The following is a 144179-nucleotide window of genomic DNA, read 5'->3' on the forward strand; positions in this document are numbered from 1 at the left end:
GAAGTCTTCATCGTTCAGGCGTGCTTTAATAAAAAAAAAAAAGGCAATTCATAAAAAACCACAAGTAAATAAGCCAATTAAAAGTCAATTTGTTCAAAAGAAGGATAAAACAACACCAACCTGCAGAAAATGAAAAACATCACACCCTGTTAAATAAGGCAATACAAACAGTTAAAGGAACACAAACCAAACAACACACAGGAAAAATGCTCTAAAAAAAAAATCCCAAACCAAACGCCCACCCACATAAGAAATAAAAGAATCCCGGTTGACATAGTTGTGTAAAAACCGGAGCAAGTCATGAGGCCCGGCAGACAATAAAAGCACCTTGGTTAAAACCAGCCGCAAATGTCGCTTACAAATCAAAATAGGGTCTAAAATAACACCTGCGTAGCGAGCCTTGTTACGCCGCAGCCACACAGCGTATTTGGCTACGGTTAAAGACAAGTTCAAAAAGGTGCTGGCGGGGTGAGACTTTTCTACTCCAAACAAAAACATGACTTGCTACCTCGCCTCAGTAAAAGCAGGCACAGGCCCCACCGCCCCGGCAACCTTGTCCACCACTCCCAGAGCCCAGACAATAAAATCCACTAACTGTTTACAGCCAAAGAACATGTGTGTGAGGCCCTCCTCCACGTCCCGGCACACTGGGCAGAGCGGAGACGCGGCGAAGCCCTGTCTATGCAGCCTCCACATTGTCAATAGGGCATTGTGCCTCTGTCTGAATTCAAAATGGGCGAGGGCTGGGTCCACCGGGCAGGCCAGCACATTACCCCACAGTAGGACAGGCTCCAGGGCGGGGAAGCGGGCGCTCCAAAACTCCTGTGCCACCGGAGGGACAAAAGCACGCTGCCTGCAGAGCCGGCTGAAATCACGGGTCACACATGCCCCCAGAGGGACCAGGGACCCGGCCAGCCGCCTCACATACACCGCGGGATAACGAGGGGCCACATCACAGGGTCCACCGATGCACTCAATGTCGCGCACCCAGTCGGGAGGGAGGGAAGCCCTAGCAGTCAGACACTGTCTGGTCACAGTGACCCTAGAGGCCCCCCCGAACACCACCTCAACCTGATCGTAAATCGCTGAGGGCGGCAAGAAGCCAGGGCGCTCCTCATAGAAGAGGTCTCGCACCTGACGCACTCCGGCCGCCCACCAGTGTCGGAAATCGAGGGGCCGCCCCCCGGAGAGGATGCGCGGATTCAGCAGCAGTGGCTGCCGTAGTAGAAGCTGCCGCCCCTCAGGCACCACAACAGTGTGCTCCTGGAACTCACCCCACGCCAGCAAGAGCTGCTCATAATGGGAGGGGATGCCACGCAGCATGCTAGGCCAGAGACGCATCCATAGGGCGTCATCTGCCAGCTCTCTCCTAGCACATTGTACCAGACGGAGCGAGAGCACCTCCTTCCAAAGGGAAGGGCGACTCTCGTCCAGAAAGGCCTGCAGCATCCGCACACACAGGACCTTTGACCGAACCATGGGGTCCAGGAGGCCCAGTCCACCCCTGTCAGGGGGGCCAAGCAAGGCCATGTAAGCCACCATGACTCTGCCCCCCCCCCCCCCCAGAGGAAGTGCAGGATGGCATTCCGCAACCTGGCGTAATGTACGTGGGGCAGGGGAGTAACACTCAGGTGATACCACAGGACTGATAACACCAAAGCATTGAGCAGGAACACTTTCTGCTGTAGTGAGAGGACGCGGCCTGACCACCCGGCCAGCCGCCGCTCCACATTACCCGTCAGGTCGTCTCACATCCTCCCCACAGCAACCTCAGTGCTCCTCCCTAGCAGGATGGCCAAGAGGTGCACCTCCCCCTCAGCCTCAGTCAGGCCCAGCTCAACGGGCAGACGCTCAGCTGAGCCTAGACGCAGGTAGACCGACTTATGTAGGTTAACCCTAGCCCCAGTGATATCACAGTACCGCTGCACGCTGCGCAACGCAGACCCCACACTGGCCGCATTGGGCACGAGTCATCGCGTACTGAAAGACAGGGGGGGCAGTACATGTCGGGCCGATGGGCACCCTAGCAACACCAAGGGCAGAGGCCACCAGGAGGCCGAGGGGTTCGACTGCCAAGGTATACAGGGCGGCTGACAGGGGGCAGCCCTGCCGCACTGACCGCGTCATGCGGAAGGAGGCAGTCACATAGCCATTACAAGCGACGGCGGACATGGCGGAACCGCACAAGAGGCACATCCAGGCGAGGAAGCCCGGGCCGAAACCAAATACCTCCAGCACACGCAGAAGGTATGGGTGCTCGACCCTGTCAAAAGCCTTGGCAAAGTCCAGCTTCACCAAATAACCGGGCGTACCTGCCAACTCCATGTAACCCACTGCCGCATGAACATCCCGGATGGTGTCCAGGATGCTGCGGCCCATCACTCCGTATGTCTGGGTGGTGCGAGTGAGAGATGGCACCACCCGACTGAGGCGGGAGGCCAAGACCGATGCCAACACCTTGTAATCGGTATTGAGCATGGTGAGGGGTCGGTAATTTGCCAGATCCCCCGTCTCCCGTATGCTTAAAAAGCAGCTTTACCAACCCCAGCCGCATGGAGCCTCACATCTCACCACGGGCGAGGACGACGCTATTAATAGCCTGCAACACAGGCACGAGAACACCCTTAAAGGCCCTGTAGAAGTCTGCCGTCAGACCATCAGAGCCAGGACACTTACGCGGTTGAAGCAGGTCTATGGCTGCCCCAATCTCATCCTTGGACAAGGGGGCATCACACAAGGCCACGTCCTCCGGAGCGAGGCGCGCCTCCAACAGATCCATGAGGGTGGAGAGGGCATCCAAATCGGGGCACTCACTTGTAAACATGGCAGCCCAGTAATCATGCACTTCGCGCAGAACACCAGGCGTGTCAGTCACCAGATGGCCGTCAGGGCAGCGCACCGACCGGAGCAGCCTCGCAGCCCCTCTGGACTCCTCCAACGCCTTAAAATAGCGGGGGGAGAGTTCTCCGGGGGCGACAAAACGCACCCCACTCCGCAGTGCCACCCCAGCATACCCCCGCTCAGAGAGGAGAGCCAGCTCATCTTGCAGCGCTGAGACCCGTAGAGGGTCCCCTGCATCTTGCCCGAGCGCCAGCAGTTCCAGCTCGAGATCGCGCAGCAAGGCGCGCTCTCCATTACGTAAGCGTCCCGCCTCAGCCTGACCGGCAGCCTTGAATACGGTTCTTCACCTCCCGCTTAATTAGTTCCCACCCAGCCTGAATATCAATGGAAAACAGGGGCGAACCCCCCTCCACAGCACGAAACTAACCCTATCTTTAACACTACAGTCCTTTAAAAGGGAAGGATTCAATATCCACGTCCCCCGCCCACGCTGCACCAACCCAGAATCGAGAGTGCAGATGAAATAGTCATGATCACTCAAAACACACTCCCGATAATATAACGCACGGACGCGGGCAGCGACAGCAGGGGACACTAAAGCGTAATCCAGCCTGCTTCCCTGCAATACTCCCCTGATGCACTGTGTCCTGGATAGAACACGCACGCCAGGGTTGCGATCTCTCCAGAGATCCGCGAGCTGACAGGCACGCATCATACGGAGGAGTGCAGCTCGCCCCATATCAGGCCGCATGACAGCCACCCCCCCCCCCCCCCCCCCGCATGTCCAAGTGAGTCAGGGAGACGTTGAAATCCCTGATGACGAGAGGACGGGGCCACTTAGCTACACGCACAGCCAGACAGTCAAAATAGTAGGCACAACCGGGCCCCATCAGTCGGCGCATGCACAACCACTATAGTACAGGCGTAGCCGCCCCCTAAAAGCAGCCTGACTGCCAGGCACTTACCCTCACCATCCGAGTACAGCAGTGATGCTGACTCGACAAGTGGGCCAAGACAGAGCAGCGCGACTTCCCAACTAATGATACCCGGTCTAACGGAAGCGGTGGAGAAGAAGACGTCGCCCACCCACACGTCTCGCACCCGATCTATAAAAGCCCAGTCAGTGTCCTTGCACATGGTTAAAATAGCCTGCACCTTCACCCCAGGCATTCAAGGAAGTTAGTAAAAGAGTCATTTTAAAAGCAGGCACAAAGAGACACGAGATCCTACGCTTGAACTATTACCTGTGGCTGTATAATGCTGCCGCAATGCCCCAAGAATAGATGGGATACTGAACCAAATACCTGGCGTTGTATATAAGACATGCACTTCCCAGGAATCAAATCTAGGTCGCAAGAATGGGAATCTTGCATGATCCCACTATACCAGCAGTGCTGGCTTTTGGCTTTTCACCTTGGATTATTTGTACTGCCCATTGATTGAACTGCTAAAAATTAGTAGATAAGAAATGTGTGATCTTACGCTTGAACTACTACCTGTGGCTGTAAAATGCTGCTGTAATGACCCAAGAATAGATGGGAAACTGACCAAACTACCTGGTGTTGTATATGAGATGTGCACTGCCCGGGAATTGAACCCAGGTCGCAAGAATGGGAATCTTGCATGATACCACTACACCAGCAGCGCTTACTTCTGATGTGCCAACTTGGAATATTTGTACTGCCCATTGATGGAACTGCTGAAAATTAGTAGATCAGAAATGTTGTGTGATCCTACGCTTGAACTATTACCTGTGGCTGTAAAATTGTTGTGTTTTTCTACTCTTAACAACAACGTAATAATCATACGGATAGGAGGTTCACAAACTCTTTTACTGAACATCACTTGAACTGGTACACTCCATACATCTCTGAGAACGGTATCAATCCGCAGCTTGATAGGAAAACATAGTGCCATGTTACTATGCATAATATAGTTCCTACAGAACACAGTAGGTCATTTGAACATAACAACTCCTCCCTTTCTAGCATGTAAGTACATCACAAACAAGTCTCGAACATTCCTTATGTAGAATACAGAAGCCCTTTCCTTAACTCAACTGCAATGTAAAGATATCATTTAAATCATACCACATCAAACAGGTTGATCACATAACACGGTTTAACCTGAATAACTACTTCATTGACACTACATATCTAATCTTTGTGGCGGGAGTCGGAGGCGGACCGGATAACGCCTGTCTTGTGACTCAGGAGCAGGCCTAGGAGACACTGCTGGGTTTACAGTCTCTGAGGTAGGCGTGTCTATCGCAGGTGGTGTGTCTGATGCAAAGGATGGGAACACCTCAGTGTCGTCGGTGCCCTCCGCACCACTCTCTGTGTTGACTCGGTTAGAGTGTCGGGTCGTACTGTCCAGTAACTGATCCACGTGCCTGCGCCAGATCAGTCCAGGGGACACTTTCACAGTGTAAGTGAGGGGTCCTGTTTTAGAGACAATCTCACCAGATTCCCATCTCTGTTTACCTTGGCGGTAGTCCCTGGCAAGCACTGATTGTCCCACTTCAAATGTTCGTAATGGCGGCGACTGTTTCTTCATTTGGCCACTTAGTCTCTTTGACACGTCCCGGTGTAGGTCTGGCTTTAAGAGATCCAGGCGTGACCTGAGAGATCGCCCCATAAAAAGAACGGCAGGTGCCTGACCTGTAGTGGAATGGTCAGTGTTGCGGTAAGACAGCAGGAAGTTGGCCAGTTTCTCTGATATGGACATTTTGGTGCTCGCCATGGCTTTCATGGACTGTTTGAAGGTTTGCACAAATTGCTCGGCGAGCCCATTTGTTGCAGGATGGAATGGCACGGTAGTGATGTGCTTAATTCCATTCTTTTTGGTGAACCACTGAAATTCTCCAGAGGTAAACTGACTTCCATTATCGCTTACCAATTGTTGTGGCAGTCCTGTACGAGCAAACAGAGTACGAAGAACATCTATTGTCTCTGCTGATGTTGCATTCTTTACTGGGAACACTTCAGGCCATTTTGAGTAGGCATCGACTACTACGAGGAACATCTTATCCAGAAGAGGACCTGCGTAGTCAACGTGAATTCGCTGCCACACTGTCTTGGGCCACTCCCAGGTGTGTAGGGGAGCTACTTGCGCCTGGCGCTGTGTTTGTTGACATCCTGAACATGACTTAGCGATGTCCTCTATTTCACGATCAATGCCAGGCCACCAGATGTAGCTTCTGGCCAAGCTCTTCATTTTAACTACACCTAAATGCCCTCCATGAAGAGATTCGAGTACTCTGGAACGAAGCTTAGGAGGTATGATGACCCTAGCGCCCCACATGACACAGCCTTGACACACGGACAGCTGATCTCTACGGTTTGCGTACTCAGGTAAGTGTACATCATCCTTATGTGGCCACCCCTTCACTGTTAAATCATAGACCCTCGCCAGTGTGGGATCCCTGCCTGTCTCTCTTCTAACGTCAATACAGGTCACAGGGAGACTTTCAATTTGTGACAGATGGAAAAGGTCAGCTGGGTCTGTGGATGCCGTAGTTTCACCTGGCTCATGAGGAAGACGCGATAGTCCATCTGCGTTTCCATGCAGCTTTGTGCCTTTGAACTCGAAGGCGTAGTCATGGGCACCTAAGAATAATGCCCATCGCTGCAGACGTGCAGCCATCATGGCAGGAACTGCCTTGCTGGGGTTGAAAATAGCCACCAAAGGCTGATGGTCCGTGATCAGTGTGAAACGCTTGCCATAAAGGTATTGATGAAATTTTTTTACTCCCCAGACCAGACTCAAGCCTTCCCTGTCAATTTGGGCATAATTCTGTTCAGCCTTGTTTAACGATCTTGAAGCAAAAGCAATAGGCCGTTCAGCACCATCAGTCATCTTATGCGATAAAACAGCCCCAATACCATATGGTGATGCATCGCAGGCTAAGCGCAAGGGCAGGTCTGGGTTGTAATGTGTCAGTACCTTGTCTGAGGTTATGAGGTCTTTTGCAGTCTTAAACGCTTGTTCACATACTTTTGTCCATTTCCAGGAATGTTTCACCTGCAGCAAGCTGTTTAAGGGGTGCAGCACTGTAGCTACATTTGGCAAAAACTTAGCGTAATAATTAACAAGGCCCAAGAAGGAGCGCAATTGACTCACATTTTCAGGGCGGGGTGCCCTCAGGACAGCATCCATCTTGTCTTGTGCCTTATGAAGACCTTCCTTGTCAATCTTGTGTCCGCAGTATTCAATTGAGTCTTTGAAGAACTCACATTTCTCTTTGTTTGCTCTCAGTCCGAACTCTAATAGTCTCTTTAAGACTGCTTCCAGATTGGACAAATGCTCACTTTCATCACGGCCTGTCAAAATTATGTCATCTAAATAACATTGCGTGCCAGGAATGCCTTGCAAAACCTGGTCAATAGCTCTCTGCCATACAGCTGGGGCAGAGGCTACTCCAAAAACAAGCCTGTTGTATTGGAACAGTCCCTTATGAGTGTTAATGGTCAGATATTTCTTTGAGGATTCTTCCAACTCCATTTGTAAGTAGGCTTGCGCTAGATCTATCTTAGAAAAGTGCTGACCTCCTGCGAGGGAGGCGAAAATGTCCTCTATACGGGGTAGCGGATACTGGTCAGTGTGGAGTACTGGATTTATACTGACCTTAAAATCACCGCAAATGCACAGCGCGCCAGTCTTCTTTACCACAGGCACGATGGGCGTTGCCCACTCTGACCACTCCACCTTTGACAGGATACCTTGGTCCTCTAGGCGCTTGAGCTCTGCTTCAACCTTTGGGCGTAAGGCATAGGGTAGAGTGCGTGCTTTGTGGAATTTTGGCTGTGCATTTTCCTCTATGGCAATTTTGGCCTTAATTTGTGCAAGTGTTCCAACTCCATCTTGAAAAACTGGTGAGAAACGATCTAGTAAGTTTTTCAATCTCTCTGGGGTAGGCTGCACTCTGTTCTCAGTCGTCTCCATCCTTTTGATTGACTTCCAGTTAAGCTGGATGTTTCGCAGCCATTCTCTCCCAAACAAAGGGACATTGTCATTTTGCACCACATACAAGTCCAGCACTCGTTTTGTATTTTCATATTTTACTTTCACCTCTAGTTTTCCCAGTGGAACAACTTTTTCCCCTGTGTATGTCTTCAACGTCACTGATGTGCGTCTCAGTTTCACTTTGGCAAACTTGTCTTGATAGTCTTTGCGTGAAATGATAGACAGGGCTGACCCAGTGTCCAGCTCCATTCTTAGTTTCTTCCCTTCAACTTCTGGACTCACCCAAATGACTCTGTGTTCATTGTCCTTTACAGTATGAAGCTCCAAGCATGCCAAGTCTTTCTCATATTCATCAGAATCTGTCTCATTTGAATCAACTTCATTAAGTTCATTTACCTTTTTGTGTTTCATTTTGAAGTGTGACTTCTTTTCATACTGTCTGGTTCGGCACATTTTCTGTATATGGCCCTTTTTGTTGCATGCGTTACAGTCTTTGTCTTTAAACCAGCAGTTACCAGGGCTATGTGATTTCTTTCCACAGCGGTAACATGTAATTTTCTCTGGTCGTTTTGTTGCAATTTTGTTCACTGTGCATTCACTCGTTGTTTTCTTTTGTAACTCCAGTGCGTCTTTCGCAGCTGTTTCCATGGATATGGCTACTTCCAGTGCCCGCGCAAGTGTAAGGTCTCTCTCTGTAAGGAGCCGCTTCTGTGTGCCTTCATGTTGCAGTCCGCACACCAGTCTCTCTTAGTGCGTCGGACAATCCATCTCTAAATTGGCAATATGCTGATAACCTGCGCAATTCGGCCATATATTCCGTGATTGACTCTGTTTCCTTTTGATTTCGATTGTGAAATCTAAACCTTTCTGCTATGACCAGCGGTTTTGGGTTCAAGTGCTCCTGTAACACTTTTACAATGTCCGTGAAACCCTTCGAAGCTGGCTTATCCGGCGCCAACAAGTTCCGTAACAATCTATATGTTTTTGGACCCATGACGCTCAATAGCACGGCTACTTTTCTGTCGTCTTCTATTTTGTTAGCGATGCAATACTGCTCAAGTCGTTCAATGTATGTAGCCCAGTCTTCCACAGTGCTATCAAAACTGTCCATTTGCCCTACACATCCAGCCATCTTGCTTTAATACGTTTGTCTTTCAACTTACAATATGTAGACGTTTTCTTCTTTTAGTATTTTCGTTGCCGCTCCCTGTTCTTTTCTCTGCGTTCCGTTTCCCTCCTCCGGTCCTGTTTAACGATAGCCAGCTAGCTGGTCCGTCCAGTCTACTAGCATTCACAGCGGGGAAGGCAAAAACAGACGAAAAGAGACAGTCGACAAACTTCTCACTCGGTGCGTGTGACATTCACTGCACACATGGATTCAGCGAATCCTCGTCGCCAATTTGTTGTGTTTTTCTACTCTTAACAACAACGTAATAATCATACGGATAGGAGGTTCACAAACTCTTTTACTGAACATCACTTGAACTGGTACACTCCATACATCTCTGAGAACGGTATCAATCCGCAGCTTGATAGGAAAACATAGTGCCATGTTACTACGCATAATATAGTTCCTACAGAACACAGTAGGTCATTTGAACATAACAAAAATGCTGCCGTAATGCCCCAGGAACAGATGGGAAACTGACCCAAGTACCTGATGTTGTATATAAGATATGCACTGCCCGGGAATCAAACCCGGGTCACAAGAATGGGAATCTTGCATGATCCCACTACACCAGCAGTGCTTGCTTTTGACTTTTCACCTTGGAATATTTGTACTGCCCATTGATGGAACTGCTAAAAATTAGTAGATCAGAAATGATGTGTGATCCTACGCTTGAACTACTACCGGTGGCTGTAAAATGCCCAAGGAACAAATGGGAAACTGACCGGATACTGAACCAATTCCAACTAGTTTCATTCAGTTCGGATATCTATATCAGCTGATCTAGCTCAAATTTGGCGTCTGTATTTAAACGCTAGGAGTATTAGGAATAAAATTCATGATTTAGAGGTTTTTATCTCATCGGACTCTTATGATATTATAGGAATAACTGAAACGTGGTTGAGAGAAAAGGATGGACAAGAATATAATACGGATGGTTACACGTTGTTCCGTAAAGATCGTATAGGTAAGAAGGGAGGTGGTCTTGCAGTATATGTAAAGGAAAACTTGCAGGCAAGGGAACTTACTGATATAAAAAAAACTACGGAAGCAATATGGGTAAAATTAGATGCTAAAAACTCAAATAGCCTAATTGTCTGTGTTTGTTACAGAACACCTAATATAGCTGCTGAGGAAAGCAGATTATTATACAGTGATATTAGGATTATGAGCAATAAAAATGATGTGGTAGTTATGGGAGATTTTAATCTACCAGGGATGCAGTGGGACATTGTCACTGGCTCTTCTGAAAATGAACTGGAGATGGTGGAATTAGTACAGGATTGTTTTTTTACTCAGTTTGTTAACACCCCTACCAGGGGAGATGCCATTCTTGATCTTGTTCTCTCTAATAACTAGGACAGGATTGGTAAATTAGACATTTTAGAACCACTTGACAGTAGCGATCATAACATGGTCAAATTTGAGGTTAAGTTTAGTATTCGGAGAGCTCACAAAATCAAAAATATATAATGTTAGGAAGGCTGACTTAAAGTGTATGAGACTAAAACTAGAAACTGTGAACTGGATGGAGTTAAATAACAAAACTGTTGAAGAGGCCTGGGAATTTTTTAAAAGCACATTATTGCAAGTGCAAGAGGACTTAATACCTGTTTCCAGCAAGAATAAATCTAGGAAATTGCAACCTAGGTGGTTTACTAGGGAAATAAAGTACAACCCCAAATCAGAAAAAGTTGGGACAGGGTGGAAAATGTGAATAAAAAAATAAAGCAGTAATTCACAAATGTCCCTTAACTTTTATTTCATTGCAGACAGTATGAACACAAGATAATTCATGTATTTTTTGGTCAACATCATCTGATTTGTAAATAAACATCCATTCTTGCCATTCAGGCTTGCAACACATTCCAAAAAAAGTTGGGACGGGGGCAATTCAGGGGTAGTAATGAGGCATAATAACTAAATAATGATGTGATTTGAAACTGGTGATGTTAACAGGTGATTGCAATCATGATTCGGTACAATAGCAGCATCAAGGAAAGGCCTACTCCTTCAGGAGCAAAGATGGGCAGAGGATCACCAGTTTGCCATCAAGTGCGGGCAAAAATCTTTGAAATGATGAAGAAAAACATTTCTCAAAGAAAGATAGGAAGAGATTTGGGCATTCCTCCCTCTACAGTGCATAACATAGTGAAAAGAATCAGGGAATCTGGAGAAATCACCGTGCGCAAAGGCCAAGGGCGCAAGCCTAAACTGAATGGCCGTGATCTCCGAGCCCTCAGACGGCACTGCATTAAAAACCGTCATTCATCAATAAATGATATAACTGCGTGGGCTCAGGACTACTTCAGGAAGTCACTCTCAAGCACTACAGTACGTAGCTACATTAGGAAATGCCAGCTAAAACTGTACTGCGCCAAAAGGAAGCCCTAAATAAATAGCATCCAGAAGCGCCGTCGACTTCTCTGGGTTCGAAGGCATCTGGGATGGTCCATTGTGCAGTGGAAACGTGTATTGTGGTCAGACGAATCGGTTTTTCACATCTTTTTTGGAAGAAATGGACGCCGTGTGCTGCGGACCAAAGAGGAAAAGGACCATCCAGACTGTTACCAGATACAAGTCCAAAAGCCAGGGTCTGTCATGGTATGGGGTTGTGTCAGTGCCTTCGGCAAAGGTAACTTGCACTTCTGCGATGGCACCATCAATGCTGAGAAGTATATCTCAGTTTTGGAGGAACAAATGCTGCCTTCAAGACGACGTCTTTTCCAGGGACGCCCATGCTTATTTCAGCAAGACAATGCCAAACCACATACTGCGCGCATAACAAAGGCATGGCTGCATAAGAAGAGGGTGCGGATGCTTGACTGGCTGGCCTGCAGCCCTGATTTGTCTCCAATAGAGAATGTTTGGCGCATTTTGAAACGAAAATTGCGTCAAAGAAGACCCCGTACTGTTGCGCACCTAAAACATTGTTTGCAGGAAGAATGGGACAAACTAACACCTGCAACACTTAGTCACTTGATTTCTTCAATGCCTAAACGTCTTTTAAGTGTTGTTAAAAGACAGGGGAACTGTACAAAGTGGTAAATGCTGTACTGTCCTAACTTTTTTTGGAATGTGTTGCAAGCCTGAATGGCAAGAATGGATGTTTATTTACAAATCAGATGATGTTGACCAAAAAAATACATGAATTATCTTGTGTTCATACGGTCTGCAATGAAATAAAAGTTAAGGCACATTTGTGAATTACTGCTTTATTTTTTTATTCACATTTTCCACCCTGTCCCAACTTTTTCTGATTTGGGGTTGTATAAAGTAAGGAGGAAAAGGGCTTTGTTCCAGCAATGGAAAATAACTGATGATGACAGAATAAAGCAGGAATATCTAAGTCTATAGGCTGAGTTAAAAAATGATATTAGACGAGCTAAAAGAAATGTCGAAAGGATGATTGCATTGGAAGCTAGGGATGACATTAAAAGTTTCTTCCAGTATTTTAACTCTAAAAGAGCTCTAAAACCTGAAATTACTAATCTGCAGGATAGTAAGGGTCTTATAATAGTAAACGACATTGATTTAGTAAATGAGTTCAATGATAGTTTTGCACGGGTATTCACTGTTGAGGACATTAGTAAATTACCAGTTCTTATTACTGATCCAGCATCGTCTATAACTAATATATATATAACTGAAGCTGATGTTTTGCAAAGCCTAGCTAAGCTCAAAATAAATAAATCACAGGGCCCTGATGGCATCTTACCTATAGTGTTAAAAGAGATGAGGGATATTATTTGCCGACCGTTAACTTTACTGTTTCAAAAATCCTTATCTGAAGATGTGGTACCTTCTGATTGGAAGCATGCCAACATAACGCCCATTTTCAAAAAAGGGGATAGAAGTAATTTGTCTAACTATAGGCCAATCAGTCTAACTTGTATAAGTGGTAAAGTTATGGAGGCTATAATCAAAGAGAAAATGGTAGATTACCTGGACTCCAATAACATTTTGCGGGATAGCCAGCATGGATTTAGGAGAGGTAGATCCTGTTTAACGAATCTGTTGGAGTTTTTTGAGGAAGCTACTCAGGAAGTTGATGATAAGAAGGCCTATGATGTCATCTACTTAGATTTCCAAAAGGCTTTTGATGATAACTGGTCAACAGATAGGAAACAGCGAGTAGTTATGAGGCACAATGTCACAGTGGGCCTGCGTCCATAATGGGGTACCGCAGGGTTCGATTTTAGGACCACTATTGTTTCTAATTTACATAAATGATATAGATACCAATATATACAGTAAACTGGTGAAATTTGCAGATGACACCAAGGTGGGTGGTGTAGCAGATACTGAATTAGCGGCTCAGCAGCTTACATACAGCGGGATCTTAATTTAATTAGTGACTGGGCCGATACCTGGCAGATGAAATTTAACGTAGACAAATGTAAGGTACTCCATGTAGGGAGCAGAAATATAAAGTACAGGTATTTTATGGGTCCCACTGAAATAAAGGTATCTGATCATGAGAAAGACCTTGGTGAGTATGTTGATGCTTCCATGTCCCATTCTCGCCAGTGTGGGGAAGCAATAAAAAAGGCCAATAGGATGTTGGGGTATATCTCCAGGTGTGTGGAGTTTAAGTCAAGGGAGGTAATGCTAAGATTATACAATTCCTTGGTGAGACCTCACCTAGAATATTGTGTGCAGGTTTGGTCACCATATCTTAAAAAGGACATTGTGGCCTTAGAAAAGGTGCAGCGTAGGGCCACAAAAATGATTCCTGGTCTTAGAGGAATGTCATACGAGGAAAGGTTACTTGAGCTAAATCTGTTCAGTCTCAAGCAAAGGAGACTGAGGGGGGACATGATCCAGGTATATAAGATTCTAACAGGTTTGGATGCTGTTCAACCAAATAGTTACTTCAGCATTAGTTCAAATACACAAACTCGTGGCCATAGGTGGAAATTAGCGGGAGAACATTTCAAACTGGATTTAAGGAAGAACTTCTTTACACAGCGCGTAGTCAGAGTATGGAATAGTCTTCCTGATAACGTAGTGCAAGCTGAATCCTTGGGTTCCTTTAAATCAGAGCTAGATAAGATTTTAACAACTCTGAGCTATTAGTTAAGTTCTCCCCAAGCGAGCTTGATGGGCCGAATGGCCTCCTCTCGTTTGTATAGTTATGTTCTTATGTAAATTTTGGTGTGTTTGGCAGTGGTAACCCACCACAGAAACTTTCTGGCAATGTTCATTTATGATACCTGGGTTGATACAGAACAAGTTCCAACTAACTGATCTAGCTCAATTTTTGCAGGGCAGTTACATCACTCTGCCGAGGGTACCCCACCACTAAAAATGTGTGGCGGTGCCTGATTGTATAAGGTACATTGAAGCACGATTTTCAAGAAGTACATTTTTGAGCTGACCTAGCTCAATAATTTGAATTCATTACCACACCCTTCACAGCCGCACCCACCACCACGGGCCCGGCAGACATCTATTCTGATGAATATTCATATGCCCCCAGCAAGATTACACTAAGGGAAATTGGTTCGCTTTTCAGCTAGGCTGACCCCTCTGGGCTCCTGGTCTATTAACATTAGATTAATTGAAGGAAACAGACAGGTGACCCATGGCTATTGAATATCTCGAACAATTGAAAAAGGTCACATTTTGGTTTTAATGTAAAAAGCAAGGTCCCTAACAAAAATAGAAAACCATACATTTCTTGCAAACAAAATAAATTACAATGCAAACCATAATTGTCATGCCCGGCTCGTCCACTCCTCGTGTGTGCCACGCCCCCTGATTACCCATGTGTGCTTCCCTGATCGTCTCCTGCTGTGTCCGCTTCCTTTGATTAGTCTTTGTGTATTTAAGTCCTGGTCTGACCTGTTCCCCTTGTTCGTCATTGATGTTGTCGATGCCTATGTCCCGTCTGGCCCATACCTTCCCGATTAAAGACCCATTTTCCCCGTATCCCGCTTGCCTGCCTGTTCCTTGCTCGCTCGCCAGCCCGACGACCGCCCGCTTCCAGCGTGATCGTCACAGTAATCACATCTGTCTATGTGAAATTATTCACTATAAATGGATGATTATAACAGATTTTTTATTTTTATGTCTCAGACAGAGACATAAAGAATGTCTAACTGACATTTTTATATTTATTATATTAATATAAGGTAATAAAACATACAGCGTTGATATTTACTGAAATTTATTAATTCTTACAATACAGCCCCAGATAACACACATATGTTGAAATAACATTGATTCCATTTCAGACAAAAAGGTTGAAACAACATTGATATTCAATGTTTAACTTTATATGAACATTGAATCAAGGTTTTTTCACTATCAATTTTCCAATATTGAAAATCTGACCAAAAATCTATTCAGTTTCAATGTTGATAATTTAACACTGACCATAATTCAATGCATTTAACTATAATTCAATGTTGAAACAATAACATGGTGCTATCAGTGATTACAGCAGTTTCAAACACTTTCAAATTACGGTACAATTACAGCACAAATTAAATTACTGAACTGTGTATAATTCAAATACGCTATAATACAGTACACTATTGTACATAAAATGTCACTTATTGTAGTTTTGTACTGCATCTCCTTGGCTCGCTTTTGGCAGTTTCTCACAAACTTTGATGAGCCTATATTAGTAATTGACAGAAAATTACTTTCTTTTTTCATCATCATTTTTGTCCAGACAATGGACAGGACTTTTTTCTTTAGTACAAGCAGCTCCAATTTCTAAGTCGGTTTGGTGTTTGAGTTCTCCTCCGTACTGCTTCCATGTCACAGACCGGAGTCACGTGACAACACACGCAGTAGTATGTACATGGCCCTACATCAGTGGTTCTCGAACTCGGTCCTCAGGACCCACTGCCCTGCTTGTTTTCCAGCTATCCCTGCCCTACACACTGCTGATTACCTGGATCAGGTGTGTTCAGTCAATCAGAAGCTGATAGACAGCTGGGACTTGTGTGTGGGGCAGGGACAGCAGGAAAACAAGCAGAGCAGTGCGGCCCGAGGACCGACTTTGAGAACCACTGCCCTACATAAGCACACACTGGGAAAAGTATTAACAGATTTTTGTTTAAGTACTGTAGCGCCGAGGAGATTGAGGTATTGCGACGGCAAGCAAACAAACATGAGAAGGCACGGAATTGCACTTTTTTAATCTAATCATGAAAAAGACCCCACTTAAGCAACATTACAGCGATACCCAACGGCACCGAAACACGGAGAGGTTACACTGAGGACAGTAAAGCACAGATGTGCCGGGTAATTGCTTAACACTAGAACACGTCAGGATTACATATATGACACAGGTCACACGCGACAGTCAGGAGCACAAGTAATTACACTAACAAATACATACAAGGGCTATTAATAGAACATACAAACATGGCTATATGCAAGGCTCGTGAATTTACAGGGATATTCAGTCCCCACCGACACTACAGTATTAACAGAATAAAAATAAGTAAATAAGTAAAGTAACCGACATGGGCAAGATCACATCGATTAGAGGTTGTGAAATTTAATTTTATTTAAAAGACCACCTTAATTTCATATGGTCCTGTGTCCAAAACCATGAAATTAATGAAATGCTGAAAACATTTATGGAGCCCTCTACAGGATTCTGTCAAAATAGCATCTCTCACTTCAGGTGGCACGGATTCTTCGAATAAGAAACTGGTGAATAAGTAGCCAGCTTCAACCTCGTAAAAAAAGAAAAGGACTGTAAGGTGTCAAACCAAGGCAGGCAGGTTAAACAAGGACTGCAACGGTTGGGACTGAACACAGTGAAACTAGGGGGAAACTCAAGGGGAATCTACAGGACTGACACCATGTGGTCTTATGCACAGCACTAAGAATACTCATATCTGCAATGACCAACAAAAGAGTAGGGCAAGGGCAAGCACATATACGTACTTATAACAAGGGCTATATGAGGGACAAGGCAGGCCATGACAATTAACTATAACTAAACAATAGGGCTGGGAATTAGACACAAGTGAGGGTCATCATCACTAAACACAATGGACTCAAACACTATGATTGGGATGGCCAGTGACACTTGCTGGCCAAGCCAGGTTGACAGACAGAATAGAGCAGGGACTGGTCTTGACAAAAGGTTAATAAACTTAATCGTTAAATTTGAGTACAAAGGCTGTGTTTCATATTTCCATGTACTGACGTTGGCAAACAAATTGCTTACCAAGGTGTTTTCCTGCTGCCTTGAAGCTTAGCCATAAATGAAAGCTTTCGGTACATATGATTGATGTGGCTACTCATTATAAAGCACACTGAATATCTATGCATTGAATGGAATTTAAAATAAAAGCAGAAAGTGGAATTTATTTAAAAAGAATCCAAGCACAAGCATCACGGTGGTTCTGAAATAATTATGTCACAAAATCTGTAAGATGAGACCAGTTGGACATTTTGAACAAGGTTGGGCTGTGCAAATCCTGCAAAAAAGGCACTACCAGTCAGCGACATTCCGCCTGTCAAGCAAGGTGGCAGCAGCATGCTATGTGATACCCGACAACTGAAAAGGCTGTTAATACTGAAACTAAAATGGAAGAAGCAAAGCGCGGACAAAAACTGGTTGAAAGCCGTTTTCTCAGTTTAAAGTGGACCTTTCCATAGGTTTGTGACGTAAAACGTTATGAACAGAGCCCCGAAATTTTTTTTTAATCTTACAAACAATGTCGATATAATCAAATCCTTCAAATATTTCGTTTTATTATATCATATGCACACAATTTAAAGTGCTTATGAAAATATTTCAGTAAAGTGGTGCAGTTTAGTTTTGGTTTTCCTACACAAGCTTTCAAATTCATCTTTTTATTATTATTTTTAACTGTTTTGCTAGCTAGCATATAAAACGAAAGCTTACAATGCTGACGATCAACTGTGTTTTTATTGTCTGGTCGCCGGTGTCATATTACCAGTAATGCTGGCGGCATAAGGAGCACGTTAGTGCTGGACGAGGCTCTGTGCGGACTTTCTCTTGCGCTTTCTTGTTTGTAAAGCCCCCACCCCAACCTTCGGGAAGTGGGGCTCTTAGGAGGAAGGGCGGCTCTTTTATCCCAGAGAAAAGTGAGGATTCGCAGAGCATGCATTTGCGTTTCTGTGAATAATTAAGCTTAGCTCCTAGTCTTCCTGGGACGCCAGTTGCCGGGGCACCATTTTTTAAGGAAAAAAACAAAAAAACTGTTTTTACTCCTGTCTTCAGCACAACAAAACCTGGTGTCTCCTGCTTATCGTCTCCTTTCACTGTTAATGGGGACTTCTTTTCTTGGTTTGTTTTTAATGTGTGTTCTGCGCACCGTCGAATGTGACATGAGAAAGTTTTGAAAGTGCAGGAGCTTCATGAGCAGCAGCTGACCATAATCATTGAGTGGTGGTATGTATATAGTTCATATTATTTCTTAATGAAATACGATATGTTGTTGAAATTTAGGACAATACTTCAGTGGCTTGTGGGTTGTTTACTGAGGCATTTGGTGGAGGTACGTACGACGTCAATGTGCTTTTGAAAATATGAATCTACGCCCCATACATTCTTCTTGTTCAGAGCTCAGTCTATATTCAATCGTCTTTTTTGTGTAACCATTCCAGTTTAGCTATATGTCATGTTTCGGCTGTTCTCAATAACCTGCTGAAATGTCGACCTGTTCATTCATTCAGCACCGATACGCTTGAAGGTTGTATCTGTGTTTACAGGAATAAATGTTAGGAAATGACAATAGTTTGGCTCTGTGGACGTCACTAGCGCATCTCTTTATTGTTTTACATTAACTTACATCGGATTTCACACTATTTTCCCAACTTTTTCATACTTCTGTAGTTTAGTGACTTCGTAAAGTGATGACAATGCTTATACCAGAAAGCTAGCGCTATGAATGAAAACATCTCGGTTTATAATACCTCCATCTTAGGTTCGGGGAATTAAACAGGAAACAAAACACAATGCAATATTTATATACTTAATGGGCACTGATAATGCTTATCTGAATTAAACAAAGGTCCTAGACTTCCCCTACAGCAGAAGTCTAGTTTGCTATTCTCCTTTGATGTTACCTGATATTTTACCAGGGAGAACTGTGTCAGAAGAATTATATTAATTAATGTAATATATTGCTCTTCATAGCTGTGACAAACAAGCAAACCTGTGCCAGAGCTTTTCTTAATTTTACAGAAGGACTAAATAGAAAACAGTGGGTAATTTTTTGGTGTGATGCTTACTTTTGGTAGATGGTAATGGGGTGAAGCTGTATTCATCTAAGCTTTCTGACGACATGCCTTGGTGGCTTTCACAGCTGTAGTGATGCATTAATTATGTATTGGTAACAGTATACAGAATAGACTGGCAAATAGTTGAGTTTAACTCCATAGTTTTCACTTAGCAATAACAAACAAGCAACAATGTAACTGAAGTTCCGTTCCTTATAAAGAACAATCATATAGAAATGAAACCCTAAAGTCTCTGTTTCATTGGGATGAGTAAATGTAATATTGTGCCAATCTAATATGATTGGCTAAATTAAAAGAGACATGCCAGTCACCTTGATCTGGGCCTGGTTTCTTGAAACCTTCTTAACGCTACATTGTTAGTAAGTTCTGTCTTTTAATATAGAACTTTTGAATAATGTAGTGTTAAAAAGGTAACAAGAACCCAGGCCCTGACCATTGCTACATACTGTGGGCGTTAAGGTTATACAAGATTATGCTAATTATCTAAGGCCTTCTTCTTGATGCTTGAGAAGCCTTTTGAAATAGGAGTAGTCACTTGAAACGTGTCTGGGTTTATGACATGGCGTGGTATTGAAAAAAGTTATAACTTTAGGTAGCACAATTGCATTGTGGTGGAATTCTCGATGCTGTTATGGCTCTTGTCATCATCCAGGTATAAAAAATTGTATTATTAATAAAATACACATAAAAACAAATTAACTTTACATGATACAGTAAATGTTTGTATTATTTAGGTTAATCCCTGTGGTCACATTTCAGCAAATAGCAAGTGGGCAAATGTAGTGAGATTGCAAAAGTATTGCGAAGGAACATGAAAGTATTGTGAAGGAAGGCATTTAATATATATATAGTTTTTTTTTTTCTCAAAAAAATATTTTCTAAACCTGAGCTCTTAGGGGCTCTGTAGTGGTACGAACTGGACAAAAATTCACAAATATATAGAAGGGAAGTCACAAATGTAATGATCCACAAATAGACAGGAAGTGATCCACAAATGTGCAAAACACGTTTCACATATACAAATCACTCCATATTTTTGTGGATATGATTTTACAAAACACAAATTTAAAAATACACATTTGTGGATAGTTAAATATTTGTGGATCACGGTACATATTTGTCTTCTGTGGGTTGTAACGTCCAATAAAAACTTCCAAACAAGTGCCACATTCCATCTAGTGGCATATAACCTTGCAAACTGTCATCCAAATAATGGAAAAAATGTTGCTGCAAACAGTATTTTGCGACACCACAGAATGAATGGTAGAGCATAATATGAAATGACAGATGTTTTTATTTTGTCATCCGATATAGATCGCCATATCGCACAGCCTTACCCCTCACATAGTAAAATGCACCCTGTGAAAATGTGGAGCTCTTGTAGTGTTGATTATGAAAATGGGTATATAACACAACCCCAAATTCTAGTGTCAATTTCTGTTCTACCCTGCCAGCAGCCCCCAACCTTTTTGTTGTTTACTTTTTTTAAAGTCGTTCAAATCAGACTTAGTTCATAAATGCTGTTAAAGTGTAATGAAAACCTTATTTTGCAGATAAATAGCTTTTGTATTTAAAAAAGAAATGTTACCCAAAACGGGGGCGGCATGGTGGTGCAGTGGTTAGCACTGTTGCCTCACACCTCTGGGACCCGGGTTCGAGTCTCCGCCTGGGTCACATGTGTGTGGAGTTTGCATGTTCTCCCCATGTCGTCGTGGGGTTTCCTCCGGGTACTCCGGTTTCCCCCCACAGTCCAAAAACATGCTGAGGCTAATTGGAGTCGCTAAATTGCCCATAGGTGTGCATGTGTGAGTGAATGGTGTGTGAGTGTGCCCTGCGATGGGCTGGCCCCCCATCCTGGGTTGTTCCCTGCCTCGTGCCCATTGCTTCCGGGATAGGCTCCGGACCCCCCGCGACCCAATAGGATAAGCGGTTTGGAAAATGGATGGATGGATGGATGGATGTTACCCAAAACAGCCATGTAAGCCCATGCACTTCTATAGCTGTCTTAAAAGATGCCCAAATGGGAAATAACATTTAGTTTAAGGTTAGATTTATGATCACAAGTTCCTTTCGGCCTTTCCTTTTGCATGCATATATGCAGGTGACAGGTAGAAGATACCTCACTACTATATCTGTGAATGCAGTTACATTTCACATGTTGGAGATGTTGGCGGGAATGCAATAGTGTTTTGCAGCAGTTGAAACAGGTATGAGAGTGGACTGGTGCTTGATCCACTTTGCAGACAAGAGATGGGGGAAAATTATGAGGATGGGCTTGAGCATTAGATGTAAGTCATAATGTAGAGCTGTGGCCCTGGGAGAGTACATTTTCTTCCAGGGAAGTCTTCATAGACTACAAACCATTTTTCTCCATGAAAGTGACCATAACCACTGAGGACAGTGGAGTCTTTTTGTGGAATTCTTAAGAAAGTTGTGAATTTTTTATGTGGGATTAAATGTGCACAGCAGGGGCCATGGCAGCTGTAGTGTTGAATTTCTTGCTCAGCAAGGACTAAGGAGAATAGAATTGTAGGGAAACCTAAAGCACTGAAAATTAACGGTGGCTGGATGCAGTCATCGGGAATGGAGTCCGGAGACTTTTTGTGCTTTCAGTGAGCTCATAATTTCCAGCAGAAAGTCCAGGTGAGGTGCCCAATAAATGACCTCTGTAAAACAATTAGGTGCTTTGCTGGAGGAAAAGCTATCATTGAGTGTGAAGGATCTCCCAGTTTCTTTGGGCACCGACATAGATCCACATTTGGCACAGTTAATGGAATTCAATGCAGGCGGTTCCCTTGAGTGTTGCTGCAAAGCCAGCTGTTAACATCTTAATTTTTGGTAAATGAGTCAACCCTGTTCTCCCCTGTGACTCTGGCATTTCATGTGAGGATGATGGGTGGATCTCTCTTTAGTGACAGCTGGCACAGTTCTGATCATCGACTTGGAGCTAATGTTTTCTCAGACTTATAACATCTGTTAGCCTATTTTTCAGTAACTGCTTTTGTAGTTGTGTTTATATTATTGTTATATTAGACTCTAACATAATGTATTAACCACTGGTTTATGGCCAGTTCACTAGTATATACTTGAGGAAGGCTATTGTGATAATAGCTTTGCCACAGTTGGCACAATCACATGAGCTGTTGGCAGAATATTTGCAATTATAACTATGTGGATAATTTGGAGTTTATGTGTTTTGTTTTTAGTTGGTCAGTGTTGCTCTGGAAACATGCACAACATGTGTTAAATATTCTGTTAAACCCACAAAGCCTTTTTAAATTTATGGATAGGCAAATACTACTTGCTGGGAATCTACACAGGGGTACAGTTGGGAGAGTTGTATTGTAACTACTATTGGATCATTCTATATGAAATCACCCAGAGGATCCCAGGTCACCTTCTCAAATATACCTGAGAAAAAAAACACAGATGCCACTATACCAAACTTATTCCTAATATTATGGTTGTATCTCTAATAGTTTTGAAACTACAGCCCTTAGAAATATATATGCTGAAACCTTTTGGACAAACGTCTGACATTCACAACTACTTTCATATGGCATGTAGGCTACAGCTTTCAAACTTTGTCATTAGAGCTAACTTTTTCTGTGAACTATATTTTATGTACTTTTACATATAGAGGCCATGTGTATGCAGTAGCCATATGTATTACTGTTATAGGAGTGTCATAATAATTTTCTGAAATGTATTACATTTTTTCAAAATTGCTGGTCCTCGTTTGACCATGTGGGCAGTTGACCATCATTTTCATATTTTTACAATATATTCTTATATATTCTGAAGATGATTTGACAGGAATTTGGTGTTCGCAAGGTAAAACCCTGGGTTCCTTTAAATCAGACCTACTGTAGATAAGATTTAAACAGCTCTGAGCTATTAGTTAAGTTCTCCCCAAACAAGCTTGATGGGCTGAATGGTCTCCTCTCGTTTGTAATTTCCTTGTGTTCTTGTTGCTGAGAGGGTGAGCTGGGATATTTTTCATAAACTGGGTGATTTGATACGGAATGACTCTATTGTGCAACTATCTTCCAGTCGCTTATGCAGCACATGGTCTTGGTGAACCTGGAGCCTTTCCCATTAAGAATACCTTGGGGACATGGGAACACCTTGGATGAGATGTTAGTCCATCATAGGGCACACTCCTAGATACACTATAAGCGTGGTATATCATTGTATTTCACTAGTGTCCAACTTTTTTTAATCTCTGCCAGGCTTGGCACAGAACTACATTTACCAAGACATATAAAGAAAGATAAGCAGTTTTATTCACCATTATATCCTTGGTATGGGCTGGCATAGCCTCAATCGCTTCTTAAAATAATAAACTGTGTAGGGAACACATGGTTGCATTTTAAACATATTTGGCCCATTCTCTTTAAGGCATATAACCAAAATTGTTTCACTGTTGAAAATGTGTTCTATTATATGTTAGTCCATCACAAGAGGTAGATTACTGATTAGGCTAAAGGTCGGTTCATTCTTCTCCATGTGCGGACAAGTGTGTACAAATATGTTGCAATTGACATAAATGTGCTTCATCTGTGGTTGAATGCTTGCAGCACCAAGATTTTGTGTTTTTTTCCCCACTCAATTGGGGTCCCGATTTCTCTCACAGTTCATGAGCAATATATGATTATTATTATTATTGTTGTTGTTGTTGTTATGCGTTATATTGCCTTTATGAAGAAGGAAGAAACAATACATAGAAATGCATGATCGGTTAAAATACAGTCAGACCTCGGACATTCACGAGATTAGGTTCCAGAACCCATTGCAAATGAGGAGGATTCACAGATATTTGATAGTCACTAAATATGGTAATATATGCTAATCTCTATAGTTTTAAACCCTAAATATGACCCCATTCATGCTCCTAAAACACTTTAATTTTATTTAAAAGTTAGCTTAATACAATGCCTTGTCTGAGTGGTACGGGTGTAATAATGTGGACTTTAGTTCGGCGTTCAACACCATTGTGCCTGAACTCCTCTCCTCCAAACTCTCCCAGCTCAGCGTGCCACCAGCTACCTGTCAGTGGATCACCAGCTTCCTGACAGACAGGAAGCAGCAAGTGAGGCTGGGGGAGATCACTTCTGTAACACGGTCACTCAGTACTGGTGCCCCTCAAGGATGTGTCCTCTCCCCACTGCTCTTCTCCCTCTACACAAATGACTGCACCTCCAGGAACTCAGCTGTAAAACTCCTGAAGTTTGCAGACGACACCACCGTCATTGGGCTCATTCAGGATGGTGATGAGTCTGCATACCGGCAGGAAGTGGAGCAGCTGGTACTATGGTGCAGTCAGCACAACCTGGAGTTGAACACTCTCAAGACGGTAGAGATGGCAGTGGACTTCAGGAGACATCCCACGACACTGTCCCCCCTCACCATAGCAGACAGCCCGGTGTCTATTGTGGAGACCTTCAAGTTCCTGGGCACCACAATTTCCCAGGACCTGAAGTGGAAGACCAACATCTCCTCCATCCTCAAAAAGACCCAGCAGAGGATGTACTTCCTGAGGCAACTGGAGAAGTACAGTCTTCCACAGGAGCTGCTGATCCAGTTCTACACTGCGGTCATTGAGTCTGTCCTGTGCTCCTCCATTACTGTCTGGTATGGAGCTGCCACTAAACAAGACAGGAACAGACTGCAGCGGACCGTACGGACAGCAGAAAGGATCACCGGTGCCCCCCTGCCCTCCATCCAGGACCTGTACCTCTCAAGATCCAAGAAAAGGGCAGGAAAAATCATCACAGACCCCGCACACCCTGGACACAGACTTTTTGACCTGCTGCCCTCCGGCAGACGTTATAGAAGCCTGCAGACCAGCACCACCCGACACAGGAACAGTTTCTTTCCCCTCGCCATCTCCCTCCTAAACAGCTGAACTGTCGCACTGCCAAACACCTTCAGCACTGCACTGCACTTTATGTACACTCCTTGGTATATATCTGTATATATTCTGGTATCTATTCTGTAATCTCTTTTTTTTTTTTTTTTTTTTTTTTTTTTCCTGCTTATAAGATTTAGATTATTTTATTGTACTGTTCATTGCTCATTTATACACACATATATATACTATGTACATACATACATATATTTATATTTTTTATATTATTATATATATATTTATAAATAGAATAAACATATTATTATACAATATGTACAAACAACACTTACATACACCTGTTAACACTTGTCTTATACTGTAGAACAATCCATATTCACAGTCATATTGTAACTGTATATTATAGTATTTACACTTGCTCTGGATATTGTTCATTGTATCCTTACACACTGCTGTTTTGTTTTTTGTTTTCTTTTACACTACTTGAGAGACAACATCTACCGGAATCAAATTCCTTGTATGTGCTTGCACATACTTGGCCAATAAACACGATTCTGATTCTGATTCTGATTCTGATAAACGCCATTTAGTGATTGAACCCCGAACTTTCTCTGCTGAATAATTATGGCAAACATGTCTCAGTGACCAACTATTACAATGGTGTGAGAAGTGGGATTGGAATTGTCAAATGACAATCTCCAATACATCGAGCAAGATTTCTAGCAGCCATGGTAGGGAACACCTGAAGGCCACAAGAAATCGCTGGAAGGTGAGCAGCGTGCTTTCCCCAGAAGACTGGATGGTGTCAGCACTATTCGCCTGCTTCTGCCAGCAGAGCGAGCAGAAGCAAGCATGGTGGCCCAATAGAGAGCAAGGCCTACGGTGAAACTCCCGCACTATGGAGGGAAGACAGCCCTGGACACTTATCTGGTCCAAGTGCGCCTAGCCTCCCGGCACAACGGCTGGATCGAGGAAGAGATGGTGCACCTAGCCTTGGCGCTACAGCTCCAGGCTCTCCTCTGGTTGGCCCCTGTAGAGCAGCAAAATCTCACTGCCCTAATGGAGGAACTCGAGCTGCGTTTTAGTTGGTGGTGATCCATGGAAGCAGGGCGAGCCGAACTGGTGAACCGGTGAAGGCTGAATGGAGAGACCCTGGGGGCATTTTCCGCGGAACTCCGCATCCTACTGTGAAGGGGCTACCAGAACTTCCACGGTACCACGCAGGAAGAGCTGGAATGGCAAGCTTTTATTCAGGCACTAACACCAGGGCAGCTGCGGCAGCACATCCAATTGTGGGCACCAGCCACGCTCGCCAAGGCTCTGGCGGAGGTAGAGAGGGCCGTGGAAATCCTGTCCGCATCGGAAACATCAAGCCGGTCGCCAGCCCCGCCATGCAGAAGCCACACCTGTGCGCCCGAGGGGCCAGAGAACGACAAGGAACAGCGCGTGCATAGAATTACGACGGAGGCCCCGCAAGCCAGCAGCTGCTCCCTGCTACCACTGCAGAAAGCTTGGGAACTTTGCCCGCCCCGGCACCTTGCTCTCGTCCCGAACAGCAACAGGGAAATGCCAGTCCAACCCCAAAAGCTGTATCTAGATTGGGCCGCCTTGGCGAGGCTACAGGGCTGTACATCAACTGCCTGGTAACGGAAACACCCTGCCGAGCCCTGGTGGACCTGATCTGCCCAGGCGTGCTACCAGGCACCAGCGAAGCGGCCGGCGAACAACTGATGTGCAGCTCCAGCGTCCCTATACCACCAAGTGTTGCCGTCACTGTAACGGGGCGGAGGAGCACGGTCATTCCACTGGGTAGTAGCTGCCACCCACACGGCATGTGGCGATCAGCCCCACCCGGAGGTAGATCGCCAGAAGCTCAGCACAGAGCAGTGCAGCGACCCCATGCTGGCCAAGGTAAGGGAGTGGATGAGCGAGGGCAGGTGACCGGGCTGGGAGGCAATACCGGCCTCCGATCCAGAGACAAAGGCCTACCACTCCCAGTGGGACACCCTGGAGGAGCGCGATGGGTTGTTGTACCATTGATGCCGATCGCCGAGCTGCACTGGAGAGCTGCAAAAGACTTTGGGGCCCTCTAGGAGCTGCACAGCGACCAGGGGAGGAACTTTGATGCGCAGGTGTCCTGCGAGGTTTGCCAGCAGCTGGGGATTGTGAGAACCTGCACCACCCACCCTCACCCACAGGGTGACAGGCTGGTGGAGCGGTTTTGCCGTACCCTAGCCGCACAGCTGGCAATCCTTGTAGGCGAGCACCAGTGTAATTGGGACACCCACCTCCCCCTGGTCCTGTGGGCATATCTTGCAGCAATGCAGGAAAACACCGGCTGCACCCTCCACCGCGCTCATGTTTAGCCGTGAGCTGCGGACCCCGGTGGAATTGGTGTTCAGCTCACCCCCTGAGTTGGAGCTGCCGGCAACACCAGGATTGGACTACTTGCACCAGCTTTGGGAGTGCGTTCACATCGTGCACGAGCTGTCAAGGGACCATCAAGGCGCAGCCTCAGCCAGGCAAAAGAGGGCGTATGAGGTCCTATTCGGGGGGTAAGCCTTCCAGCCCGGGCTTCCAGCCCAGATCCTGTTTGGGTGTACTTCCCCATTAGGAAGAAGGGCCGGTCACCCAGGCTCGACAGCCACTGGAGGGGTCCCGGGGAGGTCCTGGATCTCCAAGGTGGTGTACGGGGTGCAGATGCCAGAGTGACGCAGGACTTTCGTGCTGCACCTTGACCGCTTGGCACCATAGCAACCCCTGGCCTACTCGGAGCAACTAACGCCAGGACAGGAGGCGAGTGACCCGGCAGCAGGAACTGATCATGACGGTGGGGGACTTGGGTGCCCATGACCACAGAGGACTCACTGCTGCCCGGTGTGCTTCCGGGACTTTGTGGGGGTTCTGGGATGGATAGCCCCCTAAGGGGGGGCCAGCATAACATGCAGGCTGGCAGCGCGGTAGGTTGGACTGAAGCCAACTTTGTAAATAGTTCACAGTAATTGCTTGTGTCATTGTAAATGTGCTATGTGTTATGTATAGTGGTTAATGTTTATTGTTGTGTGTGTGTGTGTGTGTGTGTGTGTGCGTGCGTGCGCCCACTGTGTGCATGAAGAGTGAACGGGGCGATGAGCATGGTGGGCAGTGCGAGTCTGTTGTGTCTGAATGGTATGGGTGTAATTAACGCCATTTGGTGATTGAACCCAAACTGTCTCTGCTAAATAATTATGGCAAACATGGCTTAGCGACCTACTATTACAATACTATGTGTGCGCTAACCATGAAAAAGAGAGAGAGAACAAAAATACATACATTAAAATTATTTAATAAAAAAAACAGTAGAATGAAATTTTCGCAAATCTGTGAATTCACGAATGCACGAGGGCTAACTGTACCAAAATTGCCATCTGATATTTCAACTTTATCCATAATCAATCTTAGCAGTACTACAGTCACAACTGAAATAATAGTGACGATCGCATTGGGCGATCAGCCATTTTCTATATTGGAAGATGAGGGATTTCTTTGGTTCATTCGCCACTTATAATAGGTCTGGAAATACCGGCCTGCGAAGTATTTATAATTCATTATATTATCTGGTCCGTAGATCAATCTTTTATTTTCCAAAGAATAAAAAGGTCATTCTGCTAATCTGTGCCAGGAAGCTCGGAAAGTTTCACCACTTTTTTTGAAAAAAAAAAAGAAAATATGTGACTCAGTTTTCCTTATTGTGCTGCAATGTAACTTAAAATGCTGTATTCAAACCTGTCTTGACTTTAAAAAGGATAGCTTGCTTTTTGTAAACTCAATAGATTTGAATGCGTAGCGCTTTTTAGTTAGGTACTTTTAAAACTAGGTATTTTACTGGATGACTTTTACTGGAGTAACATTTCAATGTGGTATCTGTACTTTTACTTATGTATGAAAATTGAGTACTATTTCCACCATTGTTCCTCCCATGCATTCTTTGCATGTGTGAATGTGCGCATTTTATGCAGACTTAATACCAGTAGTATGAACAGTCCTGTGTTCTTTACAAGTGCAAATGTGCGACTGCATAGTGCACATGCACAGAAGTATGAACTTTAATTTTAAGTTGTGTGCAAACATATTAATTACAGCTTTTATTGTAAATATTTGCTACACATTGAAGGACTTTCCCCAGGTAATGAATCAGGCCTTGAGTGTAATATTTATAGACTATAGCTGCATGATATTGGAATTATATTAACATTTTCATAAAACATGGACATTAGTAGACATCAGCTAACTTGAAGAACAATTCTGCAAATTGTAAGTGGATGTGCAATGAATGAATAGGTGTAGTTTCACAGCTACAATGTGTAAAAACACATTTTTTAACTTTTACATTTGTAGGTGATCCATCCAGTATATGTAGCATTTGTAGTTTTTTAAATGTTTTGCATTATTATTTTGCTGCAAAAAGTAAGTAATATCTCCTTCTGTATGGAAAGAAATAAAGACTTTGATCCATAGTCCATATCAGGCCTGTAACCAGAAATTATTGTAGAGGGATCTCCGATATATTTAGAGGGTGTTTCAAACTTGTAATTTTACTACCTGGCTACAGTACATGCCTAGTTGGGAGCAAAAAAAAAAATTTTGGAGAAGGGGGGAAGCGAGGTCGAACCTATAATTTTTATGTTTGCTAAGTGCCTGTTCCATGCACATTTCTTCATTTATATGATGGGGGTATGGTGGGGGCAGAGTTAACTGAATATTTTTCAAATAATGACCTGCAAAATTTGAGTAGTAATTCTGCCTGAATTGTCCATCCCTAATTTTAACATATACTACATGTTGTGAATATATTAATGCTAAATGATTGGCCATTTTGAACACTCCACACTTCATTAAAGATGCAATAATACAAATACTGTAACATTCTATTGCTGCCATCCTGGCAAAAATAATATTTGACTAGTTTCTTGTTATAACAAGATAGACATAAACATTTCTTGAAATTTTTCATTTTTCATTACAAGACACATTGTATCAAGAAACATGTTTCATGGAGGCTTGTAAATATACATATATTTATTGCATTGTATAATTTTATGACTGTAACCCCAAAATTCCACTGTACAACTGTATTTGTGTATTTGAGTAAATAAATTTACTACTGTGAAACCCGCAGTATTCATGCACTTCATAAACTATGTATAGATTACTATGCATACTTTACTGAAGTCTTATTCCCAGCATGAAGTAAAACTTGATCAAATTATGTACACCAGTCATTATCAGTTTGCTCTCCTCTTACTTTTTTCCTCCTTACAACATGACATGATGAGAGAAGCTTGCTGTTTTAGAGAAATCACTTAGATTCCCGTTTTAGCAAGATAACTTCATATCTCACAATTACAATAAACATACCTCTTTATAACAAGAATCTTTGTTTCAATGAGATTATTTCATATTAAAACATGAAAAGGATCACGTTATGATGAATGGCTGGGCTCTTTTGTCATGGTGGCAGCAATATGCTGCTGTAAAATGCATTTGTTGATATCTATGATCCCCTGACTCCCGCTTGTGTTGTTCACAAGCTTCTGTACGCTTTCTGATGATGTCATGACCTGGAGACTAGTCGCTTGTAATATCAAATATCAATATCAAAACTCATACCATGGCCCTAGATAATCACATAATGACACTTGATAATCAATCATTAACATTGCAAAGCTTGATAGGTTTTCTTATGACAGAGTAAAGAAGGGAAAATAGGCATGGATGGTATTACAGTAATACGGTATACTACAGTATTTCAGGAAATTTCAACATTTCACCAAAATTTCAAAATACTGAATTGCTTCTGGAAATAATTTAATCTCAATCCATCTGATTATAGTTGTTCTTGTGACATTTGCATGTGCCTAACATGTGATGTTAATATTAACTTGGCAGATTGTGCAGGTCTCTTATGGACACAGAGTAACTCGCTTGCTGACTTTATTTGTGGTTCATATTTCAGGGGAAAACAAATCTGGATTGTCTATATTGTCTATACTCCTGACCTAAAGGTCAAACATAAATCCAGTTTCCAGTGCATAGACATTAATGGCATTTCACTTTGTAAGTATTTACAGAACATAATGGTTATTTGTTGAACAAAATCTGCTGGTGCCAGGTGTAGAGTGTAAAAACATTAAGGGGGTTTCTGGTAGATAATTATCCATGAAAAAAAAGTCAATTAAATAAGTAGAAAACAACAAATGCTCATTTTTACTGTGTTCGTGATATTCTGACACAGGTTCATTGTTTTACAGACAATGCCAGTGCCCTGGGGTTTAGGAGGTGCTTCATTGTTAGCTGACTCACTTTCCATGGCTGATAAAGATAATTCCCAACAAAAGGCATAAATTTTATAGGAAAACCGTTTTGGCTTTTCCCAACATGTTTGTGATCATCACCTTGGCAAAAGGGGTTGTGCTGCCGGCTTTGTGAAATCCTGTTTTACATAATTATCTTTGAAGTACTGAGTAAACTGTAGCAGTCTTAGCCTTACTTTCAGAGTGTGGTTATAGCTATGGACACGCAACAGCAGAAGCTGCACATTTGCATTGTAGCTCACAGATTTACAGAATTCTACGTTGTTTGGGCTATTATGCAAATGCTGCTTGGCAGATGTAGGAGCGACATTTACATGCTAGGAAAGTCGAGTGCAGAGAAAAACGGACCGCGCTCTCCATGTTTATGACCATCATCTATTGAATTACTGATCATTTTGTTGCTGACATAATTTAATTCAGGGAGAGCAGCAAAGCAGCTCATTTAGGGAAAACTGTAACTCCAAGGCACCGTGAGGAGCAGCAGTGGTGTCTTATAACTGAAAAAAGAAGTGTTGTTGAGGCAAAGTAATAACCCTATTTGATCGTTTTGTCACTTTCAGTTTTTCACATTAGTGAAAGTGGAGTCATTCTCCTGCAAAGAAATTTCCTGAAATGAACATAGGAGGAAGTAACTGTTTATCATAATGAATTACCTCACCATTAATGCCAGTTAGACCTCTGGATTTTCGATTCTTCGTTACTGAGCTGGGCATCTGGAGTCTAGATTCCAGAGATCCATCGATGCAGCGTAGGATTTATGAAATGTTATATTTTAAATCATCACAGCAATTAACATGCAATGATGAAGACCCAGAAGAAAACAAGACATTCTGTTAGTGCACCTAATGTGGTGTTATAAATAAATGAAACTATACATGTAATTAAAAAAAAAAGTTTCTTATAAGTTTAAGTTCTAAGTGCTTTTGAGCTCTTCAGATTAATGAAGCACAATTGTATTCCAGTGTAGTGTTGTATTTTTTTTTGTTTTATGCATTGATAGTGATTTAGAAAGACATTATTTCGTCACCATGCATCTCGTCAGAGCACATTTTTGCTCTGGTCTTTCCTAGCCCTGCCCACATACTTCTCCATTTCACCATGCAATTTCCACCCATGAAGACAAAACATCTGTGGCATTTCAGCTGTTCAAGGTTCAGTATTTTTGACAAACAGTGATTCAAGAATGTCCACATTGAAAGCTATGTAATGAACACAACAGGCATCATTCCCAAGGGCATTGAATGTTGACTGTCTTTGAATGTTCACCAGTAATCAAATTATAAATTAATAAAGTACACCTAAATTCTCTGGCTAAGTCATCTGGCTATAAACCTTCATTCAGTCATAGCAACCGTAAATAATTAACATGTTACTTTAAGTAGTTGTTCCTTCTTTTGAATGTTATTGAAATGTATAATCTGTCTGGGCTTGCCCTTGTATTACTTTTACAATTGATACCCTCTGAGTAATGGAATAATTATTGTATTTTCCTTATTCCTGACTACTTCTGCAGATGGTTCACGGTATTGCTATTTGAAAAGACAGGGCATTGTTGTAGCTCTTGAATTCTGACCGCTCAATCACACAAAACCATTGCAGTGTGGAGTGAACAGAGCATGATCTTGCTGACATGATATCTGGAGAGACAGAGGGTTGTTGTAAAGGGATGATTTTAGGTGGGAGATCGGTGCAGATTGGTGGTGGTTAGGAACTAATTGAGCTCAGAACCTTTTGGCTAAGCAACTGGCAGCTTTCCAGGACTGCATTGTGGCACTCTTTGTTTTTCTTTGGTGTCTAATTGGGATAGCTGTTCCGCCTCTTCCTGTCTTGTTCTGCTTCTTGCTAATTCTTGCTAAGGTCACTGAGCTTCACATCAGTGTTGTTTATCAAAACCTCTAAAGCAGTGTGTGGAATCCAAAGGAGCATATAAGAGCGCTTTTCCACCGCACCAGGTACTGTACTTTTGGTATGGAACAGTACTTTCCTTTTTCCATTGACTTCCAATGGAGTCGCAGTACCAATAGTTCCAGTACCTAAGTGCCAAAACAACTGGGGTACTTTTTTGGTACCTTGGTACTTTAGGGTGGGACTTGAAACTCTTTGAAATGATTGGTTATGCAAATACTTAACCTCTGAAACGCAATACAACTGCCATCTTGAAAAAAGTTGTGAAATCAGAAAACAACAATTAATGGTATTATTTTGTTGTAATAAATATTGGGGTATTTATAAAGCAAAAAAAGTTCAGCATAAATTTCTCAAAAACCCATCGAAGTGTGATTTAAACAGCAAGGATGCAAATAACTATGGTTGTCTTGGAGAATTCATACAGTGTTCATGCAAAAGCAGCAAAGGTAAACTGTAAACTGATTTTTAAATATATACTTGTTTAAAATGGAATGATGATTTTAATTGCAAAACTTAAGTTTCTTTTTTCCTTTGACAGAATAAAAATTTTAGAAAAACTTAAACTCCCGACGTTATAATGTCTGTACAGATCTTAGTCTACCTGACCAGCAATGTGAGAATTGCATGTGTATAGCAGGCGATATCTCATATTGTCCAGCTCTATGCTATACTATAGCCACAAAATACCATGCCTCTAGTTGTGAGGTCATTTGGTGTTGGTACCAGTTTTTACGCCAGTCGAAAATCAACACTTTGAAGTACCAAAAGTTTGGTGTCTGGTGAGGTAGAAGAGCTCTCTAAAAGCCTTTCCTTGCAAAAACTACAGATTCAGCTCACTACTTTAACCCCCAAATCTGAGGAAAGTACAGTGACATAAGTCAAAGTATATAAAATAAACTGTCATTTCATAAGAAGGCTCATTGTGGTACTGGACAGTGGATCATGTAAAAATAATTTTCACAGGCCTAGTAATACGATTAATTATTCTACTAAACACTTGCATCTGTGTTAAGGTCTGATGTTTCTTAAGTCCTGTTTATATGGAACCAGACTATGAAAAATATATATGAAATTTGAGAGCTTTGGCTATTGACCACTATTGCAGAACAACCTTTTGCAAAGGACCTTTCGAACTGCCAGCTTGAAGCTTAAACTCTACATTTAGCTGGAACGTCCAGCTTTGGACCCTCTAACCCCATACAACTTTTGGGGCATATAATTGCCAAGTTTAACCTAGACAAAAACAAAATAAAATTGGTGAGGCAAGGGGCAGCATGGTGGTGCAGTGGGTAGCACTGTTGCCTCACACTGCTGGGGCCTGGGTTCGAGTCCCCACCTGGGTTACATGTGTTCTCCCCATGTCGTTGTGGGGTTTCCTCCAGGTACTACAGTTTCCCCCCACAGTCCAAAGACATGCTGAGGCTAATTGTAGTTACTAAATTGCCTGTAGGAGTGCATGTGACTGGTGTGTGAGTGTGCCCTGTCATGGGCTGGCCCCCCTGTCCTGGGTTGTTCCCAGCCTCATGCCCATAGCTTCCGGGATAGGCTCCGAACTCACCACGACCAAGGAGGATAAGCGGTTTGGAAAATGGATGGATGGGTGAATTGGTGAAGCAGTGCTGTCTGATCAGTCTTGCTACACACAATAACTTCTGATGGAAAATGAGAATACCCATGTTTCTATGAATAACTTGATGACTGACAATGACCATAGTTCATATATCTTTAGAAAAAAATTTCAAGAAATTGATTTTCAGAGTATTTGACATTAATTGTACCATGGTAACTATGCAATCACTTCCTGTGGAAAACCCCACAGGAATGCATGAATGCATGTAAAAAATTAATATTTTATCTATAATATGGTTGATTTTTCTAAGCAGATTCACAGACTTTATTTCAGCAGAACACAGGTTCATGCCCCAGCAATTTCCTTGATTTTGTTTAGACTGTAGTAAGAACCGCTCCACTTTTTTGCAAGAATTTTATCAGAAACACTTTCAGAGCTTGGGATAGCTTCTGCTGTGGGCTCTGAGTATTTGCATTCCTGTTTCATTTTTCTGCATTAGCAGAATCATGGTGGACGAAAGTGAGAACCAAAGAGAGGGCCAGCTGTATCTGACCCTCCCCCCCTCCCCAAGTGTTCTTAATCTGTTTTGCAGTGTGTGTCGCATTGGATCCATTATCATCACACATGTAACCCATTAAGCAGTGATGCTCATGAGTGCTTCATTCGTTAATTTGATAAAGACTGCTGTGCAGGAGGTAGTTCTGAACCCTGCTGTGTGCTAACCCATGCAAGGGCAGTGGGGACCTTTCTGTTACTCGTCTCAGGTCTAAAATGGAGCTTAGGAGGTGGGACCTACCCGGGATTCAAGTAAGAATTTGAGATGTACTGCCGTGTATCTGGTTCCTGTTAATCTCATCAAATATCTCCTGGTTCATCTCTGTACAGCAGAGTAATGGGATAAACTGCTTGAATTTGGTTTAAGAGCTGTCAAGATGTGGGGTTTACATGCCATAGATGATTTTCCAAGTCAAAATTTTTAAGTATTAGTATTAAAAGTATTACATCAGTGATTTCTTTGGTGCACGCTGTACTACCAGAATTCTACTACGTAGAATGTGCCTGACTAAAATATGCATACATATTGGGTGAGAATCATAATGGTTATTTTAGGAGTTTTGTCGGTTGGTTGAGCAGGATGCTATAGACTCTCTTAATAGTGGGGAATATCCTATTAGTCACAATCTTTTGCCTTTTGAAATTTAAAGCTTTGAGTGAGTTAATATCTGATGATGATGTTATTAAACCTGCCGACAAAGTGGGCTCCGTTGTCATTCATGACAAGTCGGCACTTCATACAAGCGCCTTTCCATTGATCCTACCTTCAAATATTGTGATGAGATTAAGTCCAAGCTAAAATAACCTCACTGTGATAGGCTCATTGTCATTTATACTTTGCCTAAAATACACAAAACTTTGTTTAACCCACCTGGCCACCCTATTGTATCCTGCAGTCAGTATATTACTGAGCCAGTCCCAATTTGTTGATTATCATATTGAAGATTTGGTTTATCATTTGCCTTTTTTTCTCAAAGACACATCTGACTTTTTATGAAAATTGAATTTAATGATGGGTGCCGCGGTGGTTAGCACTGCTGTCTCATAGCAAGAAGGTCTTGGGTTTGGTCCCCAGGTCAGGCGTAGGACCTTTCTGTGTAGAGTTTGCTCTTTTACTTTGTAGCACTTTGAGATTGCTAGAATATAAAGTGCAATACAAATACAATTTATTATTATTATTATTGTTATTATTATTATTATTATTATTATTATTATTATTAGTTTGCCTGTGTTTCCAATGGGGGCTCTGGTTTCCTGTCCTGCGATGTGTTGTCCCCAGGATAAGCTCTGCCCCCCCGCCCCCCCCCCCCGTGACCCCAGTTGGAATGAAGTGGTTACGGTGATGGATGGATGGAATTTAATGATGTGCATTCTGTGGGATATTTATGCACAATGGATGTTACAAGTCTGTATTCCAGTGTTCCTTATGAAACAGGTTTAAAGGCATTGAATTATTACCTCTAGAAATGCAACGTGGCTCATTCAACTTCTCTTAGTTTGTCCACACTAAAAACTATTTCTTGTTTCAGGAGAAATACTTCTTGCAAATTCAGGGGACAGTGATGGGTTTACCTATGGCTCCTAATTATGTTACAGTAAAATCCCATTATAGTGGACTCGCTTACAACGGACTATCATCTATAACGGATGAGGTCCGCTGGTCTGGCCGTGCGCCTTTAAGAACATCCAGTATCTTTTAAAAAAAAATAAAAAATTGTCCCAGCCTCCTGTTAAGACTACGACATATCTGACAGGATTAAAGTGTTCGAGACATGGGCTGAAGTCAGAGGTTCTACAGCAGTGGTTCCAGTACAACATTAACTCGAAACTGTTTACATCGAGTTCGCAACATTCAATGCTCTGAATTGACAAACCACACGGTACAGTCCAACCGCTCCAATACCTCAGTCACATTTGTCTCTACCTAGGGCCATATCTCTAATCCCTTGAATAATATTGTGCAGTGTCATTTGCACATCCTAAACAGCAGACGAGCTTTGTTATGGCTTTAAATTTAGAGACCGTCTCGTCCATTCATATTTCCCAAAACCTGTGCGTCATTTACCCCTCATGATACTGGAGGGTAGTTACAAATGCTTTAACTGTGTTGTCTGTAATAACATGATCACAGAAAAACGATTTATACATCCCCGCACTAATGAATGTTTTAAAGTTAAAGGGTGAAATCACTTGTCTATCGTCATTTGTAGTGTACTTTCTCTCCTGCCCACATGGGCTGTGTTATGTAGGAAAAACAACACAGCAACTAAAAACCAGAATCTGTTAACATAAATGTGCAATTAGAAACCGCAGTGAGTCGTCATTGGTAGCCAGACATTTTAATGCTGCGGTTCATGATAGCAACTCCTTACAGTTTACAGGTCTTGAGGTGAATCACATGTCCCCCAAAGAAGGATATCGGGACAACCATCTACTTAAAAGAGAAGCATGGTATATTTTCACACAGTGAACCCGCATGGTATGAATGAAGATTTATCTCTTTCCTGCTGCTTGTGATATGTTATTATATGTGTTTTAATATATATAGGTGTGTATATGTGTATGGATTTCTGATATACTTTCTTTTTTGATATGTTCTAATGAGATATTGTGCCTTGTGATGATATACGATATACATACCATTGATCACTGGTGTTTTATATACTTTGTTAGTAATCTGGTGTGATATCACTCATTTGGGATGTGGTCTGATGATGCCTGTTATGATGTATTATCATTGGTTTTCCAGCAGGGATGTGCACAGGACTAGTAGCACACTCAGGAAGGGATTTCGCTGAAAAGCGTCTGTGCTGTAACATTTATTAAACTGTGCAACAACAAAATGCAACCTGTTTTTATTGTTATTCTTAGATTCTCTGTGTGGTCAGCACTGCTATATACTGTCATATCACCAGGAGTGTAGCCTGTTATCCTGTACTTCATTTTAGGAGTTTTGAGATACTAGAAGTATATGCTCATGTTTTAAAGGTCAAATGGGAACATTGCCGCTTGTGCTCCAACATTACCAGGCAGAAGGTCTTCAGTAACGCACTGAAGCACTCACTAAGGTGGGCCAAAACATTATTGTTATTTACAGCAGAACACATCTCATTACCATTTGAATCATGGTGCATTTCCTGCTTTTTATAAAGATCAAGGAATTATAAACAAAGTATACATATTCACATATTCTTTACCTTTTTTGGTTAGTAATTACCTCTTTTGTTTGGTAATTGTACTACTTTATGATTGAGTGGCATTCACCACGTTGCCTATTTTGCTGCTGACAAACATTGAAAGGCCAGCTCATTGTCCAGCTGATCCTTTTTTCTGTGTATATGTTAGGTGGAGTGCTTGATAGCATTTGGGCATGGGGACTATTCATTTTTCCTGTTCTAGCTGGAACAGCAAGGAAAATCAAGGGCGTTCCCACAGCTGGAGGCTGACCACTCACAATTTTCTCTTCTGAGCCATGACTTCGAGCTCTGTGTTGCTGTTTTGAAAAAGTTTTGGACAGCTGATTTCTTCATTTTTTACAGGTTATAACAAGCTGGGAAATTGTTTTCAGAAACCACAACAGACTTGCAATCAAATGCATGAAATTATATTTTAAAAGGGTATGGGAGAACAGTAACCACTCTAATAGTGTTTGCACCATATCTGAACAAAACAGATGTATATATTAAATACATGCATTCCTTTGGTTATGTGATATCATTTTGCTGATGCATGTAAATTGGACAAAAGCTATCAAAACAAAACCAAAACTATTAGGTGTGGTGGTAGAGGAGCCCACAAAACAAAATTCCCCTACCTAGAGTACTCCATTCATGCCAGCTGGGACATTATCAAAGGTCCAGAATGCACTGAGAAACAGGGGACAGGGCTTCCTGTTCGAGAGGTGGGACAATTTTTATGGAATGAAAGAGCTCACAAAAGATAGTACTGGGAATGGTTTTGGAATGTTTTTGCTGAGACACTAGCAAGAAGGACAATTTAACGAACGTCTACAAGTTACAAAAGGGCATGATACTATCATATTCACAGGACATGTCAGTTAAGGGGTGGTACTTCTCTAGTAATTGAGTCCAAAGTGGCATTTGGAATGAGAGATTTATTTTAACGCAAGCATTTTGGACAGTAAGTATGCTTACTGTGTAAAAGTGGGTTGATTTTTACTTTTTTGACTATGAATATGGGTGAAAACACTCTTGTATGTGTATGCAGCACCAGAACGTGTGAGTTCTATACAAGCATTCATTTGATTTTAATGCAGGTATGTTTTTTTTTTTTTGCATCAATTTGACATCAGTGACACGTTGATCCTTGTTACCTATGGAATAAGTACTTTTAGTTTTTTTTTATAAATAATCTAGGATGGGATATGAATCGCTGGGTTTTTGTTCTGAGAGTTTTTTGTTTTTTTAGCTATTATGTTAAATTTAATTTGATTTACTGTGTTCATTTGAACACCACAAAGGAAAAAAAATGTATGTTTTTAATAATATCAACTTCACAGGAGGGCTACAAAAGGAATACAGATGCTGAAGTAAAACCTAAACCTATTACAGTCTCTGCTGCGACTGACATTTTGAGGGATTATTTCATTGAAGTTTCAAAATTGTAAAATGTTGCTTGTTCTCAGTGTATATCTTTGCCTGGCTGACTTGTTTTGCAAAACCATGTCTGCTTTTTCAGCTGTATTTACTCTTCTGGTGGGTCATGTTGCTCTCATATATAATCCCTCTGGTGTGAGAGGGCTTGACCCCTTTCTGTTTTTCCTGAGGGGACGGGGGGAAAAAAATCCACATTTTGTTTATTATTTGTGGTGTAGCAGTTTGCAGGCTTGAATAACCAATGAGAGGAACCCCTACCAATCCCAGAAATACTGATAAGTATCCAGAAACTAGGCTGCCTCTGCCCCGCTGCATATGGGCTCCCAGATGCGTTGATTAACTTGTGCCTTGGACTTTTATGATTCTTCCTCATTATATAAACAGACTCTGACCCTGGATGACAGCCCCACCCAGCAGTCCTCTGTGGTGTAAAGCTGTATCCTTACTGCCCCCACCCCCAGTCTGGAATGTAAACACTGTGGGGCCTCTCTGTATTAAGGACTAAGTTGGAGTGGGCAATGAGTCCATTTTGGGGCACCAAAGGGAAATTTAATGAGCCGCTCTGTGCTTATTGAGAACTGATGCTTGGATCTTCTTGACCTTTTGAGTTGGAGTCTGTGATCTTGATAGGGGGTGTCTATAGGCTTAAGGGTTTTGAGTATGTTCTGTGGTCTTCTAATCAGTTGACTGTAAGGCCATCCAGTCTGTGATTCTCTGGCCTTTCTGCTGAGCTCCTAGATTTGAACTCCTGAGTAGTTGTGTTTCCGAAAACCAGGGAATACATATGGTTTTGGGACTGGCGTGAAGTCACAGATACTTTTATAGTTAATACAGTAACTCAAAACTGTTTGATGGATCTTTTCAAACTTTTCAAAGGCATTGTAAGAACTGAAAATGACTACATTTTAAGATAGACTGCCATAAAATGAAAGCAGTGCTGTAGCGAGTTTAGTGACAGCAAAGATACAGATGAAATGATTAGAGGCATATTATACTTGTGAATAGAATAATTAAGGGTCCAAAGCACGTAAAACTTAAAAAAGGTGATCAGTATTACACTGACTAATATTCACACTAATAAATAAATAAACCAGAGGACTCTACTCACTCCTGTTACTGGCACTTTACCCATATAAAGAGTAACAGGACTGAGTTTTTAGCATAGAATTAGCAAAAACATGAAACATAGCTACATGGTGGCTGTGCTAATAGCATGAGAACACTGAGCACATTCTAGTGATTTATCAAAAATGTGTATTTTAAAAACTAAGCATTTCTAAGAATCTAAGAATTAATTTAGGTATCAAGACAGAACATTGAGGTTGACCTCCTCGGTCACAGTTAAAAAAGGAGGGAACTTACTTTTGGTCTTCCCATGGCCTTCAGATGATCCAACTGATGCAACTGTTTTCCAGCTATCCCTGCCCTACACACTGTTGATTGACTGAACACACCTGATCCAGTAATCAGAAGCTGAAAGACAGCTGGGACTTTTGTGTGGGGCAGGGATATCAGGAAAACAAGTAGGGCAGTGGGGCTTGAGGACCGACTTTGAGAACTACTGTGTTAGGGTAACAGGACTGTGGCCTAGGGACACAACTAAAATGTGTATTTTAACTTAAATATTATGCATTTCTTATGAAAAAAATATTTCCAAAGCATAGAAGGGATTTGGAGTCACATAACAAACCAAAAAAAAATTACATCTGTGAATGATTTTAATAAAATATATTTCAAGGTAAAGTGTATTAGAGAGCGGGGACAGGTAACAAATGCAATTTTTTCAGTGTTCTAGGTAGTTTTTATTAATGTGTTTGTGGAATAAGTATATTGGTAACATTATTATTATTATTATTATTATTATGTGTATATATACAGACATCTCTCTCTCTCTCTCTCTCTCTGTATATGTAATGGAATATATAAAAATAAAAACATATATGGGGAGCGGCATGGTGGTGCAGTGGTTAGCACTGTTGCCTCACACCACTGGGACCCAGGTTCGCCTGTGGTTCGAGTGTCCGCCTGGGTTACGTCTGTGGAGTTTGCATATTCTCCCCATGTTGTCGTGGGGTTTCCTCCGGGTACTCTGGTTTCCCCCCACAGTCCAAAAACATGCTGAGGCTAATTGGAGTTGCTAAATTGTCCGTAGGTGTGCATGTGTGAGTGAATGGTGTGTGAGTGTGCCCTGCGATGGGCTGGCCCCCCATCCTGGGTTGTTCCCTGCCTCGTGCCCATTGCTTCCGGGATAGGCTCCGGACCCCCCGCGACCCAGTAGGATAAGCGGTTTGGAAAATGGATGGATGGAAAAACATATATGGCTCATATTATTTTCATCCTTCCTGATTTAGTGTACCGTCAATTCATTGAAGCCATATTGGCGAGCGACGTCCACATAACACTTTCCTTCCTGAATCATATCCAGGAGTTTTACCTTCTCCTGAATGGTCAACATCTTCCTCTGGCACTTAGGCTCACTACTACCAGAAGGCTTAGAAGATGCAGGATGCTTGGGAGCCATCGTAGGGCTTAAAACAAAACGAAAACAATCAGACCACAAGCAAGGTACGTAACAAGCAAAGAACTGCGGCACGTCGGGGAAAAATATGCGATATAGCAGGGGCACAATAGCTGAACTGCGATATAGCAGGGGATCACTGTATTTGCATGACTACAAAGTTTATATGGAAGTGGCTTTTGAAGAACCAGCTGGTCAAAAACGATAATGATATTGAAGGCTGTCCAGGGTAAACTGCACAGGCTGATTCAAGCCAGAAGTGCTAGGCCAGCTAACCAACCAAGCAAATCAGTTTGAGCAGCTAATGGAAGACGATGGTAATGCAAGCAGATATAATAGAAAATAAAATTAGATTACCAGAATGCATTTGGAAAGTTAAATGACTCTTTAAAACAACTAATGCAGGAGCATGAGTTCAGCCGAGATCAGAATTCGTAGTATGGCCCCAAGTTAAGTTGTCTAGTGCCTCTGCTGCGCAACTTAAAGCTGAGGTGGAGAGAGCCACAAAGGCTGCAAAGGCTGCCGCTCTTAAACAAAGAAAAGATATCAAATGTCAGGAGGCAGAGTTTAAAGCAAAAAAAGAACAGCTTGAGCTGCAAACTGCTATTGCCATCTCAGATGTTAAACTCACGGTATTGGAATGATTTTAAAATGATTACTTATCTCATGTAATTCCTGCACATGAGATGACTATTGACTCTGGATTTCTACCAATAATTAATAATGAAAGTGGAAATAAAGCATCCAGGCCATTCACCTCCAGGACACATAAATCTACAGATGCAGTAGAAATGCTCTGTAGTGTCATGGCATGCGAGAATAGCATTGCCAAGTTCATGGTGAAGCAACAACGAATGATGACCTTGCCATCATTAGACACCCCCATTTTCAGTGGTGATCCTCTAAGTTACACTCTTCATAAGGGCTTTTGAGCATGGAGTGGAATCCCGCACTGAATGCTTTAAGGATTGTCTTTACTTTTCAGAGCAGTTTACTAGTGGTGAGCCTAGAAAGCTAATAAGAAGTTGTTTGCATATGGTTATTACAGAGCCACACAGCCACTCAAAAAGCTTTTTATAAGATTGTGATCACGGTAGATCTGGAAGCAATGTTCTACCAGGTCAAAGTACCTGATGAGGACTCTATCCATCCATCCATTTTCCAAACCGCTTATCGTACTGGGTCGCGGGGGGTCCGGAGCCTATCCCGGAAGCAATAGGCACGAGGCAGGGAACAACCCAGGATGGGGATGCCAGCCTATCGCAGGGCACACTCACACACCATTCACTCACACATGCACATCTACGGGCAATTTAGCAACTCCAATTACCCTCGGCATGTTTTTGGACTGTGGGGGGGAAACTGGAGTATCTGGAGGAAACCCCACGATGATATGGGGAGAACATGCAAACTCCGCACACATGTAACCCAGTTGGACACTCAAACCACAGGCGAACCTGGGTCCCCGTGGTGCGAGGCAACAGTGCTAACCACTGCACCACCATGCTGCCCCCATGAGGACTCTAATTTACTCAAATTACTATGGTGGACAAGTGATGATTACAACCAAGCCTTGAGGAAATACAAAATGGTTGTACATTTGTTTGGGACTACATATTCACCTCTCTGTGCCAGTTTTGCCCTGAGAAAGATCACACTGGGGAATTCAAGGCTAAAGTAGTACAAGTAGTGTTTCAGAATTTTTATGTGGATGACTGCCTGAAATATGTTGCTACAGATGAAGCAGCTATACTGATGTGTCAAGATCTTACTGAACTCTGTGCCAGAGGAGGTTTCCGTCTACACAAATGGCTAAGTAACAGTCGCAAAATACTTGAGTCTATCCCAAAGGCTGAACTGGCAGAGATAAAACCCTTAATCAGGATGAACTTCCTCTGTGGAGAATTCTTGCTCTCAATTGGTGCATTGAGTCAGTTGCATTTAAATTTAAGATCACGATCAAAGATCGTCTTTTTTTTCAAGAATTGGGCTTATTTCAGTTGTTGGATTAATTTATGACGCATTAGGCATTCTAGCACTTGTAGTCTTACTGGCAAAGATGATACTGCACGACTTAACAAAGCTGAAGATCGGATGGGATGACGACTCACCAGAACATATCAAGACTGATTAGCTGGTCCCCCTACTTTAGAACACTTTTCAATTCAGTTAGTTAACTTGTATTGCAGAACATGAATAACAAAACCAAATTTGCTGTTATGATAGGCAAATCCAGAGTGGTACCTCTTAGACAACCTAACATTCCCTGTATGGAGCTTATCGCTGCTAAAGTAGCTGTGAAAATGGATGGTATGCTGAGAGGAGAGCTACAGCTCTTCTTTTGGATTGATAGTACAGTGGTACTGAAGTATGTCCAGAATGACACCACACATTTCTGTACATTCGTAGCAAACAAAGTTTCAGCGATCCTGAAAAACTCTGACATTAAACAGTGGAGACATGTTAGTTCAAGTAAGAATCCAGCTGACTGCGCCTTTATAAGGAAGAAGGTGCAGGATTTCATGAAGAACACATCTTGGGTGTCAGGTCCAGATTTCCTTTACAGTTCAGTAAAGTGCTGGCCAAAAATTCCAGTGACCAATGCAAAATTCATGTTGGATAATCCTGAGAAAACGAGTTACAGTGAATGCCACAGAGATGGAAGCGAATGTGACTCCTTCCAAAAGGCTGATCACATACTTCTCATCATGGATAAAGCTGAAAAGAATCCTAGCTTGGTCCTTGAAGCTGAAAGTCCTACTTTTGTCACTGTCAAAAACTTTGAGCTGTGTGCAGCCAAAACAGAGATCAACAAGCTCAGCTGACCCAAATGGAAACTGATCCATACATGCATTTCAGTAGATAAGCAGAAATTTACAATCAAATTTTGTCACAAAGAGAAGTACTCTGATGAGATTTCAGCTCTACTTGAAGGACAGAATGAGAAACGCGATAGCCACTTGTATAAACTGAACCCTGTGCCACAAGATGGTATATTCCAAATCAGTGGAAGGCGTATTAGGCAGCTATGCCAGAGAATAGGGCTGTACGATATGACCAAAATCTCATATCCCGATATAAGTTATCTCATGTCCTGATGATACATAATTATCATGGCTGCACCTGATATTTTTGGATTTTTTTCTACAGATCAGCTGCAATAGGAATTGGATAAAAATCTGCAAATAAAAAGAGCGAGGTCATAAATGCAACATGATCCAAAATAGAAGGGAAGTGATCCACAAAAATGCAGAACCCTTTTCACAATCAATAGCCCAGCTATCTTTCTTAAAGTCACAGACGGTGAATGGCAAGTGTTGTGGGATTTCAAAAAATATTTTCCCACCTAGACCTCTTAGAGGCTCTGTAGCAGTACTAACTGGACAAAAATCTGCAAATTAATAGGAGGGATTAATTTGTGGATTGTGTTCTGTGGGTTACAAATAATAAAGTTCAATAAAAACTTCCATACAAGTGTCACATCCCATGTTATGGCATGTAACCTTGCAAACTGTCATTCAATCGATGAAAAAATGTTGCTGTAAACTGTGTGTTTTGCGACGCCACAAAATGAATGGTTATATTAAACGATAGACGTTTTTATTTTGTCATCTGATATATATCGTCATATCATACAGCCCTACCAGAGAATAGTAAGCAGCCTGTCATTTTGTCTAATGACTTAAGCATTGTTAATCTAATTCTCCAACAGATACATGAGAAAATTGGGCATGGGGGTCGTAATAATATGCTGTCTGAATTGCAACAGAGATTTTGGATTCCTAGTGCTGATGCTGCTATTTGAAAGGTCTTCTCAAAGTGTGTGACATGTCATCGCTTACATGGAATGGTTGAGAAGCAATTAATGGCTGATCTGACCATAGGATCGAGTAATCCCAGATGATTCTCCCTTCACCAGAGCTGTTGTAGATTATTTCAGACTATTTGAGGTAAAACGCGGAAGAAGGCTTGTTAAGAATATGGTGTTATATTCACCTATTTGACAGCTTGTGCATGACGAGGTGGCTTCATCATTGGACACAGACTCATGCATAAATGCGATATGACAATTCATTATTAGAACAATTAGGAGTTGTTATTGTAGGAGCCAGATGTCTCCTAGGAGTTAATTTAGTTTAGTATAATATTTACTTATGTTTTATTTTGTTATTAATGTCTTAGTATTTTCATTTCTGTTTAATAATGTGTGTAATGGGTGTCTGTCACTTTAAGAATGGGGTATAGTCACAACGTTATTTTGCGTGAGGTGAGGTGACATTGGTTTGGAATGATTGGTGGGAGCTCACATTTTTTCTGACCATGTTTAGACAATGGAAGTTTAGTAATATAGTAAAATTTTGGACTCTGTTTTCGATTTATGTTTATAGCTTAATAAACGTTTAATAACATGAAATGTATTATATTTTTATTTTTGCATGGAACATAAGCAGACCACGAGTCAGCCCCAAGTCTCCACCTTTGTTTTTAGTTAACCTGATCAGGAAGCCCTTACAAGGAATAATCCCAGAAACTGTGTGGGAAGAGAGTTGTGGTGCAACTTTAGTGATAAGGTCAGCAATTCCTGGTTATTTACACTAGACTGGGTTTACAGTGTAAATTCTCGTTTGACTGGGAGACTGGCAAAGAATTTCAGACAGACTCAAAACTATCAGCTTCACTTTGCCAGCGACAGTGACATGGAATGGATACATAGTGTGCTGACGTAATGTGCTTTGCTAATTGTGTTTTCCTCTTTGTTCCAGCATTGTGGTTGCTGTAATGGAATGAGCAGCCTGTCAGGAGCGAGACGCTGAAGTTTTCACTGCACTCAGGGCCTTTCTTCGTGTCAACTTTGAGTTTCTGTACTGCTTGCGAATCTGAGTTGGGCCCTTTGAGTACTAAGTGCTCTGAAACTTCTGGAATAACTAGTTCCACTCACTCCAGGGACAGAATCCAGGAAAAAACTCATTGGGTGCCATGGAAAACACAGCCACGGAATCCAAAGCTGAGCGGATCGCAAGGTACAAGGCAGAGAGGAGGAGAGAGCTGGCGGAACGCTATGGTAACACGGAAGAACTTCCCTCGAAATATGTAAGGAAGGACAAAAGGGAAGCCTTGGACACTGCAGGCACAGAGCCAAAGTCAGATGTCTGTGAGGCTGATAGGATCACACTGGAGATGGACGTGGTGCCCTCAAGCAGTAGTGCAGGACATAAAGCATGTCCTGATGCCCTGTTGCAGGATGAGGACAAAGGACAGCACATTCTTCCTCAAAAAATTACCAATGGCAGCAAAGTGGACATGGGCAGAGATGCATCATCTCTCCAGTGCAGGTGAGTCCTTTTCCTGGTTTACTCTGTGTTATTTATTTTTTTATTTGTTTATCTCTGTTCATTTGAAAGTCAGACACACTGCCATTCCTACTTTGTAATGTAAAATTTAGAGTTTTTCTCGATCTCCACTGAGCCTTTGACATTTGAGCTGGGTTACTATACCGTGTGAATCTCTCGTATGCATTGGTATGTTGTTCTTTGGAAAAGGAAAATGTATACATATTAAGGTAATGAACAGGTTATCCTGAGACATCTATTTTTTCATGAAGAATGCATGCGATACAGGTCTCCACATGGAACCAGCTTTGAATTCCTCAGTCTGCAGACTTGTTGAATCTTGCTGCAACGCTAAACTTGTGCTGGAGATTTCTTTCAGTAGGTTTGTACAGAGTAATTCATGTGCCATGAGAAATGGACTAATCTGTCAAAACTCCTTCTGCACATTGTGCATTGTTTTTTGTGAGCTTGAAAAAGTCAGGGCCTTGTTTTTTCTGACTCACATTTCAGAAAACATGTTCTCATAACTAAAATATAATTTAATGTATGACATCACGCATGTAAATCCACTTAAACATTTATATGCAGAGCCTGCTGGCTGTGTCGGAGTCATCTTGGCTCCACTTCTGCTGCTCAATACAGGGTAGCTTGTTAACACCAGTGCATTCCAGTAGGGCGTGGTGAGAATGGGCTGCATCTGGCCCAGAATATGTTGATGCTACCATTAAGGTCCACTCTTTTTCTGATGTCCCGTGTTCTGCAGCTTCTGACATGTCAGGCTTTAAGAAAATAAGAATTCAGGTTATCCTTCTTGCAGTTTATCGAATACATCACTCACATATTCATGTGTAAAACCTGCTTAGAACTTCAAGCTATTAAAAGATGCTTATGCTGCAAGAGCTTTTTTGAACTTTAATATACACAACCATTTGTGTTCTTTAATTATTAGCTAACATAAAGACACAACATATTGTGTGAGTAATCCTGTAATACTGCCAAATACTAGTTTTAACACACAGTCTGGAGCATTATTTTAGCTTTGAAGTTTTACATAAAAATTATTACTGTTACTATAAATTGTAATTATTCTGCTATGCCATCACCACTGTTACCAATTTACGCTAATCCATTTTTTGGCAACTACCCACCAGTAACGTATTTCTCAGACTGATGACATATTCCTCATTTCATCGTCGTTAGAGTTCTCTGTCTGCCTTTTGTCAAGCTAGATTTTCTGCATCATGACTCGTGTTGTGTTTGCCAGTATCACTAATTTGTAGTGTCAAGATGTGATCATTACCCAGTAAGTAGTGCCAAGCTAGCTTTTGGCATTTGCGTGGATGCATAGTGAGCCAGTGAGCTTAATAAATGTGATACTGGTCCGGAAAGGAAAACACAGATCCAGTAATGCGGGCAACAGCCGGCTTTAATGGGGTGATCTGGGCATAGGTACAGGCAAGGATCAGCGGTAGGCAGGGTCGGTAGACGTAAGCGGGGGTCAGTAGCCAAAGGGTCTGTCCTACAGGGAAGCACGGGACACGAACACATGGGGGAGCGGGAACGGGACGTGCCGGTCTCAGCAAGGGAAGCAGGTCAAGTTCGGGAGCGGTTTTGGGAAAAGGAAAGGGAGCAGGTAAGGAGCACACACTGGGCAGACAGACCTGGTGAGGGAAAGAGGGCAGACAAAAGACACTCGGTCCGGCTCAAGACCATTTGGCACAATACTTCGCATTGTACCTCGGCTTCTCGGTTCCTTTTGAAAGTCCGCTAATCATTAATGATGTTGCGCATGGTGGGTCCCGCCTGCATGGGCGTGACAATAAAAAACATATATCGTGTTCTTGTATTTGCTTGTGTTTTTGGTATAGAGAACAGTATCAGTTGGTCTGGCACTTAACTTCCAGTCATGCTGGCGGCAGTGCAGTAGCATTAGTTATAGCATATACCTTTTGTACCAGATTCCTTGTTATCTCTGCCCTCAGATTTCCTTGGTTTCTGGCCCATTTCCATCTATGCTGCCCTTCAAAGGCAAAATAGAGTCACTACTTTGACAGTGATTCCGAGTTATTTGTTTATTTATTTATTTATTTATTTATTTATTTATTTATTTATTACTATCCACCCTTGTGTGTAGTAGGCAGATAAACAATAAAACAGAACGTAAGAGGCCTGCTTTTGGTCATAACTCGGTTTTGACAAAATATCCAATTATGGTGTTCAGTGCTCGCAGAATCAGTAGCCCCACATCCCGGGGCTGTTAACCTCTGCTGTTAATTTTTCGCAGCCAGCTTACTCTCATATACAGAAGTATTTGAAAGTAGTGTTATTGCAGTATTTGAAAATTTCGCAGTACAGTGCTGTCCTGCTTTATTTATATACTTTATTTCTTGTCATGCTGTCACAATTAAAGCTTGGATATATATATATATATATATATATATATATATACACACACAGTATATATACACACAGTATATATATAGTTTTTACTTTGTTTATTGGTGTGTTCTGAGTTCACAACCTTTTCACGACGGTGGTTGTATTGTGTTAAAGAGGCAGGCTATTTGTGTAACCAGTCGACAAACAAAGCGTTTCAAGTCTCACCCCAACATATTGAAATACCAAAAAAGTACCCCATGAGTATGCCTTTTGGTACTTGACCAGAAATCAATGGATAAGGGAAAGTATTGAAAGTACCCTACCAAATATACGGTACCTAGTGCGGTGGAAAAGAGTCCTCAGCCTCAGAATTGGATGTAGCCCGATTCATGTTTAAATTCATCATATTGTTCATACAACTTTCAGTTCAGTTAAAACCAAATGCATATTTATGGTGATTTGATTCTGATTATTTTTACTTGATTGTTGAATAATATATGTATGATTGATGATATTTATGTTTGGAAAATAAATGTTTTTGATTTTTCAACTACATCTAACATTCTACATTAATAAATTGGCTTTTTTTATTCAGGCGAGTTAAATTCTTTTTGGCCTAACAAAATCTGAAAGGTGCCTGCCTGAAGGGCTAAGAGGGATTTTGAAATTTTGTGAACCCGGGTGTTTTGCCTTTGTCCAACACTGTGAATTCCCTATTCATATTCTCTCAATGCTTTTGCAGGCTAATAGGTGCAGCATCTCTCCCAAGAGGTACAGATGCACATCCGTGTGCCTGGGGGGTGGATGTAGAGGGCACCACAGGCTGAGAGTGCTTTGTTTCCTGCCCCTTGGCACCTTAGTGAATGGCCTTGGCTAAACCAAAGTGCAGCTTACCTAAAATGAAGGTCTGGCCCAGTGGTAGAGTTCCTCTCTCAATCTCTTAAAGCACCTGGATTCTGAATATGCCTTTATGATATCAGTGGCAGTGTGATTCTTATATATGGATCTTGACTGGATCCAACAGACTTGACTCCTGGGGACTACAAGAAGTGGCTTGTTTTGTTATAGCACCATTTCTTAATCATCTTCTATAGCATTGATATTTACTTCTGCAGGAGTAGCTGTCTGACTATTTGTAAAAGAAAAAAATGTAGAGGCAGACCCCGGATTATGAACATCTGACTTACAAACACTACGTACTCATGAACGAACTACCATAAAGTTTGTTATATGAAAAATTCAGGATAAATACAATTGTTCGTAATGAGTGCATGTACAACTTTGTGACACTCGTGAAAACATGGCGCGCCTTCAGCAGCTTGTCGGCTTTTGGTACAGTACTTTACTGTACCATATGTAGTTACAGTAATAATGCAGTACTAACAAAAGTATCTTAATTAAGAGTTAAGCAGGAACACATTTAGAGACACCCTCCCAGGACCAGGATTAACAACCATTATCAAATCATTTACAAATCATTTTGAATAACTTTTTGTGATGCATCACTTCAATTGAGTTCATGTAAAGTGCCATACTGTACATCACATTCCAAAGGTGGGGGGAGGGGGCACATTAGCCCCCTGAAGATCTGTTTACCTCTTTAGAATAAATTATTTTCCTGTGTTGTCACTGTCTTCCATTTTCAATTGGAGCAGTAATTACTTTGCCCATTGCAAATGATAGCAGAAGAGCCTTTGAACCTCATGGTGTTCCAGTCTACAGTTACCTAGGCAGGAGTGGTAATACTTTTCATGTGTTCTCTTGCTTTTTAATGGTAAGTCATACCCAAAATAAGTTTCAAAACTTCATTGCCATCCCTGGTTTACATCAGGATGACTTAAGGGTTTCCTAAAATAATATATCCTCTTAGAGACAGACTGACTTCCAGATATCTATGTTTTCAGCATCTGTGGTTATTCTGTATTGACAGAGACTGCAAGGTGAACAGACAAATGTCTACATTGGAGGTAACTGGGATCAGGATCCACATTCCTTGCTTGATAGTGATGTGTTTAATATGTACCATTCTCCTTGGTGTGCCTTAACTGTGGTTCACTCTGAATCATTCAAAGGCACAAGGTTCTCAACAATTTGTACCTTTACAATCAGCACTGGGAGTATAGTGGACTATTCTTCGTAATTAAGGGCAAAAGCTGTTCCACGGCCAGGGCAAAAACCACACTGATCCTCCTAAATCCGAGGTTCGACAATCCGATGGACCCTACTCTCAAGGGCTGCCAAATAGACCTTACCACGGAGGCTAAGGGGTGTGATCCCCCTATAGTTGGAACACACCCTCCGGTTCCCTTTCTTGAAGAGGCGGACCACCACCCCGGTTTGCCAATGGAGAGTCACCACCCCCAATGTCCACACGATGCTGCAGATGTGTGTCAACCAAGACAGCCCTGCAACATCCAGAGCCTTGAGAAACTCTGGGTGGATTTCATCCACCCCCGGGGCCCGGCCACTGAGGAGCTTTTTAACCACCTCAGCGACCTCTGCCCCAGAGATAGGGGAGTCCACCTATCAGTCCCCAGACTCTGCTCATTGGAAGGCATGTAGGTGTGATTGAGGAAGTATTCCTTCCCACAACATCCCGAGTTGAGGTCAGCAGCCCCCCATTCCCACCATAAACAGTGTTGACACTGCACCACTTTCCCACCCTGAGCCGCCGGATGGTGGACCAGAATCTCTTCGAAGCCGTCTGGAAGTCAATCTCCATGTCCTCGCCAAACTGACAGGGGATTCCTCCAGATGTTCCCAGCATACCCTCACTATATGTTTGGGCCTGCCAGGCCTGACCGGCTTCCTCCCCCACCAGCAGAGCCAACCCACCACTAGGTGGTGATCAGTTGACAGCTCCGCCCCTCTCCTCACCCGAGTGTCCAACACATGTGGCCGCAAGTCCGATGACATAAACTTAATTGTCAAGGTATGTAAAATATTAAAGAAACTGACTTAATATAGAAAAGGTGCTTTCTGATTTTTTGTTATATTAAAATTCAAAAGATGTATAAATTGTGATGTCCAGTGATAAAAGAGGAGGTAGACCCCATGATGCTTTTACACACTGGTGTAATGGGTGAACTGGGAGCAAACAAATCCAAAGGGGCAATCCAAGAGAGTGGTCGAAACGAAGGAAGTCAGTCTTACACAAAGGGACGAGACGAGGCGACGATGGGAAGGGAGGAACTAGGTCGATGGGACAGCAGGGCAGAACGGGGCAAGCAGGCAGGGCAGGCAGGAGAAGGCAGGTCGATGGGACACGCATGACAGACAGGGCAGGCGGAACAGCAGGGCAGGACACAACAGGGCAGGACACAGCAGGCAGGGCATGCGGGGAGAACAAAAGACAGAGAAACGTTTGGTACGGCTTATTGAAACAATGGCAACAATACTTCGCAATGAGTAATCGGCTTTGCCGGCTTTAAGAAGTGGGGTGATTAGCCATCAGTTGCCTGCAGGTGTCCGGTCCCGCCCGTGTGGGTGTGACACAAATGAAAATTTATCACTTAGTTGTAAATTTAGTTCATAAATTTGCAGTCTTTGACCAAATACAAACAAATAATGGATATATAAAATAAAATAATAAATGTAAGATTTTTCATTTTTTTAGGGCAGGGGAGACTGTTTATTTGTGTTTGGTTACTTCAGATTATGTGGAAGTTGCTGCATCTGAAGACAATACACTTACACATACATGCATAGCCAAATATTGTACATGCTAACATTTCAGGTGGTTATTAAGATTGGTTGTGTTGCCACCTGTTTACAAACAGTATCTTTGCAAAGTTTGTAAAATAGAGTAGATTTGCAGTGTTTGGGGAAGTTAACCACAAGAGTACTCCATTACAGACAGAACTGGAAAATTCAGGTCCAGAAAGTACAGGTCCAGACAAATCCAAGGTTTTGTTTCAACCAATCAGTTGACTATAAAGAGTCACAGTCACAGATTACTCAATCAATGCGACAACTACATGCACATAACATGCACATAACATTGTGTAGATCTGTTAAGGGCAGTATGGTGGTCGCTGCACACACTTCATATGTTTGGAATTTGCATGTTCTCCTTCGGTTTCTCCCACAGTCCAAAAAGAAGCAACCTAAGTGACCTGGAGTATCTAAATCGACCATATGTGTGAGTGAGGACCGTGCATCACCAATGGACAGGCTCCCCATGCAGGGTTGTTTCCTGCCTTATGCCAGTTGCTATATATATACAGTAAAACCTCTGATTGTGAGCATAATTTGTTACGGAAACGTGCTCGTAATCCAAAGCACTTGTATACCAAAGCGAATTTTCCCATTAGAAATAATGGAAACTCAGATGATTCGTTCCACAACCCAAAAATATTCATAGAAAAATGATTAATATAAAGTAAAAGTACATAAAAGAAATTAATCTGCACTTTACCTTTGAAAAGAATTGTGGATGGTGTGAGGGAGACGAGAGAGAGAAGAAGAGGAGGGTTATTTTGTAGGACGACTTTCACTATAATCACTGCTGATTTAATCTGTTGGTTCGCTAGAATTTTTTTGGTTTTGTGCAACTTTAGCAAGGAACCTATCCAATCACAGCTGCTTTTTCCTCCTTTTCGATTTCATGGAAATATGGACATTGCATTGTAGTTAAACAGATTCATCGTTTGCACTGCTACGGCCTTATTCTGGTGGTGCTTTTCTACTAAATTTTGACTATACAAGTGAGGCACGCCAACTAAGACCAAGCATGGGAGACGATTACACACAATCCCACAGCGAGAGAGAAAGAGAGAATAATCATCTGCTCAGCTGTGATTACATGACACTAGGAAGACAAAGCATATATGTAATACTTGTATTGCAAGACCTCGCTCGTTTATCAAGTTAAAATTTATGAAAAAATTTTGCTCATCTTGCAAAACACTCACAAACCAAGTTACCCGCAATCCAAGGTTTTACTGTATTATAAAAATGATTACAGGTGGTGCAGTGGTTAGCACAGCTGCCTCACAGCAAGAAGAGTTCCTGGGTTTCATCTTGGGTCCTTTCTATGTGGAGTTTGCACGCTCTCCCCGTGTTCATGACGGTTTTCGCCAGGGACTCCGGTTTCCGCCCACAGTCCAAAAGTATGCAGGATAGGCTGATTGGCATGCCTGTATTGGCCCTGTAATTGTGTGGCTGGGTAAGTGTGTGCACCCTGTGGTGTGTTGGCGCCCACCCAGGGTTGGTTCCTGCCTGCGCCCGTTGTTCCCGGGATAGACTCTGGGCCCCCCACAACCCCAGTGAAGATTAAGTGGACATGATAATGGATGGATGGATGGAAAAATTATTACTTGATTAGTTGTTAGATTAATCAGTAGATTACTTGAAAATGAATATGCAATAGTGACTTTACATCTGTCTGCATTGTTTTATAGAACATAAGTATTAAGATTTCAAAGTACAATGCAATAGAGACAAAATCACACAGTGTTACATGCTATCACCATGGATCACTGTGGTGATATTTTGTCACTGCATTAGGGAAGGTTATTTTTTTCTACAAAACTGGGTTATATGAAGCTTTGCATGAGCACGCATGTGCATCATGACTTTTTGATTCTTAAATCCTTAATTTTGTTCCTCTTTTGATCAGTTCTGATAGTAACCCCTTACCATTGTAAACATTGCAGCTCAGGGTGTGTGATGTGCTCTGCACATTGTCATAAGCTCCATCTAGGGTGGGGATGGGAATAAGGGAAACCCACACAGGACGGAGGAACTTTCAAACTAAGTCCGTCAGCACTGTGCAGGTGTCGCGGTTAAATTGTGTGGGATGTTTTGTATAAAAAAAAATGTGAAAACAGTGACAATGTATTGTGTGATTTTTCCTCCTTGCATCTCTTTAAAATTTACCATTAACAGTGGACTTAATGCTCAATGCTCATAGTGACATTCTTAATGTATTTGATGAGGTTCCGAACTGTTTCATTTGTGTGATGACTGATTATAGTTGAGTAGTCAATAGCAGAGTTCATTTCTAGCTGAGTTATTTATGCTTTATGGCTTCGGTAAAATAGTATTTTGCTATTGGTCCAGAGATGCCATGTGGGTGTTGATTATTTTTGTGTAACCACACAGGTAGGTTCATCAGCCTAATACCAGTTATATATCAATGTGTTTCAATGTTTTATTAAATTCATTAATCTAAAAACCTATGTGAATTTCCACGCATACGTGAGCAGTCATTCTTGTCAGCATAATTTTTTTTTGGTTTTCAAAAGACAAGCACCTGTCTGTTGGTGGTTTCTTAGCTGACAAATGGCATTATTTTTGTTATATAATTATATTGTATATGTTGGAGTTCTAAGGAACTTTTTTTCAAGGAGCACTTATGCCCCTAAGTTAAAAAATTTAGGAGCGCAGACAAAAAAAATGTGAGCAGGGTCAGTTCTGTTTTTTTAAACTCATCATTATAATACAATATCACATGCAAGCTAGTGGAATGGAAAAGTTACAAATGACAGAGAAAGCTGTCAAGAAACTAGATTTTTATTTTCTCTACATCCGCAAATGTGCCACTGCCTTCATGCAAGGTGTGTATGCATCCCTTTTGTTTGCGCTAATGTGCTGTTAGTGTTAATAAAAGCAGCGAATCTAACACCTAAACCAAAAAGCCGTAATGCTCCTAACTACTTTGTTCTGAAATTATACAGCTACAAAGTTTTTAAAAGCAGTGTGTATTTTATTTAATGTTGGGTAAATAGATGTAGTTTACTGGTGATATCATGTACATCAGAGTTTACATTTTTACCAACTATAAAGTACTGTTTTTTTAATGCAAAACAACTCAGGTGAGACAAAGAAACGTACGTTTTCAGGGTTTCCCAATTCTCACGCATCAGGCGTGACACTCATGCCATTATAAACCTAAAATTAGCAACATCAAAAGTGTTGACAAAGTTTGCAAAACCTACAGACTATTTACAAGGTAATCACTGTTGCAAACATGTAAATTCATATGCTTGTGTGTGCAGACTTGTCTCGAACTGAAAATCTTACTCCGGCCAGCTGATCAAAGTTGGCAACCCATTTATTTGAAATGAACTGCAAAATGTACTGTTTTCGGTTGAAGCAGCCGTGTGGTCCTTAACTGGACTATAATAGCTGCACGCATCAGATTCAAAACACTGATGCTTGCATACAAAGCCAAAAATTCTCTGGCACCATCCTACCTAAAGGACCTCATCACACCCCGCTCTGCACCACGATCTCTCCGATCCTCCAGCACTGCTCGACTGGTCCCACCTCCCCTCAAGGCACAAGGAAGACACGCATCTTGGCTCTTCTCTGTCCTGGCACCTAATTGGTAGAATGAACTCCCCCTAGATGTCCGAACAGCTGAATCCTTGACTGTCTTCAAGCGACGACTCAAAACTTTTCTTTTTCAGAAATACCTGACGTAGAACTTCTATATTCTTACTCGACTCTTTTTCTGGTTTGTGTGTGTATTAAAAAAAAAAAAAATCTGCACTACTCAATGGAGTTCTCAGAGATAGTATTCATAGCTTGGGTCCTTATTGAGCTAGCATCGGAAATTCATTGCAGAGTCTCAAAGCACTTATGTAAGTCGCTCTGGCTAAGGGCGTCTGCCAAATCCTGTAAATGTAAATGTAAATGTAATAGGCACCCAACGAACACCGAATCAAACACACAGATGGGAAGTACAAGGTTTAGGCACTGAACTTTAAGATGCACACATGGAGGGAGATTTACACAAGATAAATACACATGAGGATCGGACAGGGTACACACAAGACACAGGAAAATACATGCGCAACATTAACATTGACAACCACTACAAACAATTGCACACGGGGCATGCTGGGATATATGCCATAATATATGCTGCAATATAAAATATACCATCTCCGCCCAAAAAGTGAAAAATACCGTGATAATAATTTCAGGTCATGTTGTCCACCTGTATTACGCGCTTTTAAATTTTTAGAAAACTTTATCATACTGCAAAGGTGTGTGCTATTCTGAAGTAGCCAGCTGTAGTGAAACACAACTTGCATGTAAATGTATGCAAATGTGGCGGTGTCTGCGAATTGTGACTTACTCACTCAGAGTGTTTTTTGATGTTTCAGTTTTTCGTAGACGATGTTACAAATAATTTGCACCGAATTCACATTTTGCACACTCACATATGCCAGTGAAATGGGGCACTGTAGAGACTTGTATCTATATGAGTTACTTGTCTGTGCTTATCTTTATATCTGTTTAATTAAGTTAACATTAACCAGAACCCCTGAAGGGACCTGTGCAAAAAAAATAAAGCGCTTTTACTTTTGCGTGCTTAGGGGAAAGCCGCACGCGAAAGAGCATTTTATTTTTATCGCCCATTTAGGTGGGTTATTGCATCCTTTTATTTGAGCAAAATGTGGGTGTGGTTGGGAGTGAAGAAATTAAACTTATTTTGTGTTTGTGCCATTTTTAAGTTCTTTGTCTTTTCTTGCCCTTGTAGCTCACTGGAGGCGGATGAACCAGAGAAGTCGAAAGGTAAGCCTTTTTAAGGTCTCCTTTCTGAGGGGCACATCTACCTTCTCTCGTAAAGAGATTGTTTTCATTGTAAATAATGTGCCAGCAGCCATTTCTGACATTTGAGGGGACCTACTCATGCAGAGAAAAGGGTCTTGGAACTGACACAGATAGAAAGTACCTATAGTTCCTGGAAGCTCTGCTTTGTGGCAGGATGCAGGACAAATATGAGGGTGGAAAATGAGGAGCAGAAGAAAGATAGAATGTATAAAATTTGTAGGGCCAGATTAAGCTCTCTATGAAACATGGTTATACGTAAAATAAATGTTTAAAAATGAATATGTTTACAAATATATTTTGGTCACAGTGTTATACAATAATAAGAAGCTCAGAAAGAAATTTTCTCGGCTTAGAATGTTAACCTTGTGAACACAGTTTTTCTTTTGTAACAACAGTACTCAGTCAGTCACAATGACTTGATAATTACCTAAAACCAATGCTCACTATCAGTTGATCTGATTTACATGTAATAGGTATGCCACTCGGGCGGCATGGTGGTGCAGTGGTTAGCACTGTCGCCTCACACCTCTGGGACCCGGGTTCGAGTCTCCGCCTGGGTCACATGTGTGCGGAGTTTGCATGTTCTCCCCGTGTCGTCGTGGGGTTTCCTCCGGGTACTCCGGTTTCCCCCCACAGTCCAAAAACATGCTGAGGCTAATTGGAGTTGATAAATTGCTCGTAGGTATGTGTGTGAGTGTACCCAGTAGGATAAGCGGTTTGGAAAATGGATGGATGGATGGATGGAGGTATGCCACTCAAGCTGAAATTGAATTAGTAAAGTCTATGTCCCTGTTTACGCTTGGTTTCAAAATGAACTTGAACTATCAGATCACAAGTGGACAACCCACACACATAGCCATTCATATCTGTGTTTATCATATATCTCTCAAGTGTCCAGATGACAGCTGTGATTTCGTTACTGCCTGTGTTACTTGCCTTAGAAAGTCAAATGGCACCAAGCCAAGTGTTATTGTAACATTCATGTTGGGCATGCATCAGGATGAGTTAGCATTCAGATTACAACAGTTATGTAGTTAAATGAATCCCAGACCACCTTGGCAAGTAGTTTGAGTGATCGGATCACAATGCATATTGGTGGTCCTTTTCACTTGTATTTAGCGCTGTCCACTTGTCATCTGATTGTCCAAGATTCATTTTAGAACTAAGTGTGAACCGAGCCTTCATGAAAAAGCCAAGAATTAAAAATATTTGGATTTGTAAATACTTTACTTGTTGATTGTAGCTAATCCTGTGTATGTACTGTAAATAAGAATGTGCTTTTTGGGCCATGAAATCGACCCCTTCACCCTCCCCAGTAAATTGTATCACTGTGGACCCATTGAGGGTGGGGAGTGGCCTGCTTTATTTCTTAAAATTGAAAGTGCCAATCTTTGTGAGGATTGATAGTTGTATCAACCATGGTGTGTGTCTCCAATTAGACAAACACAACACAGAGAGGAAAAACCATGAGTTTCGGAAAAGGCTGATACTGTAAATCTGATTTAATTCTTAGGTCATTCGGAGATGGTATTTAGGGGACATGATGAGGGTGAAAACTCTGATAGCAAACAAAATTGTAGATGTGCTCTCCCACCACAACAATGTTCTACATAAGAACATAAGAAATTTACAAACGAAAAGAGGTCATAAGCCCCACCAAGCCCATTTGTGAAGAACTTAACTAATAGTTCAGAATTGTTAAAATATTATCTAACTCTGATTTAAAGGAACCCAGGACTTTAGCTTGTGCTACACTAGCAGGAAGACTATTCCATACTCAAACTACACACTGTGTAAAGAAGTGCTTCCTCAAATTCATTTTAAAATGTTCTCCCTCTAATTTCCACTTATGGCCACAAATGCTAGTATTTAAAGTAATATTGAAATAGCGATTTGGCTGAACAGCATCCCGACCTGTTAGAATCTTATTCACCTGGATCATGTCCCGTGTTAGTCTCCTTTGCTCGAGGCTTAACAAATTCAGCTCAGCTAACCTCTCCTCATAAGACATTCCTCTAAGACCAGGAATCATTACTGTAGCCCTACGTTCTACCCTTTCCAAGGCGGCAATGTCCTTCTTTAGGTAAGGTGACCAAACCTGCACACAATATTCTAGGTGGGGTCTTACCAAAGAATTACATAATCATAGAATCACCTCCCTTGACTTAAACTCCACACACCTAGAGATGTAACCCAACATCCTATTGGCCTTTTTTATTGCTTCCCCACACTGGCGAGAGTGGGACATAGAAGCATCAACATACCCACCGAGGTCTTTCTCGTAATCAGCTACTTTTATTTCCATGGAACACATAAAATATCTGTACTTTATATTTCTGCTCCCTGCACGGATAACCTTACATTTATCTATGTTCTGGATTTTATTGCTAACTAATTGACTACAAAGTATAGTCTTTGTACATTACATATCAATGGTGTGTGAGTGTGCTGTTGGGTTGGGGCCCCATCCTCTTCCTTTCACCTGTAGACTCCAGGAAAGGCTCTGGATTCCCCATGACCCTGATTAGTACAATTGGCTACTGAAAATGGATGGATGGATGGATGGAAGGATGAATATTGTTTCTTGAGAATTAAACTAAAATTCAGAATCCCCTTCATTTGAGAAAGTGCTGTATGATAATATACAATGTACTTTATTATTACTGTATTTAATGTTGTTAATGTCTTACTGTGTGCATTTATCAATTAAATGATTAGCTGTCAACGGTAGGTAATTAAGTTTAATTAATAAACTATTTTCTTCTACTGCACTCCACACACTAATCGTATCGCTGCAGAGAAGTTATCGCCAGGGTGCTCATGTCCGTTTCTTCTGCAAAGTAACTGTCACGAATGTCGGGGCACGAACCAGGGAAATGGGAGCAGGAGTTGGGAAATTTGGTGAATGCAGGATTTAATGAGGAGAACAGCAAAGCACACGGGGCAAAACAGGACTGGAGAAAGACTAACTGGGAAGCACTAAAATACAGAAACTTAATCAGACAGGACTAGGAACAACTTGTATCACAGGGATTCCACACTTGGTTAATGAGGGGGTGTGGCACACAGGAGGATTGGACAAGCAGGGCATGACAGTGATATGATTGGTGTGTGAAGTTCGTTAGACAAAAATTAGGTCCTACATTTTTCTGCTCACTACAGAGTCTATGGATTATCTTGAGTAACCAGGTCATAATTTCTGGTAAGAGACATTTGAATTTTTCAAATGTGTTTTTTTGGAACTTTAATCACCACCATTCAGTCCCATTATATTCGAGAGAATCGTGACATTTCTGTGGCCGATATCTCCAAACTAGTAAACTTCCAGCTGAACAACGTAGACGACTAGACAGAACTCCCCTCTAAAACATACACAAACTTTTTTTCATTTTTTTGGGTGAACTGCACCTTTAAAAAATTCCAGACAATGTAGCTCATAGCTTTGCTGATGCATGTAACTCTCCTTGCCCTGACAAGGCACCATACCACTGGGAGGAAAACACATCAGTGCCATACACTGTTGGCTCACATTCTTTACAAAGGAACATTGTCTCTCTTGGGGGCAGAGCATATTTTTAGACTAAAACTGATAAAGGAATCGTGTAAGTGAAATTCAGCTTGTGTTTGGGATAACCTGGGAGAGTGGATGTTTAAAGATGGCCTTGGATCACTGTGGAAAACAGTTTTCCTGATGTGGTTTAGCTCTCATTGCCAAAACGCTCCAGCACATTGGGGAATCCTTAGACAACTTAGATGTTCCACTTGAGGTGGAAACATTTTGCTCTGATTAATGTCAACTCCTAGTAAAAGAAGAATGTTTGCACTGACTTTTTCTTTCCAGGCTTCTCTCAAAACCTGTAGTCTAATGAATAAGTGTGAAACCTGACTGGAGATATGCATTCCAGCTCCCAGTGGAGAGTGCTTTATGTCCATACCGGCTCGTGTTGCGAGTATCAAGTTTAAGATTAATCTCCCTTTCTGAGGAAAATAAGTGGTTTAGAAGATTGAGAGTAACAGTCATGTAACAAATGCTAATCTATCAAATCACCCTTAACTGTGCACCCTTAGACACTTAATCTGAAAAACATAAAAATGTAGCAGTAAGCAGTGGAAACTCTGAAATGTGCTGGAGTTTTAAACGAGGCATGGTACATGTCTATCCACCTTCTTCAGGTTATAAATTCTCATGAGAATAATTTTAAATGCTCCTTAATTTTGTGTAGTAGATGGCTTTCTTTGTCCAAGAACACTCTCTTTAAGTAGGCTCTGTTTAAGTACACTCAAGATGTTACAGGAAGAACCACTAAGTAATTTTTGGCAAGCTGGAGCCAACAAGTGTGCATGGGTTTTTATAAACATAGCAGGTAATAATTGATTTATACTTGTCGTTTTAGCTTCTGTCCAAATAAGGACCTTGATTCAAAAGTTAACAGGCAAGTTACAATGACAGTATTTACACGTATTCATGCAATTGGAATAGTTTTAACACTAAATTAAAATATGAGTTCTTTTCCTTGGGATGCGTAGCTCTGAGTTGTACATCTACCAGTGACCAGTGAAAAATCATTAGTGGATGACATTTAACTCTAAATTAGAACTTTGACTAAAGAGACACGTTTCAGTGAAAACATACACCCTATCACTGATTGGGACTTTTGTATGTAGATGGGTACAAGTTTTGCACTCGGGTAATTTGACCACATTACAGTTTATCTGTAAATCCCTGAAGCTGATCCATTTTGGTGTGATGAGTCAGTGTCCCCAGTCTCCCTGCAATTTCTGTCATTACATAAGTGTCTTGGTATTAAGTATGGTCAAAGTGGGGGAAAAAATATTGAAGCAGATTATGTTCAGGCTCACAGATCACTAACAACATTTGGACCAATCAGAGATAAGTCAGGATATTACCTGACATAACAAACAGGCTTTCACAAACTCTCACAAATGCTGTATATCCAATATTCCGTTCCCCAGCTGTTATATCTTTCAACCAAAGTAAGCCAGGGAGTTTGTAATCACAGACATGTCCAAAGGCAGAGATGCACACTGATCATTTCTGTTTCAGGTTTTCGTTATGTGTGCTAAATCGTGTTATCGTCACAAGAGGTGATCTTTGCTCTAATGAGATATTGGTTCAGCATTTTGAGTTGAACACAATGTCCCCATAATGTGATAAATATTTATAAAAATCAGTGACTGCTATAAAAAAACTAAAAATGCAAAAACTCTTGTATTTTGTTTGGTTACTTACAGTATGGTTATTGCTAGGGCTTGGTTGGGATTACGGTTGTCATAGTTAGCGTTGGCATTTTTCCCATAGAAATGAATGAGCGGTCCCCTTAAGGATAGGTATACCCGACATGTGCGTGTGTGTGTGTGTGTGTTTGTGTGTATGATGGATAATGGAATATTGAATGAGTTTTCAAGGGTGACAGTTTAATACTGAATAGTAAGAAAGGGAATAGAAATAAAAAGACAAAAAATAATTTCAAAAACCACAAACTACGTGTCTGGAAGTTAAGACAAGTATTGATATTTTCTGAAATACATATGTTCATATGTATTTATGCTCTCAGCAATCCACAGCCAGCATCCCTTTATTTCTAGCTTTGGTGGCAGCCATGGTGTTGCTCTTCACTGTTATCGTACTTTTGAAAATTGTTTCAAAAAGACATTTTAGTAAAATTTTAATTGAATCAAAATTGAATGAAATCAGAAATGCATAGTATTTAAACAGGATCATGTGAATTGAAAACAGATCGAATTGTGAGGTCAGGACTGATTGCTAGTAATATTTAAAGTGTTGTGTGTTTCTTGTGAATTGCATCAGCTCTATTGTTAGTTTACTTTAAACTGGCACTTGGAGTCACTATAAGTATGTGAACATAAAATGTGACAGTAGTTAATATGTAGTTCTGAATAAACTGGATGTGTGATTAAAACAATGGCCTCAATGACAAATAAAATAACCAATTCAGTTTCATCATGTTTTGGGAGTTTTGGGAAAAGTTTCGTAATCTAACTTTTCTCGTCTTTTATGTGTGTTGTGTTTCTTCTGTAGCATGTCTTTGTAAAATAATCCATTTGACATGTGTATGTTCTTTTTAGCTGACATTACTGAAGATGACACAGCCAACCCAAATGTTTCTGCCAAGACGGCTGTGTTTCAGGTAAGTTCTTCAGTACTGGGACAGTGAAATGGGGGATTGCTGCTGAATCTTCTGAAGTTTGATGTTTTTTTCATTTCATAGTTGCTTATGTTTTACATGCAACTTGTTAGGGCTGGGTGAAGTATCAGGTTTCTAAGATATATCGATATATTTTCAAATGAGATACAGGATATACAATATCGTTTATATCGATACAGATTATGTTGCTTTAAAATTGTACTTGTAGAGCTGCCAGTTTGCCCATTTCTCCTCTCCCTGTCTGTCTCTCACACAACTCCGCCCTGCCCCGCCCCACTCACTCTCTGAACACAACCCGCCCCTCCCGCTCACTCTCAAGTCCTGCATGTAGTGACAACATGGGTATAGACACAGACACAAGGCAAGCTAGCAAAGAGGAGCTGGTTGGTAAATAATATATGTCAGTAGTATTTTTGAGACATTTATTTTCATTTGCATGTACAGTACTGTGCAAATGTCTTAGGCAGTCCAAAGAAATGTTTAAAGCTGTTTATCTGGGTAGCAAGTATACTTTGGCTTAGAACAAGTAACACAATTTAACATTAGAAAATTAGAACAAGAGTAACACAATAAAAATGAATAATCATTTCTTCTGTTTTATAAAAAATTACTGATATCTAGTTGGATGGCTAGATGAACACCGCTTCAGTTCCCAAACTTCTCCTCAGGGGCATCTCAGCCATTCCATGATTTTGTTAAATTTCACCAACAGCTCAATTGAATAATTAAATATATTGATTTAAAAAGTCAGTGACAGATTGACTAGCTGTATGACGTGTGCTAGCGGCCAAGACAAGAAATAACTGGCTGCACTGGACAGTCGCTGCAAATACTAGGATGATTTTAGCAGAGGTTCTGAAATGGCTAAGCTGACACACTTTGACAGGCATATTATCATAGTTTTACACCAACACAAGGATAATCTAAACATCATTTTCTTTGCCTCCCTAAGACTTTTGCACAATACTGTACATTCATAAAGTGTTATAAATCTGTTAATAGAAGTGCATGTGTGGCATTGGGCACACTTGACTCACACTTGAAACTATCTTTCTGTTATTAGTTATTATTCTAAGGGGGAATATATATATATATAATATATATATTATTGCCCTTCAGCTAAAACATATAGACATATGATTTTTGGTCCATATCACTCAGCACTACAACTTTACCCCCTCAAATGCACTGATGGTACTCCACCCCCTACTGTGCGCTTGTGATGCATTTTTTTTCCTTCCATAAAATGTTGTTTTATTTGCATGATATTTCACTCAACATATTGGTATTAGTTGATATTTGTTAAAATTCAAGTGGCACTAGAGCTGAAGACATAATGGTGCTACTTAAAGCAGTCATCATAATGCATTACAGAGACCTTCATGATACATTATAATGTATTCATAAAGTATGATAAACATGGCTATAACTATAAGAGGGAATAACGCATTATAGCCATGTTTATTATACATTATGAATGGTCATTGAAGATCTCATATATAATGCACTATAGAAACCTTCATAATGCATTATTATGGGCAATATACATCACTATAATGCATTATGAAAATATTTATAGTGCATCATAGATGAAAGCTTCATAAAGGCATTTATAATGCAGAATAAACAAGGGTATATGGGGCGTTCAATAATTTATCTACCTGAGTATGAAAGAAAAGTTTCAAAAAAATTATGGTTTTATTTTTCAATATAGTCCATTGATAACTCCATATACTTCATCCACTTTTCTTGCAATGACCTTAACCCCTCTGAAAAAGAATCTTCTGTTTGACCTTCAAACTAGGACGTCACAGCTGCCTTGATGTCTTCATCACTTGAAAATCGTTGTCAACAGAGCGATTTCTTCAGAATTAGGAATAGGAAATAATCTGAGGGAGTCAGGTCAGGACTGTAGGGTGGATAGTTCTGCTATTGGAACCCACGTTTTTGGATGGCAGCCTGTGATTGATGTGACATGTGATCCGGCGCATTGTCATGAAGAAGCTGCACACCTGCTGTGAGTTTTCTCTGTCTTTTTGCCTTGATTGAGTCCCAAAAAGTGATCATTGTGTTCTCATAACTCTCCCCAGTTATGGTTGTCTTATGTGGCATGAACTCCAGGAGCAAAAGTCCTTCAATATCCCAGAAGACAGCTGCCATGACTTTCCCTGCAGATGTTTCTGCCTTGAACCTTTTTGGGGTGGGGGATGACTTGTGCTTCCACTTCATTGACTCCATTTTGGACTCAGGATCTCTGTGATAGACCCAAGTCTCATCTCCAGTCACCAAACGATGAAAACAATTCACTTGGTCTTCATGGGACATCTCCAAGTTCTCCTGACAGCACTGGAGCCTTGTGGCCTTCAGACATGGCATCAGCATTCTTGGAACCCATCTTGCACTGACCTTTGTCATGCCCAACGTTTCATGAATTATTTTCTAAACTGTACCTGCTGAGATGCCCATTCCATCAGCTATTCGGGGAACCTTAAGTCATCTGTCTAACAAAATTAAATCCTCAACTTTCACGCACATTTCTGTGGAAGATGTTTCCACTGGCCGTCCAGTGTGAGGGTCATCTTCAATGGACTCTCTACCCCACTGAAACTGCTTGCTCCAAAATTTTACTTGGTAGGATGATGGGGCAGACTCACCATAAACTGCAATCATGAATTCATAGATCTCCTTTGGCTTTTTCCCTTCTTTTGTGAGAAACTTTATCACTGATCATTGCTCCAAATCTAGCATTTTCTTACTTCGTATGAGGACTCTTTGGACATCCGGTCTCTTGGAATGTTAGACTGCCACTGAGCCACAACTGTGCATGAATAACCTTAAGACATGTCACAACATGCCCAGACATGTTTCAACATGCTTGCTCCTTTCTTTCATACCCAGGTAGATAAATTATTGAACGCCCCTCGTAACATGTTATGCCTTTTTATAAGTAGTTGTAGCCATGTGTATAATACTTTATTAATGGATTATAATGCATTATGAAGGTATTTATGATGCATTATACATAGGTGGAATAATGAAGATGATTGCAGTTATGTCGGCTCCTTCTCCACTTAGAAGAGGTCTCAAAGTGCCCATGCGACTGTTTATGGCTTGCAATGATTTTTCCATTATTAAATGTGGTCTGTAGTTTTCCCTGCATTAAAAAAACAATGTAATGTGATTCAGCTAATCTGTGATGACAAATTCGACAAAGTTTCACTGCCAGCAGTCAATCCCCCGCAAGCGTCTCAGAGGTTAGCAGATTATCGATATCAGCAATATTACACAAAGATATATATCAGTAATCAGTCAACATTTTCACAGCGGTGCACCACCAGCATATGCTATTATCTAAAGTTCCCTGAATTCTTGTAAGAAGGCAGGGTCACACAGGCCCTGTAGCTGCTGGGGTTAAGGGATTGACAGTTGCTAATGCACCAGCGTTATTTGTTAATATTTGCTAACAGCGTTAATAAGAGGTACTAATCCAACAGAAAAGCAAGAAACACAGGCTGATGTAAATCCTCTCCTCCGGTTATAGTGCCCTGGTTATTGTCATGCCTGATGAATGACTCTTTGACAGCAAGATATCATTTAAAACATTTATTTATAAAACTTCCTGCCCTTGACCAGAGGATTATAGAGCTTGTTTGCTTTTATTTGAGTTGTTTTCTATACCTTAGTCTGCTCCACAAAGGCGTTTATGTTAGTGATATCTTTTGTTTTCTGTTCTTTTACATATATTTTTTAGCCAACCCTTTTGCCCTGAGCAATATTCTGCGGACTACTAGAGTAAAAGTATCTGTTTCAAATATGGCCTTTGGCTGAGTGAATCACTCGTGGGAAACAAACCTTCTCATTGGCCCTTTGGGGCTATAAAGTCATTATTATCTGCACAGAAGATCTTGTAAAGGTCAATAAGGGACTGAAAATCACCTTTGGGAATGTCTTATTACCAGCTCTGACCTTTGGCTTAAGGACACAAATAAAAACTCCAGGGATTCCAGCTGACCTGAAAATGACTTTCTAATACACAGTTACCTATTGCCTGGACACACTTTTTTCCACCATGTCAGATGTTGTTGTAGATCAACTCACAACATCACAACTTTAAGACAGGCATTATGTTTTTCTTTGGAAAGAAATTGAAGCCCCTCATCTGAAAATCCTGGTGTGGCTCCAGATTCATTGCACTGGAATCCTGCTATTATATCTTCCAGATGATCATTTAAATATACTGAATAAATGGCTATATCTACTGCTAGGGAACACTAACTGTGTTTCTTATAATGTCACTATATTTGAAGATCAATCTGTTTGTAGTCGTATTGTTATATTTTTTTGTTTTTGGCAGATGTTCTTCACCAATAAACCCCACAAATGTTTAGAGACTGGATTTGCTGCTTTGCTAATACGTAACACATATGTATGTGATACATAGATTAAACACAGAAGAATCTTTGAAAATTTTGTAATTTAGCTTTTTCACAATTGGTAGTTTTCAAGAATTTATGACGTTTTATATGATGTGCTGAGGCACACCTGGTAAATTAAAGAAAAGGTTAGTTGTTGGTGAACTTCTGTGAAATAGATATGGCTAAACACCTACCTTAAAATTTGGCTGAAGGTGCTGTGTAACTGTATATGGCATGGTATAATGTCATATAAAACTGGGATGACAGATACTTCCTTACCACATCCTTATCAAGTATCAGTCAGTCTGATTTATTTAGAAGTTTCGCAGCTTGTTTACCTGTAGTGTGATCCAGTTATTCTCTCCAACCTGATCATGAAAGCTGAGCTGAATACAAGCTAAGGAGCAGAGCCTTTTCTGTAAAACTGGGCTGTGTTTGGTGTCCTTGAGAAGGTATTATGCTTTTCTTGCCCGTTCAGAGCAACATGTTTTCCTCTGAAGAGCATGTATTTGATCTGTTGATAAAAGCTGCTCATTAACAAACCGTTCTGAAAGCATGGGCATATATAGATTAAGCAACGGATGTGGATTAAGAGACTGTGTTTGGGATGGAATATCGATGTGCCCGTTTTGGTGTTCATGTTTTCTAGGAGCTGGAGCAACCCCATCCTTCAGTCGACAGTCACAAACAGAAAATCTACCAAGCCAATGAGGTCCAAGCTCATACTCAGCCAATTACTGATAAGGATAGAACCACTGTGTGCAGGTAGGCAAGATCAATTAAGTACTGAACATCATAACTCAATAACACATTTGTTTTCATAACAACAGTACTGTTTAAATGGTTCGAGAAACACCCCTGTCTTTTGTCATAATATTATTAAATTATGACAAAACATTATTAAATGCAAGTAAACATCTTGGTTTGTTCATACATGAACAGTCTAAGCACTGGGGATGAAGTAGTGTTGGCTCAGCTTGCAAAAATGTGATAATGAATGCTGTACTGGTAAAAGCTGTAATTTCCTATTGTCTATAAGTTGTGCTCCAAACACCAACAGGTCAATGGGTTTTACTATAGTGTTTTTGGTCCCTGGTCCTGGGGCAGTGTGGTTAAACCTGCAATGAGGTGCAAAATGAAGAGGAACTTTCTCACAGATATGCATAGACATGGATGACCACCCCATTAACCCCAGCTGGAATAGATGGTTTAAAGCTATCTAAGTGTGTCTTGGTATTTATCCACTATTTGCTCTGTCCTGGAAGAGGGGAAGATTAAAAGGTCGATTTCCTGACAGTGCTGAGCTGGGTGTCTGTCAGTCAGTGGTCTGCATCTTCCTCTCTTTCCCACCTGTGCAGGAAATGGGCTTTCACTCTGTCCACAGGAAGGCACTGTTTCCAGGGGTCATTAAAAAAAACACAGAATAGAAACGATCTGTGTGGAGGTCTGAGACAGTGTTGCTGTACCTGGCTGTGAAGTATGTGCTGTGGAGACGGCCCTTAACTGTGCAGCAGTTAATGGTGATTGAGCCCTCACTTCACAGAATCAATTGTAGGTCTTTGTAACTTAAAAGTAGTATTTAGTTGCATTCTGAGCATGATTTAAATTCTCAAAATGAGCTCGCAGGCTTCTCTAGATAAGCTATGTAGGCTATAGATTACCTTTAGAATATATATCATGTGTATTTCCTGCTGTTCTTATTGAACTGCTGCCTTTTACTTTCAGTATATTTCACCTTTCTTTTCTCCCTGGGCTCTGCAAGGTGTCTGCCCCTTCACTGTGACCCCCAATCATGCTCTCATCTATATGTAGAGCAAGAGGGGGGAAAAAGAAAATGAAAATTTCCCCACATATCACTGTTCTATCATTTTTTAAAACCATTCTTCATTGCCCGTTTCCATTTCTTATTGCAAATACACATTAGCATTGAATTAAAATTTATTCTGAAATCAATCAGCTTGGAAATATTGGTTACTGTATTGAGGTGACTCAGTGGGCAGTGTTGCCTTGGCCTGAAGGATTGAATCATGCCTCTCCTCTGAGTGTGTAGAGTTTACATGTTCTCCCTGTGTTTAGTGGATTTCCTCTGGGTGCTGCAGTTTCCTCTTGCAGGCCACAGACTAATTAAAGCTAATCGACATCTCTGAGTTGTCCCTGGTGTATGTGAACCTTATTCCCTGTGCTCCCAGGGCTGTAGCTCCATAACACCCCCCTCCCCCCCCCCCCAGACTCTAAGCATTATAGCCTGTAAGCAGATGCGTGGACTAGACATTGTAGCCTGTCAGAGCAAGATAACCCATGTCATATATTCTCTTATTCGGGTGTGATTTGCAGCCTCCCCAAGGTTGGAGTGACAGGAGAGTTCAATGAGGGGCGTCTAGGGAGAGGAAGCACCGGCTCCAGTGTGTCTGAGGCTGGAGGGAAGGAGCCCAATAACCGGACTTTCCAGGAGGAGAGCAAGGCAGATGTCGGAGAGGTTGTCAAGAAGCAGAGGCCAAAGGGAGCACCGCCCATCAGCCAGCCCACTGCTGAGTGTGAGACAGTGGTGGGAAAAGTACTCAATTTTCATACTCCAAAATGTTACTCAAGTAAAAGTCATCCAATAAATTATTACTCAAGTAAAAGCAAAAAAAAAAAAACTGGTTTTGAAAGTATTTAATTATCAAAAGTAAAAAGTACTACATATTTAAATCTACTGATCTTACAAAAATCAACCTATACTTTTAAATTCACTCAAGACAGGTCACAATAAGGAAATCTGAATCGCAGGAGGATAAGCTGATATTCTCTTTTTATTCAGAAAATGGGCTGTTTGTACATAGCTTGGTTACAGGCCACTGCAGTTACCAGTGGTGAAACCTGCTGAACTTGCTGGATCTGCTGGAATGACAATGATCATTTTTTATTCTGTGGAAAACAAAAGATCAATATACAGGCCAGATTTAAGTATAAATACATCATGGGCAAGTTCTTTTAGACCTCTTATAAGTAGTGCATGAGTAACAAAATCCCTTGTCATTCACTACAGAAAAAAAAATGTATTCATATTTTACCCAGAATTGTACAGCCCTGCACTCAGACATCATATTTCTGTTTTTAATTGGGTGAGTAATGATGTTCATGCAGATTGTATCGAAGTAAAAAAATATTTGGCTCAGAAATATAGCAAAGTGAAAATAAAAGTTACAACTTAAAATACGTGAATAAAGTACAATATTTGGACTTTGTCACTTTACTCCTTAGATGTGAGGTGGGTGATGTCAATGACAGAGTTTCATACGGTTTCATTTTAAAAATCTGTGGATTGTATTAGTTTGGGGTACATATTCAGACAGTGAAAACACTATGTATATGTTTTACAATAAAGTCCTCCTTCACTTTGTATACACACTGGCTATGCTGAGGTGTATAAGTAGACTATTGCCTCTGAAATTAGACTAGTTTCATTTATAAGACCAACATCTTTTTCGCCCAACAATGAGGCCTCTGTTTCAGTGAGACATTAGTGCTGGAAAACCCTCAGTTACTGGGCAAGTACATCTTAATGGAAATCAACACAATTAATAATTTAATTATACTACTAGTGATAAGAATTCAATTTAAATTCTTTCCTGCTTTATGAATGCTCTAACCAGACTGACAGGGGTTGAGTAATTGTATCATGGGAATGATGTCTTATTCCCTGAACCGCGGAGCTGATTAAAGGAAATTTTACAAAGGAAATGACAGATGGTGAAGCTGACTGTCTTAAAACTGAAATCATTCTTATTGGTGTCTGTTTCCACAGGGTCAAGAAGATGATGAGCTGCCTCACCTACCTCTGATGACTCAGCATGCTGAAAGCCAGGACATGCAAACCAGTCTGAAAGCAGAGGCCCAACCAGGGAGCCAGCTCACCACGGAGCAGCAGGACTCAAACATAAAGAGCCCTAGCTTTGAGAAGAACCTGGATGAGGTCGACACCAAGAGTGAGGAAGAAGCCCCACCTTCCATAGCCCCACCTCCCCAGAAGGGGAGGAGTAGCTCCTCCAGCTCCAGGGACTCCATGGCCACAAGCTCGTCCATGGGTGCCTGCGAGCCCCCCCGCAGCCCCTCCCCAAATGAATGCGTCTTCCTGGAGAAGGCTTCTTCTTTCTCCGAGGAGGGGGAAGAGCTGGACAGCAGCCTGGACAGCAGCATGAGCTCCTCTCTAAGGGACAGGTACAGGTGCCCTGCAGTGAAGTCACCAAAATGTGACATGCCATCCAAGAAAATATTTATAGGCATTTATCTGGGTAGTAAGTGTGTTTTGCTCAGAAAAACACTACCTTTAAAATATATGCAAATGAACACTAACAAAACAAAAAATAATAATTTCTTCTGTTATCCAAAAAGTTACTGATATCTAGTTGGATGGCTAGATAAACACCGCTTCAGTTCCCAAACTTCTCCTCAGGGGCACCTCAGCCGTTCCATGTTTTAGTTAAATTTCACCACCAGCTCAATTAATTACTTAATTACTTAAACGATTTGAAGAGTAATTGATTAGCCAAACATGATATGCTAGTCATTGAGTTAATAAATACTAAATGGTTGCTGCAAATACTGGGATAATGGTTTTACACCAACATAAAGATCACTTAAACAGAAATTTCTTTGGAACGCTACTACGTATATAAATATATAGATACAGAAAATGATGTTGAGTAGCCTGGTCGCTTAGTACGACCATAAAAATGTGGTCACTAATTCTGCATAAATGAACCATACAGTATGACAGGATCTTTGGGTATCAGACCCCTTTCAATATGGCTGCTTTGTGCTGGACAGGCTTGCAGACTCGAGCAGTGGCGACGAGGAGTGGAGAAGCAGGAAGAAGAAGACCAAGCCCGGTGACTTGGTGCACAAATCTCTGGCTGAACGCTGTAACCAGCTGCAGGATGCCGAGAATGCTTGGAAGAAGAAGGTGGGGGCTACAGAATGCACACCACATGGAAACCATCTGCCAAGTACAGGACACACCAGAGAGGTCACGCTGATTTTAGTTTGAAAGCTTGTTTGCATTTTGTCTCATTACCAGAACATTGTAAAGTCATTGCCTTTGTATTTTCTATGCCTTCTGTACTTAATGATAATGGAGTACGTCAGTATTTCATATTTGCTGGAAGTGTAAGTAATGTATGATGAGGCAGGAGTACGGAACCCTAACGGCAGATTGGAAGCCTTAGTCTTCATGTTGAATGTACTGTAGCAGAGCTTCAGGAGTGCCAGGCTGTCCGTGGGGCAGGGCTGCATTATCCCTGCCTGCACTACTGAAAATTGGGGTTCAACTCTGGCTGCTCTGCTCTCAGGACTTATCTGGCATCCTGTTCTTCACATTCCATTATCAGGAACCCGTCTCTCTCTCCTGTTTTTATGGCCCTGACCTCAAGTGCTGCATATCCTTGTCTTGCTGTCTGCTGGACTATCTTGTACATAAGAAATTTACAAACGAGAGGAAGCCATTCAGGCCATCAAGCTCATTTAGTATAGAACTTAACTAATAGGTCAGAGTTGTTAAAATCTTATCTAGCTCTGATTTAAAGGAGCCCAGGATTTTAGCTTGCGCTACACTAGCAGGAAGACTATTCTATACTCCAACTACACGTTGTGTAAAGAAGTGCTTCCTAAAATTCATTTTAAAATGTGCTCCCACTAATTTCCACTTATAGCCACGAGTTCTAGTATTTAAACTAATATTGAAATAGCCATTTGGCTGAATAGCATCCCGACCTGTTAGAATCTTATATACCTGGATCATGTCCCCCCTTACTCTCCTTTGCTCGAGGCTAAACAGATTCAGCTGAGCTAACCTCCTCTCATAAGACATTCCTCTAAGACCAGGAATCATTCTCTTAGCCCTACGTTGCACCCTTTCCAAGGCATCCATCTTAAGGTATGGTGACCAAACCTGCACACAATATTCTAGGTGGGGTCTTACCAAGGAATTATATAATCGTAGTATCACCTCCCTTGATTTAAACTCCACATACCTAGAGATATAACCCAACATCCTATTGGCCTTTTTTATTGCTTCCCCACACTGGCGAGAGTGGTACATGGAAGCATCAACATACACACCAAGGTCTTTTTCGTAATCAGCTACCTTTATTTCCATGGAACCCATAAAATATATGAACTTTATATTTATCTATGTTAAATTTCATGTGCCAGGTATCAGCCCAGTCGCTAATTAAATCCAGATCCCGTTGCAGCCTTTCTACTGCTAGATCAATATTTGCTACACCACCCACCTTGGTGTCATCTGCAAATTTAACCAGTTTATTGTATGCATTGGTACCAATATCATTAATGTAAATTAGGAACAATAGTGGTCCTAAAATTGAACCCTGCGGTACCCCACTATGAACGAAGGCCCACTGTGACATTGTGCCTGTGATAACTACTCGCTGTTTCCAATCTGTTAACTAGTTTTCGATCCAAGCTGCTACAGTTCCTAAAATCCCTGCAGCCTTGAGCTTAAGCAAGAGCTGTTTGTGGGGGACAACATCAAAGACCTTCTGGAAATAGAAGCAGATCACATCGTAGGCCTTTTTGTGATCAATTTCTCTTGTAGCTTCCTCAAAGAACTGAAGTAAATGAGTTAAACAGGATCTGCCTCTCTGAAATCCTTGTTGGCTATCCCTCAGAATGTTATTTGGTTTCAGGTAATGTACCATTTTCACTTGGATTATAGCTTCCATTATTTTTCCAGTTATGCTAGTTAACCTGATTGGCCTATAATTTGCTGGATTACTTCTATCCCCTTTTTTGAATATGGGCGTTATATTAGCATGCTTCCAATCAGAAGATACCACACCAGCAGATAATCATTTCTGGAATAGTAAAGTTAAAGGTTGGCATGTTACTCACATTCTCTACTGTGAACACCCTTGCAACAATGAGGTTTTAAAAAATTCCCATGCCTCTTTGACCATTTTCCTATTTAACTCCATCCAGTTTACAGTTTCTAATTTCAGTCTCATACCATTAAAGTTAGCCTTCCTAAAATTGTATACTTTTGTTTTGGATGCAAAAATTTACCTCAAATTTAACCATGTTATGATCACTAACTGTCCAATGGTTCTAAACCCTTTAATTTTCCAATCCTATCCTGGTTATTAGAGAAAACAAGATCAAGAAGGGCTTCTCCCATGGTAGGGGTATTAACATACTGAGTAAAAAAACAATCCTGTACTAATTCCACCATCTCAAATTCATTTACAAAGAACCATAGACTGTGTCCCACTGTATCCCAGGTAAATTAAAATCACCCATAACCACCACATCATTTTTATTACTCATAATCCTGATATCGTCATATAACATTCTGCTTTCCTCTGCAGCTACTGTAGGTGCTCTATAACAAACACTGACAATTAGGCCATTTGAGTTTTTAGCATCTAGTTTTACCCATACAGCTTCTGTACTTTTATTTTTATCAGTGAGCTCCCTTGCCTGCAAATTTTCTTTCATGTATACTGCAACATCACCTCCCTTCTTTCCTATCCGGTCTCTATGGAACAATGTATAACCATCCATATTATTTTCTTCTCCATCATTGTTGTTCATCCATGTTTCAGTTATTCCAACGTCATAAGTGTCTGAAGAAATGAAAGCCTCTGAATCATGAATTTTGTTTCTAATACTCCTAGCATTTAGATACAGACTGCAAAGGGTAGGCCGTTTACAGTGCCCACTTTTAATATCAATATGGGTTTTCCGTCTCTCCCCACCTAACCTCCCTGCTCCCCCCCCCCCCCAGTCCCTAGATTAAACATTCTTCTTACTTACTACTCTACTTATACTCCTCATGGAACCACAATTTATAGCCTGTGGGATTGGTGTTTATTTTTGGTCCACAGTTGTGAGCTCATTATTGTTTTTGAAAAGCAGGAATGGGATAATTTGCCTTTTTGGGAAGCACAGATTCTGGTTCACATCACATCTGTATGGAAAGATCCTGCAGAAAGATCCTGAAGGACTCATCCACAGTTTTCTTACTTCAGTCGTTTTTGGCTAATTTTTGCTGAATTTGTCTGCGGTTCGCTGAAAGTGGAAGGTTCACTAAGAGCACAGCCTTCACCCACAGGCTTTACTTTTGGGGTGATGGTGGTTTCTGAAATCAGTATTTGCGGCTGACCGGAAGAACAAGTGAAATTTTGGCGAATTGATATGGTTTGCTGCTGCTGCCATACAGACAATCTTGTGCAGAGTGCATTTTTGAAGGAAGGCACAGAGTAGACAAACAGGAAAAAAAAGTCCTTCACAGTTCCCCTTCAGTCATTTCCTGACATTGAAGGAATGAAATACATGAACAATGATAAAAATAATTGCACCAATGCCATGGCTGTAACCCTTTTACTTATCACCAGCAAGATGTGGTGGATTCGGCAACCTTCTAGCAGAGAATGGGTTGGCTGCCTTTAGATTGCCTGAACTGAAGCCGCTTTCCCAGATACCATGCTGCTGTCTGCAGGGTGGGATACACTGACTTGCACAGCTCCAGCTCCACAGATGGAAGCATTTCCCAGGAGCACTAGGAACAGAGACCAGCCGAGGCGTGCGTGGAATGGGAAGTGCTTCCATCTGGAGGGCTTTGGCTGCTTGACTGCTCCGCGCCGACGTGGCCTGCCCTTGGGGAAGATCTTGCGGTTTTCCAGGGGAAAACCAAAAAGTAAAACAGGGCCTGTGCTGGGAAAATGGAGCCATGGACACCTGGCCTGGAACTGGGGGGTGCTCCCTCTGCTGCTCATTGAGGCTTGTAGCAGATGTCCTTTCTCAGGCCACAGGTCTATACAGAGTTACATAGCACAGATGTTCACCATTAGCAAAGCCTCTTCCTACCTCACTTCAGGGTATGGTTCTGCATTCATGATGGCACCGTAAGGCCCTGCCCTATTTCCAAAGTGCTGAGATGCTGTAACTGTAACAGCGCTGCTCTGTAACCCCTGTAATCCTCTGTACTGCCGCTATGTATCGTCCATGTTTAAGGTGAGTCTCAAAAGTCTTGAGACTGCAATGTTGAAATAGGATCATCTGGTGAAGCATTTTAGAGAAGTTAAATCAACAAAATAAATTAATCTAACTGTGACGTGAAGCCATGTTTTGTTATGGCTCGTAAAGTGAGTTAGACATAGAGAGATCTGGCGTTGAAATCTCACTTGCTTGTTTTGGAATGACTCACTTGACCCACACTTTCAGTCTCTACTCCACTTTGGAATTAAACAGCTATAGAAAGCTGTAATGTAAGTGCTGTGTATTTAAGTGGTGAGAAACACAATAATGATATTATGGGTAAGGTAAGGGTATAACAACAATGAGCTCAGCATAGCTGCTTTTCCCACCTCTGCAGAGCCGACACCTCAGCTTTGTCATTTCTAGGGCAATAACAATGTGCTCATTCATTACTACCTTTCAGGCTATTTATATATTCTGGCATTTCAGCTCTTGGATACATAATGATTTTCACAATATCATTATTCTGTGGGCAAGACAGAAGAATAGCTATAAAACAGCTGTAACTACTACTCCCAGTGCAGATAGAGGGTATTGTACAAGGTATCAGTTTGAGGGGTGATTCCGAAAGTCCATGACTCTAAAAAATCAATATTTTAAAGTTAGAACTACGGTACCATCATCCGTGTCTTTCACTTTTTATTATCAATTCACTTTTCTTTGTAAAACGACAGTGAGATTTCACACAATTCTACCTTAATGTAGGTAAAATAGGGAGAATTTGTTTTAGAGAAACATGCATGCCTTAAATTGACTATATGTGTGACCCTGCAATGGTTGGTTGGTTCCTGCCTTGTGCCAACCGCACAGTACCATATTATAAATGATTACTCGATGAATAATCATATTAATTGGTTAATTACTTGATTATTGATATAATCGATAGTGACAGCCCTAATCTGTTGCTAAACATCCGTACAGAAACATTCTGTGATTAGCTGACCAGCAAGTATGACCACTTGTCAACTTAGCTAAATCTCCATTCAAAATACATTAAAACTTCGGATTGCGAGCATAATTCGTTCCGGAAACGTGCTTGTAATCCAAAGTACTCATATTTCAAAGCGAATTTTCCCATTATAAATAATGGAAACTCAGATGATTCATTCCACAACCCAAAAATATTCATATAAAAATGATTAATACAAAATATAAAGTAAAAATACATAAAACAAATTAACCTGCACTTTTTTGAATTGTGGATGGTGTGAGGGAGAGGAGGGTTATTTTGTAGGAGGACTTTCACTATAGCTAACGGAATCACTGCTATCTGTTGGCTCACCGGAATCTTTTTCTTTTCGTGCGACTATAACAAGGAACCTATCCAATGACAGCCGCTTTTGCCTCCTTTTCGATTTCACAGAAATGTGGACATTGCATTGTCAGATTCATCGTTCACACTGCTACACCCTTATGCTTTTCTACTAAACTTTGACTATACGAGTGAGGCACGCCGACTGAGACCGAGCATGGGAGACGATTACCCACAAAGAGAAGAACCATCGGCTCAGTTGTAATCACGTGACACTACGCAGACAAAGAGTATACATAATACTAGATTTGCAAGACCTCGCTCGTTTATCAAGTTAAAATTTATTAAAATGTTTTGCACGCCTTCCAAAGCACTCGGAAACCAAGTTACTTGGAATCTGAGATTTGACTGTACCTGACTTACAATGTTTCAGGTGAATATGTTGTCTCCTGTACACTGAATATTTTGATGTTTAGAGCCTGCATGTCCACGAAGCACCATGGAGATGTCAGTCTGAATGTTTATTTTCATAATAAACGAATCTCCCCATTTGACTAAGATCTTAGGTGTAGTCTGGCAGGTACAGAAATTACCTGAAATACAGGATCTCAGGGTACATAATGACCTGGTCCCTGCTTTTGTCCACCCCAGGAACTTTTTTTTTTATATACTTGCTGTGAGCACAGACCAGTATGTGCTCTGTTACAGCCAGGTGAGTGCGGCTGTGTTTGTGTACTGTTTGTGCACGAACTTGTGTTATGCCAGCATGATATCCTAGTACACCCTTATTTGGCATGTGCTTTTCTATTATTTAGTTTGATTTATTATGACGTATTCTCATTTTAACGGTTGTATTGGATTTCTACACTCGAACAGAGTGAATATTATGCTCCCTTAAATCAGGGGAATATGGCTCCCTCTCGGGGTGTGGGTTCAGCTGCCTTTTCTCAGGTTTCTGTCGACTCGAGGCATTTCCTCCCTCTGATGAGCTCCAGTGTTGGTTCACAATGGTCCCAGTGTGTGTGTGTGCAATGTTTTAATGCCCCTCCCCCAGGAGTCCCCAGTTTGGCTTCCCAGTAGAGAGGCACAGGCCAGTACTTTTATTATGGTCTCAGGTAGAGAAAAATGGAGAATGTGTGGAATTTATGAGCCTCTTTACATTTCTGTGAAGCTGGAGCACCTGTGCATATTGAATCCATAAAACCATGTGGTGCAAACACAGGAGAACTGTATTTCTGTGCCTGTGTTTCTGTATTCCATCACTTATCACGGATAACACTGCTACATGGTAGCTTTGTGTTTGTGTTCTTTTCACTTATTCAATGTTATTTATGGTTTCTCTAAATATAAACTCTTTAGGTTCCAGTTTGAATCTATATAGTTCCATACAACTCTAAGGACAGCAAACGCAGTGTTGTTATTTTACTTTTGGTTAATTAAATCCTGGAGACTATATCATTGTTTAAGTAAGAGATTGTTTTTATTGGCCAGCAGTTACCTTCTCAGTGAGTGTTTTGAGAATGCAGTGTTGAAATAGGATCATCCGGTGAACCATTTTAGAAAAGTTAAATCAACAAAATAGAGTAACAGAGGTAAGAACCTCTGCAAATTTATCCTACAGAATAAAACACATTTTAATAAGCAACACTGTTACCGAGAGTTACAGGGATTACAGAGCAGCGCTGTTACTGGGGTTACCGAACAGCACTGTGACACTGAGTTACAGGAATTACCGAGCAGCACCATCACAGAGGGTTATAGAGGTTACAGAGCCACACTTTTGTGCATAATTCCACTTCTTCCATTTACCTGCACAGTCTAGTGGGGACTTATCAGTGTGAAATCTTCTGAAACTTTTCTGCGGTTCCCATTATGATTTCACTTTCATACCATAAATTTGAAACAGTCCACCCTGATTATTTCGACGCAGTTCCCTCATTTTTTCCTTTCGCATGAGGTAACAGAAATTGAGGGCATCTGTTAAAGCCATTGTTGAGCCGATGATGTATGCTCAAGAACTATACTATGTGTAAGACAATTGCCTTGCTCTCTGTTTATGTAGTCTATACTATAAAAAGGACAAGGGACCACTGTAACTTAATATGAAATACCTCATTAATTTTTGACTTGTGTTGAATTGTCCAGTTTCCTCTTCTTCACAGTTGATTCCAGCCCCATGTTAAGGCCACTTTTTTCTATGGTCTAAAAAGAGTTCTTTGTACTTCTCAACTTAAAAGAAAGAATAACTCTACAGAAAAAATAACTACAACAAACACCTGCGGATTTATAGGCTCACGTTTGACATTGTGTTCGTTCATAAATATTTACTTTTTGCAGCATTATGCTTCAGATTTATAGTGTTTGTGGTTGATAAACACTAGGTATGTTTTTTTCCTCTGCAAATAATTCTTTCATTACATATGCCAATTTCTAAACATGTTGCATTTCTCTTCCTGTCTTTTTAAAATCTGTCTATTCTCAATATAAAAGGGAATATCAATTCAAGCGCTAATTCTGGAGAGGTGTTTTCCAGTTTGGGTGGATTGATTTGCTGAATGCGTCTGTTGCTTTACCCACTAATGGTTCAGAAGGCCTCAGCCGAAGTGGAAACAAAGATGTCGCTGTCAGAACGAATGCGGATCCTGCAGGAGAAGGAGGACCAGTGGAAGAGCAAGGGGAAGGGAGCCTCCAATGACTCCACACAGTTCACAGTTGCTGGGCGCATGGCGAAGAGAGGTCAGCCAACTGAATCACATGTCAATATCTGGTCGTATCTCATTTGGAAATGCTGTCGACTAACGTTTACCTAGTGTTGAGAAAATAAGAGTGGCATATATATATATATTTTTTTTAAGTGTTTTTCTTGAGAAAATTTACAGTAAAATATATTTTGATAAATTCTTCTAATTATTGATTAAGAACAAATCAGACACTTATGACCACTTTTTTGTTTCATTTTTCCAATACACTCCATCCTTTTTCAATAACATACATACAGCAAAGTGGTCAGGATTCAGCTTCTGAACCACTGTATTCTGTGGTTTCCATGTGAGCTACTAAACCACCAAATGAATGTCTCCCTATCTAAGGCACTTTCAGTCATGCTGTTATTTCTTTGTGTCTTCTCCTCAGAAGTAATGAGAATCATCATCATTGTATAAGGTTTACTTCATGCTGAGTCCTAGTTGAAAGAGAACACTTCACTGATGTTCATTTTTAAAACTACAATAACAGAAAAGATTATTGATATAGCTACCAGTGGAATACCTCAAAAATGCTAAAAAGTTGCAATTAATTCAAGTCACAAATTAGCAAAAAAAAAGCAACTTTTTCAATATGCTTTTATGTTATTAACTGAAAGACAAAGGTAATAGATAATGTAGAGGAAAATGCATGAAGTTTCCCTGGTTGGGTTTGCCTGTGAAAGCCTTTGTTAGACAGTAACGCGATAACTCTTGTTGGAAAGGTTTAATCTACCAACTAGCTAGCTCAATGTTACCATACTGACCCACTTATAGCTATTGAACCTTAATACTGCACACACCATATTTAAAAGAAAACATAGGATTCATGTGTATTCATGCACGTCTGGGAAATATTTATATGCATATAATATTTGTGTTACATACGTGTTTGGGAAAATTATGTTCTGTGGTCTGTGACTGACTCTACTCGGAGCCAATGAAAATGTGTGGTACCCAGGGGCAAATCCCATTTCAGTTGGCTCCACCACTCGCTGAGAAGTACGTCCCCTTTAGCTGTATATAATCTGTGTGATTAGCTAAAAGTAAACTTGAATGGAAACTGAAGGAGTGTATTTTTTCATGTTAGGCCTTGTGTCCCCTGTATCGGGGAAAGAAGAATCATCTCCTTTTCAGAGCAAAAAATCCACCACCAGCACCCCAGCCAGGCCCCTAGAAGGTTTGTCCAGTTCCTCTCTGATATCAGCACCCTGACAGATTCATTGATTTGACAGTGGTCCTTTTTGAAGTACCACTGTATTCTCTGGCAACAGCACAGGAATTGTGTTGCTTTCGCTTTCACAGAGATCTCCTCGCGCCCTGATGTGGAAGTTGAGGGGGACAAGAAGCTGGACAAGCTGGAATCCTTTCTGGACAAGCTGCATAAAAAAGGCATGCAGCCCAATGAGCAGTAATCCTGGCAATACCGTGTTCTTTTGATTGACATGCCACTGTCCACAGGAAAGCCACCTTGCACATAAGTATTAATCGATTTATTTTGTCACATTAAAGGCCTTGGTCACCAAGAGACCTCCATTAAGGTGACAGAGGAGACAGTGAAGGAAGTAATGACGTTGGATGACGAAGATACGTTTGGCCGTTTTTACAGGGCAGTCACTCCCTCAGCTCTCAGCTCCAGCAGTCCCATTGACACAGAGCAGGACCTCAGCGTCGTCGAGTCTGAATCACCAAAGTACACCACGATTGTTTCATTTCATCATTTTCTGAAGTTTTAACCTTTTACCATTAACTCTCTATTGGCTGTCTGTTCATCTTTTGATCGTTGTAATCAGACCTTGGAGTTTCCTGTGCTCTTGGCATTCTTCTGTGTCCACTTGCTTCTCTTTTTTTGTCTGTGGTCTGTTAGCTGGAGCCTGTGAGTAACACTACTGTAACCTCCTTGTTACATATAACCAGGCTGACGTCTGTGGTAGCAGCCCACAGGCGCTCAGTCCGCCCAGCCCGCAAGACCCAGGCCTCACGGAATCCCCTGCGGGCCCTGGCAGGACGAGACGACATTCGCCAGGAATACATGGAGCAGAGGCTCAATGTTGCCAGCGTTGAGACCAAACGGATTCAAGTTGAGAAGAGTGGGTCATTTTAACAGAGCTCTTACATTATTCATGTGATCTGATTTCTCTTTGGTTCCCTGGGCTATAAATCATTACAGCAAACTACGTACATGTCAAGCAACTGCAGGATGTGTATGTTTGCAAATCAGTACTGTTCACAAGGTAATTAACTTTGAGAAATTCCATCCTTCATATTTCGTCAATCCATCAGTTACATTGATGAATTTGATAGCAGTAGGATATTATTTACCTAGTAAAGACTGGGATGGGCTAATTGTGCATAACAGCTGGAGTATTTTTGCAGTATTTATTTGTTAATGAATTTTACAGATATAAACAAAGACTGTCTGCTAAGTAAACATGAAGCATACACATCAAGCCTTGTCTGAGTGCAGTGATGTAAGCAGAGAAATGCACCTTGTGTGGTCTCTGTACCCTTGGACTTTCTGTCGTCTGCTGCATATATTGCCGAGCTGGATGCCCTTTGGTTTCACACTTGACCCTGCTACTTTCATGCTTGAATGGTTCTGGCTGTGATCTCCAGGACCTTCCCACTAAGACATTTTTTTATTAATTTTTTTTTTTTTTTAACTGTATGGTTTAATGTTGAATGTTGAATGAGTTGAGTGCCCTTTGGCATATGGTGTTTTTGTTCTTTTCTATGATATTAATATATTGAAATGGCCATAAAAATTGGAAATTGGACATAAAAAATTCATTTCTTTTGCTAGTCAACAGTTGCTTCTAACATAATATGTGAAGCCACATGCCTAGAGACAAATTTTAACTGGGTCTGAGAGAAGAATTTCCAGTATATACCCCTACTGCGTTGTATCCATTGCTTTGAACTCCTTAAGAACAGATAAGACAAATGATCATACAACTGAAGGCCTCCATTTTGTTCTCTTCAGTGGCAAAATTCTCCAATCTTGCGGATGCAGCTCTAGCTGGACTGGCCAGCAAGGAAAACTTTCGTAAAGTCAATCTGCGCAACGTAAAATCTACGGAGGTGGTGACCAACAACAGTGCAGTGCCCTTCAACAAGCTCATGCTCATCCACATCAAAGGTGACGTGTTATTTAGACTCAGAATGGAGAACAACAGGAATTTAATCTGCAGTGGTCCTGGATAGTTCAGTAAACATTGGAATGTCTTTACTGTTGGCAAACACAGAAGAGTGCACAAAGATCTTTAATGTGTATCGTGGGTGCTGTGCTGAAAGGCGGATATGTGGGGGGCTGCTTTCCCCTGACAGGACGGCGGCACGTTCAGGTGCGCTTGGTGGAGCCCGTGGCCCGCTCCCTGAACAGCGGCGACTGCTTTCTGCTCATCACGCCCAAGCAGTGCTACATGTGGAGTGGGGAGTTTGCAAACGTCATTGAAAAAGCTAAGGTATTCCTACTGACTGCATGAAGAACAGTGTCTTTGTGGTGACGTCCTCATTTCACATTACTCCTGGAAGGCTGAACCCAGTCATTTATCATTACTTCACAGCTACAGTGCATGCATGATTTTTCTCTTCTGATGTATTTTTACAGTTGGTTCATAGCTCTTCTTTAAACAGCATTCACTATGCCAGATGTCTTAGTAAAGGCTGTAGTAATCCTGTATTCTAGGGCCTGTATCCACCATAAATATGTGCTGAAGCTTCACATTCTTGGCCTGTTGGATCAAGGAGGATTGTCTCCCTGTCATGTATTCTGATGACATTGCCATGAGGTGGTTTTTTTCATCATGTCTAAAAATATCTCTACTTATGATTTTTGTTGATGAGAAGTTTGATAAACGTTCAGTTCAGTCAGTTCTATGAGTTTGGCCACCTTTATGTTCATTGAACAATTTTTTATGTCTCCAGACTTCAGAGATGGCATCCTTTGTTCAGGCCAAAAAGGATCTGGGTTGCAAGGCCCCGCAGGTCACCATCCTCGAGGAGGGTGTCAACACGGAGAACAGCAGAGCCAAAGAATTCTGGACCCTGTTGGGGGGCAAGGCTGAATACAAAGGTACAGGCTCTGAAAGCACTGCTTCTGTGCATCGTGGAGTGTAAATCAGCAGCTGGGCATTTGCAGGGCTTAACTGAATGATTCCGATCTCCATTACCCAAAATTTCAATTAAATTTTTGCATTTATGAGTAAAATAGTACTTTGCCTTAAAACTCCATGCCTTTGTTTACATATTTGCATGCACATTTGTATCTGTTCTGTGCTGTCTATAGGAGCAGGGGACCCAGAAGAAGATGAGCTATATGAGAGCGCGATGGTTGAGTCTAACTGTGTGTACCACCTGGTGGAGGATAAGCTGGTTCCTCATGAGAAGGCCTGGGCCTGCATCCCCAGCGTATCCCTGCTGAGTTCCAAGGAGGTTTGTTTGTATGATATTGTGCCTTTGTTATTCTAAGGGATCTCAACAATATTAGAGTGTCTCCTATTTGTATTGCATCATTCTTGCAGGTATATTAAGTAATTTCCTTATTTGTATGTGCACATGTCCTGTCCCGAATACACCATGCCTCTTTTTGTGATGCTGTGCGTCTGCTCCAGGTGTTAGTGTTTGACTTTGGCAGTGAAGTGTACGTGTGGCATGGCAAGGATGTGCCCCTGAGTGACAGAAAGGTGGCAGTACAGTTGGCCAAGCAGCTCTGGTTGGGCTCCTATGACTACAGCAACTACAGGGTCAACCCGCTAGACCCTTTCTCCTGTAATCCAGAGATCCAACTGTGAGTCACACCTCAGAAAATGTTTTACTAACAGTTACTGGACTAATGACATTAATGTATGCATGGCTCAATAACAAGCTATAACACTACTGTAACACTGCAACACTACTATAAAAACTGCATAAAAGCCCACTTTGACTTAATTTATTAATAACAGTGCTTTTGTACTGACCAAAAACAGAAGCACAATTTTTATAAAGTGTGTGCTTCTCGCATTGGCACTTTTATGAGCCTATTGCTGCGTGTTATGTTGCAAAACAGTGTTTCTTTGTAATCTTTGTGTTTGATGTGAATGTGTGCAACTTCTGTAATTCTCCAACTGTAAAAAAAAGTGTTGAAACTTGTATTTCAGACTCATTTGTTTTCTGTGGACTTATAAAGAAATGATTTTAGCTTTCAGAGTTGTAGTGCCACCATGAGGAAAAAATAAACATAACAGCATAGACAGTGCTGGCCCTTTAAGAGTGTTTGTCTTTGCTTATCCACACTGTAGGTTGTTAATGAGCTTGCTGTTTGTGCACAGGCAGGGTGAGGGCCGCCCCAGCTGGGCCCTTTTTGGGCGGCTGTCAGAGCACAATGAGACGTCACTCTTTAGAGAGAAGTTCCTGGACTGGGCTGAGAAGCCCGGTACCAAGGAGGAGCCTGATGTGGAGGAGGTAAAGGTGAGGCTGCCCTTTTTTAGCCACATTTTCAATGGATTTTCAAGGAAAATAGCAATCCAGTGTTACAATGCAATATGTGGAAATTGGCCCATTATTAATAATTCTTATACAAGAAACAAATATTAATTGACAAAATTTTCAGTATACCAAGACAATTCCATAATATCCCATAAGGTCAGCATTGTGTTTACTTGGTTGTACTTGTATGTTGTTATTCATACGTGGATATGAATATGAATGTGCTGTGTTCCTCACTGTATGGTACTGTATGTAGTGTTAGGCACAGCGCTCAGCTGTTCATGTTTCCCCCCTCGTCTTAGAGTCCAGTGTTTCCCGTGTTCCACGAGTCAGAGCTTCAGCCCTGTGATGCCAAGGCCATGCTAGCTGGTGGGGGAGATGCAGTGCCCTGCACCATCCTGGAGGGGCTGGATGTTCAGCGAGGCTACGGTCTGGTGCGCACTGAGGATGGCAGGCAGGCCCAGCTGGCCACTGTTGCTGTGGATGCCTGGCACATCCGCGAGTTTGATGATTATGAGATCCCACAGGAGAGCATTGGGCAGCTGCACGAGGGCGACACCTACATCATCCGCTGGAAGTACTCTGTCACCACTGTCGGTGAGCATTCAGGCATCTGCCAGCAGGGTTCATACCTTTATTAGCTAATCAGTTCAATGCTGGGAGTAACCGTGAAGCTGTGTCTCTAAATCACAAATGTCAAACTCAAAGTCCGTGGACCACATCAGGCTTGCAGTACAATTCTTGAAAACATTTTGATATTCTGTTAAAAATGGCCCAGGAATAGAGGTATAACAGTAAACAAAATTCATAGTTCGATACAAATGTCTGTTTTGGGTTCACGGTTCAGTGCAATTCCGATACAGTAGCGAAAACTTGTTTTGCTTTGAAATTATTTATTCCTGAAATTTAAAACACAACCAGTAACAATTGTAAACCAAAGGCAACGTGACAACGCCAGCCAGCATGCTTGCGCCCCTGGAGCAGTTTGGGTTAAGGACCTCGATGCAGCATCACTCTGACAGCCACGTTATTTGATCCAGCAACCTCCTGATTTTGCAGTCATAATCTGCAGAACCCCAGAAATGAAAGAACTTAAAGTATCACATTGATTGTGAATAGACATCCTTTATCAGGTATTGAAATATGAGACACTTTAGTCCTGATTTGAAATGTGTTGGGTGTGTGCCTCTGTAACGGTGCAGTGGGGAAGCGGCAGAACCCAGGAGAGCTAAGCAGTGGCGGCACAGGTAGGGAGCGCTCTGCCTGCTTTTTCTGGCAGGGTCGGCACTCCAGCGCCAGTGGCAAGGGCACGTCGGCACTCATGACTGTGGAACTGGGTAACCACAGGGGGGCGCAGGTGAGCAGCTCACATCACCTTCACCCTGCAAATCTGAAACTGCATGTTTGCGACAGACATGGGGGGTGGGTGTGACTAATTTGTGTCTCTTTGGGACCAGGTACTCGTAGCTCAAGGGAAGGAGCCTCCCTGCTTTCTCCACCTCTTCCAAGGTGGCTTGGTCATCCACCTGGGAAGTCGGGAAGACACTGCCTCCGATATAGGTATCATTTGTGCTTTCATTTTCATCTCTCTCAATCTAATGGTCCTACTGCAAAATCGGGCTTGTTCCAAGAGAGCTCAAATAACATTTAATTAACTGGTAATTATCTACTGATTTGGATTTCACAGTTGTTTGGCAGTTTTCTGCATAGATGCTGATTGTGCTGATATATGCTCCTAAAGTTACTATCAATTCCGTTTTCTCATTACTCCTCCCTTAAGGTCATTACCAGCAAGATAATTGTTCATCAGTTTTATCAGAGTAATTACTTATACTGATTATGTGTTGAAAGGTAAATAATTGTTGAAGATCAGTTATTTTTTTGTTGCATTATCTGAATCTGTTAGACAAGGACTGGACATGTCAGTTACAATTCAGTATTATACTAACAGCTGCTCCTGCGGCAGATGGCTGGCGACTCTTCTGTGTGCAGGGTGAAACAGCAATGGAGGCCTCCCTGGTGGAAGTTGAGTGTTGCTGTGCCAGCCTGCGTTCTCGTGGTTCCCTGGTCCTCCTCAGTGCCCACCAAGGGGTGCTTTTCCTGTGGCATGGCTGTAAGGCCCATGGGCACAAGTGTGAGGTGGCCAAGACGGCTGCTGAGCATGTCGTACAGAAGTAGGTACTGCCCACTGGGGCTGTACTCTCTGTAGTAATCAATAGCTGGCAACAACGCCATTTTCCCACCCCTGCCCTTTGGCCCAAATGTTTCCTTTAGCTACACTGTTTTGCTTTCATGAAACAATGGAAACTACGTATAATGACACTACATGGAAACTGGACTTGAATTATTTATCGTACACTTGCTGTATTCTTTGGCAAATGTGGATCCTGATTCCATTTTGTGTTGTCTTTGTTTTCCCCCATAACAATACAGGTACCCAGCTGAACTTGGGCTGAACAGTAACAGCAAAATTGAGGTGCAGGAAGTGAAGGAGGGAGAGGAGCCAGCGGCATTCTGGAATGCACTGGGCCAGCAAAACCGGAAGGCCTACGACTGCATGCTGCAAGGTGCTGGTTTTGGAGTCTGGTAGCTTTTATCCGTGAAGGCTCCTTCACATTGGCAGCAGTAGCAATGTGTTGAGAAACACAGCCACAGTAGTTCTGGTGTTAGTACAAATGTTCAGGTATAGGTAGAGGGACGAGAAGGTGTCATATATTGCCAGCACAGGTAAACAAACTAATTTCTCTTGCCATGTGGTATCATTGACAGACCCAGGCAAGTACAGCTTCACGCCAAGGCTCTTCCGCTTGACGGCTTGCTCTGGGACCTTCCAGGCAGAGGAGCAGCTGAGTCCTGCCCGTCTCCCAGGGGCCATGATGGCCATGCCCTTCTTGCAGGAGCAGCTCTACTCAATGCCCCAGCCAGGTGAGCAGCTGTCGCTTTTACACCAGAGGCATTTGCAGGCCCACAGACCTGAGCTGTTAAGTGAGATAATAGTACAGGCTTCAGGTCCCTAGTCCCAAGCTTCTTTGGGTCCTTAGTGAGGAGACATTTAATTTAAACTTAGCTCGTCGAAGAACAGATACTACAGAATCAGGATGGCATGAAAATAAATAAAGTATTTCACAGACTTTTCTAGGAGTGATTTAATAAGGATGAAAATGATTATGATTGTCTCAGAGTATGCATGCAGTGATTATGCAAAGGCAGCAGAGGTAAACTTTAAACTGATTTTTAAACATATAGTACATAATCTTGAAATGGAATAATCATTATATTTGCAATTTTATTTGCATAATATTTTTCTGACAAAGTGTTTTTTCTATGAAAAAATGTTTCAGCGAAACTTAAACCCCCATATAGGGCTGGGCGATGTGATCTCAAATCAATACCACAATGAAATGAACATTTTACCTCGATTATGATCAATGGACAATTATTTTGTTTTTTGTTTGTTCAGTTTTTGCCCTCATATTTCATTGACAAGGTATGTGCTGTAATATGGTAATATGCTCAAATATTTAAGTGGGATATTTTTTCTCATGAAAAGCTATAGCTTTATGAGTTTAAAATAATTGAAGGAAACACAGACAGATGAAGCATCTATGGTTATTCATTGCATATTTCAAACAACTGAAATCAAAGCACAAATTGCAATTGAAAATGTCTTATGAAAAAGGTCACGCTTAGTTTTAGTGTAAAAAGCAACTTCCCTAAAAATGCAGAAAATAGTATACATTTCTTGCAAACAAAATAAACCGTTTATAGTGATTATGTCTGTCTGGGTGAAATATATCACTATAAGCAGATGATCATAAACATTTTTTTGTCTCAGGCAGATTACAAACTATTTGACATTTCTATATTTATTACTTGAATATAAGGTAATAAAACGGAGTTGCTATTTACTGAATTTTTTGATGATTTCAAAATACAGTACAGCCGTTTCACTTTTCAAATTACAATACTGCACAAATTAAATTGCTGAACTGTGTATAATTCAAATATGCTGTAATACAGAACAATACTGTACATAAAATACAGCTTATGGTTGTTTCACTACTGCATCTCTGGCTCGTTTTTGACAGTTTATCATAAACTTTGATTAGTCTATATTTGTCATTGAGAGAAAATTACTTTCTTTTTCTCATCATGTTTTTTGTGCATGCAGCATAAGCCTTAGGTGGCTAGCCAGAAATAAACGGTTTACCACAAGACAAAGTATGCAAGTAAAAAAATGAATTACGATAGTTTTAATTTTCTATGTGTAAAAAAACTACTAAGCAGACTACTTGATTACTATAAGTGAAATATTTAAACAGTATTTGTACAGGAATGATTCTGTCCTAAGCTTTTTGATCCATATAAGCAGTTGATCACTATAACCGTGATCACTATATATGGTGGCCATTTTACCAGGGAACGAGTAAATAATAGCAGCAAGAAAAACCTGAATCTAAGTCTCTTGTGTATACCTTCGATTCAAAAAAATCAAGGCAAGGAAACCGAAGAACTACTGGAAAGGTGACGGAAAGCTTGGCTAAAAGCCATCAATCAAAAGGAATTGAACGATGGTACTGTCAGGAAATGGCGCATTCTTAGCATTTCGTTAGAGCATGAGCTGTGCAATATTTCAGGTAAATATATTTTAAATACATATTTATTCACTTCCGAGTGCTTTGTCATTTGTATTTTGCTGGATGGAAACAAATGATATAGAGAGATTGTATTTTATATATTTAAAATGTTTAAAATACTTAATAAAATATCGTTTTAAGAACCTTCATCACTAGGCTTACAGTCTTTTAAATATAGCCTATCACCATCTTTGGCAGTAAACTAAGGAACAGAGGTGTTTTGGAGATCGGTGCATATTGCCTTAATGTAAAGTATGTAGCAAAATAGGCATATATTACTGACTGAATGTTAGTATAAGACAGAAAAATACAATGATTAGCAAATTGCCGTGCTGTGCTCTAGAACTAACTGAATTAACTTGCTAGTCTGCTATAGCTAGTGTGGTTTGCCATATATGGAAGCCTTCATTAGCAATAAATCAGGCTAGCTACTTTTGTTCCTATGGACCAAATTAAATTTCTATCAACTAAGCGTAGGAGTTTTTTTAGCCACTGAGCCTCCGTAAAACTGGTGAACCTGATGTTGCATATCATGTATCACAGCTGCTGGTTCCGTTAAATTTTTTGAGTATATATCTAAAAAACAGTTTCTTTGAGTTTATGCTTGGCACTCCACTGTAAGACAAAGTTTGTGCATTATGATAATTAATTTAAGAAAGTGTTATTGTACCTCATTGTGCCTTGCATGTATCTAGACCAGGGGTCAGCAACCTTTTTGAAACTGAGAGCTACTTCACAGGTACTGAGCCATACGAAGGGCTACCAGTTTCATACACTCTTCTTAAATCATGTATAATAAACATGTTTTAAATGTTTTTTTTAGATATTGTAATTTTAAAATCTATATAAATGCAAATATGATTAAAGAAGAATGGTAGGGCCATATGAAATCTGTTTTATTGTTTCCCAAATTCTGTTTTTTCCATTTTTATTCTTCTGAATTCCATGTTTTACATTATAATCATATTTATTCACCTAAAAAGTGTCTAATTATGGAATTAATGGGGGAAAAAGAACATTGCAATAGGAAAAAATCTCACATTTAATGACTGTAATTCAACAAAGTGCTGGGTCCAGTAGATCATTTACTGCTTTGGTAAAACATTTACCTGTAAACAACAAAAAATATTCATTTTTCATGCAAAAGAAAGAAACTTATGTATTCCACATTAGCATTGTCTGTGACCACTGCACAGACATCACTGAGATCCAGTTTGTTGTTGTAGAGGGTGCCTAATACTACTTGGGCAAAGGTTGAGTAGTTGTATCACTCCATGAAAATTACATCCACCAGAAAGTACTGGCCTTCAAAACCAGCACAAATAAGAGAAATAAGAAGAAACTTTTAGTTAAATTTATAACAATGGATAGTCACCAGTAATCACCTAATAATTAGTCAAGCAGATATAGTGTAGTGGGTTCTTAGCTGCTCAGAATTCCAAGGGCAGATGTGGTTTTATTTTATTTAGTTTTTCATTCTTACTCACAAGAACAAGCTGTCTTCTGTCTTTTCTCCCCTCGCCACATTGGTGACCCCAACGTCTCTTTGTACGTTTCTCTCAGTATGACAGCAAACGCTGTGGCTTTAAAGCTCCCGGACTTCTCGCGTGAAAATCCCGCTGTGTGGTTTGCGCAGGCTAAAGCTCAGTTCGCCATCCGGCGCATCATGCAAGACAACACCAAGTACTACTATGTTCTTGCTACACTGGACAAGCCACAGCATCGTGGGTGCTGAGGTTCCTCCAAGATCCCCCTGCGGACGGCGAGTACGAGGCTTTTAAGTCCCTGCTGCTTTCTACTTTTGAACTGTCGGAGCCTGAGCGAGCACGTCGACTTCTCGCTTTTCCCTCCTTGGGAGACCAGAAGTCATCGGAGCTCATGGACATGCTGTCTTTACTGGGCAGACATCAGCATTGCTTTATTTTCCATGAGTTGTTTATACCAGCGGATGCCGGCTCCTGTTCGCTCGGCTTTAGCGAGCTCCCCGCTTACAGATTTCCGTGAGTTGGTGAGAGAAGCAGACAGGGTTTACATTACCAGCCGGCAGTCCTGTGCTATGTTGGACAGCGCACACCCCGTCGATTCTACTTTTTCTGCCCCTGGTGTTGTCGCTGCAGGGCAGCGCGGTTCTAACTCCGCTTATTGTTTTTATCATGCCTGTTTTGGTGTAGCGCCAAGAAATGCATCCCACCCTGCTCTTTCAAGCCGCCAGGACACGTCAGGACTGGCGCCCAGCGCAGTTACATGGGGCAAAGCAGTTTGATGTTTATTGAGGACTCCATTTCTACCCGGCGTTTTCTGTGACACTGGCGCTTTGGTGAGCGTTCTTCCGGCATCACAGCTGGATAAACGGTTATGAGACCGTGGTTTTCCCCTAGCAGCTGCTAGTGGCAGTTCAATTGTCACTTTTGGACAGTGGCCAGTGGACCTTTGTTTTCATGGGCAGCATTTCCGGAGGATTTTTGTGTTATCGTCTGTTTCCACCCCATTGTTGGGGGCTGATTTTTTGTGTGCCAACAGTTTGCTGGTGGATGTGAAACACAGGCGTCTGATTAACGCGGAAACTTTTTGCTCTTTTCCATGCACCCTTAGTGAGGCTGACCCTTCCAACCTGTCTGATATTTCAGCTTCCTGCCTCCTGGCAGACTTTCCTAATATCACCGTGCCCACCTTTTCCACGTCCTCAGCTAAACATGGTGTGGAGCACCACATCACCACGGCAGGTCCAGCAGTGCATGCTAAGGCTAGGCGCCTGGATCCTGAAAAGCTGGCTGTTGCCAGCGAGGAGTTTGCTACATTGGAGCGTTTAGGGATAGTTTGGCATTCTGACAGCCCCTGGTCTTCTCCTCTCCACATGGTGCCCAAGACTAGGGGTGGATGGCGCCCCTTTGGGTATTATAGGCACCCTAATGATGCCACCACTCCCGACCGTTACCCTATCCCCCACATCCAAGATTTCTTCAAATTTTTTCTTCAGATTTTTTCAAAGGTGGACCTGGTTAGGGGCTACCATCAGGTCCCAGTAAACACTCAAGACAACCCTTTTGGGTTAAAGAATGCGGCCCAAACTTTTCAGCGTTTAATGGACAGCGTTGTGTGGGACATGCCTTTTCTGTTTGTTTATTTAGATGACATCTTAGTTGCTAGCAACACTTTGGATGAGCATTTGAGGCGTCTCTAAGCATTGTTTGCGCATCTCAGTGCTCATGGGTTGATTGTGAATGTTAGCAAGCGTCAGTTTGGTGTCCCTTCTGTTGATTTCCTTAGCCACTACATTACCTTGGAGGGGGCGGTGCCTCTCACCGAGAAAGTTGCCGCTGTCCGAGATTTCCCACAACCAGTCATGGTCAAATCTTTGCAAGAGTTTCTTGGAATGGTTAAGAAGCCCTTTCTGTACTCACGCCGCAGAGTCGCTTGTTGTATGCAAAAACTAATTTAGACAAGCCAGATTCATTTTGGAACAGTGTTTTGGACTGATGAGACAAAAATTGAGTTTGCTGGTCATAACAAAAAGCACTTTACATGACAAAAAAATAACACTGCATTCCAATAAAAAGAGCTACTACAGTACCTATTGTCATATTTGTTGGAGGTTCCATCATGCTGTGGGGTTGTGTGGCTAGTTCAGGGACTGGGGCCCTTGTTAAAGTTGAGGGTTGGATGAATTCAACCCAATATCAACAAATTCTTCAGGATAATGATCAATGTTCAAGTTACGCAGGGGTTGGATATTCCAACAAGACAATGACCCAAAACACAGTTTGAAATCTACAAAGGCATTCATGCAGAGGGAATGTTCTGGAATGGGCATCACACTCCCCTGACTTGAATATCATCGAAAATCTATGGTATGATTTGAAGCAGGCTGTCCATGCTCAGCAGACTTCAAATTTAACTGGAGAAATTTTCTATGTTATAATGGTCAAACATACCTCTATCCAGAATCCAGACACTCATCAAAAGTTATAGGAGGCATCTGGAGGCTGTTATATTTGCAAAAGGAGGTTCAACTAAGTATTTATGTAATATCTCTGTTGAGGTGCTCAAATTTATGCACCTGTCTAATTTTGTTATGATGCATATTGCATATTTTCTGTTAATCCAATAAACTTAATGTCACTGTTGAAATACTACTGTTTCCATAAGGCATGACATATATTAAAAGGAAGTTGCTACTTTGAAAGCTCAGTCAATGATAAAGAAAAATCTAAAAAAATTAAAAGGGGTTCTCAAACTTTTTCATATGACTGTATGTCTAGTCAGCTCCTTGAAAGCTATGTGCTTGTACTGCAATACTTTGCTATGCACTGCCTCGACTGTATGCCACCTGGATGGATGGATGGATGTAGCTGTGACATAAATTTTATTTGCTTGTGTTTTCCCAGCACTGTTCCTGCTCGACAACCGCATGGAGGTGTATCTGTGGCAGGGACCATGGCCAGATGACACGGAGTGCACTGGATCCGCCAAGATCCGCTGGGATGCTGAGAGAAAGTGTGCGATGGAGACTGTGCTGGAGTACTGCAAAGGTTGGCAGGCAGGGCTGAATGGGGCTTCTCAGTTCAGAGATTGGTTGTAGGCTTTACTGCAACTATACACAGCAGTTTGGGAAGATGAATAAGATTCAATTCTTGATGTGAGTTAAATATTACCATTATTTGCCTGTTTATTTCCAATGAGTTTCTGTCCAGTGGCTATGGAATTTCCCAGTTTCTGTGGTGAATGGATGGATTACTAACTGCGTGTTATGGGCATCTTTCAGAGAAGAACCTGAAACGCCCCCCACAGGCATACCTTATCCTTGCTGGGGCAGAACCTCTCACCTTCACCAACATCTTTCCCCGCTGGGAGACGGACCCTAACGTTAAGCTCCAGGTATGGTACAATCCCAGGCCAATGCTTCACCAACATGCAGGTCATGCGCCAGATGCCTGTCCTGAAGCGAACTTAGTGGTCTCACCTAGACTTTGGACTAGGCCCAGACAACATACTAGAGGCCAGATCCGTTTAAACCCCACAACCCTTGAAAAATTAGTTAATTGTATTATTATTGAGAGTACCAATACAAAGTTTACATCTTTATTGTGCTATTGGAAAGAGCATGTCCCGTCTGCCAATACTTTAAATATCATACAAACTAAATGTAAACACATTGTGTTAAAAAATTAATTACAGATTTAAGCACATTCTTAAAAAGACAACAGGTATCTGCTGGAAAATCCAAAGTGTGAAATCAGTGGGTATTTTTCTGGTATATGCAGACGGAAGCCCCAAGGAACAAGGTGATTCTAGTGAAGGATGCTCTCTCAAGGCTCAGTAAGAACCAGTACTCCGTGGAGGAGCTGCTGGCCAAGCCCCTGCCTGAGGGAGTGGACCCCTTGCGCTTAGAGCTCTACCTCTCAGATGAAGACTTTCAGGTAACACCAACCCGCTCTGGCCCTTAACCTGACATGTGCTCCTGTTGTCATCTCTAAGCTGAAGATAGATTGAGTTGAACAATCAACATGCACATGAAATGTTTGGTGCCGTGTTATTTATAGATAATCATATAGACAATTCCTTATCTTTCTGAACACAGAGTTCCATTGCATTTATGATTATGCCTGGGATGCTGCATAGGTTAAGGGGGAGCTTCTGAGCATGCTTGGGAGAGCAGCAGAAACTTAACTCATTTACTGTATAGCTACTTGACAAATAAACATAGATAGTTCAATTCATTGCACTGTATGTAAACTGTATGTAAAGATGAGTCGTCTTTGTATATGTTTTTCAGAGGGTTTTGGAGATGACACGAGATGAATTCAACTCACTCCCTAACTGGAAACAAATCAACCTGAAAAAAAGCAAAAGACTTTTTTAAAGAAGAAATAAATATGCCTTTTATGTCATTAAGTGTAAACAAGTATTTCATATTTTTGCACTTTTGTATTTCTTAACTTTAAGAAGGTAAAGTGACAAAGTTCAAATGTACAGTCTATGTCTAGTAACTGCCTGTATAAACACTTTTATTTTTCTGTACTGCATTTTATCAGTGGATTTCAGTCAAAAGTAAAAAAGGAAAAAAAAGAAAAGAAAAATCCAAAGGGAAGCATAATATTGCCCCCTACTGGTACACCATTATAACTTACAGCAAAAATGTTTCTTTTTCCTTGTGGTCTTCTGTTTACAAATATAAGCCTATATCCAAGTAAATGCAAAACTATAAAACCTTGTAAAATAAATGTGTATCATACTTTTCTGTTTTTTTAATATATGTATAACATTGGACAATGCCGGATAACCAAAAACACGGTATATGCAGTGTATGTGGAGCAAATGCAGTGGGAGAATACCTTCCCTATCTGCTTTGTTGACCATATGCTGGATGACTGCTTGAATGATGAACTGCCTTTAATGCCACAAATTTACAAATAATATTGTGGGAGTAGTTTTTTTTCTGAAATAAATACATTTTACCACTTTTTGTATTTTCTCAAAAGTGACCATTAATACAGTTTTCTATGTCAAGTGATTCAATGCAAATTTTATAGTAACTGTCAGATGCTCCTGGCATTACACCAGAACAGTACACTGTCTACATATTTTTTATGTTGTGTTTTTTGTAGCTCAAAGAGTAAATAGCTTTGCTTAAAGAACTTTATGTCAGGGAGAAGCTCAGATGAGAGGGGACGATAAAAATGCATTAAATGGTTTATAAAATTCTGAATGAGAAAGAATACAGATACAGATAGTGTCAATCAGAATTATCTTTACAAAAAGCATTAAAATCACAGTTCTCTATTTTAATTTCCTAATTTAACTGAAGATTTTTGCTATATGATTTCCTGGTGCTGGCTTGCATATTTCTGACAATGTAATCATCATAGTATTCTTTCATAGCATAATGACTGTGATATGAAAAAAGACACAATCAGTACATGCATGCATAACATAAATAACTATTAAACATTAAAGGTAGGCTATATCTGAAAATGTTACACATCTGCTCAGTATAGTCATCACTCTGCACTCCAATTCATTCATCTGTATAAAAGGCCCTTATGATATATACCCCAATAACATTCTGTAACTGTTTTCAGATCAGATTGTTTAGCTTTGCCTATATTTGATATCTCCTGCAAATATCTGAATAGGAATTAATTCCTCAAATCTGAATGTCACACTGTGTTTAACGCTAATTATAATGTATAAACTAATATAGTGCAGAAAAAAGTGCAGGCATTTTTCACTAAACGCACACTAGATGACACTATGCTTTTCCATTTGTAACACTACTTCAAGCAGGGTGAAGAAATAGATATTTTTTATCAATTAATATCAAGTCAATTTAGCTAGCTAAGTAGTGTATTGAACAAAACTAGCTACTGAGATTATGATATCAAAATATACCATAAAATACTCCAGCAGATCTGGTTTATTGGTTGCAAATGAGTATAAAGAAAAACAAATAAATTTGAATTGAATTAAATTGAATTTAAGACCATGATGCAAAAAATGTGTACACCTTGATGAAGGTCTTAGGGATAAAACTTTATGAAATGTTAACAGAAATTCAACAGCAGATGAGTCTACTCAATTACCACACATGTGGGCAGCAGATAACTGACAATTAAGGTTGGTAATTAAATAAAATCCCGTCCCATTCAATAGTACCACATGGAAGAGAAATGTCACAAGGCTTGAGAATGAATGTTATTTTTTTAGACAGAAAAGATCAATGTTACAAGAAAATCAGTAATGCATTGTTAATCAATCAGAAATCAAGTGATTTCGAAATTTAAAAAATGATGCACTTGTTTCAAGATCTCTCAGACGAATAGGCCATCCATGGAAGCTAACACCTCGAGTGTTTTATGATGAGATGAGTTGAGGAAAATTGCCTTGCAAGTTCATTAGTTAGCTAAAGCAGTTGAAAGCCAAACTGGGATGACCATGATACAATACGACATACGCTGCAGAAGAATGGCACGCAAGGGTGTCATCCATGACGGAAGCCCATGCACAAAAAAAGCCCTTTTAGCATTTGCCAGGGCTCATTCTGACAAATATGAATACTATTGGGACAATACACTTTGGACTGATGAGACACAGCTAAATATGTTTGACACTGCTGACATCCAAATTGTATGGCCTTGCAAGGGTAAGAAGTACAATGAAAAATATATGGTACCCACAGTAAAGCATGGTGGTGGCAGTCTTCTTCCGTGGGGTTCTATGAGTGCTGCAGACGTCAGGGAATTGCAGTTCACTGATGGTGTCATGAATTCACAGATGTACTACGAAATACTGAAAGAGAAGATGCTACCATCTCGCGCGCTGGGTCACTGGGCACTCTTTCAACATGACATTCACCAAAAACATACATCCAAGGCCACTGCTGCATTTCTGTGATTCAGTGGCCAAGTGCCCAGAAGAGTTGGTGCTGTTCTTAAAAAGCATTGACGCCATCTAAAATATTAGATTTGGTGGAATTTGTTGTAGGGTGTATTCATTTTTTAATACCTTATTTGAATAAAATATATTGTTTTTTTTTTTATCCTAATGATGCTGGTTACCAAGGTTTTATGTAAATGAAACCAATGTTTAATAAAACTCAAATTTGTCAAATTTTGCTAATTGTTTAAATCTTTAAAAATATTAATTTTCAAAGTATACTCATTTATGCTGAGTACCGTATATGTCAATTTTGTCAAAAATGAAACATACTTGTAATTTTTTTGTTTTTGTATTTCATTGCAAATATTTAAACGTTGTACTGTGTTGACAATAGAAACATTTTCTAGGAGTGTAAAATGATTATACAGTTAAGGAAAAAGATTTATACAGTTTAATGCATAAGTAAATAAAATAAGCATTGGACTGTGGGAATTTGTAGATCAGTGTCTATGATTAAGGCAGTAACGATGCAGTAAAATGGCAGAGAAGACCTAGATAGTTGATTGTTCCTGGTGAAGTGTGTGTCCTCCTGCCAGGGTAAGATCTGGTTCTGAAGCAAGGGCCGCTTCCCTTAGCACAACCATGTGATCCTCCACAGCATTCAGCGACTGGTCAATCCAGTCCATGCTGTTCGACATGTGACAGGCGCTACGGGTCACGAGCACTAGGTGGCTGACTGACAGCAGTAGGGCGGTGGCCCTGCAGGAAAATAACAATTTTTCACACATGAAATATTTTTTAAACAAAATCAGAGATTGACAGCAGACTGATGTCCATTGTTACCCCCACAGAATAGGGAAATACCGTGCATCAAGGAGTTTCGGGTCCAGAGGGGGGTACATCGATTGCACCACGTCGTCCACCCTGCCAAAAAATAACACCAAGGAGTGTGCCTCAGGAAAACATTGCCTTACTGATGTTAATTATCATTCGATACCTGCTACTGATGAGATCTACCTTGGGCTAATCCTTTTCGCAACCGTGATGATGTTATTGAGACTGGCAGGTGCCTTGACCTTTGCCCCTGAGCCCATCGTCATGGCAACTAGCTTTTCTGTCAGGGTATGGCAGATCTGCAAAAATGTTTCAATATCAGGAAAAAAATATGCTAAACTACTAATACTATAAACATTCTTCAGCAACGTGAAAAATACAACATGAAAACAGTTTTACCTTTAGGATTGAGATGCAATGTGACACAAGACCACTGAAAGAAATAACAGAAAATGTATTTTAATAGCTATATATAATTGTCACTGTGTGACAATTAGCTGCTAGATGACCAAAGACAAAAAGCAAAATATTGGGGAAACAGATTAACTTTCTGCTGCTTGATAACAGAGAAACAATGTAGCAGCTATGCTCTGTGGGACTGGCATCCCTGGGTTTTCCTGCCTTGTACCCTGCACATGCTGCTCAGGACAGTCTCCATGTTCCCCAGGTGCCTGCACTGAATAAATGGTTAGCATATATTCATATATCTATATATATATCTATATCTATATATATATATATATATATATATATATATATATGTGTGTGTGTGTGTAGCATCTGACAGTGCTTTTATACAGTCAAATGATTTTAATTATTAAAATTATGTGGCTATGTAGAGCTGATGCACAATCTGCCAGGAGACGTACGAGGCATCCTCGATCCAGTCCTCGTTCTCCAGGATTGCTTCTATATGCGGGTTGGTGATGACCACATCATCCATCTCCAGCTCTGAGGGCTCGCTCTGAGTCTCCATGGCGCTTATGAGATCCAGTGTGGGCCTGTTTATTCCAAAATGACAGCAAAGCACAAGGATACGGACATTAAAACTCTTGAAAAACAGACTGCACCCAGCATTTCGGCCCAGTGTGTTGGGGGAGGAATTGTGTTTTTAAAATTCCCCTTTGTCGTTTGAGCATTTCCATTAGGCAGAAACCCCACTTAACAGTGAGAACAACTGAAACGCATTTGCATGGGCGATGATGGCAGACAGCTGTTCTAGAGTTTTGCCAGGGGAAAAAAATTAGGATCCCTTTCATTAGCCACTTATTTAAGTCATTACCAGTCTTCTGCTCTGCAAACCTAGGATCACAAGGGATTTCCCATGTTTATTCCGAGAAAGCCTGGCCAGTTTCCCTGAAAGCGCCCACAGGTGTCCAATTAATAGAGCACAACTGTAATACATATACTGCATCCTAAACATTTCCCTGTGCCGGTAGCACATCAAAACCTTCAAATTAAAGGTAGTTTTTCTCAATGGATTTACATTGAGTTTTAAAAACTGAATATAGAATTTCAGTATAAGTATGAATATTTAGATGAATATAAATTAGAAAAGTATGGTGTCATGCAAGATTCAGCCATCCATTTGTGGCCATCCAATTTCTGTCACCACTTAACAACAAATCTAAGCTGTTGCTCATAAATCTTTTACTTTATGAGAAGCATAAACACATTACTAACTGTGGATTTCACTGTTACTGTACTTAAAAGGATGCTTTTTTTGGTCTCCTACTTCCCCATATTCTTTAACAAAAGTCCAGTGTCAAATTCATCTGTAATCTAATTCTGTTTATCCTTTACATTTTTAGCACCTCTCGGTGAATGTAACACAAAAACGGCATATCCCTATAAAAATTAGATGAGTCTCTCCAAACCCAGTTATGGGTGCTTCTGCGAGCCTCGGGAGATACTGACTTGGAGTCGAAGTGCTGGAGCAGATCGGCTGGGCGACAATATCTCTGCCGGCAGAGAAGCACCAGGGCCACAAAAGAGGCCAGGAAGATGGTGGCCAGCAGCCCAATGGCCACAATCACCACCGTCTCCATATCCACTCTGATCTCTGTCTGTGTGGCACAGGACCGAGACTGGCCAGCTGTGTTGCTGTGTCAGGCGTCTGCAATCATCTGTAGAGGTAAAGTGAGTTTAAGTGGAACACTTCTGATTTCACTACAAGGGCCATTGGGTTGTAGACCAATCATATCTCTCTTCAAGCATCTCTCCTAAATTACTATTTGCTTTATCAACGCAAGATGAGTACAAATTCTGCTCTGTTAAGCCGTGTTTTTGGGTATCTATGGAAGCCCGATTCCACCACCCGGAAAACCCATTTATCTCAGAATTCTGACTTATTAAATCTTATTAAATCAGTATAGCACTTATTAAGTGATATAACTGTTTTAAAAGCTTTAGTATTAACACCTCTTTGACAGCCTGGTGGGAATTTTTTAAAATAACTAGGTCTGCACTTATCCCCTGTAAACTAACACCCATTTAGAACAATCCACATATTTGCCAGAAAAAGAAAGCATTGAACTTTTCTTATGCCGCAATAAAGGGGATTTTCAAAACAGGAAAGTTATTCTATTCAATGAACTTGTCTCAAAAATATATATGTTTAAACACTTTAAAAATGACTAAAAGTCCCAACTTACAAATTGTACAATACAAAACTCTCCATAGAATACACTATACAGGACAAAGCATGTTCCAAATGGGCCTTATAAAGTACATTTAAACTTATGCACCCATTGCTCAGGTAACTTTGTGTAGAACTACATGCATGCCATATGGTGAGTAATCTGCCCCCTGCTCTTATGAATCCCAACCCCTTTCCCCCTCATTCAACAACATGCCATGCACACATGTAGGACCTCGGAGTAGCTGTATGCCGTGCATGCTACGGTGGGGAGGGCCATTTACGTGTCCTTATTCACTGTACTGCGCGGCCTTCTGCCTCCCCCTGTTTTAATTGCACTTTAGTCATCACATACCAGTATACACACAGGGCCTTGAGGGGCAGGGGCACTACTCAGAGGCTGGTGGTATCACTCGCCTCTGTGCTGCTGCCGTCCCCAAATTTTACTCACACCATATACATTGAGAGTCTTCATGGGGGAGTGACGTGGAGGAGAGCTGTTCACAAGCAAGCGCTCCTCTACACTTCCCCCATCAATTTTAAATTCATCTTAGTTTCTCAACAATCTTACTTACCCCTATACCATATACAGTGACATACATCATCACACGCATCCAACACTCTACCTCTCACACAGGTGCATTTCTAAATCCCTGTTCCCTGCCGGAGATGGTGGGGGGAGCGGCGGTGCTTGAGTGGTCGCTCGGCTGGCAGCGCCCTGGGGATCACAGCTGGCACTGGGAGTTGCATCCGTTCTCCCGCACGTCGGAGGGCAGTCCGAAGTGGATGGGCCTGTCTTTTTGTCTCTATGTATGGGTGTCTGCGTATGTTGCGGGAATGTGTGTATGGTCTATGTGCATGGCTGAGAGGTGTGTTTGCAAGTAGTTGGTGGGGGCCTGGCTCCATGGCTTGCAGCTCCGTCCTGGGCGCGGTTGACCTTCTGGGCAAGATTGCTGTCCCCTTTCTTTGGGGTGGTGGCCCGGGGGGCTCACTACCAGGGGCTAGTCAGCCCCTGGCCGCCCGGGGTCCTAGGGGCCCTGGCCTTGGCTTGTATGGGAGCGGCCGCCCCTTCATGGGGTCGGCTGCCTGTTGCCTCTGGTTCTCTGGGGCTCATGCCCTTTTGGCTGCGGGGGCTGCATCTGGGACCTCTCTCCTCCCCCGGCTGGATTGGGGGCGTGGCTCTTCCGTACTCTTCGGGGGCTGCGGACATCCTGGGCCTCCCGGGCCTGTCTCCGCCGACCTCTGGCTCTTGTGGGGTGTGGTTGCGGCCTCCCACAACACAAGCACACTAGCTCACATCTCGCATACACAATTGAGCACACATGTACATACACTTGCACGGACCCCTGCAAGCAGACACAACGATTTTGTATTTATCCATTTCTTTGCTTCTTTCAATGCTGTTGATAATTTGCCTTTTTTTCCTTCCCTCTCCTTTATAGATGCAGCAATTGGAGATTGTATTTTCTACTTTACTCATATCGCTCTTGACTTATGTTTCTCACTTACTCTTTTTTTTGTTCTTTTTTTTTATTTCTTTTTCTTCCCCCTCCTATTCTGTCCCTCCACTTTGGCCAGCTCAGCCACTGCGATATTTTACATGTGTTAAAAATTAAATAAATAAAATAAAAAGAAATCGATCAACATAAGGGACCTATACAGAGTTTATAGAGCCCCTCAAAAAGCAAACAGGTTTGGCACAGCAGTGCATTCATACCATAATTCTGCTTGCTAAAGCTGTCAGTACTTTGAAGTCATGATTCGGTGGCACAGTGAGGGTAAAACAAGCAAAACATAAATTACTTCTTTTTTTTTCTTTGTTACACAGTGGTTTACTGAACAAAGTATGACTGTCTTTCTTAAATAAAAGATCTTTCAATATTGCTACAACCTACTAATAAAAAAACTAAAATTTACTTAGAAAATGATGAGTGCACTTTTTCCAACAAGGCATCATTTTCACAATAACACAGCTAAGTAATTGCATTGATTGCAAAGATTTTTAAAAAGAACATCCATACTGTAAATCTCTGTTAGACTAAAAGTAGCACAGAAAAATAACAATACAGCTATATCTAAACTATATAGGGTGTACATGGAGCTTTTTAGATGTTTCAGTAATGAGTCATGAAATTCCTCCCTATACAGGGCACCAGATTATACTGAGTCGCGGTGGAGAAAACATGTCTGAAAAAACCGTGCGGAATGTCTTAATGCGGAATGTATTAATAATAGGATTTCAGCGGCAGAAAGGGATCTGGAGAGTAAGCAGTACCGCCTTTACTGCCGCCTTACAGCGTGCGATTATTACAATCCTTCACAAGCAATTCCAACCAGGTAAATTGTCAACAGTACTTAGACCTCTTGTTAATGTGAGTGTGCACCTTACTACGCTTACAAATGCAAATCAATGCAAAAAAATGTATTTAGAAGTCAACAGACTAACTATACGTCAGAAAATGACAGATATAATTACTCAGTAAATTTACGAGTTTGAATCCCCCATCCCCGGTCGGCGAAATGTATCAAGGGGGACCCCTCCCACGAGCTGAGGGTCACGTTTATTTATGAAACCTATTCATGAAACACGATTACTTTACAGTTAAAATCCATCGTAAGTGTCAAATAGGGTAATTTTGAACATCCAGACCGAATATATACTTGCTTCAGTAAACATATTTATACAAAAAATTAACTCAAATAAGGCTCACGATGAAGGCACCTATACGACTGCTAAAAACTAGGGAGATGATATTTTGCTTTGAAAAAACATATGACGCAAAGAGAGGCGTCAATTAACACAACGCGTAGAGAAAATAATGACTGTAGAAAGCAAATGATAACATGAAACAAAGTGTAATCCCGAGCATTTCAGGTTCACAAAAGAGTACCAGTGGTCACCTTATAAAACAGAACCAAAAAGAGTGAAATTTCTTGTTCAAGATCAGCAGAATCCTCTCCAGAGGTATTGACCCATACAAATAAAATGATTGCGCTAGAATAGAGCCCGGTCGGCCATAGATTTAGTCGTCTACAACCTCTCTTAAAGAATCGGAAGATATTAACATATTCATAGCCTTAATAAATTTAACCAAACACGTTATGGTTTACCAACTATGTATGTTAAAAAATACAGAGTGCACATTTATTAAGTAATTGAACCTAAAATATCGCTTAACTTGTAAATCATCTTAACTGTTGTCTGTACAATTTTATTTAGGCTATATTTTTGTCTCCCAAGACAGAAGTATACAAAATCATACGCCATAATAACCGAACTATGGTAACACAATAAGTCCTTGTCGTTTAGATTTGAGGTGCATTGAGATGCATTGGAACCAAACCATTTGACTAAACTAATATGTCCTACCATTTTTAAAAGCAGGGTTTTCTTAAAACGTTTTCTATTATGCTTATCATCAAATAACAACAAAAGTTGAAAAGTTCCGGGCTCACCTAGTCATTTTGTCCGCTTTCCTTCTTTGTCTGTTGCTTCTAACACTCCGGAGGGCGCTTTGTCCGGCACATGAACTCCAGCGTTTGGTCACTGTTTAACATCGAGCATGATTGATTCCCTACATCTGCATTTTCCAAGGGGCCCCATATATCGTGACTCTCGCTTTTTAGGTCGGGATGTTTACAAATGTTCGAGGTGCACACATAGGGGAGATTTAATAGATTCGAACCCCATATTTGATATACTACTTTCTTAAATAGAAACATCTACCTCCTTCAAAATACGTAAGGTGTTTTCTGTAAATCGGCGTGTATTTTCTATATTTAAATTATGTCTATATTAAAATCTATATTAAATATTATAGTCTATATTAAAAGTAAATTAAAAGCTCCCATGAATGATGCCCGAACGAACATTTTTTTTATCCTTTTCAGTGCTTTAATGCCATGTAAAATCCACTTCTGCAGAATGATACGTCTTTTGATACATGGGCGCCGTTAGTTCTTATCACTTTTAAGTCTAGACCCAAGTATTTTAGCCTTGATGCCAAACCTTCAAAAAACTAGAGTAACGCTCCAGGTAAAATTGATTTAGCCCCTGATCTTTTCAATAGCTAGAAACTCCTCTGCTTTGAGTGCGGTGCGTTTTGAGACGGCTACTGAAAAGTTTAATTTTGTTTAATTTAATTTTGTGCATTCGATTTTTACGTTTTTACCACTAGATGGCAGATTTTAACCACGATATCCTGACATCTGTCCGTCTGTCCGTCCATTTCCCAAACGTTAGCGTCAGAGGGAAACTATTTTGAAATTAATCAAGTACTTGTTTTTTTTTTTATAAAATAATTTTTATAAAATAATGTTTTTATAAAATAATTAACTTTTTTAAATTAATGCATGATTAAAACACTTTGTGTATCAAGTTTGTCCAAAAATATGCAATCAGGCTAACTGGCATCTTTAAATTGCTATTATTGCATGTTCACGTGCTGTCCAATACACTGGCAACCTATCCTTGGTGTACCCCTAACTCTGCCATGGAACCCCCCCCCAGTGTTTACAGCTGGTGAGAGTAGGGTAAGGCGATGCATGTTCATTTTAATTGTTAAAAACTTTGCGAATAGAGGCTGGTTTGTTGTGCCTGGGGTTCTACTTAAAAACAAATTTTAGGCCATCCTTGTCAGGAGTTTCATCATTTTTTTGAACTTTGGCAGATTTTCTGTTCAATTTCCCGTCTTTAATTTTGTTTCTTTTCATGGCACTGCCTGGTTATGATTACTTAATGGCTGCATATAACATTAATGTTATTTAGCGTGTAGAGTCAGAGTCAGAGCTAGTTAGCTGCGTAGCATAGCATGCTGCTTCTTAAATAACAAAGACGTTCTTTTAATATTTAGCATAGTGACTGTTTGTTGCCAACTTGGGTCCCTCTGCAAATGTGTGGTTTGAGTGGTGGTAGACGCAATTGCTGTATGAAAGGTAAAATGTTAAAGTTAATTACTGTTGTATATAAACATAAAAAATTAGTTAACCTATGCATACTGTACATTTCCTGACATGGAGATTTTTAATAGCCTGGAGCTGAGGATGCAAGATGCAGTCGACTCAGTCACGAATTTCTTATCTAGGATGTTTCTTGTAGTAAGTGTAGGAATTTGTAGTAATCTAATTTTTTTACATCTGCATCTGCAAAGATTGATTTTGACTGGCATTAAGGTAAAGACTATCTGTGCTGTACATTACTGCAAGGCAAGAAGTCATTCCAGTCTACACATGTATTCTATTTATTTGTAGAGGCATAACCTTAACGCCAACTATCCATCTATCCCCTATTTAGAGACATTTAATACCTCTGGGCAATAAGGCAACTCCAGTTAATCTCAACTTGTTTTTGGACTGTAGAGGGGAAACTGGCATACCCAGATGACACAGGGAGAACCGGCAAATTCCATACAGAGCCATGGCAGAGACTCTAACCCTGATCCCAGAAGTGTGAGGCAATAGGGCTACCCACCGGGCCACCATGCTACCCCCTTAACTATATGAATGTTAACCCCTTCCCAGCCCTAACCTTAACCATAAATAACCAAACAAAATACATGACTTTTGATACATTTTTTGTGGGGACCGAAAAAATTTTTTCCTGCAAGGTCAAAATAATAGGTTTTTATCACATAGTGGAGAAATGTCATATATATCTGTCACCTATAGAGAGCAAGCTGGAGGAGGCATAAAGAGAATTTCCCCATGGGGATCAATAAAATAGCAATTCTTCTTCTGCTTCTTCTCCTTCTTCTTCTTCTTCTTCTTCTTCTTCTTCTTCTTCTTCTTATTATTATTATTATTATTATTACTATTATCATACACTATATGTACAAAAGTATTGGAGCATCTGTCCAGTACACCCACAGGAACTTTTATGACATCCCACTCTAAATCCATACATCAATATGGAGGTCCCCCCTTTGCAGCTAAAACAGCAGCCACTGTTCTAGAAAGGCTTTCCACAAGATTTTGGGGTGTGTCTGTGGGAATTTTTACCCATTCCTCCAAAAGAGTATTGATGAGGTCAGGCATTGATGTTGAACATGAAGGCCTGACTTGCAATCTCCGTTTTACAGTAGGTTATTCCAAAGGTGTTTAATGGGGTTGAGGTCAGGGTTCTGTGTGGGCCAGTCAGTCAATCTCACCCATGTATATCTTTATGAACCTTGCTTTGTTCACTAGGGCACAGTCAGGCTGGAACAGAAAAGGGCCTCCACCAAAATGTTCCCACAAAGTTGGAAGCATAGAATTGTTTAAAATGTGTTGGTATGTTGAAGTATTAAGGGTTCCCTTCACTGGAACTAACGGGCCTAGACTAACCCCTGAAAAACAACCCCATAACATTATCTCTCCTCCACCAAACTTTATATTTGGCACATTTAGCCAGGTAGGTAACATTCTCCTGGGATCTGCAAAACCCAGACTTATCCATCAGACTGCCAGACAGAGAAGTGTGATTTGTCACTCCACAGAACATGTTTCCACTGCCTGGTTATGATTGCTTAATGGCTGCATATAACGTTAATGTTATTTCACAAATACGACTTATTGCAGAGGTGGCATCGTACCACATTTGAAAAAGAGAAAAACATTACAAAATCAATGTGAAGGTAACTTGAAATACTAAGCTTTACCATGTCCAGTCAACAAAGAAATTGGCCTGAAAAGTAAAAATATAAAACCTTCTTTACTTTTGGTGACATTTTTCAGGTTGCCTTTTGGTAACCTCAATTTTATAAAACGTATGTGACTGCAATCAGTTAAAATGGGAAGTAAAAATCCCAGAAGTCTTGTATTTCGTTTCTTTACTTATGGTTAAGGTTAGGGCTGGGTAGGAGTTAAGGTTGTCTTGTTGGGATTAGATTTCCCCATAGAAATGAATGAAGATTCCCCACAAATCTTCTTACAATGGAACCTATCATGGGTGCCATTATATATTAGGCATGTGAACAGTCAGTTAATGAAGTTGATATGTTGGAAGCAGAAAAAATAGGCAAGTGTAAGAACCCGAGTGACTCTGACAAGGGTCAAACCACGATGGCTAGATGATGAAGGTCAGAGCATCTCCAAAAGTCTTGTTGGATGTTGCTGGTATGCTGTAGTCAGTATCTAACAAAAGTGGCCCAAAGATGGCCAACCAATGAACTGACAACAGGGTCAGGGGCGCCTAAGGCTCACTGAGTGCAGGGAGCGAAGACCAGCCCGTGCGATGCCACAGGGGAGTTACTGCAGTACAAATTGCTGAAAAAGTTAATGCTGGCTATGACATAAATATATTAGAACACACAGTGCATCGCAGATTGCTGTATATGGGGCTGCATAACTGCACATCAGACAAAGGTCCCTTGCTGGCTCTTGTTTACCACCAAAAATGCCTACAGCAGGCATGTGAGCATCAGAACTGGACTCCAGATCAATGGATGAAAGTGACCTGGTCTGATGAGTCATATTTTCTGTTACATCTTGTACACGCCCAGGTGTTTGTGCATTATTTATCTGGGGAAGAGATGGCACCAGGATACACTATGGGAAAAAGGTAATCCAGCAGAGGCAGTATGATGCTCTGGGCAATGTTCTGCTAGGGAACCTTGAGTCCTGCCATTCTTGTGGATGTTACTTTGATACATCTACCTAAATATTGTTGCAGACCAAGTACACCCCTTCATGGCAATGGTATTCCCCAATGGCAGATCTCTTTCAGAAGGATATTGCGCCTTGCCACACTGAAAAAAAGGTTCAGGAATGGTTTGAGGAACATGAAAAAGAGTTCAGGGTGTTCACTTGGCCTCCAAAGGCCCCATCCACATAACTTTCAGGACTTTAAGGATCTGCTGCTAATGTCCTGGTACCAGATACCACAGGACACCTTGGATGTCTTGCAGAATCCTTGCATCGATGTCATGAATGATTGGTGTATATGCAGCTGTGGGAAAAAATGAGACCACTCTTTATTTTTAAACAAATATGCCTGTATTGTATCGCTCGTGTGAACATGCAAACTCCACGCACACGTAACCCAGACGGAGACTCAAACCCAGGTCCCAGAGATGTGAGGCAACAGTGCTAACCACTGTACCACCATGCCGCCCCGCGTCAGTCTGCCAGTAACTGTCAAAGAAATCTATTGCACTGAACTACACGAACTCCATAAGTGCTTTTAGTGGGTAATGTGTGGCTCAGCAGGTTAAGCCTCTTTATGTGTAATGGGAAGGTCACCAGTTCAAGCCCAGCTTTGGCAGAACAGTTGTATGGGCCCTTGAATAAGGCCCTTAAGAACCAGCTCCATGGGTGCTGCTGTAGGCTTCCTTTCCCTCCAAAACTTGCTTTAATCTACATCCATGTAATGGAGCATAAGGTAAGCAAAAAAGATTTTCCCCCTGTAAGTTCAATTAAGGGTTATCATTATCATCTATTTGTAGAAGCAGATGAGTGCATTCAATGGTCACCAAATTATGTTTTCTGTAGTCCACAGAGAACCTCCACCCGCCATTGCTCTTTTCGACAAGTATGACAGGGGAAGACCACAGGCTACTGCCCTTTTCAATAATGCCATCCTCCAACAATGCTATAGCTGCCAATCAATTCAGTACTGCTGTTCAGGAGACCTACAGTAAGCACATTGCATAATATTGTACACCTGGTTCACAGAAGTCTCCCTGCTTGACCTAAACACATCCCAGTATTTATATAGTAGATCACTCAGTTGTTGTCACTGAGCAGGGAAAGAAGGGACAGCTCAGCCATAAGCTCAGCTCAGATCGTGTTACGATCCCCAGTTTAGGGTTGAGGACCGACAGAAAGGTAAGGGAAAAGGAGAGGGGAAGACGAGACCAGGGGATGGGAAAGGGGAACACGGGAAACAAAGGGATCTTTTTGTTGTATTTTTTTGTATTTATTCAGAAACACGTTTACAAACATGAGGTGCGACAAACTTCGGGAGTAACCCAGGCCAAAACAACAACCAAAACGGCTAACAAATACGTCCCAAACTAAGCTAACTCTAAAGGTAATGAAAACAAGAGAAAACTAAATGACAAGGACTAAATCTAACTCCCTAACCAAAGGAAGGGTAATTCCTTACGCACCTAACAGACATGTACAGAAATCGCACAGGCCGAAACACGGTATCCGAAGGGGTGAGGCAAAGAGAGCAGTCAAGATCTAAGCAAGAGTTCAAAGCCAGAAGACAAACAAACCAAAGGCAAAGGTACAAAAAGGGGCGAAGCAGAAAACCAGAAATCAAACAATCAGAACCGTCTTATACAAGAAGTCAATCAGAAACAGCAAACCAACACAGCAATAGCAAAAGACAAAGCTTGAGCAAGAGTTCCCGAGGTGGTCTAGCCGCTGTCTTTTCTTCTCAGGACCCGGAAGTGACGAGCGGTGCATCGAACGAGTCGTGGGTGGAGTTTGGATGGGGAGGCAGAGCCGAAGGTGCAACCAGCGAATGGTGACGAGGGCAGGAGGTCTGAAGAATTTGTAGACCTTCCCTCAAACTTACGGCATGTAACAACTGGTATAAATGATGGCATGTCAGCACAGGGTGAAGGCTGGGATGCTGCATCAAACATGTCCCCTTCCTCAATGTGGGAAAGCACACCAAGATGAGACCCCTGGGGCACTGTCAGATCTTGATCCGTTGTATTACAGTTTTTCTGTACACTACATCCCACACTAAACACTAAATCCCATTGTAAAAACTAAAATGTCAACTAACAAAACTCTTTCATCAAATCAATCCCACAGTTGTCAAAATCTTAAACACTATTCATCTGGTTAGGACACAATTTGCAAATCTGAATCTCCCATTTACCAAAACTCTAAACACATTCTCAAACACAAAACACATTTAGCAGTGTGGTGCACTTGTACCCAGAATGGTGCACACAGGCTACAGAAGTTAAACACAACTAACACACTGTTTTCATCATTTACACACTACCACTCAAAATTGAAAACACGTGTCCAATCAGTGAACCCAATTAGTAAATAGTATATAAGACTAGTCAAATGCAAATGGCATGAGTGGATCCAACAATGGAGTAATACAATAGAAGAGGAAGAGGAGTCCGTGTTAGAGATGGTGGGCAAGGACTAAGACCAAGAAGAAGAAGATCTGTAATTTCAAATGACATTTGAGCAACTGTCATAGATCATGTTCTGGTGCACGGCATGACTATGAGGGAGGCAGGGCAACGGGTGCAACCAAACCTAAGCAGGTTCTCAGTGGCTACTATAATCCGGACCTTCAGAGAAGAAAACAGGTAAAAAGTATACTTCTCTCAGTAAGGAGACAATGAAAAATAATTTCTCCATGGTACTGTGTTCGAAAACATTTACTAAATAAAATATATAAGTGTGTGTATATATATAAAAAGTATACTTCTAACTAAATGGGTTTTCTTTTAGAATTGAAAGACGGCCATATGAGGGTGGAAGAACACGCATGTTCTCACAACACCAGGAGACCCTTATTGTGGATATGGTCCATCAAAATAATGCAATTCGACTGCGTGAAATACAGCAGAGGATTATAGAAGACAATATACATTTTGAGGGAATAAATAGTGTGAGTCTGTCAACAATTGACCGTGTCCAGCAACGCAACAAGATAAGGATGAAACAAGTTTATCGGGTACCATTTGAGCGAAACTGTGAGACAGTTACAGTTTTTCTCGATTGCTAAAACACTAAACCCTATTGTCTAAACCAAATTCTCAGTTGCCTGAACCCACTTATTGAATCAGTCACTCTTTTGGCAAAACCATAAACACTTGTCACCTGTTTAGACACATCTTGTCAACATATTGTCATTGTGATGCACCTGTGTTGCATAATCGTGAGCACAGGTGGCAAAAGTCAAACACCATTAAAGCACAGGTGTCACCGGTTGAACACAACAACTCAAAATATATCACACTTGTGGCTAATGATGTGAGGGTACATATAAGCCAGATCACTGGTTTGTGAGGCACTACAATGGATAGAAATCTAAGAAGAGGAGTTCGTGTGAGAGGAGGTCGAGCAGGTCAAGGAGGTCGAGGTGGTCAGCGAGGACAAAGAACAGTAATATCTGATGAAATCAGAGCTACTGTGATTGACCATGTTCTTATCCATGGTATGAAAATGAAGGAGGCCGGACTAAGGGTACAACTAAACATCAGTAGATTCACTGTGTCCATCATGATCCGAAGATTTAGAGAAGAGAACAGGTAGTTACTTTTTTTGACATTATAGTATGTAAATGTTGACAACAATTACATATGTACAATGACTGTACTATATACTTTCCCACAGTAAACATTTTTCGGTACATCACTGTGCCAGTGTACTGTAGTATTATAATGGAGGGTTAGTCTGACTGTTTGTAAGCCTATTCCATGTATGTATTTTTGTAAGTGCATATTCTCTTTTTGTAGAATTGAATGACATCTATGTTCTCCCCACACCAAGAGACCCTAATTGTCGACATGGTCCGTGAGAACAACACCATTAAACTGCATGAAATTCAGTTGAGGATCATTGAGGACCATGTGCATTTTGAGGGTATCGACAGTGTCAGCCACTCTACTGTTGACCGTGTCCTCAAGCGCAACAGACTGCACATGAAACAGCTGTACAGAGTGCCCTTTGAACGCAACTCAAAGAGCAAAGATCCCAGTATGTACAGGTTGGTATATATCCAGACACATAAATGTTGGTTACTGTAAGTAGTGATTTACTGTAGTTGGCCTACATCACTCACAAAATATATATCTATTTCTACAGAGAGTTTTTGAACTGGATGCAATGGAAAAACTCCATGAATACATCTACATGGATGAAGCTGGGTTTAATCTCACCAAAAGGAGAAGGAGAGGCCGTAGTGTGATTGGCCAATGGGCCAATGTTGGTGTCCCTGGGCAGCGTGGTGGCAATGTCACATTGTGTGCTGCCATCAGCAATCATGGTGTTGTCCACCATCAGGCCAACCTAGGGCCCTACAACATTCACCAGCACCTCATTTTCCTCAATCACATGCGAGATGCTCTGTTAGGGCAGCAGGATGAGCAGCCCATCTATGTTGTTGTTTGGGACAATGTGAGTTTTCACAGAGGCCTCCAGGTTAGAGAGTGGTTCAATATGAACCAAGATTTTATCAATCTTTGCCTTCCACCATACTCCCCTTTCCTGAACCCCATTGAAGAATTCTTTTCCTCATGGTGGTGGAAAGTATATGAACGCCAGCCTTACACCAGGGTAAATCTCCTGCAAGCCATGGAACTGGCCTGTGGTGACATGGGTGTAGAGGCATGTCAAGCCTGGATACGGCATGCCAGGGGTTTTTTCCCCCGTTGCCTGGCCAGAGAAAATGTGGCCTGTGATGTAGATGAAGTCCTGTGGCCTGACCCAGTACGGAGAAATGATGCTGTGGCAGAGTAATGCACTTCTTTTCTTTGTACTTCATTTGTATATTTTTGTGCTTTATTGTTACGTACAAGTGCTACATGTAAATGCACAGGATTTCAGTTTTTTTGCAAATTCTTTTTCCTATGTACAAGTGTTACAAATGCCCAGGTATTTTGTTTTGCAACATGCATTTATCCTAAATAAACATTTATTTCTACCGCTTCATATCCTGAGCATTGTGATTTCCTTTTTCCTATGTAGTGTTTAGTGATTACTCAGTGGAGTATTTATTTTAGCATAGTGAAAGCTAAATTAATAGCCTTTTTTATTGCTTCCCCATACTGGCGAGAGTGGGACATGGAAGCATCAACATACACAATGGGGTCTTTCTCATAATCAGCTACCTTTGTTTCAGAGGAACCCATAAAATATCTGCACTTTATACTTCTGCTCTCTGCATGGATTACCTTACATTTATCCATCCATCCATTTTCCAAACCGCTTATCCTATTGGGTCGCGGGGGGTCCGGAGCCTATCCCGGAAGCAATGGGCACGAGGCAGGGAACAACCCAGGATGGGGGGCCAGCCCATCACAGGGCACACTCACACACCATTCACTCACACAAACACACCTATGGGCAATTTAGCGACTCCAATTAGCCTCAGCATGTTTTTGGACTGCGGGGGGAAACCGGAGTACCCGGAGGAAACCCCACGACGACATGGGGAGAGCATGCAAACTCCACACACATGTGACCCAGGCGGAGACTTGAACCCGGGTCCCAGAGGTGTGAGGCAACAGTGCTAACCACTGCACCACCATGCCACCCCCCTTACATTTATCTATGTTAAATTTCATCTGCCAGGTATCAGCCCAGTCGCTAATTAAATCCAGATCCCGTTGTAGCCTCTCTGCTGCTAGATCAGTATCTGCTACACTATCCACCTTGGTGTTGCCTGCAAACTTAACCAGTTTACTGTACGTATTGGTGTCAATATTATTAATGTAAATTAGGAACAATAGTGATCTCGCACGGAAACCAAAACAACCCTATTCTATCAGGTTTTGGCTACCCCCCAATCAGCACTGGCCTCGGCCAAGGCCGCTGCTGAACTAACAACTCCCCCAGAAGAACAAGGCAGTGAGACTCTCTTGCATTCCTCTCCCCCGATCCCAAGGACTTACCGCACCCTTCCCCCATCCCACGCCTTCGCCACTTCATACCCCCAGCGTGAACAGGCGGGTCTGTTGACCAGCGCCTCCATGGCTGCAGGACCGGATGGCTATCTGTCTCTGCTGGACTACCTCCACCACCCCTTTTCCCCCACCCGTTGCAAGTCGTGTCATTTTTATGTTGTAAGGTGTAGTGACCATGTGCTTATGTTGCTGAGGTGTTTTTTTCGGTTCCCACAATGTACTCCCCACTGGAGTACAGTCTGGGGGCTGTTTTTTTATTCTCCTCCTCTCTCCTCATGTTATTCTGTTTCTTTTCTTCTCTCTTCCCCTGTCTCCCGACCGGTCTACCCCCTACTGCGATGTTTGTGTATATGTATGGTCGGTTGATGGCCTGTTTTTCGCTGGTACTCGTGACTAGTGACATGGTATATTGCAACAGCAATAAAGGATTTTCATCATCATCATCATCATCATCATCCTAAAATTGAACCCTGCGGTACCCCACGATGAACACAGGCCCACTGTGACATTGTGCCTCTAATAACTACTCTCTTCTTCCTGTCTGTTAACCAGTTTTCAATCCAAACTGCTACAGTTCCTAAAATCCCTGCAGCTTTGAGCTTAAGCAAGTTTGTGGGGGACGACATCAAAGGCCTTCTGGAAATCTAAGTAGCTCATATTGTAGGCCTTTTTGTGATCAATTTCTCTAATAGCTTCCTCAAAGAACTGAAGTAAATTAGTTAAACAGTATCTACCTCTCCTACATTTATGTTGGCTATGAATGTTATTTGAATCCAGGTAATCTACCATTTTCACTTGCATTATAGCTTCCATTATTTTTTCAGTAATGCTAGTGAGACTGATTGGCCTATAGTTTGCTGGGTTACTTCTATCCCCCTTTTTGAATATGGGCGTTATATTAGCATGCTTCCAATCAGAAGGTACCACACCTGCAGATAACGATTTCTGGAATAGTAAAGTTAAAGGTTGGCTAAGAATATCCCTCATCTCTTTTAAAACTATAGGTAAGATGCCATCAGACCCCTGTGATTTATTTATTTTGAGCTTAGCTAGACTTAGTACCACATCAGCCTCAGTTATACATATATTGGTCATAGACGACGCTGTACTTGTACTACAGTTTTTTACAATCGCTATGACAATTTTTGCAATACATTTAACAAGTTTCCTAAACATCCGTCCTTGTAGGCTATACAATTAACACATTTCTTGTTGCTGTGATACAAAATGCATACAGTTAACACCAATTTAAAATGCTTGAACTTCTTTTACACACAAGCTCAACCAAGACCAAAACAATGTAATTTTACGGTCAAATCTACAAATGCTTTCTGGTCAGAACAGATAACATTATGTTCTAAACATAACTTATATAGGTTAAGTTGTTCATATTGTGAATTGAAACACAAATATATTCCCTGTATTTGATTCCATTGCCAATTAGAAACAGCTTATTGCAGTTATGGAAATATATAAATCACAGCTGATTCCCATCTAGGAACCACAACCAGGTGTTGAGGTTTTTCCAATCACATGATCATATGTTCTAAAAGAGAACTCTTTGGGCTGATCTTGTGTGGAAAAGGAACAATATAGAGCAACAGAAAGAAAGAAAGAAAGAAAGAAAGAAAGAAAGAAAGAAAGAAAGAAAGAAAGAAAGAAAGAAAGAAAGAAAGAAGCCTGTACGAGGGAGAGGAAGACGAGTACCAGGACAATTGAGATGAGTGGGACAAGGACAAGGGAGAGGAGTGGGGCAAGGTAGAGGGAGAGGAGTTAGAATGCAAATAAAAGTCTGTACTGTAGCAGTTCTGTGTCTGTATTTTTTTTTACATAAACTGTACATTTTATAAAGCTACTCTGAGATGGTCATTAATTTTTTTGTATTGAATTTCTGCAGCAAAGGAAACAAAATGCATGCATTTACTAAACCCAACAAAACAAAAATGTAGAAAGGCTTCAAATATAAGGACAGACCTGACACATAAAATAATGTAGTTTCTGTAATTTCAGCTGATTATAGTGTTTTTTTGTCAATGTGTTATGATTGACTAAATGTTCCTGTTGGAAGAGAACATGTGTTAGTGTTTTCAATAATTATTTGAATTTAAAACATGTTTGCAGTGTTTTGCTAGACATAGTGTACTGTTGTGGTTTATTATTGTATTTTGAAAATTAGTTTTGGGGTTTAGTTTACAATGTGTGATTTTGAGCATGAAATTAACCGTTTTGCCCCTCCTGGAGCCGACACCTTATCGTGGTGGAGGGGTTTGCGTGTTACAATGATCCCAGGAGCTATGTTGTCTGGGGCTTTATGCCCCTGGTAGGGTCACCCAAGGCAAACAGGTCCTGCGTGAGGAACCAGACGAAGTGCGGCTCAAAAACCCCTTATGATGGAAAAAATTTTGGAACCACGTTTTCCCTTGCCCGGACGCGGGTCACCGGGGCCCCCCCCCTGGAGCCAGGCCTGGGGGTGGGGCTCGATGGCGAGCGCCTGGTGGCCAGGCCTACACCCATGGGGCCTGGTCGGGCACAGCCCGAACAAGGCACGTGGGTCCCCCCTCCAATGGGCTCACCACCCATGGGAGGGGCCATAGGGGTCTGGTGCGAGGTGATCTGGGCAGCGGCCAAATGCGGGGACCTTGACGGTCCGATCCTCGGCTGCAGAAGCTAGCTCTAGGGACATGGAATGTCACCTCTCTGATGGGGAAAGAGCCTGAGCTGGTGCGCGAGGTTGTGAAGTTCCGGCTAGATATAGTCGGACTCACCTCGATGCACGGCTTGGGCTCTGGAACCAGTCTCCTTGAGGGGGGTTGGACCCTTTTCCACTCTGGTGTTGCCCGCGGGGAGAGGCGCCGAGCGGGCGTGGGCATACTTATTGCCCCCAGGCTGGGTGCCTGTACATTGGGGTTTACCGCAGTGGACGAGAGGGTAGCCTCCCTCCGCCTTCGGGTGGGGGGACGGGTCCTGACTGTTGTTTGCGCTTATGCGCCAAACAGCAGTTCAGAATACCCACCCTTTTCGGAGTCCTTGGAAGGGGTGTTGGAGAGCGCTCCTCCTGGGGACTCCCTTGTTCTGCTGGGGGACTTCAATGCTCACGTGGGCAGCGACAGTGAGACCTGGAGGGGCGTGATTGGGAGGAACGGCCCCCCCGATCTGAACCCGAGCAGTGTTTTGTTATTGGACTTCTGTGCTCGTCACGGACTGTCCATAATGAACACCATGTTCAAGCATAAGGGTGTCCATATGTGCACTTGGCACCAGGACACCCTAGGCCGCAGTTCGATGATCGACTTTTTAGTCGTGTCGTCGGACTTGCGGCCGCATGTTTTGGACACTCGGGTGAAGAGAGGGGCGGAGCTGTCAACCGATCACTACCTGGTGGTGGGTTGGCTCCGCTGGTGGGGGAGGAAGCCGGCCAGGCCTGGCAGGCCCAAGCGTATAGTGAGGGTCTGCTGGGAACATCTGGCGGAATCCCCTGTCAGGGAGAGTTTCAACTCCTACCTCCAGCAGATCTTCTCCCATATCCGGGGGGAGGCGGGGGACATTGAGTCCGAATGGGCCATGTTCCGTGCCTCCATTGTGGAGGCGGCTGACCGGAGCTGCGGCCATAAGGTGGTCGGTGCCTGTCGCGGCGGCAATCCCCGAACCCGCTGGTGGACACCGGTGGTAAGGGATGCCGTCAAGCTGAAGAAGGAGTCTTATCGGGCCTTTCTGGCCTGTGGGACTCCAGACGCAGCTGACGGCTACCGGCAAGCCAAGCGGAATGCGGCTTTGGCGGTCGCTGAGGCAAAAACTCGGGTGTGGGAGGAGTTTGGTGAGGCCATGGAGAACGACTTCCGGACGGCTTCGAGGAGATGCTGGTCCACCATCCGGCGGCTCCGGGCGGGAAAGCGGTGCAGCATCAATACTATTTATGGTGGGGATGGTGCGCTGCTGACCTCAGCTCGGGACGTTTTGGGTCGGTGGAGGGAGTACTTCGAAGACCTCCTCAATCCCACCGACACGCCTTCCGATATGGAAGCAGAGTGTGGGGACTTGGGGGTGGACTCGCCTATCTCGGGGGTGGAGGTCGCTGAGGTGGTCAAAAAGCTCCTCGGTGGCCGGGCCCCGGGGGTGGACGAGATTCGCCCAGAGTTCCTTAAGGCTCTGGATGCTGCGGGGCTGTCCTGGCTGACACGCATCTGCAGCATCGCGTGGACATCGGGGGCAGTGCCTCTGGATTGGCAGACCGTGGTGGTGGTCCCCCTCTTCAAGAAGGGGGACCGGAGGGTGTGCTCCAACTACAGGGGGATCACACTCCTCAGCCTCCCTGGCAAGGTCTATTCGGGGGTCCTGGAAAGGAGGGTCCGCCGGATTGTCGAACCTCGGATTCAGGAGGAGCAGTGTGGTTTTCGCCCTGGCCGTGGAACAGTGGACCAGCTCTATACTCTCAGCAGGGTTCTGGAGGGTTCATGGGAGTTTGCCCGACCAGTCCACATGTGTTTTGTGGACTTGGAGAAGGCATTCGACCGTGTCCCTCGGGGGGTCCTGTGGGGAGTGCTCCGGGAGTATGGGGTACCGGGCTCCCTTTTAAGGGTGGTTCGGTCCCTGTATGACCGGTGCCAGAGTTTGGTCCGCATGGGCGGCAATAAGTCGGACTCGTTTCCGGTGAGGGTTGGACTCCGTCAGGGCTGCCCTCTGTCACCGATTCTGTTCATAGTTTTTATGGACAGAATTTCTAGGCGCAGCCAGGGTGTTGAGGGCGTCCGGTTCGGTGACCTCAGGATTAGGTCTCTGCTTTTTGCGGATGATGTGGTTCTGTTAGCCTCATCGAGCCGTGACCTTCAGCTCTCACTGGAGCAGTTCGCAGCCGAGTGCGAAGAGGCTGGGATGAGAATCAGCACCTCCAAATCCGAGACCATGGTTCTCAGCCGGAAAAGGGTAGAATGCTCTCTCCGGGTTGGGGATGGGGACCTCCCCCAAGTGGAGGAGTTTAAGTATCTCGGGATATTGTTCACGAGTGGAGGAACAATGGAGCGGGAGATCAACAGGCGGATCGGTGCAGCGTCAGCAGTCATGCGGGCGCTGCATCGGTCTGTCATGGTGAAGAGAGAGCTGAGCCAAAAGGCGAAGCTCTCGATTTACCAGTCGATCTACGTTCCTACCCTCACCTATGGTCATGAGCTTTGGGTAGTGACCGAAAGAACGAGATCGCGGGTACAAGCGGCCGAAATGAGTTTCCTCCGCAGGGTTGCTTGGGCTCTCCCTTAGAGATAGGGTGAGGAGCTCAGTCATTCGGGAGGGACTCAGAGTAGAGCCGCTGCTCCCCCCAATCGAGAGGAGCCAGATGAGGTGGCTCGGGCATCTGATCAGGATGCCTCCGGGACGCCTCCCTGGGGAGGTATGTCCCACTGGGAGGAGGCCCCGGGGAAGACCCAGGACACGCTGGAGAGACTATGTCTCTCGGCTGGCCTAGGAACGCCTCGGGGTCCCCCCAGAGGAGCTGGACGAAGTGGCCGGGGAGAGGGAAGTCTGGGTCTCCCTGCTGAGGCTGCTGCCCCCGCGACCCGACTCCGGATTAAGTGGGAGATGATGGATGGATGGATGGAATTAACCGTTTTGCCAATTGTGTGTTTTAGGTGTATTGGTGCGTTAAGAGTTTAGGGAACTTGTTAAATGTATTGCAAAAACTGTCATAGCGATTGTAAAATACTGTAAATGATGGTAAGTTATTCATGTTCTCTACTGTGAACATCCGTGTAAAATAATCATTAAACTCATTTACTATATCAATTTCATTTTCAATTAAAAAGTCCCTACTATCCTGCAAATTAGTGATTTCAGCTTTTAGAGCTCTTTTGCAGTTAAAATATTGGAAGAAACTTTTACAGTTTTTTTCTGATGGCTTAAACCCTAACTGTGATTGTTATAGCACAATTTCTAAAACTATTAATACTTATAGCAAAACCACTCACTGAGTTTGCAAAACTAAAAGCACAAACACTGCTTTGCACTCAGTTTGCAATTTTGTAACACACACTTTGCAAAACTGTAGGCACAATTCACCGCACAACACTCTTTTTGCAGAACTTTAAACACAACTCACTGCTTATACTCAATTACCAAATTTCCAACACACTCCTAGCAAAATTATACACATGTATGGCTATCATTAACACTATTTTGCCAACTGTCTGGCACACTTTCACATGTGAAAACTGTTTTAGATAATTAGTTCACTTTGCAATCAGCCTAAGCACTATAAATAAGCCACAGGTAAGCTGTCTATGTGGAGTACAATGGAAGGAGCAGTAAGAGTGAGAAGAGTGAGAATCAGAGGAGGCCGAGGAGGCTGAGGGAGAGGACATGGAGGTGAAGAAGTTGGAGGAAGAGGACGTGGAGGTGAAGAAGCGAGAGGGTTAGAGGAAGTTAGAGGAAGAGGACAAGGAGGAGCAAGAAGAGGACGAGGAGGGGAAAGAGGAAGGGTAAGAAGAGTAAGAAATAGAATAACTGATGACATCAGAGCTACAATAGTGGACCATGTCATCAACCATGGGATGACCCTGAGGGAAGCTGGCCAACGGGTTCAGCCTAAATTGAGCCGCTACACTGTGGCAAGCATCATTAGGACATTTCGAAATGAAAATCGGTAAGTACTTTGTAGCACTGCCATACTCTAATGAGAAACACAACAGTACCATACATGCAAAAATACTGAAATTGTTACTTTACAGAATTGCTAGACATCCAGATGTTGGGGGCAGAGGCAGAATGTTCACTCCAGAGCAAGAGACCCATATAGTGAACATGGTGATTGCCAATAATGCAAGAAGACATACAGCAGCGCATAATTGATAATGACACCATCTTTCAAAATATACACAGTGCAAGCATTTCTGCACTAAGTCGTGTAATTGCGCGCCACAGAATAAGAATGAAGCAAATTTACAGAGTTCCTTTCGAGAGAAACACAGAACGTGTAAAGCAACTGCGATATGACTATGTGCAGGTAAGCTATAGTGTCATTGGTTCTGAATTTGGAAGTGCATACTGTAGTGCTGTGCATGGGCCTGATGTGTTGCATTTGTTTTGTCTTGTCCAGAGAGTGATGGAACTAGAAGCAGATGCCATGGGACATGAGCTACTTTTTGTAGATGAGGCCGGTTTTAACCTCAGTAAAACCAGGAGACGTGGCAGAAACATTATTGGACACCGTGCCATCATCAATGTCCCAGGACAACGTGGTGGTAACATAACCATGTGTGCAGCTATAAGCCAGAATGGTGTTGTTCACCATCATGCAACCATAGGCCCATACAACACTGCACACATTATACACCTTACATGACATGCTCACTGTTCAGAGACCAGAGCATACCCGATATGTCATCATATGGGACAATGTTAGTTTCCATAGGGCTGCTTTGGTCCGCAACTGGTTTACAGACCACCCATCCTTCATGGCACTCAACCTCCCTCCATACTCTCCATTCTTAAATCCCATCGAGGAGTTCTTCTCTGCCTGGCGCTGGAAAGTGTACGACCGTCATCCTCATCAACAGGTAGCCCTTTTACAGACAATGGAGGAGGCATGTGGAGATATTGACCAGGCATCATGTCAGGCCTGGATACGGCATTCAAGGAGATATTTTCCCCGGTGCCTTGGACTGGAGGATATCACATGCGATGTGGATGAAATTTTGTGGCCGGACCCAGAAAGACGACATGATGCAGGCTGATTGTCTTTTTTTTCCTTTTTTTTTTTTTTTGAAATTACTATTTTGTGTTCTGACGTTGTCTTGGTAGGGGGCGGCATGGTGGTGCAGTGGTTAGCACGGTTGCCTCACACCTCTGGGACCCAGGTTCGAGTCTCCACCTGGGTCACATGTGTGCGGAGTTTGCATATTCTCCTCATGTCGTCATGGATGGATGCACTTTGTCTTGGTTTTGATGAGTGTGAATAAACACCAATACTTGAAGTTTGGATCCTTGTATGTTTACATGACATTATGACAAAAGTATGACCTCAAATTGATATCTGTACACAGAGAAAGCAAAAGCCAGATGTGTTTTGTATTCATACCATCAGTGTGCAGTTGGCGCATTGTGTGCTTAGTAGATGATGGCTTGTGTGTACTGTTTGATACGAAAACACCATTTTTACGAAGGTGTGAAGAGTTAATCTAGCTGTGTTCGCTTTTGCAAGAGAACTACAATGTTTTGATAATTGGGTGAAAGGTTTTCTTATTTGTGTGTAGAGTTTCGCAAAAATAGCCAAGTTACAAAAAAAGTGCTTAAGCAATCAGAAAAAACTGTAATGTCATCCTTAGCCTCCAATGCTATTTTTCTTTAAACATTCCTCTTAGAGAGTCTAATGTTTTTTAACTCGACCTGCAGACTTAGATACTCCTGCTTAGTGTTGAATTAATCACTATGATTCCCTGATTTATACCTGTGTATTAACAAGGACAGACAAGTACTCATGCAGACTGAGAGAAAAAATAAATAAATAAATATTTTTTAAAAATGAAAGAAAAACCACCCACATACAAATAATCCAGTCAACCGCTTCAATAGGTGCACAACACAACACACAGCGTTTACACCACTCCCTCACAGTGAGGCAATCCCAGCAGCCTCTACAGCAATCCCAGTTGTAGAATGCTTACCAGTTTATTGATCAGCCTGTCATATCATCACAATGAGGTACAAAACAGTCACTGCAGAAAGGGGAAAGACAGATTGTTGGAAGTGTTAAAGGGTGCAAATTCAATTCCACTGCAGAGAAGCTGGACATTTTAGTGTTGGCTGTGGTCTGACTGGTTCTAGACCACTGAGGGCAAACCCAGACAGAAGACATGGGAGGAAACTGTTTAGGGGTGAATGCAGGAAGGTGCAGATGGAGAATGGCAGGTCAAAAACACAAGTGGCAAGATTTGTGTACTTCTGTGAAAGGCAAGCTCACCAGAAGTCACGGAGTTGGCGGTCTGCCTTCCTCACCACAGCAAATGACACTCCTGGAGCAGGAAGTGGCAGCTACTCTCTCCATGACTGATCTGCTTAGGGACACAGAGGGAGTTGACACCAATGAAGTTAACACCGAACTCAATGTCCATTTAAGTGGCTTTCTGGCACTTTAAAAAATGATGAACATAACAATGAAGGACACATGCATGAGTTGTCAATTGACTTTAATTGGCAGGTCTGAAGCTACAATTAAACATGTTCAAGGCTAACAAACAGCAATTGCATTTGGGTGACTTTTCCATGTTTTTTTCCATGACTTTTCCAGACTGAGGATACATCCAGAATCCTGAGGATTCATCCAAAATCGCAGAGGAGCTGGAAGAAAGGGACTGACCGCAACAGTCTCGCCAGTTTCTCAGCAACTAGCCAATGTTGAGGCAACATTAACTTTCATTCATGCCATGTTATGGGAACTGGCAGACATCATTCACTCCCATGCATCTGCACCCTCCCCTCTGTGACAAGGTACGCAGCACAGCAGCCAGCATCACAAATGACTTGGACATCTATTCTGTACTGCCTTGTCTGGTTTCTGTACACATGTTTTGTTGCAGAGGGGGGCCTGATGGCTGCATATGCACAGTCTATGGCTCCCACGAAATTAGGGAAGTCAGCCATCCTGTAAAATGTTTCCTTGATCCTCCTTTATTCTTCTTGTATGTAGATAATCAGATGAAGGTGGCAATATAGCTAACATTGCCAAACTATGTCAAGGACCTTGTCCCTGACAACTGGGAAAGGCATGCCATCACTAGCCACCCTCTGGAATGATGTGGTTGCCAGGTTGGACAAAGCATTTGTGAGTTTAAGAGTACTTGGCAGGGAATTTGAATGATTGTTGTGGCTGGATAGACATTCAACTGGGATGGCACCACAACATGACAGTTTCACGGTCCATGAAAAACCATGTGATGCATTCTGTATCCATTAGTTACTGTAGGTCAAGATGAGCATTGATTATTCTTGGCCATCTTTGTGCAACCTTCTCCGTCTGACCCATTCTCATATTATCTTGAAGTACCATACTTATGGTATCTTCTTGAAGTACCAAAAGTACAGTACCTGCTGTGGTGGAAAAGCACCCTTGTGAATTGTGAATTGGATAGCTTTATAGCTTTTGCGTGGATCGATATGCACACTATTCCTTGTGGCTATGGTGGTTTTACTGAGACCACCACCATAATTCAATTTTCTTAGTGGGCATGTAAACATACTGACTGACCCCCCTGCCAGTGCTGAACAGTAGAAGGAGCACTCATGGTGACAGGCCTGACCCCTTCACAGCCTCCTCCATATACATAGCTCTGTTACCAAATAGAATATTTGGTAGAATTGCTATTTATCAATAGAGTGTGTCAAATATGTTGGTGGTGATGCCGTGAACAGTGTAGAAAAATCACTTCAGCTTAATACCATCTGAAATATTTCCATACAGCAGAAGATGAATGTAATTTCATGACCAGTACTTCTAATCACTTGTTCCTACTTGGTTAATTGTCAAATTAATTACTTTGTTATTAATAAAATTGATAATGGCTGCCCTATATTCAAGTTACATAGCCTCCCTCGCTGGGTCTAAGGGGTGGGGTGTTCTTGGTAACTGGGGGGGGGGGGGGAATAGTACTGAGATGCAGAGCACACGCAGAGGCTGCCCTTTTGGGGTTTGCATATTTTTAAACAAAAGGTCAAGACAAACAGTGCTACATTTGTTGGGAAAGCAGTACAGCAGTCCCCTCTGACACACGCTCACAACTGACCTGCTGGCGCATGACAGTCTCAGCTCCCTGGCCACTGTGCAAGAGTAAGGTAAATATCAATTTCATGTGAAGGCTTAATCCAAAAACAGCATTAAAGCAGGAACAAACTTCACAGCTGCTCTTTATGATCAGACAGATTAAAACATTATTTCATTCCAGGGGATTTTCTACCTATTGAAAAGATCAGGGGATAAATCAAGTTTACCAGGGGCTTGAGTTTTATTTGATTGGAAATGGGGCTAAAACACTCGGGGCTATCGCCCATTTTGCATTTCACAGTGACTTGCCTGACCTCCTGTCTGTTGTGGCAATGGGAGCATACTCTCAGAGATTCCTGACATACCACAGCTGCTGCTGAATGGGGAAGGGCCACAACCCAAAAACCTGTCCCAGAAAGAGACTGCTGACCTTCTGTCCTCTAGAAGAGCTTCTCAGCAATGATCAGTGTGCTTGTTACCCTCAGGGTGGAAAAAGGGCTCCTGACACCATTACACTCCTTGTACTTTCTTCCCTTTAGTGACTTTAGTGGCTTTTTCCATGCTCCACACTCATTCAGCAGAAATCTATCTGCATGGTCACACCTTGTACAGAAATTCCTTACCATTAGTGACTCCTTTTGCAAATGATGCTGTTACAAGCATTCAAAGGCATGTGCACACTAACATGCTGGTCACAGCCTAGCACGCACACACCTACATCCTTGTTGCAGTCTCACATGCACACGCTGACATGCTGGTCACAGCCTGGCATGCACACATCGACATGCAGGTCATAACCTGGAATGCTTACATCGACATGCTGGTCATAGTCTGACATGCACACATCAACATACTAGTCAACGTCAGACATGTATACATCAGCATGCTTGTCATATCCTGGCATGCACACACCTGCATGCTGGTCATAGTCTGGAATGCACACACTGACATGCTGGTCAATGCCAGGCATGCACACATCGGCATGCTTGTCATATCCTGGCATGCACATACAGTACCTGCATGCTGGTCATACCCAGGCATGCACACACCAACATACTGGTTGCAGCCTGGCACGCACATAAATTGGCAACCTTTGAGTGAACTCCCTTCCCTACACTTCCCTGAGTCGCCATGTGGAGACAAGGGGGATGTGTGAGCAGGTAATTTCCGCAACAGATGGTGCAGCACTTAGATGAAGCTAGATGAGAAGTCAATAAGTAGCTATTCAAGCAAAAGGGTTACATAAGAACATAAGAACATAAGAACTATACAAACGAGAGGAGGCCATTCGGCCCATCAAGCTCGCTTGGGGAGAACTAAACTAATAGCTCAGAGTCGTTAAAATCTTATCTAGCTCTGATTTAAAGGAACCCAAGGATTCAGCTTGCACTACATTATCAGGAAGGCTATTCCATACTCTGACTACACGCTGCGTAAAGAAGTGCTTCCTTAAATCCAGCTTGAAATGTTCTCCCGCTAATTTTCACCTATGGCCACGAGTTCGTGTATTTAAACTAATGCTGAAGTAACTATTTGGTTGAACAGCATCCAAACCTGTTAGAATCTTATATACCTGGATCATGTCCCCCCTCAATCTCCTTTGCTTGAGACTGAACAGATTTAGCTCAAGTAACCGTTCCTCGTATGACATTCCTCTAAGACCAGGAATCATTTTTGTGGCCCTACGCTGCACCTTTTCTAAGGCCACAATGTCCTTTTTAAGATATGGTGACCAAACCTGCACACAATATTCTAGGTGAGGTCTCACCAAGGAATTGTATAATCTTAGCATTACCTCCCTTGACTTAAACTCCACACACCTGGAGATATACCCCAACATCCTATTGGCCTTTTTTATTGCTTCCCCACACTGGCGAGAATGGGACATGGAAGCATCAACATACACACCAAGGTCTTTCTCATGATCAGCTACCTTTATTTCAGTGACACCCATGAAATACCTGTACTTTATATTTCTGCTCCCTAGATGGAGTACCTTACATTTATCGACGTTAAATTTCATCTGCCAGGTATTGGCCCAGTCACTAATTAAATCAAGATCCCGCTGTAGCTGCTGAGCCACTAATTCAGTATCTGCTACACCACCCACCTTGGTGTCATCTGCAAATTTCACCAGTTTACTGTATATATTGGTATCCATATCATTTATGTAAATTAGGAACAATAGTGGTCCTAAAATCGAACCCTGCGGTACCCCACTATGAACGCAAGCCCACTGTGACATTGTGCCTCTTATAACTACTCGCTGTTTCCTATCTGTTAACCAGTTATCAATCCAGGTCGCTACGGTACCTAAAATACCAGTCGCTTTGAGTTTAAGTAGGAGCCTCTTGTGGGGGACAACATCAAAAGCCTTTTGGAAATCTAAGTAGATGACATCATAGGCCTTCTTATCATCAACTTCCTGAGTAGCTTCCTCAAAAAACTCCAACAGATTTGTTAAACAGGATCTACCTCTTCTAAATCCATGCTGGCTATCCCGCAAAATGTTATTGGAGTCCAGGTAATCTATCATTTTCTCTTTGATTATAGCCTCCATAACTTTACCAGTTATACAAGTTAGACTGATTGGCCTATAGTTAGACAAATTACTTCTATCCCCTTTTTTGAAAATAGGCGTTATGAAGGCGTGCTTCCAATCAGAAGGTACCACACCTTCAGATAAGGATTTTTGAAACAGTAAAGTTAAGGGTCGGCAAATAATATCCCTCATCTCTTTTAACACTATAGGTAAGATGCCATCAGGGCCCTGTGATTTATTTATTTTGAGCTTAGCTAGGCTTTGCAAAACATCTGCTTCAGTTTATATATTAGCTATAGACAATGCTGGATAGGTAATAACTGGTAAATTACTAAGGTCCTCAACAGTGAATACCTGTGCAAAACTATCATTGAACTCCTTTGCTATATCAATGTCGTTTACTATTATAAGACCCTTACTATCCTGCAGATTAGTAATTTCAGGTTTTAGAGCTCTTTTAGAGTTAAAATACTGGAAGAAACTTTTAACGTCATCCTTAGCTTCCAATGCAACCATCCTTTCGACATTTCTTTTAGCTCGTCTAATATCATTTTTTAACTCAGCCTGTAGACTTAGATATTCCTGCTTAATTCTGTCATCATCAGTTATTTTCCATTGCTGGAACAAAGCCCTTTTCCTCCTTACTTTATGCTTTATTTCCCTAGTAAACCACCTAGGTTGCAATTTCCTAGATTTATTCTTGCTGGAAACAGGTATGAAGTCCTCTTGCACTTGCAATAATGTGCTTTTAAAAAATTCCCAGGCCTCTTCAACAGTTTTGTTATTTAACTGCATCCAGTTCACAGTTTCTAGTTTTAGTCTCATACACTTAAAGTCAGCCTTCCTAACATTATATATTTTTGATTTGGACTTAGCTCTTCGAACACTAAACTTAACCTCAAATTTGACCATTTGCTCATGTACTACATATCTTTCTGAGCAGTTAATGCAGGTCATCGCCAGTTGTGGGGGCATCCTGCCCATTTGCTAGTTTTTATTGGACACTGATTAATGGAAACCTTTGCTAATCGTGGAGACCAGCACAGGCTCTGGGCAATTTAGAGACCGTAAACGTTCAATTGGAACTTATGAGTTATAAATTTGGTGACTGTGACTAATCTTTCAAGAACAAAGCATAAGTCGTTTTTTGAGCCCTCTGGCTTTTTTAGTATGCCAAATCCGGCAGCCTTTCAGTGAGTGGCATGTGATGTGACTCTGAGTATGTGGTGTGTAGTATGTGGTGTGGAGGGACAGAAAAGGGTGCTTTCTTGGAGATATGCTTCGTCTTTATATTCCTTAGATTGCTTCCTTAGGCTGCTATCCTTAGGCTTTTGTATGTGCAGTGACTGCTGACATCAGAAAGTTCCCTTCCTAAATCTGATATTGCTCTGGGTTTGCTCCCACTGCAGGTGATTTCTTGCCACAATCCAGAAAATGTACTATCCGGGTGAATCCAGGTCACCTTTGCAAAAGAGATTTTGCTGCGAATTGACCTTCAGTGGTTCAATAAATGCAATTAACAAACAAAAATAAATGAATTTAAAGTATAAATGAAGATTCCAAGTAGAGCCCTGCATTGGGACTGCAACGGAAATCTCGCGGGAGCGGGCGGTTTTAACTTTGCCAGTAGGTGGGAGCGGGTGGTTTTAAGGTTGCCGCGGGCGGGAACTAATGGCTAAAAATAGACAGCGGGTCCCAAGATTTTTGGCAAGATGGAGATTGTAACTGATGTCATTTATTTTGTTATATATTCATGTTTGTTCTGAGCCATTGTATTAAGTTAAGATGTTGAGCTAGTTTAAATGTATTTCTCTGATATACTGTAAGGTTCAGGGTTCTCTTCTGTTTTTAAGTTGCTCTTGTTTGTTTATAATAATGTGAAATTTTAACATTTGTTGTATAGATTTCGTTACTGTTTTTTTAAAAATAACTGTGCAGATATTTGCACATCTGATTATTTTTTGGGCTCAGTTTACATTTATTTGTGATTCAAAGTTGAGAGATTTTTGTTGAATTTGTTTTATTTATTCCATTCATGTCCTACTGGAATAAAACATTTAAGGCATATAAACTTATTTCACCATACAGTATATCCGTAAATGGATCTGCGTGTGCGGGGGGGAGTGACAGAGACAGACAGCAGGAGCGGGCGGTAGTGGTCAGAAATTCAGCGGGATTACAGTTTTTGACGATTGCTTACGCACGATTTTCAAAACAGGGCCCGTGTTTTCAAAACAGTACACACAATTAGCACAACCACACACCCAATTAGCAAAACACTACAGATCCTTTGCATAATGAAATACTCTTGTAAAAACTATATACTTATGTTTAAAAAACACACTTTTGTACCATAAGAAACACATGTTTCACATTTACCATACTCTGTTTGCACGAGTTACACTCTGCTGTGATAAACCTAAAACACTTTTAGCACTTCTACTTCCCTATGATTAGAGTAGGCTACCATCAACAAAGTACAAATGTAAAGTAAATCCACCAAACACTACACAAGACCAATGTTGCACACTGAAGAAACTCATTTATTTCTCAACATGCCCAAAATGTTGACATGGAGATTCATAGTACTGTAACAACATGTCACTTTACGTACTGTACTGTCAGTTTACTGTAACAAAGAAAAACACTAGACATTGTCTCTTCGCATAGCTGGATCTGGCCAGAGAATTTCATCAACATCGCAGCCAATGTTGTCATTAGCTAGACACCTTGGGAAGAAACGTCTTGAATGACGAATCCATCCTTGTATTGCTGCTACCTCCATCTGGTCACAGACATCCTCCATGGCTTGGAGGAGGGGTACCTCAGCCTGGAGACGGTGATCATATACCTTCCACCGCCATGCTGAGAAAAACTCTTCTATAGGGTTGAGGAATGGAGAGTATGGTGGAAGATATAGGACGGTGAAATGTGGATGTTGCTGAAACCAGTTCTGAACCAGAGCAGAGCGGTGGAAATACACATTGTCCCAGGCAACAATGTATTGCATATGATCGATTTGATTTGCTGCTGTTATGTTGTGCAACTGGTCCAAGAATGTAAGTATGAGTGTTGTGTTGTAAGGGCCCATATGGGCATGGCGGTGGAGGACCCCATTCTGTGTAATGGCTGCACAGAGTGTTATATTTCCCCCACGTTGCCCTGGGACCTTGACTATAGCCCTGTGGCCAATGACGTTTCTTCCCCTCCTTCGTGTTCTCTTCAGGTTGAACCCAGCCTCATCTACGTAAATGAACTCATGCTGGATCTCCTCTCCATCCATTCGTAGAATTACCTGAAGAATAGTGTCAGGCAAAATTGTGTAGTTCAGTGTCGATGTAGTATACATATTACAGTACAGTAAAAGATTATGAGACGGTATGCAAGATCACACTGCTAAAGTGAATACATACCTCTGCATAATCATGCCGCAGTTGTTTCACCCTTTCGGAATTGCGCTCTAAAGGCACTCGATAAATTTGCTTCAATTGAATATGGTTTTTTTTAAGGATGCGTGCCAGTGTTGATATTGAGACCTGATGGATATTGTTGAAACTGGAATGGTTATTGACAATGTTAGCTTGGAGCTGTTTGAGTGTTATAGCATTGTTGGCCAAAACCATGTTTACTATCTCCCTCTCTTGCTGTTCTGTGAACATAGGAGGCCTTCCCCCTTGTCGTTCCTGACCTTCAATCCTATGTAGAAAAAAAACAGTAAAAAATGGTACAGTATATTCACAGGACAAGGTAACAGAAGTGCTGATACTGCATAGAATACAGTACTGTAAAGCAGTTACTGAAACCGTGCAGATGTTCTTGATATGGTGATATTTGTACAATACCTATTTTCCAGCCGAAATGTTCTTATCACACTTGCCACTGTGTATCGGCTTAGATTTGGCTGTACTCGCAGTCCAGCCTCCCTCAGCGTCAGGCCGTGGTTGACAACACGGTCAACCAGTTTTGCGCGGATCTCATTTGTCAGATTCCTCTTTGAGCACCTTCTTGTCTTCGTCTTCCTCTTCTTCTACCTCCAGCATGGCCTCCATCTCTTCCTCTGTTGATTCCTCTTCCTCCCCTTCCTCTTCCTCCTTCCATTTTGCTTGAAGACCGATGAACTCACCTGCTGCTTTTTATAGTGCTTACACACCTGATTGGTGTGTCTACAATTACAGTTTTTGCCCGTTGCTTGAACACTATAAACCCATGCTTAGACTAAAGTAACACAACCTGAAGCTTTTGTTACCATACCTCAAACACATGTACCCATACCTTAAACAAAAGCGCTGCTTTGCACTCCAGTTGCAATTATGCAACACACTTACCCCTTTATGCAACACACATGGTCCTGCATACTACACTCCCTTTCATACATAAGACACTTCGTTCAAAAATGAAATGTCAGGGTGCCATTTGGAAAACACATGTATCCAAAATACAAAACACATCGGGTAATTGCAACCACTCAAATACACACCTGAAGGCACTCACTTGCAAAACTGAACACCAATTAGCCAACTACAAAAAGCCCCCAGTTTAGCCATTTCAAGAACTTTGCAAGCATGAATGGAGGGAGAGCAAGAGGAAGAGGAGGAGGAGGAGGAGGTCGAAGAGACCATGCACGGACCCATATTTCTGATGATATAAGAGCAACTTTGGTGGACCGTGTCATCAACCATGGCCTGACCATGAGGGAAGCTGGGCAGAGAGTCCACCCACATCTAAGCCGCTTCACAGTGGCATCTGTAATAAGAACATTCCGACTAGAAAACAGGTATGTCGTCACCTCTCTACCTTCTACTCTACTCAGATGGTTTTTATAGCACTGTTCTACAGTATATCACATTACAATATCAAGTGTACAGGATATTGCAGGGTGCTAATGCTCCTTTGGTAGTTTTTGTGAAACATACCATGATTACTTATATTGAAGTACAGTGTTGTACAGTGGATGATACAGTATATACAGTAAAGTACTGTAAGAAAAATAAGCAAACCGATGACAATATGTGGTTGTATTGCTCTAGAATGACTCGAAGACCTTCTGGGGGAGGACGCCAGTGCCTGTTCACACAACAGCAGGAACTTGCCGTTGTGGACCTAGTGAGGGCAGACAATGCCATCCGTCTCCACCAGCTACGAAAGAAAATACTTGCAGACAGGCAAGTGTTCAACAACATAAACCATGTGAGCATCACCACCATCAGACGCACCTTGGGAAAACACAGCATCACCATGAAGCAGCTCTACAGAGTCCCATTTGAGAGGAACAGTGACAGGGTCAAAGGACTTCGAGCTGAATATGTACGGGTAAGTGTAACAGTCCTTTACATTTACAATACAGTATTGGTGAAATCCAATAGCAGCTGAATATGTACCATATCAGTACCACATGGATCCATTCTGAGAGCTACACAGGTACCTGTGTGATGGGGTGAGGGTTCTGTATGTGTAGCACTGTAGTACAGTAATATGTTTTCTTTTTTTTACAGAGAATCTTGGCCATGGATGGAGCTGCACAGCCTCATGAATTCATTTTCATTGATGAAGCTGGCTTCAACCTGTGCAAAACAAGACGACGGGGTCGTAATGTAATTGGCCAAAGGGCAATTGTGCACGTCCCAGGCCAGCGCGGGGGAAATATCACAATGTGTGCCGTCATAAGCCTTCGAGGGCTTCTGCATCATCATGCAAATCTAGGTCCATACAATAGCCAACATATACTCACATTTGTAGATGCTCTCCATAATATAGTTGTACAGAACAGACCAGATCAGCCCAGGTTTGTGGTGATATGGGATAATGTCAGTTTCCATCGGGCTGCTCTGGTCCAGGCCTGGTTCTCCAACCACAATCAACTTGAAGTGGTATACTTGCTCCCTTACTCACCATATTTAAACCCTATAGAGGAATTTTTTTCGGCTTGGAGATGGCGTGTATATGACCGCCAACCACATGCCCGCATGCCTCTTCTCCAGGCAATGGAACAGGCCTGTGGGCGACATTCAGGTGACAGCAATCCATGGATGGTTTCGACATGCAAGGGGATATTTTCCCCGGTGCCTAGCGGGAGAAGACATTGCTTGCGATGTCGATGAGGTCCTGTGGCCAGACCCCAACAGACGGCGGGATCCATGAGCCCACGTATGCACAATTGTCATGATTTTTTGTGTTTACACTATAGTGTTTTTTCTATTACTGTATTATGTTTATTTTATTTTTTTTCTTGATCTGACTTCATGGTACTGCAATGTACAGTGCTGCAATGTACAATATTGAGTAGGCCTATTTGCTTTTTTGGTTGTTTGAAAATGTGTCTCCTGAAAATATGCCTTCTGAGTAAACAATGAAAATCAAAGACTGCAGTGTTTTATATAAAGTAGACTAGTGTGTTCCCCCTGATCTGAAAGTGTTTGCATATGATGCAACTATGTGTCGTTTTGTCAACAGAGTTACATTTTGACAAAGGAATGTTAGGTTTTGATAGCAGAGTTTAGGTTTTGAGAGTAGAGTTTCACTTTGGCACACATGTGAATGGTATATTTCCCAGTGTTGTGTCATGTTTACTTGTGTTTAGAGTTTTGGCACAATGAGCGCAGTTTTGCAAAATGTGTTCAGGCAACGGGCAAAAACTGTAAGCAAACAAGTGTTTGCACACCTGATGACTGTGTTGAACCAATTAGTTGGACGGTGCGGTAATTTGACAGTCAGTGCTTTGGTATTGCAAGGAAGTGACTTCATGATAGATTTTTGTGTGTGATGTATGTTAAGTGTGTTTAGTGTTTTGCAAATCACTATGTGTAGAGTTTTGCTACAAGTGTGAGGTTGACAATGTGCTTATAGTTGTGCAAATATGGGCTGCTGTTTTTCTTGTTCAGTGTGCGGTTTTGCGAATAGTGTACTACTTTTAATTTTCGTGTGTAAGCAATCGTCAAAAACTGTAAACTGTGAGGTGTTTTTGTAGCTGGCTGATTGGTGTTCCATTTTGTAAGTAAGTATTTTCAGGTGTTTGTCTAAGTATTTTCAATTGCCCAATGTGTTTTGTATTTTGAATAGATGTGTTTTCCAACTGGTACCCTGAGATTTCATTTTTGAATGAAGTGTCTTATGTATGACATAGTGTGTAGTGTGCAGGAGTAAGTGTGTTGTAGAAAGGAGTGAGTGTGTTTCAGAATTGCAACTAAAGTGCTAAGCAGCACTTTTGTTTAAGGTATGGTTACACTTTGTTTAAGGTATAGTAACAACAACTTCAAGTTACGTTACTTTGGTTTAAGCATGTGTCTATAGTGTTCAAGCAATGGGTAAAAACTGTAATATTGTGTAATCGGTCTAAAAATGTAAGAATGAGGTCAGTGTTGTAAGGACCCCCACGTTGCCCTGGTACATTGACAATAGCCCTGTGGCCACGGATGTTTCTTCCCCTTCTTCTCACTGTTGTCAGGTTAAATCCAGCTTCATCAATGTATATAAACTCATGCAGGGCTTCTTCCGCATCCATTCGCAAAACTCTGTAAAATACAGCAAAATATCACATTGCGTTATCAATATACTGTAGGTATGCTATACAATAAAATTACATGTACTGTAAAAAGGTTATGTGTGCAGTACACAATACTACAGTCAGTGAACAAAACATACCGCCACATATTCATGCCGCAGGACTTTCACCCTGTCTGAATTTCTTTCAAATGGCACTTTATACAATTGTTTCATCAGAACTTGATGTTTTTTAAGGATATGGCCTATTGTTGACAGAGAGACCTGTAGGACATTATTGAAAATTTGGTGATCATTGACAATATGGGCTTGGATTTATCGAAGTCTGATTGCATTATTGGCCAAAACGAGGTTTATGATCTCTCTTTCTTGCTCCTGTGTGAATATAGGGCGCCTCCCTCCTTGGTGTTCTCGACGTTCAATCCTATGTTGGGCAAACAAAATACATGTAGCTTACTGTAAAATGAAACATGAATACATACCAAAACGGTTGATATAGTACATGCATTAAGCTATGGATTTTCTGTTGACAGAAGATAAGTTTCTCACCTGTGCTCTTGATGAAATATCCGAACTATTGATGCCACTGTGTTCCTGCTTAGGTTAGGCTGTACTCTCAGTCCAGCCTCCCTCAGTGTTAGTCCGTGGTTTATTACGTGGTCCACAATTGTAGCACGAATTTCGCTACACAGATTTGGTTGTCTTCTTTGTGCATGTCCTACCCCTTCTCTAAGTCTTCCTCTCCCTCTTCCTCTTCCCCTACCTTGGCCTCTTCCTCCACCTTGTTCTCTCCGGATTCCCCCTCTCATCCGTACTCTTCCTCTTCTTCTGACACTGTCCATTTTTGTTGAAGACAGGTGAACTTGCCTGTTGCCTTTTTATAGTGCTTAAACACCTGATTGGTGTGTCTACAATTAACCAAACAAGTGTTTGCACACCTGATTTGGAGTTATGGAGGCTATAATCAAAGAGAAAATGGTAGATTACCTGGACTCCAATAACATTTTGCGGGATAGCTAGCATGGATTTAGGAGAGGTAGATCCTGTTTAACAAATCTGTTGGAGTTTTTTGAGGAAGTTACTCAGGAAGTTGATGATAAGAAGGCCTATGATGTCATCTACTTAGATTTCCAAAAGGCTTTTGATGTTGTCCCCCACAAGAGGCTCCTACTTAAATTCAAAGCGACAGGTATTTTAGGTACCGTAGCGACCTGGATTGATAACTGGTTAACAGATAGGAAACAGCGAGTAGTTATAAGAGGCACAATGTCACAGTGGGCTTGCGTTCATAGTGGGGTACCGCAGGGTTCGATTTTAGAACCACTATTGTTCCTAATTTACATAAATGATATGGATACCAATATATACAGTAAACTGGTGAAATTTGCAGATGACACCAAGGTGGGTGGTGTAGCAGATACTGAATTAGTGGCTCAGCAGCTACAGCGGGATCTTGATTTAATTAGTGACTGGGCCGATACCTGGCAGATGAAATTTAACGTCGATAAATGTAAGGTACTCCATCTAGGGAGCAGAAATATAAAGTACAGGTATTTCATGGGTGTCACTGAAATAAAGGTAGCTGATCATGAGAAAGACCTTGGTGAGTATGTTGATGCTTCCATGTCCCATTCTCGCCAGTGTGGGGAAGCAATAAAAAAGGCCAATAGGATGTTGGGGTATATCTCCAGGTGTGTGGAGTTTAAGTCAAGGGAGGTAATGCTAAGATTATACAATTCCTTGGTGAGACCTCACCTAGAATATTGTGTGCAGGTTTGGTCACCATATCTTAAAAAGAGGAATGTCATACGAGGAACGGTTACTTGAGCTAAATCTGTTCAGTCTCAAGCAAAGGAGACTGAGGAGGGACATGATCCAGGTATATAAGATTCTAACAGGTTTGGATGCTGCTCAACCAAATAGTTACTTCAGCATTAGTTTAAATACACGAACTCGTGGCCATAGGTGGAAATTAGCGGGAGAACATTTCAAGCTGGATTTAAGGAAGCACTTCTTTACACAGCGTGTAGTCAGAGTATGGAATAGCCTTCCTGATAATGTAGTGCAAGCTGAATCCCTGGGTTCCTTTAAATCAGAGCTAGATAAGATTTTAACGACTCTGAGCTATTAGTTTAGTTCTCCCCAAGCGAGCTTGATGGGCCGAATGGCCTCCTCTCGTTTGTATAGTTCTTATGTTCTTATGTTCTTATGTTCTGATGACTGTGTTGAACCAATTGGTTGGACGGTGTGGTTATTTGACAGTCAGTGCTTTGGTATTGCAAGGAAGTGACTTCATGATAGATTTTTGTGTGTAATGTATGTTAAGTGTGTTTAGTGTTTTGCAAATCACTGTGTGTTATGTTTTGCAAAAAGTGTGAAGCTGAAAATGTGCTTACAGTTGTGCAAATCTAGGCCGGTGTTTTGCTCCTTGAGTATAAGGATTTGTTAATTGTGAGAAAGTTTTAATTTTAGTGTCTAAGCAATTGAAAAAAACTGTAAACAAAATTACTCAAAACTGTTCACATACATTTCTAAACATTTGAAGAAGCCAAATAGTGACTAGAACAGAGAATACGTGCCACAGGTGAATAAGAGCTGAATTTCGATGTTAAGGTACAAATGGGCCACAGAGGATTCTTTCTGCATCGTCCAACAAGGGCAGACTCAGCCCTAAGACATGGTGATGAGGCAGAATGAATATTCTTCCGTGACTCTGGCTTGGCAGTTGCACAACGTTTTACTATATTATGCCTCTCATTTCTTTCCTTTTTGGCTTTGTCCTTTACAGTAACTTTTCTGGAGTACTGAATACGGCAAATATTACATATTAGTTATCAGTCGTACCTGTACAGTATACAAATATTTTTCGTAGACGACCATACTGTCATGCCCGGCTCGTACAATCCTCGTGTGTGCCACACCCCCTGATTATCCACGTGTGCCTCCCTAATCATGCCCAGCTGTGTCTTGTTATTTCGCCCTGTCTTTGTTCTATTTCAGTCCACGTCTTGCCCTGCCGTTTGTCCGTCATTGATGTTAGTCGATGTCAGTGCTAGTGTTCAGTTCTGTTCTGTCCTACCCCTTAATAAATCTCCATTTTCCTGACGTGCGGCTACCTGCCTTGCTCTTCCCTGCCTCCTGCCTGCCAGCCTACTCGTCTACTCCCGCAACTCTGACAGAATGACGGACCCAAGAAAAGAAACTCCACAGCAGACCGAGGACCGGCGTCTCGGTCTGCTGCACGAGGTGTATTACAGTTTTTCTAGATTGCTAAAATACTAAACCCTATTGTCTGAACCAAATTCTCAGTTGCCTGAACACACTTACTGAATCAGTCACTCTTTTGGCAAAACCATAAGCACTCGTCACCTGTTTAGTCACATCTTGTCAACACATTGTTATTGTGATGCACCTGTGTTGCATAATGGTGAGCACAGGTAGCAAAAGTCAAACACAATTAAAGCTCAGGTGTCACCGGTTGAACACAACAACTCAAAACATATCACACTTGTAACTAATGATGTGAGAGTACATATAAGCCAGAGCACTGGTTTGTGAGGCACTACAATAGATAGAAATCTAAGAAGAGGAGTTCGTGTGAGAGGAGGTCGAGCAGGTCAAGGAGGTCGAGGTGGTCAGTGAGGACAAAGAACAGTAATATCTGATGAAATCAGAGCTACTGTGATTGACCATGGTCTTGTCCATGGTATGACAATGAAGGAGGTCGGACTAAGGGTACAACCAAACATCAGTAGGATTCACTGTGTCCACCATAATCTGAATATTTAGAGAAGAGAATAGGTAGTTACTTTTTTTGACATTATAATATCTAAATGTTGACAACAATTGTTGTCAAAGAGCAAAGATCCCAGTATGTACAGAGTGGTATATATCCAGACACATAAATGTTGGTTACTGTAAGTAGTGATTTACTGTAGTTGGCCTACATCACTCACAAAAATATATATCTATTTCTACAGAGAGTTTTTGAACTGGATGCAATGGAAATTCATGAATACATCTACATGGATGAAGCTGGGTTTAATCTCACCAAAAGGAGAAGGAGAGGCCGTAGTGTGATTGGCCAACGGGCCAATGTTGGTGTCCCTGGGCAGCGTGGTGGCAATGTCACATTGTGTGCTGCCATCAGCAATCATGGTGTTGTCCACCATCAGGCCAACCTAGGGCTCTACAACATTCACCAGCTCCTCATTTTCCTCAATCACATGCGAGATGCTCTGTTAGGGCAGCAGGATGAGCTATGTTGTTGTTTGGGACAATGTGAGTTTTCACAGAGGCCTCCAGGTTAGAGAGTGGTTCAATATGAACCAAGATTTTATCAATCTTTGCCTTCCACCATACTCCCCTTTCCTGAACCCCATTGAAGAATTCTTCTCCTCATGGTGGTGGAAAGTATATGAACGCCAACCTTACACCAGGGTAAATCTCCTGCAAGCCATGGAACTGGCCTGTGGTGACATGGGTGTGGAGGCATGTCAAGCCTGGATACGGCATGCCAGGGGTTTTTTCCCCCGTTGCCTGGCCAGAGAAATTGTGGCTTGTGATGTAGATGAAGTCCTGTGGCCTGACCCAGTACGGAGAAATGATGCTGTGGCGGAGAAATGCACTTCTTTTCTTTGTACTTCATTTGTATATTTTTGTGCTTTATTGTTACGTACAAGTGCTACATGTAAATGCACAGGATTTCTGTTTTTTTGCAAGTTCTTTTTCCTATGTACAAGTGTTACAAATGCCCAGGTATTTTTTTTTGCAACAAGCATGTAGCCTAAATAAACATTTATTTCTACCACTTCATATCCTGAGCATTGTGATTTCCTTTTTTCTATGTAGTGTTTAGTGACTACTAAGAGGAGTATTTAATTTAGATTGAATTGAAGCATGATTTGACAGCATAATTCAGTTTTGAGCACAGATTTAACTGTTTTGGGGTGAATGTTTGGTTTTGCAAGAAGTGTCATGAATGTACAATTTTGAATGTATCTTGAAAATTGGGTTTTGTGTTCACAGTTTAGGGAAAAGGAGAGCAGCTTTCCAGGAATGTGTCTTTACAATCGAGAAAAACTGTATTGGCTGAATCAGCCCGATGTCCAGGAGGACCCGGTAGCGCTGGATTTAGCCAGCCAGAGCGGTGATCTCCGGCGATCTCCTGCTGGCGATGTCCCCACCTGAGGGCATGCACCATTTGGGAGAGGTGCACGCTAACCTCCAGCATCTGGTTCAGTGCCTGACAGAGCGGAGGTTGGGGCTGGTCGCACCGCCTGTCACGGAGGCTGTTCCCCAGCCGTCCGTCCCGCCAGACATGGCACAGCCTCCCACAA

At 41.8% G+C, this 144179-nt stretch overlaps 2 protein-coding genes, 1 long non-coding RNA gene and 2 other non-coding genes across 11 annotated transcripts; 1 reads left to right on the top strand and 4 right to left on the bottom strand.

Annotated features, from left to right (window-relative positions):
- Positions 1 to 4417: 4417 nt before the first annotated feature.
- trnag-ccc (transfer RNA glycine (anticodon CCC)) lies at positions 4418 to 4488 on the bottom strand. Its single transcript has one exon. It is a non-coding gene; the product is annotated as a tRNA-Gly (tRNA).
- Positions 4489 to 9483: 4995 nt separating this feature from the next.
- On the bottom strand, positions 9484 to 9554 carry trnag-ccc (transfer RNA glycine (anticodon CCC)). The gene has a single exon. It is a non-coding gene; the product is annotated as a tRNA-Gly (tRNA).
- A 5679-nt stretch (positions 9555 to 15233) lies between these two features.
- LOC125741800 (uncharacterized) lies at positions 15234 to 17977 on the bottom strand. Its single transcript, XR_007397864.1, has 2 exons — positions 17911 to 17977; positions 15234 to 16674 (listed from the first exon to the last, which is right to left on the bottom strand). It is a non-coding gene; the product is annotated as an uncharacterized LOC125741800 (long non-coding RNA).
- Positions 17941 to 99086, top strand: LOC125741778 (supervillin-like). Of its 7 annotated transcripts, XM_049013090.1 has the most exons (30): positions 17941 to 18368; positions 38463 to 38542; positions 47372 to 47941; positions 58812 to 58846; positions 64994 to 65055; positions 70138 to 70253; positions 71823 to 72042; positions 73276 to 73688; positions 74298 to 74496; positions 82365 to 82512; positions 83608 to 83697; positions 83823 to 83909; positions 84030 to 84210; positions 84435 to 84607; positions 85501 to 85656; positions 85845 to 85981; positions 86445 to 86592; positions 86806 to 86951; positions 87131 to 87306; positions 87830 to 87968; positions 88289 to 88583; positions 89189 to 89343; positions 89444 to 89546; positions 89938 to 90160; positions 90420 to 90553; positions 90756 to 90911; positions 97009 to 97152; positions 97386 to 97498; positions 97885 to 98040; positions 98397 to 99086. In XM_049013090.1, the coding sequence occupies exons 3-30, from the start codon at positions 47586 to 47588 to the stop codon at positions 98481 to 98483; spliced, it is 4548 nt and encodes a 1515-aa protein (XP_048869047.1). In that variant the 5' UTR covers positions 17941 to 18368; positions 38463 to 38542; positions 47372 to 47585; the 3' UTR covers positions 98484 to 99086. The 7 variants fall into 7 exon arrangements, with proteins under 7 accessions (XP_048869047.1, XP_048869046.1, XP_048869050.1 ...); XM_049013089.1 differs by lacking the exon at positions 38463 to 38542; XM_049013093.1 differs by lacking the exon at positions 38463 to 38542 and having other exon boundaries at positions 89953 to 90160.
- Positions 99087 to 100132: 1046 nt separating this feature from the next.
- On the bottom strand, positions 100133 to 108034 carry LOC125741795 (transmembrane protein 98-like). The gene is made up of 7 exons (XM_049013149.1): positions 107928 to 108034; positions 103751 to 103959; positions 102703 to 102834; positions 102233 to 102266; positions 102017 to 102132; positions 101864 to 101923; positions 100133 to 101758 (listed from the first exon to the last, which is right to left on the bottom strand). Exons 2-7 carry the CDS (start codon positions 103879 to 103881, stop codon positions 101551 to 101553), a joined length of 681 nt encoding a protein of 226 aa, XP_048869106.1. The 5' UTR covers positions 103882 to 103959; positions 107928 to 108034; the 3' UTR covers positions 100133 to 101550.
- Positions 108035 to 144179: the final 36145 nt, after the last annotated feature.

The sequence above is a fragment of the Brienomyrus brachyistius genome, chromosome 5, assembly GCF_023856365.1.
Source record: "Brienomyrus brachyistius isolate T26 chromosome 5, BBRACH_0.4, whole genome shotgun sequence".
NCBI classification, from domain to species: Eukaryota; Metazoa; Chordata; class Actinopteri; order Osteoglossiformes; family Mormyridae; genus Brienomyrus; species Brienomyrus brachyistius.

What these genes read in the sequence shown, in the direction of transcription:
- LOC125741778 (XM_049013090.1), top strand. Translation starts at nt 47,586, where the DNA reads ATGGAAAACACAGCCACGGAATCCAAAGCTGAGCGGATCGCAAGGTAC. An exon ending in GTACTCTGTCACCACTGTCG is followed by an intron (nt 88,584 to 89,188) that starts GTGAGCATTCAG and finishes GTAACGGTGCAG; the next exon opens with TGGGGAAGCGGCAGAACCCA. An exon ending in GTAACCACAGGGGGGCGCAG is followed by an intron (nt 89,344 to 89,443) that starts GTGAGCAGCTCA and finishes CTTTGGGACCAG; the next exon opens with GTACTCGTAGCTCAAGGGAA.
- LOC125741795 (XM_049013149.1), bottom strand. Translation starts at nt 103,881, where the DNA reads ATGGAGACGGTGGTGATTGTGGCCATTGGGCTGCTGGCCACCATCTTC. An exon ending in GACTGGATCGAGGATGCCTC is followed by an intron (nt 102,267 to 102,702) that starts GTACGTCTCCTG and finishes TATTTCTTTCAG; the next exon opens with TGGTCTTGTGTCACATTGCA. An exon ending in CCGAAACTCCTTGATGCACG is followed by an intron (nt 101,759 to 101,863) that starts GTATTTCCCTAT and finishes ATTTTCCTGCAG; the next exon opens with GGCCACCGCCCTACTGCTGT.